General features: G+C 36.5%; 1 pseudogene; it reads right to left on the reverse strand.

The window, feature by feature from the left end:
• Positions 1-76,093: 76,093 nt before the first annotated feature.
• Positions 76,094-78,256, reverse strand: LOC102523803 (annotated as a pseudogene).
• Between the last annotated feature and the right edge of the window lie 65,923 nt (positions 78,257-144,179).

Consider the following 144,179-nt stretch of genomic DNA (forward strand, 5'->3'; position numbering starts at 1 on the left):
TTTTTCCACTGATGTACCAAATTAGATATACCCAATCTGTCTGACTGAAATTCCCCTTCTTCAAATTGAATTGCTTTTTTTTTTACTGCTAACTTTGAAGAGGAGGCCAACATTCTCAAGTCTTGTACCTCAAAATTCAATTGTTTCTTTGGGATCTCTTACCTATTTATTACTACCTATATATACTACTGTTTCTGCAATACTGGCCTCAGAAAACAGACACCCTTACCTTAATCCCACATTGCTGAGAGTGATGATATAACAGGACCTTATAAACTTGCAGGGGTCAGCAAGCATTTCTGCAAAGAGGCAGTTGGTTTCCAACTTTGCATTATGGTATATCTCTCACCCATGGTACTTGGCCTTTGCACTGAATGTAGCCATGGACAATATATAAACAAATGCCATGACTATATTACAGTGAAATTGTATTTACAAAAGCTGCCTGCCTGCAAATTTGGCCTATGGGTTGTAATTTGCTGACCCCAGAATGCAACTACAGCATAGAGAGAGCTCACCTTCACCTACAGTAAAATTAATTGGATTTGGGTTCTATGTCTCTAATCTTTTTTTTTTTTTTTTTTTTTTTTTTTTGGCAGGGGGTAGCATCTGAGGTATCTGAAAGTGCATGCATGCAGTGACCTGGAGGTTAGTGAGGTGTAGACAACCATGCTTGTGGGAAATCTACAAATCTATAAGTGGACATACTTCAGGAGCAGAACTTGTGATAATGACATTCACTTCCTCTCCTACTGCTCAGTTTATTCTGTCTTTAAAAACTTTGAAGGGGTGTGTAATTTTATTTAAGTAATTGGTGGATTTCTTCATACAATTCAGCTTATTGACCTTTAGGCACTAATTGAAATTGCTAAAAAAAAAAAAAAGTACATCTAAGAGACTAAGAAAAATGAGGATTCAGTTTATTCTATTTGCAGGAGCAAATAAAGGGGAAAAAAAGAGTCATGGAGAGATGCTGAGATGCTGATACCCGGTGGCAGATAATGATATGTTACTGTTTTCTGGACCAGTTAATTTCTCTGAATCGTCTTTCAACTATTTATATTCTCAGGCTCTAGAGAAAATAGAGGTATAGATATGCTACCTACTGGGTTAAATGCTACTTACTTGTATTTCTTATAATCTGACCTTTATCAAGATTGATGAGGAGGCGTTCACGTTGCGTCAACAAATCTTGGAATGCCAAGTCTGTGTTCACTCTCCTGAGTCCTCTCGTGATACGCTAGGCTGTAATCATCCACCCTCTGAGCTATCATCATGTTGGTTAAAGATCTAATCCTCTTGTGACTAATCCCAGTCTTCGGAGACTGTCAAGATATTTTCCATCTAATTTGAGAATGGAGAGAAATTGTTCTGGAAAGAAAAGGCACCGCATCTTAGGGCCCTATGAAATCACTATTCCTTTTGAGTTATTTTGCTTCAGGAACTAAGATCAGTCAATTACTCTATTACTGAGGGGAAACAAATTTATCAAAGCACCAGACATAATATTAAGCCCTAGCGATTAAGTGTCGAATAGAATAGACATTACTAAACTCTCTTAAAACTTGAGGGCCAGAGGGGAACAAGAAATATCGTACCTTGCTATGAACATATCTGAACCATGCCTGCTGTCTGGCTTGTTTATTGCAGGGGACGATGGAGCCTGCCAGGAAGACTTCCCTGAGGAAAGATGTCTAATTTGAGACCTGAAAGATGAGTGGGGATCACCAGACAAGAAAAAGGCAAGAACATTCTAATCAAATTCATAGCACAGGTCAAGTTCTGAGATGTGAAAGACAGAGAGAGGGATGTAGAGATACAGAGGGAAGAGGAGAGGAGAGGTCAGGATGGGACAGGAGACTGGATGAAAAAGTCCTATGGACGGTATCAAAGATGAAAAGATGGGGCTACAGAAATGAGCAGGTAGAGCTCATCCAAGGTCTTGCAGCCACATATTATAAAGACTGAAAAAATGCCATTGAAGATTTTTGAGCAGGAGGATGACAAACAGAATTGCCTTTTTGAGTGATTATTCTGACTGGTACTTAGATAAAGGTGTGGAAAAATAAAGGCTGAAAGGAAGAAAAACAGCTTGAGAGCTACCACAGTATTGCTGGTAAAATAGGAGATGTGTGAAGATAAAGCAGACATGTATTTCAAGGTGTTAGCCATAGGTTGTGGCTGGCAAAGCTGGACACTGATAACACTTTAACTCCCCTGCTAGGGTGATTCTCATCCATGGAAGCATCTTCCTTTCCGACTCCCTTCTAGGGCTAGGGGAACAAGAGGGTAGTGTCAGAATTGGGGGGAGGAGAGATTTTGATGTTACTCTTCCACCAATTCACAATTAAGAATTACTATACAGAACAGGATCCATTAAGGATGAAGTACATTCGCTAGTAAAGGGCATGGAAGGAGAGCAGAGTTTCTCAAGCTTGATTACATAATGGATCACCTGGGGACCTAAAAAGCCTGATGCCTGGGATCTACCCTCAGAGATTCTAATTTAATTGGTTTAGGGAGACTGCCTAGAGAACAGACTTCTTTTCTTTCAAATCTCCCAGTATGCGTCTCATGTTTAGCCGAAGGTCTAGAATTCCTAGGGTGAAAGACAGGCAGAGATCCACTACTCGGTCAGCATACTTCCTTCTGTCCTCTTTCCTATTTTCCATGCCCAATCCTTCCACTCAACAAGCCCGTGACAAATTCCTATTCTAAACCAACTTCCCAATGATCTCTTTTTGGCTTTTTTTCCATTCTTAAGGCTTGTGTTCTTCCAACTATTTTAGCACTTTTTAAAATTCCAATATAAACATAAAATTTACCATTTAAATCGTTTTTTAAACTGTATCATCCGGTGGCATTTAGTACAGTCACAATGTTGTGCATCCATCACCAGTATTGTTGTTAAAGGGCCTTGTGACGCAGGGCAGCAGAAGATAGATTTTTGAACTAGCAGACCCACCTTAACATCAGTGAGCATATGCAGGTCACTACTTTTAGACCATCCTTGGCCTCTTAACAACTGGGACAAAATGATATACAATATGTATGTCTGCTCTGCCATTCTTTTAGGGATGAAGACTGCTGCAAACATGCTTGCTGTAAGTGTGAAATATCTTTTCAGCACATGCAGACATGCACTTGGAAAGGTTTATTCTCTATCAAATGCATGGCCATATCTCACCTTATTTAAATACTGTTGTCACAGGTTGGTTTCTCCAGAAGCAGATGCTAAGATGGAAACTGGGGTGAATGAATGATATAGACCAGAAACCAAAACCTGTATAAGAAAGGCGGCGGGATTGAACAAGGGAGATATCAAACGTGATTCAGGCAAAGTCTTGATCGATTCTTGTGGGGAACCCTGGGCAAATACTGAGTGTTGTCCATCATAATTGATGTTCGCTGGGCCAAAATGACTGGGCATTTACAAGATCTTCCTCCAAGAAGTCTTGCCTTGTCCCCTGAGAGACTTATTCTTTCTTCTGCTGAGGTCCTGTATTTGAAGGTAAGTGACTGTGAGGTTTCTTAGTTTTCCTCAGGGTATTAATCACAGGCAAACTCATGAGGCAGTTCTTCTACCCTTCCATCCTGTGTGCCTGCCCAAGATCTTTAATGTGATCCTTTTGTGCTGTCTCATCAGTGCAGGTTTCCAAAAAGCAGCTCCAGGTCATCTCAAGTGCATGTAGATTAAGACACAATCACCTTCCCTTGTGGATAGAAGTACTCAAAGGTTGTTTATTAAAAGAATTAAAACATTATCTTTCTCTCTTCATCATCTGTCTATATACACACTCAAGTATATCTTTTATCCTAAAGTAATGATACCCTAAGCTCTTCTAAACTGACATAGTTTGCTCCTTCAGGGAAGATACCATAGGTTTTCTGTCTTTGTATCCCTGGTACCTAACTAGCTAGTTACCTGACTAGTAAGAATAGTTAGGTTTTATCAATAATTGTTGATTGAAAACGGCAATAATAGTAATGTCTGTATTTCCAGCCACTGTTTGCATGTATTACCTTATTTATTACTTACAACAGTTCCATGAGGTATAGAGAGCAATTTACAGATTAGACAATTACGGAGAAAAATATATTTTATAAGATTCACAAGTTGCAAATAAAAGAAATACAGTCAGAATGAAAGATTGTTGGCTCCGAAGCTCACATTTCCCATCACCCTTGAATTGTGCCCACCGGGTCCTGGAGAGTAAGGAGAGGAAGGCAGAAGGAGAGGCAGAGATGAACACAGCAGAGCTACCAACTTGTACAACTCATCTTGGTAGATATGTCACAATGATGTTTTGAATAAAAGCATAACAGTTGGATGAATAATTTGGGGTGGCTTTTAAAATGATGCAAAACATGTGTTACTCACAAAGAAAGCAAAAGTTACTTTGTAATACCAAAACAGAGGGCAGCCAATTGCAGTTATCATTAAATGGAAAAAATGAAAAGTAGACCAACAAGGCAGAGATCTGAGAATCAGAAAGGAATGGGTCTGGGGTTTGAAATCAGACAACTGTTGTTTAAAGTTGATCCATTCTAGGAAGGCAGTGAGGGCACCACATAAAGGAGGCGGCACTGCAGTCAATGGGATGAGAGAGAATTCAGCATTTGATAAAGCAAATTCTGAAATTGCTTCTACTCATGTTATCTTTCACTGCTGAGGACTTTGGTCTTATCTCTTCTAGAACATAAAAGAAGGCTAATTCATTTTAAAAGCAGTGTTCTATTTGTCCCTCTGCAGTCCACTCAATGAGCTAAATGTATTTAGAGAGCTTTTATCATGGAGCCAGCCTGGTTTTTCCCTTCCTCATACTAAGTAAATTTCAGTGAATTAAATGACAAAAAGCCATCTGCTTTCTATAAATAAGCTCTTCTAATACCTGGCAAATCTTAAAAGTCAAGCTGACAACAGATCTCAGCGTGATCAATGATCAAGACCATATAATTCATTTGCTGCTGAGGCATGCTGGTCTTGTTGTGGTCAACAGGAAGAAGATGTGTCCATGTTTCTACTTGGAGGTCAGTGTTTTATAGGAAATTCAGTTTTGCTCTGGTAATCATTGCACATGTTGTGACAGCTGTCAGAACTAAGTATCTTCCATTACAATGTTGGGACAGCACCTACTCATCCTTAAATAGTCCTCTCAGATGCATCTTTGTTGTGACAGCTACTCTAATGCTTCAGTAGACTATTATTTTTAAAGAAATAACAATAAATATATTGCCAATAATAATATTATCATTTAAATATTAATGAAATTAATATGGGAGGAGTGCTTGGTGACCAGCAGCAATAAAGTAAGCAGACAAGATGTTGGGAGTAGAAAGACCCACAGCTAACCTCCTAACATGGGCACACCAAAATCGCAGATGTCCGCCGAACCACCATCAGTGAAAGAGACTGGAACCTACCAGAAAAGGTCTACTACAGCAAAAGACGTAAATAAGGAAACACAACAAATCGGGTAAGAAGGGCAGACTCGCCATACAATTAAACCCAAAAATAAACCCATGCACTTATGGTTAATTTATCTATGACAAAGGAGGCAAAAACATACGATGGAGAAGACAGTCTCTTCAGTAAGTGGTGCTGTTAAAAATGGATGGCTACATGTAAAAGAATGAAATTAAACATTCTCTAACAACATATACAAAAATAAACTCAAAATGGATTAAAGACCTAAATGTTAACACTAGATACTATAAAACTCCTAGAGGAAAACGTAAGCAGAACACTCTTTCACATAAATCCCAGCAACATTTTTTTGGATCCATCTCCTAGAGTGCTGGAAACAAAAGCAAATATAATCAAATGGAACCTAGTAAATCTTAAAATCTTTTGCACAGCAAAGGAAACCCTAAGTAAAATGAAAAGACAAAAGACAACCTAAAGAATGGGAAAAAATATTTGCAAATAATTTGACTGACAAGGGCTTGATTTCCAAAATATACAAATAGTTCATACAACTCAATAACAAAAACAAACAACCGATCAAAAAATGGGCAGAGGACCTAAATAGACATATCTCTAAAGAAGACAAACAGATGGTCAACAGACACATGAAAATATGCTCAACATCACTAATTATTACAGAAACACAAATCAAACCTATAATGAGTTACCACCTCACCCGGGTCAGAATGACCATCATCAAAAAGTCTACAAATAATAAATGCTGGAGAGGGTGTCCAGGAAATGAAACCCTCTTACACTGTTGGTAGGAATGTGATTTTATGCAGCCACTGTAGAAAACATTATGGAGGTTCCTTAAAAACATAAAAATAGAGTGACCATATGATCCAGCAATCTCACTCTTAGGAATATATCTGGAAAAAGAGAAGTCTCTAATTCCATAAGATTCATGCTTCCCAGTGTTCACAGCAGCACTATTTACAATAGCCAAGACATGGAAGAAACATAAATGTCCATCAGCAGATGACTGATAAAGAAGTTATGGTAATGTATACACGCAAATATCATATGTATGTATACGCACCATACAGAGACAAATATCATAGGATAACACTTGTATGTGGCATCTAAAATATGATACAAATGAACTTGTTTACAACATGTTGAAATAGACTCACAGACATAGAAAACAAACATGGTTATCAAAAGGGAAAGGGGGAGAGAGCAATCAGCAATTTGCAGTTGACAGATAAACACTAGTATACATAAAATAAACAACAAGGACCTATACTCAATATCTTGCAATAATCTATAATGGAAAAGAATCTGAAAAATTATATATTATATATATATCTTAATAACTTTACCATATACCTGAAACATTGTATATCAACTATACTTCAATAAAAATTAAAAAGAAATATATTTCACATAAAAATAATTAATATGGTCTAGCCACTTACTTGCATTACTTACATTAATTTCTCATGACAACGCTTGGAGATAAATACAAGTATCACCTTAATTAACTGTGTGAGAAAAATAAGGCATAGAACAGTTTAAGTTTCCTGAAACTATGCAGCTGTGTAATGATGGAACAAATTTTGGGACAAGAGCCACCTGAAATCAAAAGTATTTGTGTTAATCATTATACTATGAACATGCAAATAGAACACTTTCTTAATTGTATCACTTATGTCTGTATCTTTCTACCCCAATAAAACAGAAATGCCTTGAATAGAGGGACCAAGTATCATTCATTTTTGTTTTGGCTTCCCTTGTGAGTATAACTAGATTGTAGTAGATAGTCAGCTAAACTTTTCTAAGATTCTTCCCCATTTCACAGTTGAGAGACTGGTAATAATAGGCACATTACAGTTTGTTAGGATTTTATAAATTATCACATGTTAATATTTTCAGAGTTGTTCCCTGTACATAGGGAGTCTGTAATAGATGTTAACTGCATGAAGAAGGGTGGAGCTAAGTCTCAGTAGAAGGGCAAGATCTGTCTGGTAAGATGGTGACTTGTGGACAGTTAGAAAAAAAGCTTACATATGCTATATATATGCTATCCCTCCTAGGAATATGTTCCTGGAGAACTGGCAGAATCTTCTGTTCAAACTAAGTTGTATGTTAGGTAGTAGTTTAATAAAAAATAATTACTAAAAAGAGGATTCCTAGAAAATTAGTGTTCTATATGATAATGTGTACTGTAGATATATTGGACAAAATAACAGGAGTCTGGAGTTCTGCTGTCTGTATCCCTGGAAATCATGTGTATTCTCTCCTCCATAGGCTTCAGTAAGTTTGTGATTGTGTCTGTGGCTATGACCTGTCTGTTTTTCCTTTCTCTTAACATATATGTATTGAATTTCTACTCTGTGCTAAGAACTATACGAGGCACTAGATATACTGTGGTAAGAAACAGGAATAGCCCAGCTCTCGTGAAGATTACAGCCAGCTGTTACCTTTCATGAACTATTTCTCCTTTTTTAAAATGTTTTTTATGTGTTGGTTTGTTTTTGTCCTTAGGAAGGATGTTTTATATATATATAAAACTGCAGGTGCCAACAATATATATATTATATGAAACTATACATTCTAGGTGTACATAGTATAGTAACTATAAATCCAAAACTGTCTGGGAAGTGCCTCGATTTCGTAGCTTTGAAAATTGATCATAGTAATTGTAAGAATGTTTTAGAGATCCCAATGCTCCTGTATCCTTTTACGTGTGGAAACAAAAGTTGTTATTTTCTGATTTGGGATTTAGAAAATGATCTTTGTTGGGATGGGTCATTTGCAAGGTCTGTGCAATGAATGAAACCTGAGGAAGAGTAGGTGGGGGTAGCATTCTTGAGGTCAAAATAAGTTCTGATAAGAGATACTAGAACATTTTTAGACATGTAACACAAGGCAGGGAGCTCAAGCCTCATATGTGCCCAAGGAAGACACAAGGCGTCATTACTTAGTGCAAAATATTCCACTTACATATTGTTTCTGGTCTTTCATGTGTAATTCACTTACATATTGTGTAACTGCCATATGTTAAAAATGTTAATCCAACAAAAAAAAAAAAAAAAAAAGGAAAAGGAGACCTGAGTTGAGAGTAAGAGTAGAGAAGACCAATGAACAGAAGCTGTGCTTCAAACACATAGGGGAAAAAGCCCTAAGTTTAATTCCATTTTATTCAAAAAACGTTATGAATCAGGATCAGCAGAATTCATTGAGTTGGGGGTTGCCAAGCAAGATGGCAGAATAGAAGGATGTGGAGCTCACTTCCTCTCATAGATACATCAGAAATACATGTGTATGTGGGGCAATTCTCCCAAAATTTCATACAACCAAAGCTGCAAGAAAGATCCCCATGTAACCCAGTAAGACAAAAGGGGAAAAATAAAAAGAATCAGGATGGGACCTGCGCACTTGGGAGGGAACTGTGAAAGAACAAAGGAGAGGAAAGTTCCCTCACCCTAGAAACAACACCTTTCACTGGCTGGGAGATCAGCTGGGACAGAAAGGGAGCTTCTGATACACAGAGGAGAGTGAATCAACTGGCTTATAGCAGGCAGAATGGAGAAAGACCAGAACAGATGGTCCAGGCCACCTCACTACACTCGCACGTGGGAGCTGGGTGCTGAAACTTGGGCTTCAGCAGACAGACCCAGGGAGATGACTGGGACTGGCTGTGTGGAGGTAGCCTGAAGGGCTGGAATGTGGCCTGGGCCACAAGGCGTGGTATGCACAGGATGGAGACTGGGTCTACCATAGAAGACCAGTTGTTAACTTGCATGAAGGGAGGGGTGGGGCCTGGCCATAGCAGCCTCATTCCCTCCACATGCTCACAGGGCATATGGCTTCACTTCTATGAACTCTGGGAGCCTACAAGCTCCAGCAGTTGACTACACACACAGGCAGGGCTGAAATCTGAGTTGAGGGGGCCACACAACTTCCAAAGTGGGCTGAAATCCAAGCCATTGTTAGCAGCTTTCTGACTTTGGGGGACTTATGTCACTGGTGCATTTGTAAGCTCAGCATCTGTGGGATGTGTGAGTGGCTTACTGGTGCTCCCATGGCTGGGCCAGGTCTGGACTTGGCACCTGCAGCCTTTGCAGATACACGCATGTGGAGGTGGGGCCAGGGTCTGTGCTGATTCCACAGATCCCACGGTGGGTCCAGTTGCGTGACTATGGCTTGTCCTAGTGTCTGTCTTCGGTGAATCTGTAGTGGCTTTGTGAGGATAGCACCTGACAGATATCCAGGCTGATTGCCTGCATTACCACAGCTGAGGCAGGGCTGAGGGCAGTGCTTATAACACCGTCCTTTGTGAGCACACGCACCGGGTAATGCACAACACCACAGAGTGCACTTCCAGGTGGACAGTTCCTGCAGAGCAACACTTAGTGGCACCCCTCCCAGCAGAAGTGCTCCAGTCCCGCATACCCCACACTGCAGCTCAGAAATGGATCTGGGAGCTTCTGCTCCAACACTGGGGAGCAGACCTGCCTCTGACAGAGCTGTGACAGCCACAGAGCAAAGATGAGGCCCTACTCAATCCAGTGCAAGCTCTGTTCACCACACCAATCACACCCCTTATCAATGAGATAATGGCCAACACATAGAGGAAAGATGCGGGAGGCGTCCATACTAAAAACAGTCCTCACACCAAAAATAGACTCACACAGGCTACACAGGGATGCTTCCACATTAAAAAAAAAAAAAAAAAAAAAAAAAAGCCTATCAAGACCACAGCAGACAACTGTTTCTCCTAAATTCATACAGAGAAATATAATTAAAATGAAGAGGCAGAGGAACCACTCATAATTCAAAGAACAAGAGAAATACCTTGAAAGAACAATAAAACAGACCTCTCCAGTTTATAAGATCCTGAGTTCAAAAAGAAGGGAATAAAAATACTTAAAGAATTAAGAAACAGATAGATTTCTATGCTAGAGATAGAAATGCAGATTACAGTAACAAGGAACTAGAAACTAGGAAGAGGAGCCAATTTAAATTAGAAAATTCATTTGCCGAGACGAAAGCTGAGCAAAGGCAATAAATAGCAAACTAAATAATGCAGAGGAGTGAAAAAGTGATCTGAAAGAGAGAATAATGGAAGTCACCTGATCAGAACAGCAAACAGAAAGACAAATGAAAAAATGAAAGCAGTATAAGAGGTCTATGAGATGATATAAAGCAAGTAAATCTACACGTAACATGGATCTCAGAAGGAAAAGAAAGAGAAAAGAGGATCAAAAATGTTTTTGAAGAAATTAGGGCTGAAAAATTCCAAAACCTAAAGAAGGAAGTAGATATCCAGGTACAGGAAGCACAGAGTGTCCCAGACAAGATGAACCCAAACAGACCTACATCAAGCCATATTATGATTAAAATGTCAAAATTTAAGCAGTGAATTCCTAAGGCAGCAAGAGTAAAAATGTTAGCTACAAGGGAACCCCCAGAAGGCTATCAGCTGATGTCTCTATGGAAATGTTGCAGGCCAGAAGGGAGTCAGAAGATTTATTTGATGTCCTGTAAGGGAAAAGCTTACCACCTAGTGTACTTTACCTGGTAAGATTATCATTTAGATTAGAAGGAGAGAGGACGAATTTCTCAGACAAGCAAAAACTAAAAAAGCACAGCAATACTAACCCTATCCTAAAGAAAAGATTGAGAGGTTTCCATTAAATGGAAAAGAAGAAAGAATCTATAGGAGAGAGAAAATCACAACTGAAAAACAAATCACTTAAATAAGTCATTACATAGATTAAAAAAATTATGAAAGTGATGATAACTACAATGAACAGCAAAAGAATAAACATGAAAATGTAAACGAGGACATCAAAATCATGAGATGTGGAGGAAGGGAGTAAGAAAATGTAGGGTTTTCTTTTTTCTTTTTAAGAATGTGTTTGAGCCTATATGACAACCAGCCTAAAGGGAGTAGATATAGTAAAGGGTTAATATACTTGAAAAACAGTGACCACAAATCCAAAACGTACAATAGATTCACAGACCCCAAAACAACAGAAAACCATCAAACCACAGAAGAAAAAAAGAAGAAATAAAAAATCAACAGCAAAACAAGGTTTTTGTATAAATATACCATAACTTCTTTATCCAGTCATCTGCTGATGGACATTTAGGTTGCTTCCATGTCTTGGCTATTGTGAATAGTGCTGCTCTGAATATTGGGGTGCATGTATTTTCTTGAAGTAGAGTTTTCTCTGGATATATGTCCAGGAATGGGATTGCTGATCACAGGGTAACTGTATTTTTAGTTTTTTAAGGAACTTCCTTACTAATCTCCATAGGCATCTTGTGGGCAGAGTGAAAAATAAATAAATAAAAACAAAAAAAAATGAATGCTATTTGCAGGAACATGATGGACTTAGAGATTATCATAACTAAGTGAAATAAGTCAGAGAGAGAAAGACCAATATCATATATTAGTTGTAAGTGATATTTAAAATTTGACGCAGACTTATTTACAAAACAGAAATAGACTCACAAACATAGAAAACGAACATGGTTATCAAAGGGAAAAGGCAGGTAGGGAGAGAGAAATTAGGAGTTGGGAATAGCACATATAAACTACTATATATAAAATAGATTAAAAAAATAAGATCCTACTATACAGCATAGGGATATTCAATATCTTTCAACAAATTATAATAGAAAAGAATTTGAAAAAGAATACACACACACACACACACACACATAAACACATATAACTGAATCAGTTTGCTGTTTAGCAGAAACTAACACAACATTATAAATTAACTATACTTTAAAAAAAAACACCAAAGTCATCAAAATAATTCATTGAGTTAGCTATGTTGTCTCTAGCACACTAAATATGTATATGTTTGTGTGTGTATGCACATACCATCTGCAGGATGTGGTCCAGAACTTTAATACATATGGAATGAATGGAAAGAATAAAGTTATTTTCCCAAGAAGGGGGTGGGGAAAACGTACTGAACTCACACATTTTGTTTTCCCTTAGAATTTTTAAGAGCTCTTTAGGAACCCGGAACTCTATGACATCAAGGTAGGGAGTCAGAAAGGAAATTTAATTTGAGTTAAAAAAAAAAATTCTCAGTGGAATAATTTTAACAAAGGGATAAAAGAGAACTCAGGAGATAGTATAATGAGAAACAGTAATAACCCTTCCAGCAATCATGGCTCGATGGGTGAACATAATCTGAGATTAGAAGACCCACCAGGGAGCTGCAAAGTTACAGGACTGCTTGATGAAATAATTTAATACCTACTGGCTCCAATAAACAGCATGTACAAAGAATGCTCAGTGACCTGGCAGTCCTGCTAACCCAGAACACGAGGGAATCTGCTTGAGGCAGTGGTAGGTTTTGTATTCCCAAAGATTGCCCACAAGCCCCTCTTTATTCCTCTTACTATTGGCTTTGGCTTTGTTCTGTGTCCAGGTGTTCCTCCATCCCTGATGCCATTGTCTGAAATCTCAGGACTAAGATAAAAAATGACACATAAAATAAATAAAAATAAACTAGATACTATTAAAATTATTATTAGCACCTTGAATTTGCATCAGAGTTTATAGATTCCCCATTCATTTTGTCTGTCAATCCTCATACCAAATCTAGAAGTAGTTTTTGCAAACAGGTATTAAAAATAACAAGAATAATAACAACAATTAATTTGTTACAATAAAAGTATTATAACCAGTGTAATTATATGTTTGCTCTGTGCCAGACTGTTTATACATTCATTAAGTTTTTAAATCTCACAACACTCATGTAAGAATGAGGAATCGAGGCTTAGGGAGCATAGGCAACACACTATGTGTTGTACAGTTACTCCATGGTGGAACCAGCAATTGAATCCAGGGCATCTGTCTGCGGGCCAGTGATCTTAAGTATCAGCTGTCTTCCCTTGAGACAGTATAATGGTTAGTGTCCGTCCCTGATGTACACACCTGTAAAACTCCAGTTTCTCCATCCCACTACTCCAATCTGAAATGCTAAGGGTCAGTTTTCCGCAAACTGGGTAATAGGAGTCGGCAGCCTTATCAACCTTCCCTGAATTCCTCTAGCCTAGAGCAAGTCCTAGGAGCACAGGGCCCTAAAACATCGCAGACTTCTTCCAGGCAAACAGGGCGCAAGATAAATTGTCCCCAACGTGATACCCGGCTCTCCAGCCCTCTGCAGGGTGAAAGCATGAGCTGCCAGAACTAATCTTTGATTTATTTACATTAAAGCCCAAGATAAGCCCAGATAAACTCCACACCTGTCTTTCCCATCGTGGGAGCAGCGCAGTACAGAGTGAGAATGTAATTCCATGTTCCATTGTTGGATGTCTCCTTAAAATACCGGCAGTTGGGCCAATTAGTTCCAGTTGTTCAGATGGAATTAGATCCCTATCTGGTACCCATCAGAGTGAAACCAGTAATTCATTTCACATAGGCACTACAGTGCCATCAGATAGTAATGCCTTTTAGTTACTGCCAACTTGGGGCATTTTTGAAATAGTGACCTCAAGATTTAAGCTGCACAATTCCATTATCTATCCTCAAGCCAGCCAGAGCTGAATTTTTGAAATACCCTATTAAGTTTTCTGCTCTGATAAAAATTCAGAGGCCCTTTTCATATTAATCTTCCCATGGCAAATGAAATTTGCTGAGTAGTAGGTTTAATTTGCCTCTATTTATGTATTACTGTATTTTGGAAAAAAAATAATTGCTCTCAGTATCACTTTTTCAGCATTACTAGAAAAGCTTTATAAAAATTTAAGTCCTTTCTCTAATTTATTTCATTGTTTAGACTCCACACAGTAAATAGCTTATTCTTCACCTTTCAATCACCTTGGCATTCTAATTAAAATATAATTACCATTCAAAGGGTATTAATCCTCAAGTTTTGGTAATTGTCTATGTCAGGTTATTAGGTATATTTTTAAAAAGAGGCTAAAGTAATCTAAAATATTCAGTTAAAAAAATGCCCTCTATGTATTTACTTGGGAGGTATATCCTAGCATATTTTATTATTTCCCCAAGGCAACTTCTCCATTTTAATTATGTAATGAAATTGAGAAGGAGTATAAAGGAGAGAGCTCCCTGTGGAATTTGTAATAATGAAATATAAATGTTTTCACTGTGGTAGATTTGTAGGAAATCTATAGGATCTTGAAGTAAAAGAAAATTGATGGCTCATATTTCTATCAAAAATGAACAAGGAAAAATAAATCCCTTTTAATATTAGAAGAGAGACTAATATTTCAAGCTCACATCCCTTGCTCCCCATACCCCACCCCCATATACACATACAGCTTTTTTCACGATTTGGAACCTGTACATGTTATTACCTTGTTTGGTGGATGATTTGGAACTTTTGAGAATGTTTTTTTTTTTAACTTTTTTCTTTGATTTATAATCATTTTACAATGTTGTGTCAAATTCCAGTATAGAGCACAATTTTTCAGTTATACATGAACATGTATATATTCATTGTCACATTTTTTTCTCTGTAAGCTACCATAAGATCTTGTATGTATTTCCCTGTGCTATACAGTATAATCTTGTTTATCTATTCTACAGTTTTGAAATCCCAGTCTATCTCTTCCCACCCCCCACCCCCTTGGCATCCACAAGTTTATATTCTACGTCTGTAAGTCTATTTCTCTTTTGTATTTATGCTTAGTTTGTTTGTCTTTTTAGATTCCACATATGAGCGATCTCATATGGTATTTTTCTTTCTGTCTTACTTCACTTAGAATGACATTCTCCAGGAACATCCATGTTGCTGCAAATGGCATTATGTTGTCAGTTTTTATGGCTGAGTAGTATTCCATTGTATAAATATACAACTTCTTCTTTATCCAGTCATCTGTCAATGGACATTTAGGCTGTTTCCATGTCTTGGCTATTGTAATTAGTGCTGCTATGAACATTGGGGTGCAGGTGTCATCCTGAAGTAGAGTTCCTTCTGGATATATGCCCAGGAGCGGGATTCCTGGGTCACATGGTAAGTCTATTCCTAGTCTTTTGAGGAATCTCCACACTGTTTTCCACAGTGGCTACACCAAACTGCATTCCTACCAGCAGTGAAGGAGGGTTCCCTTTTCTCCACAGCCTCTCCAGCATTTGTCATTTGTGGATTTTTGAATGATGGCCATTCTGACTGGTGTGAGGTGATACCTCATTGTAGTTTTGATTTGCATTTCTCTGATAATTAGTGATACTGAGCATTTTTTCATGTGCCTTTTGATCATTTGTATGTCTTCCTTGGAGAATTGCTTGTTTAGGTCTTCTGCCCATTTTTGGATTGGGTTGTTTGTTTCTTTCTTATTAAGTCATATGAGCTGCTTATATATTCTGGAGATCAAGCCTTGGTCGGTTTCATTTGCAAAAATTTTCTCCCATTCCGTAGGTTGTCTTTTTGTTTTACTTATGGTTTCCTTTGCTGTGCAGAAGCTTCTAAGTTTAATTAGGTCCCATTTGTTTATTCTTGCTTTTATTTCTTCTAGGAGAAAATTTTTGAGATGTATGTCAGATAATGTTTTGCCTATGGTTTCCTCTAGGAGGTTTATTGTATCTTGTCTTATGTTTAAGTCTTTGATCCATCTTGAGTTGATTTTTGTGTATGGCATAAGGGAGTGTTCTAGCTTCAATGTTTTACGTGCTGCTGTCCAGTTTTCCCAACACCATTTGCTGAAGAGACTGTCTTTATTCCATTGTATATTCTTGCCTCCTTTCTCGAAGATGAGTTGACCAAAAGTTTGTGGGTTCATTTCTGGGCTCTCTATTCTGTTCCATTGGTCTTCATGTCTGTTTCTATACCAGTACCATGCTGTCTTGATGACTGTAGCTCTATAGTATTGTCTGAAGTCTGGGAGAGTTATTCCTCCAGCCTCTTTCCTTCTCTTCAGTAATGCTTTGGCAATTCTAGGTCTTTGATGGTTCCATATAAATTTTATTATGATTTGTTCTAGTTCTGTGAAATATGTCCTGGGTAATTTGATAGGGATTGCATTAAATCTGTAGATTGCCTTGGGCAGTGTGACCATTTTAACAATATTGATTCTTCCAATCCAAGAGCATGGGTATCTTTCCACTTTTTAAAGTCTTCTTTAATTTCCTTCATCAGTGGTTTATAGTTTTCTGTGTATAATTCTTTCACCTCCTTGGTTAGATTTATTCCTAGATATTTTATTACTTTGGGTGCCATTTTAAAGGGGATTGTTTCTTTACTTTCTTTTTCATTTGATTCATCGTTAGTGTAAAGAAGTGACACTGATTTTTGAACATTAATCTTGTAGCCTGCTACCTTGCTGAATTCTTCGATCAGCTCTAGTAGCTTTTGTGTGGACCTTTTAGGGTTTTCTATATATAGTAACATGTCATCGTCATATAGTGGCATTTTTACCTCTTCTTTTCCAATTTGTATCCCTTTTATTTCTCTCTCTTGTCTGATTGCTTTGGCTAGGACTTCCAAGACTATGTTGAATAGGAGTGGTGATAGTGGGTATCCTTGTCTTGTCCCAGATTTTAGTGGGAAGCTTTTGAGTTTTTCACCATTGAGTACTATGTTGGCTGTAGTTTTGTCATATATAGCTTTTATTATGTTGAGATATGTTCTCTCTATACCCACTTTGGTGAGAGTTTTTATCATAAATGGGTGTTGAATTTTGTCAAATGCTTTTTCTGCATCTATTGAGATGATCATATGGCTTTTGTCCTTTCTCTTGTTGATGTGATGTATTACACTGATTGATTTGCGTATGTTGAGAGAATGTTATTTTTCTGTTTTATTTTTCTTATTGAAGTCAGTTAAGATGCTTACAGAGGAGAAGCGATGTCTAGGTCATGCTTAAACAATGTACAGTGCCTCAGTATTAGCACCTTCTAACCTCAAACGTTTATTTCTTCTTCTTCTGCAGCCCGTTTTGGATTGACTTGGACTCAGTGTCCTCTCTTCCCACTCTAGAAATCAGGATGACTAAGCAGCTCCCCTTCAAATATTTGGCTTCCTTGGTGAGAACTAACACACAAATGATTAAAAACTTCAGTCCAGCAGGGGCACATATCATTTCTTCCCACAATGCAAAACAATTCACATGGTTTCATCTACTCCTTAGGGGAGCAGGAAATGCTATCCTGCTATGTGCCCAAAAGCAGAGAGCTGGACATATCTGAGAGCATCACTAATGACTACCCCAAAGAGTACCTGGTATATATCACTATAACAACATAGTACTTAGCAAGATTATGATTACATTGTTTTACATAAGTCTTGAGATCAGGATCTTTATTCAGTGTCCAAGATGGTCTTCAAAGTCCCCTCAGCTTATTTAAATTTTAAACAGGTTTCTTTCTGACTATATGCCCCTATCATTCCTTTTCTTAGAGCATTTACTCTATAAATTAATGTGAAAATATATAATTTTTTAGTTAAAAAATTTTTATTATAGTATAGGCAGTTTACAATGTTGTGTCAATTTCTGGTGTACAGCACAATACTTCAGTCATACAGGAACATACATATATTTGTTTTCATGTTATTTTTCTTCATAGGTTACTACAAGATATTGAATATTTACACACCTGTGTAACTCCAATTCCTCTGTCCTATATTGTGCTATACAGTATAAACTTGTTGTTTATCTATTTTATGTATATTAGTTAGTATCTGCAAATCTAGAACCCTATAAGTTACTTTTAATTTGTATTGTAAATTCTTTCTTGACTCCTTCTCCCAGCCTCTTGTCAGCTTTAAAACCCAGGAATGTCCTTTTCAGGGATCTGGCAGACATCCCATGAAATGTAGGAAGAAATATAGTGCCTCTGCCCCCAGTCTTTGTGGGAGGATGGGTTCCTAACTCCCATATGCACTGACTAGCAAACACAGATGGCCTAACCACACTGACCAACCTTTCTCCAAATGATCATCAATACTTTTCTGCTAGCTTGCCCCTGAGCTTCAATTTCCCTGGCTCTTTGTTTCAGGGGAGTTGAGTTTATTATCTCTCCTCTTCTGCAGTAGTCTTAGATAAAGTCTTTTTTCTCTATTTAACTCTGTCTGGTACAATTCTTCAACTTCAACAATCCTTTACTGAGCATCTATGGTACAGAAGGCCCCATGCTAACTTTGGGAACATATGATAAAAATCATAGCTGATAGTTAGAGAACACATAATACCTTGCATGGCATACACAGTGGGTACTTTACTGCATTTCTCAATCTTCAGAAGAATCCCATGAGGCATTTACAATTATATTATTTGTGTTATACATGTGGAAAGTGAGGTACACAGGGTTTAGTTAAACAACTGCCTAAGGTTATCCAGTCAGGAGGTGACATGGCCAGAAGTCCTATTTGAATACAGTGAAAAAATGATTAATCCTATCCATTGTAGACTCAGAGTTTATTAGAATAGACATTTTTAAAAAGAAGGGCTTTAAATAAGACATGTATGATCAAGATGCTGTGAAAATAACTTATCTAATAGAATCAAAGGAAAAGAAAGTCTAGAGAAAGATATCCAGAGGGGGAAATATTTCATCTGGATCTTGAACATAGCCTGTAATTCTCTTCCACTGTTCAAGATAAGGGAACAGCTCATTCAAAGACAAGGAGTCTCAAAAAGTCACAGTGCTTTTGGAAAATAAGTAGTTTAGTACAGCCTAGATGAAGGAATTGGGGCAGAATCTATAAATTACTTCTGTTTTGTTTTTTTTGTTGTTGTTTACTATACTATGTACTGAGTACCTTTTTTTGTGCCTGACACTTTCATGTCTTCTCTTCCACATTATTTAAAGTGCCTACTGCGTGCATGAGAGCATTTATAGGTTCTGAAGATAGAGCAGAAACCAAGCAGGCATTATTTTTGCATTCTTGATTATAAAGAGAAAAACAGAAGGCATATGAATTTAAAGAATAGAAATTAGCTGATTGCAATGGTACGTATAATAAAAATGTAGTAGGGTAAAGGAGTAGATTGGTAACAGGTAGAAAAAATTTTGTTTTCTGTAGGGTGGACAATGGAATATAGGGTGTCTCTATGAATGGGGCATATTAGAAGTGACATGAATGGTATGAAGGATCAAAGTAGGGATCAGCACGTGTGAAGGTACTCTGGTGGAAATGAGCACACTTGAGCCTGTTGGAAAAATAGCAAGAAACACTAGGTGCCTAGAAATGTGGCCAGCATGGTAAAGTCAGAAATGAACAGAAGGCAGATCATATTAGACATGGGGTTAGCATAAACAAAATGGATTTTATTTTAATTGTAATATGAAAACATTGTCAGGTTTTGAGTAGGATGGTGACGTGACTGAATTTAATGAAATAATGGTAACTGTGGTTGTGAATACAGGGAGAAAGCGTATCTAGTGTCAAGAACTGAAATAAGGACATTAATTGGGAAGCTGTGTCAGTGAACCAGGCGGAAGATGATGGTGGCTTGGATGGGGCACAGAACCAGGGGAAATTGGTGAGATTTGGAATACATTTTGAACTAACAGGAATAGCACAGGGACTGGATATAGTGTGAGATTAAAAGAGAGGAATCAAGACAATATTTTTGCCTCAATTATGGTCCTGTTTTCTGAGATGCTAAATAATTCAGAGATGAACAATGTGTAGTAATAAAATCCAAAAGTCTGGGTTTGGATATATTAATTTGGGGGGAGATATATCAGTTATATGATACTTATTAAGTATCCACAATGAGATTTCATATACTAAGTTAAATATTTAGTCTAAAGCTTGAGGGAGTCACCAGGATAGTAATGTTATTTAAGACCGTGAGACTAAATGAGGCAATATAAGAGGTTAATACAGAGAGAAAAGAAAATAGGATTTATTCTTGGCCCTATTTTCTACTTAGTTTCAAAGTACTATTCCAAATACTTTGAAGAAATGTTAAATGAGATAATAAATGTGTACTTACTCAATCATTGCAAAACTCTAGATGATCAATAATGTTATTATCCATATTGTATGAAGAAGAAAATTTCAACTCATAGAAATTAAGTAAATCAAACAAGGTTGCACAACCATCACAGGCTAGGGTGCAAAACCAGATCTGACATTTCTCAAAGCTAGCTTTCTAGCTGTCCTACTCAAAGAATCTTAAATGATCAGTAACAACATCAATATTCTAAGGACAGAGGCTTACCTGAATGGTAGTGGAGCATCTGTCTTCACCAGGTAGCACACCAGATTCTGGGGAATTCCACAGTGTCTAGATCCAAGATGATGCCTTGGTGTTCTGCCACCTTCCTGCATCCTTCAAATCCCTTAGCACCCAAGACCCACTTCTGTACCCTCTATTAGCCCTCTTACCTCACTTTACAGATATTGACTCTTTTCTGTTCTTTCTTTGATTGTTCATTTCCATGATATCCCAATTGTAAGCCAAACATGTGGCTCATTCTCTGCCTTGAATTAGTACTTGCTAAGTCAAAAAAATGAATGTTTCCTTTTACTATGCAATTTTTCTCTTTGCTTAATATGTTAGAAACCCCTGCTTCCCTGTTTCTTTTTCCTACTATAAGATCTTTGTAGGAAATTAACCTTGATTGCTGTTAGTAGGCCAGCTCCCCCATCTGGAATTTGACTTTCACTGAGCTCATTTGTCTCCGACAATGGGAGGAAACTATAATTCTCTCTCTAGAGCTTGGACTCTCAAAGAAAAGACAGCCCATTACCTTCCTGGTTTGTAAAAATACACATTCTCAGAGGTTCACCCCCAAAAGATTTGGAATTAGAAAGTCTTTAAGGAGCACCAGGTAATCATTAAGCACTATAAGATTGAAAAACCTATACCCTATCCTCTGGCATTTGCTTAAAAGTTCCTGATAATCCCCACTTTGTGTTGATTGGGGAAAAATTTGCCCGTAGCCACTTCTCTAAAGCACAAACTCGGGGTTGACATAGTTAGACCTGAAATTCAGCTGCTATTCTTACTAGAGGTACAACCACCTATGAATCTTTTAACCTTTCTAGGTTTATTCCATTCCTTTGAAATAAATTACCTCCTATTCTCTCAACATTTAAAGATAGTTATTACTTTGTCCTTTATAAAGAGTGAACAATGTGCTTAACATGTAAAGCACTCAGTAAATGGTAGAGATCATCATAGATTTTGTTTATTAGTAGTAATAATAGCTTATATGGCCCGGCCAGAAAGGCAGACATGTGATATTCCTAGAGGTGCCCAGAACAATCTATCTCGTGAACAAGTCTTTTCTTTAGTTGGTTATACTGATCATCATACTGCCCCTCGTAGGCTTTAAGTTCTAAGCAGGATCATACAACATTGCTAAGGGATAAATGAAATAAAGGTGTAAATAGTTTACTAGAATGTAAGAAAAGGCTTAGCTTTAAGTGGTATTTGAAGAATTACTTGGCTGCCTTTGACTTGGGGAGGCACACTCATTAAGCCCTGTACTCTTTCTGTAACAACCACGACTATATCCAGGTGGACTATAAAAAAAAGTGGTTTTCAAGATTCTTGCTCTAGCACAACCTGAGGAATTGGAAATAGACTCTGGGTCAAGTAAGTGCAGTTTTATCTTTTGGAAACCTACATGGAGTTGGGGCATCTGTGCAAAATGGCAGAGTAAGCCCAGTGATCATGAACTTCTGAAATGATGAGAAAACACCTTCCTCTCTCCTCTCCGCACCCTGCACACAGTGGTGAATCCTGTCATTCTTACTAAGCAATCTCCATGGCTTAACTTCCCATAGGATTCAGGAGACGGTGGAAGGCAGCACTCGGATATGCCTTCTGGTTTATTTGTACCTAGTCTTTCTTCTTTATTTATAAGTGAATTTGTTTGGAGAAAAAGAATCTTTTAAAAGTTTTGTCTTTGGAACTTTGGAATTAAGAGTTTAACAAGAAAAACATGTTTACCCAAAGCGTTCTGAGAGAGCTTAGCAAGAAAAGGCTTAAATTTCACAAATGAAAAGTAAAGTAAAAATGGTAGTCAGACATTAGACTACATATCAGATCCAAGGGAAAGAGTTAAACGATAAGATTAGATTAAGAATAGGGGGCAAGGTATGTTAAGCCATTATACAATAGTGCAGATTGCTTAAGACTGAGGCTATTGGGAGAAACTCGCAGAAACCTGCCACATGTGCTTAGAGATAAAAATACTATCTAACCATTTTCAAGACTCAGTTGTCTACTAGGCACTGCTTTGATACAATATCTCATTTAATATCAAGGGTGTCTTAAGATATTTGGGAAACAGGCACAGAGAGGCAAATTCAGTTGTTCGTAGTCCCAAGTCTGTCTTTGGAGACTTGCTGTTTAATAGAATTATCTGTGGTCATGGAAATATTTATGATCTGTTCTGTTCGGTACAGTAGCCCCAAGTCTCCTGTGGCTATTAATCACATGTATGCAGCTACTGTAACTGAAGAAACAGTTACACGTGACAAATGGCTTTTATATTGGACAGTACAGCTCCAGAGACCAAGGACTTCCCAAAATGTCAGGACCCACAAAACAGGAAATACAGAAGGAATGATTATATATATAGATACACACATACACATACATACATATATATACATTGTGTGTGTGTGTATATATGTATTTAGAATTCTCCTTAAGTTTAGTGGACCTGAGAAAAGGCTAAAATGAGATGGCGCTGAGGAGGTCAGCAGAAGACTGTGCGAGCTAGCTGGAAGGTAGAGGGAGTAACTGCTTTTCCTGAGCATATTCTTCAACAATGGGAACTTTCAACTATGTATTTATTTAGTTTAGTTTATGCATTATTAAGGATAACACTGGCTACTGTAACAAATGCCTCAAAAATATTTATTTGTTCAAACATGGAAAAAAAGTTTACTTTTCTTCACCTAAAATAAAAATGAGCAGGCAACTCTGCTCCAAGTGGTAAACTGAGGGAGCCTGGCCCCTTCTTTCTCGTGGCTTTGCTGCTTTCAGAAAGACACATGGATTACATTGTCTTATACTCAGGAGGGGAATCGAGAACATCAAGGATCCATGGACTGTTTAATTTTGTGAGCCATTCCTGGGTATAGTGAGCATCAATTCTGCTTAAATAAGATGGTCTTGTCACCTGATGACCAGAGTAGCTGACAAAAGTAGGTGAGCAGTAGATCCAAAGAAAAAATAACATGGATTTGGCTCACAGCTATATTCTCAGCCAGTGGTAGCTGGGAATTAAACCTATGATGAAATAATATTAGGCCAGGTTGTTTGACACACACACAAAAAGAAAATGTATTTTTGGGCCAAAACACCTAAGAAGAGATCATCATCACATTTTACCTATTTTATGTGATCACTCTGCGTTCCAGAATTTCCAGGTTCCCAATGTATTCCTTTTGATATTAGAGTTTGCAATTTTGGTACCTGTAGGCCAAGATACTGACTGCATAAGATTAGGACAAAAAGCACATACTTTGGTGCTCAGTACGCTGAACCAGACTGGGGCCTGTGAGTGATGCAGAGTGTGATGAAAGATTAAGAAATAAAGGTGGCTGTTGAAGTAACCGTGGGCAACCTGCACTAGACATACTGCTGTACATTTGCTTCATTTACCATCATGCCCTCAAGAACATTCTTAAAAAAATTTTATTCCCAGTGCTTGGATAATACTTTCCATTTGGCAAATGTTACTCAACAAGATCTTGGAGGACAAATCACCTTAAAATGCTCTTGGGATGTTGAACAAAGACTCAGCCACAGTCCGAGAGAAATAACAAATAAAACAGAGTCACAGATGCTCAGAGCTGGGGGAGAGTGGGAATCTTCTATTTTAATACAAACATACATACTCACACACAGTACTAGAGTGTAATTGTTAGGAGCAGAGTTTTTACAACCAGAATTTAGTTTCACATTTTAGTACAACTATTACTGTGTAACCTTGGAAATATTACTTAGTCTCAGTTTTCTCATGTGTAGAGGCAGACTAAGAACCCTCCCACACTTTGCTATTTTGACAGTTAAATGAGTTAATATGTGAACAACACCAAGAATCTGATGGTTGTATGTTCTATGCATGTCATTATCTTTAGTAGCTTTGGATTACAGGTGAGGGACATCAAGTCCCCAGAGTTTGAATTACTAAGCCCAAACAGCAAGACCTTTCCAAGTTATTTTGTGAAGCCTAGCACCTCCTGAGATATACAAGGTTAAGACTGTCACGTGTGAACTTAGACTTTTTGAGTTTGCATCCTGGCTCTTAACCTGCTAACCGTGTGCTAGAAAAGTTAATTTTTAGCTCCTCTAAAATTCAGTTTTCTCATGTGTAAAATGGAAAGTGTAACGGTGGCTCATTCCCAAGATCGTTTTGAGATTAGAATGACGTTTTTTAGAACACTTCTCAATACCCGGCACAAAACCAGCACTCAGGAAATAGCATCGAGAAGGAGGAGGATGATGATGATGACAATTACATGCTGATCGTTCTGCTACTTCATTCTTATCATGTAAAAATTATTTCCATTAAGCAAATGGTTTAAAATGTTGACTAAGCAATTCCATTTCCTAATAGAAAGAAAAAATGTATGATAATATTTTTACTCTATTGCTAGTGTTTTAGACTGTCACTAATTGTTATATATATTTTTAACAATTCAATTTTACACCACTGAAAGGAAAAGAGAAAATTAAATCAGTATCACTACATGCTTTAAACAATAAACATCTAGAAAGTCATTTCAGAACATGCTGACTTTCAATAATTAATAACTCATTGATAGAAACAGGGGTTAGTATATTACAACTGAGTCCTCAGCCATATTTCAGGCACATAACTAATATTTAAATATAATGTATTATGCTCCTGACATTTGTGCAGACAACTCATGAACTAGAGCCTATGATTTATTCACATCTGTTATAACACATTCTGATAATTTATTTGGAAGAAAGAAATCTGCATTAATCATTTATTAATTATTAATAAAATATAAGCACTGCATTAGAGAACTGCTGTTCAAAAATAACCTTTTCTTCTTGAAGCCAAGGACCTATTTAATTTCACCTTGAATTTTGTAAAGATTAATTGCCTTTTCAAGTGTTGTCCTCTGATTTGACCCTGTAAGATTTGGGGGGAACACTTTTCACATACAGATAGAAATGTCTGTTAGGATTTGAACTGCCCCCTAAGAATGCTCTGCTGACATCCTCCCCCCCAGCAGTTCAGAATGTGAACTTATTTGTGAATAGAATTGTGCAGATATTAAAGTTAAGATGAAGTTGTAGAGTAGGGTAGGTCCCTATTCCAATATGACTGGTGCCCTTACAAGTATTCAGCTCATGTGAAGACACAGAGACATAGGGAGAAGGCCAAGTGGAGACAGAGGCAGACATTGGAGTGATACATTTACAAGACATCAGCAGAAGCTATAAAGAAGACATGGAGGTGAATCGCCCACAGACCCTTCAGGGGAAAAAAAAAAAAAAACCAACCTTGACAACACCTTGATTTCAGACTTCTAGCTTTCAGAACTGAGAGAGAACGCATTTCTGTTGTTTGAAGCCACCCAGTTTGTGCTATAGCAGTCCTAGGAAATGAATGCAGTGTGCTTTTCCTATCCTTGCCAGTATGCCTATAAAAGTCTGCAAAGATTTTATCGAAAAGACCTTCTGTGCTGTGGTTAGAGAACCCTGAGTAAAAATCCCCAACTCCTGACATTCAATAGCTATGTGTTGCAGTTTGTTTGGTAAATGTATCTGAACCTCTGCATCTTCATCTGTGAAACAGAAAATCATATCATCCTTGCAGAATTATATATAACCTTGACAGTTTACATATATCGCTTCATTTAATTCTATGTTCACATTTTTTTTTTAATGGAGACACTGGGAATTGAACCCCGGACCTTGTGCATGCTAAGTATGCACTGTACCACTGAGCTATACCCACCCACCCCTATGTTTTCTTTTTAATAAAGGTTTTCTGGTGGTAAGGGTAGTGACATATTACCAACAGTACTAAGTAGTACTTGGTGAAGTAGTACTAAGGTACTTAGCTTCTTTGTATTTATCTCAAAGAGATAGCAATGATGGTTATGAGAAATGTCCTTGTCACAGAGGGTAGGGTTTACTCATCTTATGAATTTAATCTGTTACTAATCAACTTGAAGACTTCAGTTCAATATTCCTGGTTTGTTTTTGCTTTTCCCATCCAATCAAGACATTTTCAAACTTTGAGCAACTAAAATAATTGTTCAAGCCCTTTGAAGTGAATGTCAGTCAGAAGAAAGCTTAGAGTGGGGAGGATGCTGTTGGCCTGTTGATACAAGACAAATGCCACTCTAGGCACCTCAGGGACTAATTTGATGACTATCAGTTTGCAGTGGTGAAACTGTACCATTACCTACATCTCTCTTATTTACATCATCTTATATCTGGAAAAGGAGAGCGGGAGATGGAAATAAGGAGAAATCCAGGTAAAGAAAGAAGAACTGAAGAAGGAAATGAGAAAAAGAACAATTAGAATTGTGCAGGTGTGTTCACTCACCTTTGTAACCCTCAAACTAAGATTCTGGATCTATTTTCCTCTTTTTCTCAGGATTTCAGAGCCCTTGTAATATTTACATCTTACTCTGATGACAATGATTTAACCATTTCAAGATACAATACGTATTTTTCATGAAACCCAGCACCTAAACTCATCTTTCCTTAAAAAGGAGTTATTTCAGCTCAGTGCTGAAGGGAAAATTAACTTTGTAGGTTTTGTTGAGTAAAGTATATCCAATCCTTATTATGAAGGAATTTATGGAATTTTCATAGTATGAAAAGTAGAGTAGGAGAAGGCAGAAAAATGACTCCATTTCCTAAATCCTCAAACCTGTGTATATATTACCTTGGTGAAAGGGACTTTGAAAATATGGTTGGAGTATGGACCTTCAGATGAGGAGATTATCCTTGATTATCATGGTGGGCCAAATTTAATCAAATAAGCAATTTAAAGTTACGAAAATTCTTTGGCTGTGGTCAGGGATATTTAACAAAAAAAGAAGGGTCAGAGGAGGATGTGACTTGAGAAGGACTTGACCCAGTATCACTGGCTTTGAAGAGGGAGAAAAGGAGCTATGAGTCAAGGCATGTGGTGGCTTCTAGAAGTCGAGAATGGTCCTTGAGTGACAGCCAAGAAGGAAACATGGGTCTCAGTCACACAACTGCAAGAAGTTGAAATCTGTCAACAGCCCAAGGAGCAGGAAACGTATTATCTCCTTTAGAACCTCCAGAAAGAATACATGACTGATTTCAGCCCATTCTGGACTTCTGACCTAACAGAATTCTATGATAATTTATTCGTATTCTTTAAGTCACTAATGTGTAGTAGGTTTATAGATGCTATAGAAAACTAACACAGTACAATTGACTATAAATGATTATCATATTATGGAGCGATATTAGGTCTTTGCTGCTCTGTATGATATAATCTACTTCTGTGTATTGATAAATCAATTAATTACATAAATTTTTATCAAGCGTCTGTTATATTCGAGGGTATGTACCAGTTGCTGAGATAGAAGAGCTGAGAGAGCAGATGTTCCTATAGATTAAATTTTCAGACAAAGATCACTGAATGTGAGGATGTTTTCATTCCTGTGAGTAATCAAGGGGCTAAATCTGGAGGTATAAGAAATTTTTATAGTTAAGAAAGCTGAGAACCAGATTTAATCTGATCCATGACATGTTTAAATCATGTTTGGAGGAGTAGATTAGGTAATGCCACATAGTGAATTTCAACTTGGATTCTTCAGCTATCTTAGGGTCTTTGTATATTTAGTCATGATAAATATCATAGAGGCTAAATTAATGGTCAGCTATTTTTCTTCTTCAGCTACTGTTCAATCTAAGGAAAAATGGTCTTTTTTGTTTTTGAGTGCTCACTCTCATTACCATTCACATCTAATGTTTTTGCTAGGTTGAGTGAACTCTTGTTTATTAAATATCTCTTAAAAGGGCTAATATATTCTCTATCCACAGTGCCACTGTCCTGATTCAAGTCTCCATGATCTCTTGCAGGGATTTCTGCAGCACCCTTATGATGGGCCTTCCTACCAAAAAATGCTGTTCCTCCCCATGTATACAGTTCAATATATTGTCCATATAATGGTCCATATTTAATGTTACTAAAGCAGACTTAATTCTGCCACTCTCCTGATAAAAGTCTTCATATATTTTTACATTTCACTTTCCCTAATAGTGCTTTCAAGACTCCTGTAGACTTGGTTACTGTCTTATCTCTTCACAAAAATCCCACGTCACTCTCTGCTTTACACGCTACGTACTCTCTCACTTACTTGAAGATACCACATATTACATTTCAAGTCTTTGCACTCCATGCTTTTTCTGCTAGGAATGCTTTTCCTCACCTGTTTGGATTGCATCTTTCTTACCCATCCTTTGTCAGCCAAGTGTAAAGACGTTTTCCTTAGTAGCAGTTTCCTCATCAAATAGATCAAGTTTAATTATCTTTGTTGTGTGTTTCCACAGCTTCCTCTTTTATGGGAATCTTCATACTACATTGTATTTAATTTTCCAAATTAATAGAAGATCCTCTCTTAGATGATAATTCAGTTGTAGGATGATTCAAAGTACCTCTACTCTGTAAATAAAGATGTATGGAGATCCACGTGGCTTGCTTTCTTATTGTTTGGCCATTTTTTGGTCTTGTGTATTTTTAAGTGGAAAATACTCCAGCTGCGTATCTTTATGTTGAAGTTTCTCAAATTACTTGTTTCCTGACATTTGTCAAATTACTTTTTGAAATCTATTAGCTTCATTGAGGAGTGTCCATAGAAACAATAATCTTTGAATGCTTCTTTGTTTATGACAGCTTTGCAGTGGTCTTTATTCTTGGAGATCAGTTGGGATGGACATAAAATTCTTGCTTTACACTTTTATTCTTTCAGTACCTTAAATATATTACTCTAACTTCTCTTGAAATAGGGTTTTTTTTTTTTTAATATTCTGCTATCAGTCTTACTTTCTCTTTCCCTGAAGTGATTTGAACTTTTTGCTTGAATAAACAGAGGATATTCTATTTCTTCAAATTTAGTAATTCTACTACAATATGTCTTACTAAAATCACCACATTGTGTCCATTTTTCCCAGTTGCCCTTTCATTGTGAAAGTTTATATTTTAATTTGGGAAAGTTTCCTTGGGCTGCATATAATAGCACTGATTATATGTATCTGTTTGTGTTCCATTGCTTTGGTTTTCTTTTTCTGTGTTTGCCATTATAACATTGATTATCTTTGCTTTTCCTCTGTATCCTTTTTTTTTTCAAATTCTTTTTTTTTTATCATTTTTCTCACTTACATCTATAATTTTCATTTTCTCCTCTCCATTATCTATTTTGTTTATGAGATTCTCTGTGCTATCTGTACATTCATGGCTTCCAATTTAGCCCTTATTTCCATTTTTTTCTTTTATTTTTCATCTTTCTTGAACTTTTTCAGCTCTCTTTTCATCGCCTACTATTTCCTTTTGTCTTTTATTTAGTAACTTTTCTAATTTTGATTTTTCTAATTTTGATTTATTTTTATTTAGCTTATTACAAAATGTGTCATTGCCTGAGACCATTGTTTTCTGGTATTTCTTCAGTTTGTACATGTCTTTATTTAGATTGTTACATTTTTTTTCAGATACTATCTTAATGTTGAGTTGAGGCACAATCCTTTCTTTGCTGTTTCTGTAAAAACTGCATGTACTTCCCTTCTGAATAAGATAAATAGTAATCCAATTTACCATTCCCCTCTTTGGAAAAAAACAGTAAAATTTATATACACTATGTTATATAAAACAGTTGCACATCAAAAGACTGTAGATGAATATGTCAATGAGCTTGATTTTAGTGGTCATTTCACAACGTATACCTATGTCAAATCATCACATTGTGTACCTTAAATATATATAATTTTTATTTGTCAATTTTACCTCAATATAGCTGAAAAAATTCATTTAAAATGTTGTAATAGGAATACTAATGTTAAATGTCATATGAATATGTAGTCATAGAATATGTTCTAAAGCAACTAATAGGCTGTTTGGAAACATCATATTTTTAACAAATATTCTCTTTTGAAACTAGTGTAGTATCATCTTTGAATACCTGCTACAAAGGCATTTCAGAATAGTGCTGAAAATATCTGAGGGCTAGACTTTTGCTTAATATTAAACATAAGTCAGTAATAAAAACATATTCCTTAAAAGTACATATATTGACCATTAGGTAGTGAAGGACAGTGTAGTGTTCCTCAAGAATCAGGAAACAAATAAACCGAGCCTTGCACTGGCCAGAGTTTACTGACCAAAGTGAGCTTCCAGGCCATGTATCAGAGAAAGGAGAGACCAGGAAGAATCTAGAGAAATTCCTGATACGAAACGGTGGAGCAGAAAATCTAGGGAGGCCAGAGTGACTAGAATTTTCAGAAAAGAATACTGGATAAGTAAAGCCACACTTAGAGAGAAAGGTGGATATTTGCAGGGGGTCTCCTTCAAATCTTACTGGAAATTTAGTCATGAATGCATGTATAGAAATTACCTAGGGCCAGGGCAAGAATGATCTGAAAGTATTAGAGAAAACAAAATCCTTGATGCTCCCACCTAGCTAGAAGTATTTTCTGTTTCTACGAAGCAGAATGGAATCCCTCTTAAGTGTGATACATCAGGAATTATACCCAGAAGGGTTTTTAGCTCAGTAATGAGCAAAATTGATCCTAGATTAAATTATATTCAAGTCACAACAAAGTTTAAAAGCAATACCTAATAGGATAAAACTGTTTCCATGTATCTTAAGTGCATCCCAGACAAAAAGAAAATATTTTTTGAGATATAAAAATATCCACCATGCCATAAAAGTAAAATTTATAGTGTCTAGAATCCAATGAAAATTTCCGAGATTTAGTTTCTTGATGTTTTGTATACTCTTAAAAAGCAGAAAATTTAATCAATTAAAACTGACCTAAAATGATAGATTATACATTTAGTAGACAAAGACATTAAACTAACTAACAGAAATATATTTCATATGTTTAAGAAGGTAGAGTCAATATTGAACATGGGATGTGGATACCTGAAAGATATAAAGTGACCCAAATAAAGCCTCTAAAGTTGAAAATTAAAGAAAGAGATGAAAACCAAGAAATGGTTTAAAGGCAGATGAGACACTGCAGAAAAAAACTACTCAAATTGAAGACATAATAATAGAAATTATCTAAAGTGATGCACAAAAATAATGGACAAAAATGAAAAGGATGTTGGTGAACTGTGAATTAACCTCAGATGGCCTATTATATGTGCAATCGGCATTCCTGAAGAAGAGAAAAAGGGAAACATGAACACACAAAATATTTGCAGAAAAAATGGCTGAAAATTTTTCAATTTTGATGAAAATTTAAATCTATAGATTAAAGATACTCAACGAATTAAGACATATGAAGACAATTACACAACAGCAAATTGTAAACATGCTGCTTAACTCCAGTGTACAGAAAAAAATCTTGTAAAAACAACCAGAGAAAAGAGATGAACAAAGATAAGAGTAATGGCATACTACTTGCAGGAACAATACACAAAAAAGGTGCGGGATGAAGGAACATATTTAAAGTGCTGAAGGAAAACACAATATACACACCACCTGCCACCTAATATTGTATAGGCCAGAGAAAAAAAATTTTAATTAAAATAAAATAAGACATTTCAGACCTAGAAAATGAAAAGAATTTATTACAAGTAGATCTGCACTACAACAAAAGATAAATATAGGAGAACATGATATCGGATGGAAATCTGGATACACACAAAATGAATAAAGAGCATTAGATATGGTACTAAAATGGGCAAATGCTAAGACTTTTATTAAATTTAAGGAAAGATAATTGACTCTATAAAGCAAAACTAGTACCAACATAGTGTGTTGTTTTAACATATAATGACCTAACATGTATGACACACAGCACTAAACTTGGCAAGAGGCTGCAGAGAATAGATAGATCTTTGTACAGATATGAAGTGGTATACTTTTACTAAAAGGCAGATTCTAATTACTTAAGTAAGTATATTACAAACCCTAAATAAAATAGAAATATAGTTCATAAGCCAACAAGAGATAAAATGGAATCATATCATCTCAGTTGATGCAGCAAAAGCATTTGACAAAATCTAACATCTATTCCTGACAGAATATCTCAATAACTAGGAATAATAAGAAATCTCCTGCACCAAATAAATTACATTCTGAAAACTACCTACAGATAACGTCATATTTTAATAGTTAAGGACTAAATGCTTTGCTCCTAAGATCAGCAAGAAATCAAGATGAAACTCTCTTACCACTTCTATTCAACACTGTACTCAGTTTCTAGGCAGTGAAATAAGATATGAAAAATAAAAATTGTTAAGACTAGAAAAAAACATTATTCTTTATCTTAGCAAACAGCTAAGGAGAAATTATATAGGAATCTAAAGGAGAAATTCCTAAGGAATCTAAACAAGCTTATTCTAGGACTAATAAGTGAATCTAGCAACATTGTAGTACATAAGATCAATAAAACAAAATCAATTCTATATCCTTATACTGGTAGAAAAAAAATCATAAATTTAAAATAAAAATAACCTTCGTGGTTACATCAAAATTATGAAACATTCAGCAATAAAACTGACAAACCACTTGCAATTCCAGTACCTAAAAGCCACAAAGCATTTTCTGAGAGAAAAAAAACCTCAATTCAGAGATGTACCATGTTCACAGATCAGAAGACTCAATATTGATGTTAATTGTCCTCAGAATCTTAATCAAAACACAATCTTTCTTTAACTATTTTTATTGAGTTGTAGTCACTTTACAATGTTGTGTCAAATTCCAGTGTAGAGCACAATTTTTCAGTTACACATGAATATATATATATATTCATTGTCACATTTTTTTTCGCTGTGAGCTACCATAAGATCTTGTATATATTTCTCTGTGCTATACAGTATAATCTTGTTTATCTATCCTACATTTTGAAATCCCAGTCTGTCCCTTCCCACCGCCTGCCCCCTTGGCAACCACAAGTTTGTATTCTATGTCTATGAGTCTGTTTCTGTTTTGTATTTATGTTTTGTTTTTTTTTTTTTTAGATTCCACATATGAGCGACCTCATGGTATTTTTCTTTCTCCTTCTGGCTTACTTCACTTAGAATGGCATTCTTCAGGAGCATCCTTGTTGCTGCAAATGGCATTATGTTGTTGGTTTTTATGGCTGAATAGTATTCCATTGTATAAATACACCACATCGTCTTTATCCAGTAATCTGTTGATGGACATTTAAGCTTTTTCCATGTCTTGGCTATTGTAAATAGTGCTGCTATGAACATTGGGGTGCAGGTGTCATTTTGAAGTAGGGTTCCTTCTGGATATATGCCCAGGAGCGGGATTCCTGGGTCCTATGGTAAGTTTATTCCTAGTCTTTTGAGGAATCTCCATACTGTTTTCCACAGTGGCTACACCAAACTGCATTCCTACCAGCAGTGTAGGAAGGTTCCCTTTTCTCCACAGCCTCTCCAGCATTTGTCATTTGTGGACTTTTGAATGATGGCCATTCTGACTGGTGTAAGGTGATACCTCGTTGTAGTTTTGATTTGCATTTCTCTGATAATTAGTGATATTGAGCATTTTTTCATGTGCCTATTGATCATTTGTATGTCTTCCTTGGAGAATTGCTTGTTTAGGTCTTCTGCCCATTTTTGGATTGGGTTGTTTGTTCTTTTCTTACTAAGTCTTATGAGCTGCTTATATATTCTGGAGATCAAGCCTTTGTCGGTTTCATTTGCAAAAGTTTTCTCCTATTCTGTAAGTTGTCTTTTTGTTTTACTTCTGGTTTCCTTTGCTGTGCAGAAGCTTGTAAGTTTCATTAGGCCCCATTTGTTTATTCTTGCTTTTCTTTCTATTGCTTGGGTAGACTATCCTAGGAGAATATTTTTGAGATGTATGTCAGATAATGTCAAAACACAATCTTAATCAAAACTTCAACAGTGTTTTTTGAAGAAAATGAAAAACTGATTCTAAAATCCATACGAAAATGGAAAAAATTTAGAATATCCAACTCAACTTTGAATAAGAACAACAAATTTGGGGGATTTACACTCCCTCAATTGAAGATACTATATAAAGTGGCAGTAGTCAATAAAAGGTGGTGTTAGTGTCAACACAGACCAATGAACATACTAGGGTCCAGATACAGAGTCATATATATTTGGTGGATTAATTCTGAACAAAAGTGGAAAGGTAATTTAGTGAAGGAAAAGAAAAAACATTGTTTCTTCCACCATTATCCCATACCCTAAGAATCCATTCCTGCACATGGTGCCCCAATATTTCTGTTTGTATAAATTAGAAAACTAAAGTAGTCATTTTTTTGGAGTAAAATATATATACTATATATATTTGGTTATGTTTGTTTATGTATTATCAATCTATCTATGGATCCACATTCCTTATTTAGCATGCTTAAACTTAGGAGTACTTTCACAAACATGAAAATATATGCTTGTTTTTCACTTCAAAAAAATTCCATTGCTCCCTTTTGGTGTGTAGTCTACATTTCCAGTGGAGCAGTTTGTAGTTAAAAAAAAAAAAAAAAAAAAGTCTGTGGAAACCTACACATTTTTTAGCCATTCTTTCCTTTTAAAAGTAATGGACGATTTCTGGGGGCCAAATGAATAAGCTGTCTGTTGTGTATTGATATAAAACTGCTTTTTCCCCCCAACAGTAACAATGGGAATCCTGTAGATAACAAATTATTGCAGTCAGGAACAAGTAACTCAAGAATGCAGCAGACAAGATGACTTCAATAAATCCTGGAAAGCCTGTTCTCAGTGAAAGTTTAGAAACATCGAACTTGATACCAAAGCAATTCCCTTTTGCTCTTTTACGGAGGAGAAAAAACTATTAAATACTTTTTCTAAAATGATATGAGTGCATCAGGTCAATTATAGGCATACCTCGGAGATATCGGGGTTTGGTTCCAGAATACCCAAATAAAGTGAATATCATAATAAGTGAGTCACACAAAAGTTTTGATTTCCCAGTGTATATAAAATTTGTAGTTTACTATTTTAGTCTCTTAAGTGTACAATAGCATTATGTCTAAAAAAATAGATACCTTAATTAAAAGATATTTTATTGCAAAAAAATGCCAACCATCATCTGAACTTTCAGCTAGTCATAATCATTTTGGTAGTGGAGGGTTTGAAATATTGCAAATATTACTGAAATGTGACACAAAACAAGCAAATGCTTTCTGGAAAATGGTACCAATAGACTTGCTTAACTCAGGGTTGCCACAGATCTTCAATTTATAAAAAACAAAACAAAAACAAAGAACAAAAAAAACACACTATCTGTGAAGCTCAATAAAGTGAAGCACAGTACAACAAAGTAATGTCTGTATTTAGAAGGTTATCCTTTGTGCATATAGTCAAATTCTTATAAACTCAGGGAATGCTGAGTTCAAACTTGTGTATCAAAATTTAGGAGGGATGGAGACCAACAAGAACTATAGTATTATAAGTAGCAAAGAACTAAAATTTCATTACCTGCTACTCTGCAGCCAGTGTGATGGTGTATTTATCCTTCCTTATTAACAAAATGTGAGAGGGTTATTGTTATTGTAATACCTATTTTACAGAATACAAAACTGGGGTTCATTTTTCCAGGAATGTATTTTGAGCAAATGGAGAAGCTGAGCTTCCAATCCACAGCTGTCTGATTAAAAGGCAGAGTCTACTAGACTGGAGTCAAGCATGAAATTAAAGAAATGCTTAATGAAAAGGGGGCTACTTGTAGTGGACAATAAAATACTCGGTGAAGAAATCAATTTGGAGAGCTGTAACATCAAAGAAGGATTTGACTCTTTATGTGGTTCCAGAAGATTGTGCTAGAAGTAATTTGAACAGAGTATAAGAGGACTCATGTTGGCTTTCAAAACAAGGAAGAACACTAGAGGCATTGGGTAATGGAGCAGGTGTTTCCTAAGTGGTGACCTCCCTGTCTCCATAAATGTTCAAACTGGGGCTAGAGTCGAACGCTGCACTCTTCAATGTGGCAGAACTAGCCACGTGGGGATAGTTTACTGTAAACTAATTAAAATTAAATGAAATTAAAAATGCACTGGGGGAGGGCAGCAAAAATGGCAGAGTAGAAAGACCCTGAGCTCACCTTTCATGAGCAAACTAAACTCACAACTACCTGCAGAACAACCATTGATGAAAAAGACTGTAACCTACCAGAAAAGATCTTCTACAACTAAAGACATAAAGAAGGATCCAGAACAAGACAGGGAGAAGGAGCAGAGTCTCAATATAATTAAATCCCATACCTGCAAGGAGGTCAACCCACAAACCAGAGAGTAATGTTGCAGAGGGTCTCCCACAGGAGTGAGTTCTGAATCCCCCATGAAGCTCCCCAGGCTGGGGATCTGGCACTGGGGTGGTGAGCACATAGAGCATTTGGCTTTCAAGGCCAGTGGAGCCTAATTGCAGAAGCCTCCCTGGACTGGAGGAAATAGAGACTTCTCTCTTAAAAGTTGCACATAAAATCTCACATATACCAGGAACCAAGGCAAAAGCAGGAATTTGATAGGAGCCTGGACCAGGCCTACCTGCTGGTCCTAGAGAGTCTACTGGAGAGGTGAGGAGTGACTACAGCTCAGTCTACGAACAAAGGCACTGGTGGCAGACATGTTGGGGAACATTCAGCTGTGGAAACTCTGTTGCTGCCGGTGGCTGACATTATAGATCATTAGCATCAACACTTGGCACCACCCACTAGCCTGCAGGTGCCAGTGCTGGGGCTGGGTTGCCTACGGCCAAACAACCGACTGGGCTGGAATGCAGCCCCACTCAGCAGCAGACAGGCTGCCGAAAGACTAGGAGGCCCACAGGTGCCTCGGAACATGGCCCTAGACATGGCCCAGCAACCGGCCCAACAGAGGGATAAGACCCAGCTCCACCCAGCAAAACCTTCCACCAGAAAGTCTGCACAAGCCTCTAAACCAGCATCACACACCAGGGGGCAGACAGCAGAAGCAAGAAAACTAGGATCCCACCACACAGGCCTGACCCTACCCTGGACACGGTGGGCCCTGACCCTACTACCCACTAGCAGGCTAACGCAAGCTTCTGGACACCCCAGGCCCATGCCCAATTGTGTCAGGCCCTCCACCCACCAATGATCTGAAATGAGCTCTGGGACCCCTTGGTGCAGCAGCCAGACTCCAGGAACCAGCTCTGCCTGTCAGTAGTCCAGCACTAACGCCAGCATAAAATTAAAATTCACCTGCCAGCAGTTGGGCAACATCTCCAAAGCCTTCAGGACCCTGACTCTGCCCACCAATGATCCAGCACTAGCCCCAGGTCCCTCTAGGATTCTGCAAACACCTACCTTGTGACTAGGCCCCATTACACAGCAGCCAGTAGTATCTGCACAGGTAGGGCCAGGAAACCAACCAAACTATGGGCCAACAGTGCCAACCAGACTGCCCACAGAGTCAGCATAACACAACAGAAGGACCCACACAGCCCTCTAAGGTGGAACCCCTAGAGCATGTAGCTTGGGTGACGAGAGGGGAGTGCTTTGCTGGGACCCATAGGACACCTCTTATGGAGGACCACTTCTCCTGGGTCAAGAAATGTTAACAAGCCTACCACCTACATAAAAATACAAATGGCAAATTAGACAAGATGAGGCAGCAGGGCAATATGTTCCAGATGAAGGATCAAGAAAATGCCTAAGAAGAAGAGCTAAGTGAACTGGAGACATGCAATCTACCTGAGAAAGAGTTCAGTGTGATGATCATAAATATGATCAAAGAACTCAGGTGAATGGATGAACAGAAGGAGAAGTTAAAAGTTTCTAACAAACAGTTAGAAAATATAAAGAAGAGCCAGAAGTGAAGAATACAATAACTGAAATGAAAAATACACTAGAAGGAATCAATATTAGACTAAATGAATCAGAAGAGTGGATCAGTGAACTGGAAAACAGAGTAGTGGAAATCACTTCTGCTGAATGGAAAAAAGAAAAAAGAATGAGGGCAGTTTAAGAGACCTCTGGGACAACATCCAGCACACTAATACACTATAGGGGCCCTAGAAGGAGAAGAGAGAAAGAAAGGGCCTAAGAAAATATTTCAAGAGATAATAGCTAAAAACCTCCCTAACCAAGTCCAGGAAGCACAGAGAGCCCCATACAAGATTAAGTCAAAGAGGAACACACCAAGACATATTGTAATCAAAATGACAATATTAAAGCAAGGGAAAAGCAACAAATAACATGCAATGGAACTCCCATAAGGCTATCAGCTGACTGTTCAGTAGAAACTGCAGGCCAGAAGGGAGTTGCACAATATATTTAAAGTGATGGAAGGGAAAACCTACAATCAAGAATACTCTACCCATCTAGGCTCTCATTCAGATTTGATGGAGAAATCAAGAACTTTACAGACAAGCGTAGCTAAAAGAATTCAGCATCTCCAAACCAGATATACAATAAGTGTTAGAGGAATTTTTCTAGGTGAAAAAGAAAAGGCCACAAACTAGAAATAGTTATGAAGTGAAAAAGCTCCCTGGTAAAGGCAAACATACAGTAAAGGTAGGAAACCACACACATACAAACGGAGTATGAAGGTTAAAAGACAAAAGTGTTATAATCATCTGTATCCACAATTAGCAGTGAAGGGATACGGAAAGCAATTAGATGTAAAATATGATATCAAAAACAGTAATCATGAGAGGAGGAGAGTACAAATGCAGGATATCTAAAATGCATTTGAAATTAAGAGATTTGCAACTTAAAAAAAAGCATGTGTGTGTACAGACTACTACACGGAAACTTCATGGTAATATGGTAATGGCAAAACCAAAAATCTGTAATAGATTTACACACACAACAAAAGGAATATAAACATAACACTAAAGATAGTCATCAAATCACAAGAGAACAGAAGAAACGGAAACAAAGACCAACAAAAACAAACCCAAAACAATTAACAAAATGGCAATAAGATCATGCATATGGAGAACTACCTTAAATGCAAATGGACTTAATGCTTCAACCAAAGTGTACAGACTGGCTGAATGGATGCAAAAACAAGACCCATATATTTGCTGTCTATAAGGGACTCACTTCAGATCTAGAGACACATACAGACTGAAAGTGAGGGGATGGAAAAAGGTATTTCATGCAAATGGAAATCAAAACAAAGCCAGAGTATCAGTACTTCTATTAGACAAAAGAAGTTAAAACTGACACTGCAGAAATACACAGGATCATAATAGATACTATGAGCAACGATATGCTAATAAAATGGACAATCTAAAGTAAATGGACAAATTCTTAGAAAGGCACTGCCTCCCAAGACAGAAATAGGAAGACAGAAAATATGTACAGACCAATTACCAGGACTGAAATGGAATCAGTAATTTAAAAACTCCCAAGCCATCCCGGACTAGATGGCTTCTCAGGTGAATTCTACCAAAGCCTTAGAAAAGAGTCAACACCCATCCTTCTGAAACTAGTCCATAAACTGGCAGAGGAAGGAACACTTCTGAACTCATTCTGTGAGACCACCGCCACCCTGATAGGAAAACCAAAGATGCCACACAAAGGAAGAAAATTACAGGCCAGCATCACTGATGAACATAGATGCAAAATTCCTCAGCAAAATGCTAGCAAGCTGAATCATACTCAATGGTGAAAAACTGAAAACATTCCTTCTAAGATCAGAAACAAGACAAAGATGCCCATTCTCGCCACTTTTATTCAACACAGTTTTGGAAGTCCTAACCAGAGCAGTCAGAGAAGAAGAAAAATAAAAAGGAATTCAATCTGAAAAGGAACATGTAAAACTGTCACTGTTTGCAGATGACATGATACTATATATAGAAAATCCTAATGATGCCACCAGAAAATTACTGGAGTTCATCAATGAATTCGGTAAAGGTGCAGGATACAAAATTAATATACAGGAACCTGTTGCATTTCTGTACACTGACAATACAATGTTAGAAAGAGAAATTTGGGAAATAATCCCATTTACAATTGTATCAAAGAGAATAAAATATCCAGGAATAGACCTATAAAACCTATATTCCAAAAACTATAACACACTGATGAAAGAAACTGAAGACTGCATAAACAGAAAGATATACTGTGTCTTGAACTGGAATTATCAATATTGTTAAAATGACTGTGCTACTCAAGGCAGTATACAGATTCAATGAAATCCCTATCAAATTACCAAGGCATTTTTCACAGAACTGGAACAAAAATATTAAAATTTGTATGGGAAAAGAAAAAAAAACCTGAACAGCCAAAATAATCTTGAGGAAGAATAATAGAGCTGGGAGAATCAAGTTCCCTGACTTCAGGCTATACTTACAAGGCTATGGTGTAATCAAAACAGTATGGTAGGCATACAACAACAGACACATAGATCAATGGAACAGGACAGAAAGCCTACAAATAAACCCATGAATTTATCATCAATTAATCTGTGCCAAAGGAGGCAAAAGTATATGATGGAGAAAAGACAGTCTCTTCAATAAGTGGTGCTGGGAAAACTGGATACTGCATGTAAAACAAAGAAATTAGAACATTCTCTAACACAATATACAAAAATAAACTCAAACTAGATTAAAAACCTAAATGTAAGACCAGATACTATAAAATTCCTAGAGGAGAATATAGGCAGAACACTCTTTTACATAAATTGCAGCAATATTGGGGGGGGGGGGGGTCCTGTCTCCTAGAATACTGGAAACAAAAGCAAAAATAAACAAATGGGCCCTAATTTATCGTAAAAGCTTTTGCACAGCAAAGAAAACCATAACAAAACAAAAAGACAACCTACAGAATGGGAGAAAATATTTGCCAATATTTTATCGGTCAGATGGGACTGACAAGGGCTTAATTTCAAATTATTAGAGAAATGCAAATCAAAACTACCATGAGGTATCACCTCACACCAGTCAGAATGGCCATCATGTAAAAGTTTACAAATATTAAATGCTGGAGAGGGTGTGGAGAAAAGGAAGCCTCTTACACTGCTGGTGAGAATGTAAATTGGTGCAGCCACTTTTGAGACCAGTATGAAGGTTCCTTAAAAAACTAAAAACAGAGTAGTCATATAATCCAGCAATCCCACTCCTGGACATATTTCTGGGAAAGATGAAATCTCTAGTTCAAAAAGATACATGCACTCCAATGTTCATAGTACCACTATTTACAGTAGCCAAGATGTGGAAGCAAACTACACGTCCATCAACACATAAATGGATAAAGAAATGGTATATATATGTAATGGAATACTATTCAGCCATAAGCAAGAATGAAATAACACTATTTACAGCAACATGGACGGACCTAGAGATTATCATACTATGTGAAATCAGACAGAGAAAGACAAATATTATATGATATAACTTGTATGTGGAATAAAAACAAAATGATGCAAATGAACTTATTTACAACACAGAAAGAGACTCACAGATGTAGAAAACAGACTAATGGTTACCAAAGGGGAAACGGGTGTGGGGGGATAAATTAGGAATTTTGAATCAACATATACTCACTACTATATATAAATATATATATAAGCAGAAGGAACTACTGTTAGCACAGGGAACTCTGCTATCTATTGTAACAACGTTTTTATCACCAAATGATAGTGTTCGCATGGGTTAAATGCTGATTAGAATCCATTCAGAGACACCACTTAATTCGAGAGTAATGATGGTTAACATTTAAACATAAAGAAGGAAAAGGCAGGCTCCTGAGGTGATTCTTTTCTGTTTTATCTGAGTAAACCACGGTGGCACCTGTAAGACCCTTTGTGATCTGGCCCCTACCCCCTCTTCACTTAATTTCCTGTCATATCCTCCCCCATCTCTGCTCTCAGTACACACAGAGCGTCACACTGTTTTTCATCCCAGGCACTTTCGCATGCTCTTTTCTCCCACCAACTCAGACATGGTGTACCTCACTGCTTTTGTCTAGAACAGGTTACTCCTGTTTTTATGCTCCTTTCTTTCCCCTGTGAATATATTCCAAGTTGTAATTTTATTTTTACGTTTCCCAAATATAAGCCTCATGAAGGTCGGAAGCTAATTTGTTTTGTTCCCTAGGGTGTAGCAAGCACCTCACACCAGCTGATTTATAGTAGCCACACATATTTGTTAAGGGAATAAAATAAATGAATATAGAAAAAAACAACTCTGTGACATATGTATAATATAGAAAACTAATCTAGCAATTGAAATCGAGCTTTGATGAAGAGAACTCTGGCCAGCTGTTCATAGATTACAGGAATTAGTAGAGCAAGGCAATGTTTGGTTTCTCTTTCAGCTATGACCAAAAGATTCAATTAAAAAGTAAATTATTAAAAGAACAGAAGGTAATTGAAAGATCCTTGGCCAAATAGTTAATTTTGAGTGATTTTTATCAAACATGGAAATTACAAGTTCTGTTATTAGAAGATAATAAAAGTTCTTGTAAATTACTCAAAAGGAACAAGACTGTAACATGTGAAATTGGGTATGAAATTGGGAATTTTTTTATAATGGCACTATTGTTTGTTTTAAAGTAAACATCAAACGTGATGGTAAATTGACTCCTGGTCATAATAGCATTCTTGGGTCTTATATAAAAATGTGATACTTCTATGGTAGCTGTGGTAAATAGCTGTTTCTATAACCCTGTCTCATGCCTCTGCATTTGTGATATGTATAATTTGAACTGTGAAAATGTGGTAACAGAAAATAGTTGTGAGGTAATGTATATGTGTTATAAAATAAGGATGTCACACATCATGAGGGCAGATCAAGAGGCGTGATCCTCATGATATGTGAAAAGATATTAACTGTGAAAATGATGTTACTTTCTAAATGTCATTTATTCAGTGTGTTCATGCTATATTAGCAAAAGAAATATCTATTATCTCTTAATGGTTACTGGGACAAATAAATACCATATTGCATAAGTAATTAAATCTTTTTAATAGGAACATGTCTGGTTCTTTTAAATTTATTCTTACGTATTAGTGTCTGTAACGGGTTAAAGATAGAGTGATCTGTGTAGTAGGGACAGTGTTAATCTGTGCCCATTAGAGTATGTTTCAGTTCACTTACACCAACAGTATAAATGATAAGAAATATAAAGAAAGGCAGCCAGAATGAATAGGCATTAAAAGTCAATGTCAAGCTTCATTTATAGAATAGCATTTTGCACATTCTTGTTTTCACTGGGTTACTATTCAAATCGTCTTTCAATAATATGACTTATTTAAATCACTCACATATTTAAATATTTTATAAGATTATTATGCAATATCAGCAATGCCAGGAAAAGACTCTCATTTCCTTGTAGTTTCACAGTCTCCACATTTACCAATTATCAGGTATATAAGAAACCACATGAAGAGTTGGAAGCAGTAACACATTTCTTAAAAATGCTTTGTCTACTGAATCATTTTATTATTTTTTAGTACTGATTTTACAACAACAAATCAGACATGATTTGGCATTAGAATTGGGTTAACCCATGGAAGCAAATATTTACTAAGCTCTTACTACATGCAAAGATCTTTGCTGGATCCTGGGGAGGGGAAAACATATTATGAGGATAAGGATGAAGCTTTTAAGTTGATGTATAAGTTCTTACTACACATAAACAAGTAAATTTTATTACCATAAGTATTATATTTAGAAGGCATAAAAAGAATGTTGGCATTTATGAAATCTTACTTTAACATTGATTTCTAAAGGGTGTTAGCAATACTAATCCTAGTAAATGCCTTAACATATATAAAATAATTAACACATGTTTTTGATTAAATTATAGGCTGAATATTTTAAGAGACTGTTCTATTATCAATGTATACCAAATCCCCCCTTTTAGTAATTTGAGACACATTATTTTAGGGCTCTCAATAATATTGGACAGACTAAATAAACATATTCATTTAATGATGTTTATCACATTTCCTCAAATCTTTAGGTATTATGCATATTTTCAATTGCCTTAGATAAAATAACAAGTAATATATATATATTTCATACAACTCATTTTCAGAATTTTGCTATGATTATTTAATTCTATTACAGGTATTAGCACTTATGCAGTAAGTCATTCTATGAGGCCAGCATTACTTTGATATTGAAGTCAAAGACACTACAAGCAAACAAAACAAACAAGAAAACTCAAAACAAAACAAAAAGAAAACTACCAGACCAATTTCCCTTGTGAACATTGGTAGAAAAACCCTCAACAAAATACTGGAAAACTGAATATTATAAGGATTGTATACCCTGACAAAGTAGGATTTATTCCTGGAATGCAGGGATGATTCAACATAAAATTAATCAACGTAATAAACCACATTAAGAGATTAAAGGAAAAAAAAAATCATCTCAGTTGCTCCTGAAGAAGCCTTTGACAAAATTCAACACCCTTTACGATTAAAAGATAATGTAAAGTAGGACAGAAGGAAAGTACCTCAGCATAATAAAAGCCATATGTGTAGGAAAACCTATAGCAAACCTCATGCACAGTGGTGAAATGCTGAAAGCATTCCCTCTAAGATCAAGGATGCCACAAGACAAGGATGCCCATTTTTGCCACTTCTAAATCAACGTAGTAATGGAAGTTCTAGCCAGAAGTAGTAGGCAAGGAAAAGAAATACAGAGCACTGAAACTGCAAAAACAAAGTAAAATTATCTCTGCAGGTAAAATCAACCATGTAGAAAATCCTAAAGACTCCACAACACAAAACCAAAATTGTTAGAGCTAATAAATGAATTCAGCAAAATAGCAGAATGCAAAGTCAGTACACAAAAACCATTTGCATGTCTGTACACTTAAAAAAAAAAACCTGGAAAGGAAATTATGAAAATTCCATTTACAATAGCATCAAAAACATAGTATTAATCAAGGAGGTAAAAAATTTGTACAATGAAAACTACAAAATATTGCTGAAAGAAATTAACGGAAACATAAATAAATAGAAACACATCCTATATTCATAGATTGGAATACCTAGTATCATTAAGATGTGAATATCACCCAGTGTTATCTACAGACTCACTGCAATCTCTATCTTCGAAAAACATCTCTGGGATTTTGAAATAGAAAATTCCATTCTAATATTCATATGGAATCTCAGAGATCCCCAGATAGTCAAAACAATCTTGAAAAAAGAGAACAAAGCTGGGGGACTCCCATTTCCTGATTTTAAAACTTACTACAAAGCTACAGTAATCAAAACAGTGTGGTACAGGCATACAGACAGATATATAGACCAATTAAATAGGCAGCCTAGAAATAAACCCTCATACATATGGTAAAATGATTTTTTTTATAAGGTTGCCAAGATCATTCAATGGGGGAACAAGTCTTTTCAACCTATGGTGCTGAAAAAAACTGGATATCCACATGCAAAAAAATGAAGCTGGATCCTTACTTAATATAAAAATTAACTCAAAATGGATCAGGACCTAAATGTAAGACCTAAAACTATACAACTTGTAGAAGAAAACAGGACAAAAGCTTCATGACATTAGACTTGGCAATGATTTCTTGAATACTGACACCAAAGTTACAGGCAACAAAAGAAAAAGAGCTATTGGGCTTTATGAATATTAAAAAAATCTGTGCATCAAAAGATAGTATCAATAGGATAAAAAGGCAGTGTACAGAATGTGACAAAATTTCTGTAAATCATATGTATGCTAAGGGTTTAAAGCAAATAAAAACAAAAATAAACAAATGGAACCTAAGAAAACTGAAGTGCTTTTGCACAGCAAAGGAAACTATCAACAAAATGAAAAGGCAACTTACTGAGCGGAAGAAAATACTTGCAAATGATATGACTGACAAGGAATTAATATCCAACATATATAAACAGCTCATACAATATCAAAAAAAAGCACTATTAAAAAATGGGCAGAAGCACTATTTATAAAAATAGATTTTAGAAAAATTTTCTTCTGTATAGCACAGGGAACTATGTTCAATATCTTGTAATAATGTTTAATGAAAATAATGTGAAAATGAATATATGTGTGTTTATGCATAACTGGGACCTTGTGCTGTACACCAGAAATTGACACATTGAAACTGACTGTACTTCAATTTTTAAAACATGGGCAGAAGAACTGAATAGACATTTTTCCAAAGAAGAAATGCAGATGGCCAATAAGCACATTAAAAGATGCTCGACATCCCTAATCATCAGGGAAATAAAAATGAAAACCACAATGAGCTATCTCCTCACACTTGTCAGAATGGCTATCATCAAGAAGAACATGAGTAGCAAATGTTGGCAAGGATGGGGAGAAAAGAGAACCCTTGTACACTACTGGTGGGAGTGTAAGTTGGTGCAGCCACTGTGGAGAATTGTATAGAGACTTCTCAAAAAACTAAAAATAGAACTACCATATGACCCAGCAATTCCACTCCTGGGTATATATCCAAAGAAAACACTAATTCAAAAAGATACATTCATCCCTATGCTCATAGCAGTTTTATTTACAATTTCCAAAATATGAAATCAACCCATGGCCATTGATAGATAAACGGGTAAACAAAATTTTCAGTTTTAAAATAATTTTTTCACAGCACAGAAAAAAAAATCTACAACTACCAAAGTCTGCAAAACTTCTGTAGAAAGAAGCTACCTTTTATTTTGAACTGTTTAATTAAAGCTTCTCTATGGCATCAGACACTAGTTTTTGATTATCAAGAGCACAGAATTTCTCAAGCAAGTTTGTCTCCTATGGCTAGTTTAGTTCCTACCATATTTACACCCTTTAGTATTCCACATCTAATCATTACCATCTAGTCAAATCAGCTTGGATTTAGCCCATTTATATTTTTTAAAAATATAAAAGCAAAACTAAAAGAGACTTGATTTCCTTCTGAAACTGTTATGTAAACCCTTTTGTTGAATTTAAACAGCACAAGTTTGATGTAACTGTCAAGGACTTCCCCACCTCCCCAGCTCCAACTGCCCCAATCACTTATGGATACGCTTAATGACGTTGACAGCTGATTCAAATACATTGCTACATTGTCAACTGGCTTTTCTACTTGGAATCAGCTGCCTTGATGTTCTAATACTGTTTTAACCACCCTTTGGTGTCTCAGCTAAGAACGCCTGTCTCAGTTCTGCCTAGAAGTCCACTGCCACACTAGGAATATTATTCAGCCTTAAAGAAAAAAGGAAATTCTAACATAGGCTACAACTTAGATAAACCTTGAGAACATTATATTAAGTGAAATATGGCAGCCACAAAAAGATATATGATTCCACTATATAAGATATTTAAAGTACACAAAACCATAGAGACAAAGTAGAAAGTTGGCTGCCAGGGGCAGAGGGGAGAGGGCAATGGGGAGTTACTGTTTAATAGGTCTAGATTTTCTGTTTTACGGGATGGAAAGAGTTATGGAGATGATGTTGATGGAACATTATGAATGTATTTAAAACCACTGGATGGTATACTTAAAAATAGTGAAGATAGTAAATTTTATATTACATGTATTTTACCACAATTTAAAACTTGAAAAAAAAAACAAAAACACAAATTGATTATCTGACAGGTCTGGAAGTCAGAAGTCCAAAATGGGCTGGCAGGGCTGCATTTCTTCTGGAGGCTCTAGAGGAGAATCCATTTCCTTGCCTTGTCCAGCATCTGGAAGCTGTTCGCACTCTGGCTTATAAAGCCCCCTTCCAGCAACGGCGTCACCCTAACCTCTGTTCTCGGAGCAGCTCCTTCCCTGCCTCCCTCCCGCCTTCCCTCTGCTTCCTCTCCACATCTTATCCCCTGACTGTGAGCCCTCCTGCCTCCCTCTGATAAAAATGCTGATGATTATAGAGCACACCTGATAATCTGGGAGACGCTCCATTTCGAGCCTCAACTTAAACACACCTGCAAGTCCTTTCACCACATAAGGAAACAATGTTACAGGTTCTGAGGACAAGGACGTGGGCCTCTTTGGGAAGCCATCATTCTGTTTCCCACAATTGCCTACAGAAATGCTCACGTGAGTGTGTGAGGATGTAGGTGCAAGGCCTTCAACTACCGAAAGCAGAGAGACCTCCTAACGTTTGACTGTAGAGTTGTGATTAAATAACAGGTCAGACTATCTGTGGAATACTACGCAGCCATAAAAGGATGCGCTAGACATGGAAGGGTGTCCATGGTGTATTTCTGAATGAGAGAGACAAATTTCAGAAATTCTTAATCATTTGTTCAACAAATATTTCCACTGTCTATCATGTTCCTGGAGTTGGGAACACAGAAGTGAATTAAACAAGGATTTATATTCTCTTTCTGTATAAAAAATATATACAGAAATAGGTTGCATGTGGTAAAAAAAGGTCTTATATGGAAAGTAAATATTGATATGTCAACAGTGGGTATCTCGGGAGAGGAGAAGGAGCAAGTAGAAGCGGTGAAGATTGGCCCTTCGAATGTTTTCTTACAGTTTTACCTTTTTCAATAAGCATTTCAATTTGCTTGTTGAAGTTTGCTAAAAAATTAACCTAAGGTAACAGTCATCAGGATAAGTTATTTATTATGTCTAATCCCACTTCATAATGATAAATCTGTACCATCTGCAAAACAAGGGGCGGGGGAGGGAGAGAACGGGGGGGGGGGGGGGGAAGAAGAGACCAGCTGATTCACGTGAACTTGGAGCCGCCAAGGCTGGAGGGGCAGTCAGCCAGCAAAGGGAGCAAAGTGTCCTTCCCTCCCCCGCGGGAACTGGCAGCTCCTCCGGATACAATTATTTGCATCCTCCCCTGTGGCATCAGCCCTGTGCCTGTAGCAGGAGGCAGTGGATGGTGTGCTGTCGACAAGCCGAGTCACAAATGGCAGCGCCGGTAAAGGCGTGCATGATGCCCAAACGGGAGAAGGAGCAGAGCGGGAGGAGCGGGCGTCCCATCGGGGCTCAGCTTTGACCCCGCCCGGCAACAGGCGCACCCACCAGCCTCCCCTCATTTATAATCACTTCAGCTTGAAGTCTCGTCCTTCCCAAGCTCCCAGAACCTCCTTGTTTATTTGCAGGAGAGGTTCTGCAGTTTGAGGAAGTGGGTAGAAATTCCAGGTCACCTATTTCCCCTACGGTGGTCCCCGAGAGGAACCTGTGGTTTGCCACTTCTTTGCCCTGAACTGTAACCTCTGAGCTGGCCTCTCTGCCCTCTGCCTGTGTCTCTGGGGCTGATGCTTTGTGACTGTGGGGTGCAGGGTGAACAGGACAGGACGAGGTGAGGCCTGGGGCCCAGGGACAATCGACCCCAGGCAGTGTCATCTCACGTAGTCCAAAATTCCCCTGATAAATACTGTCTCAAAATCACACACCTGGCAAACAGTCTGTCCTGGAGACATGGCCCAGGAATGAACGAAACAAGCTTGTGTCTTTTCACTTTGTTCTTGGTTCTTACTGTTTTAGGAAAAACAAAGAAAACAAAGACTGGACTTGAGTATCTGAGAGATTCACGTTTCACTCAGAAAACAAGGAACCTCTGGTTTTCTTGGAGAAAGATGAGAGCTGTCATTTCCTTTTAGTGCTCTTACTCATAGATTGAAACAAGGAAAACCTAAAGTTCATTGGAATTGTCCCCTCAAACACCTACTTCATCCTTCCTAGACTGATCGTTGGACAGCATGAAAACTGCTCCCAAGCACAGTGTGATTCAGCCCGCGGGGCCCCCCTGGGACATGTCCCTGTCCTGTTCCGGCTCTGTCCTCCTCTCCTGGGCCCCCTCAGGCACACCCGGCATGTCCCTGCCCCAAGCTCCCTGTACTTGTTATTCCCTCTGCCTGGAACATTCCTCTCCCCCTTGTCCTCGGGTTTCCCTCCCTCCTTCGAACTGCAGCCCCCACCCCGTCCCAGCCCCCCGCCACCCATCCCTGCTTTATTTTTCTCCATAGCACACTTGTCACTTTCTAATAAGTCACTTCCTTATTTTGTTTACCATCTCCCTGTTTCTAGTGTAAACTCCACCAGGGCAGAGATTTTCGTCCATTTGTTTACCACTGGAAACCCAGTACTAAAATAATTATTGAATCTGAATCTTTATAGGGGAGTTTTGTATTATGTATCCACAATCTTATTAATACGTGGATGCTTCCACGTAGCTATTCCACATCTAGGAATTTATCCCCAGGAAGTCATCACAGATGTGTGCAAAGATGTAGTTAGAAATATTACAAAAGCCAAACACTGGAAATAATAAGAGCTGACATTTAATTAGCACTTACCATGTGCCAGACCCTGTTTTAAACATTTTATGCAAATGAACTCTTTAAACCTCGCAACAACCCTATAACTTGCCTATTATTGTCTGGATTTTACAAGTGAGGAAACAGGCAGAGGGACTGAGAGTATGCAACAGAGCCAGGATTTGATGGGGTGTGTCCAACTTGAGTCCAGATTCGTAACACCCTATGGGTTAAATGTGTTTCAACCATACTGAGGAATTCAATGCAACCATTTAAAATGATGTTGTAGACGGGATTTTTTTTTTGGTCGGGAGAGAAGGGACAGGGACCTCTGAAATTATACACAAACTGTATGATCATACACATTGCTGGGAAGAAGATGGCTTTATCAGCTTCTCAAAGACAGCCAAGAACTAGGATTGTAGAATTCTTCTTCTACATAAATAATTCAGGTGAACACTTTCTGCACACAGGTTATCAACTATTTAGCACAGTCATTAAAAAAATCATTTTTAGCTTCCCTCCTTCCACATAAGCTTTCCTTCTCTTGTCCTTAAACCACGTTAACTACCTAGAATATCACCATAGAAGACTCTTCAATGACTTGTAAAGATCTTTGTGGTATTTAGTTAACTGCCAAAAGCAGGTTTCTAAAAAGACTATACATTACAATCACATTTTCATTAAAAATTTGTGTGTACATATATGCACAGTAAAAAGACTCAAATAAATAGATTATATGTTAATAGCTGTCATTACTGGGTGATGGAATTATGAGTACTTGAAAATTCCTTTTCTGGTCTTGTTTGTATTCTTTATATTTTTTGCAAGAACATGAATTATTTTCTGTAATCAAAGAAACTTTTTTTTTAAGAAAAAAGCAGATTTGGAAAAGATAATTTGGAAGTAACTATCAAAATTTTAAGTGTACATGAACTTTGATCTAGCAACACCTTTCCCAGGAACCTGTTCTACAGAAGTCCTTGCACGTGAGCCTGAATATAAGTCCAGTGACATTCATGGCAGCATTGTGAAAAGTAGTGAACAGCCCAAACTTTCAGAGATGGTGAGTAAACAGAACAAATAAAATATTCAAGAAAATATAATACTAACATATTATAAAAACTATGCAGCTGTTTAAAAAAGAAAACACAGTAGCTAGATCTCTGACACTCTGACAAGACACACTGCTCAGTGAAAAAGGGAAGTTGCAGAACAGATGTATCATAAGGTCCAACGTATGTAAAAGATGTGTGTAGGCGTGTGAAGGGATTGAAAGGGGACTGGAAGGAAGCCACCTGTTTGTTAATGATGGTTACTTGCAGGGAGGCACTGGGAGCTGGGCGCTGGGGGGTAATGGTGAAGGGGACTTTGTGTTCTGTTCTGGATTAACTGAACCTTGTTCATATTATTTATGTAACCAGATAAAAAGCACACAGTTAAAATATGAAAGAGTTCTAAAATTTAAAAAAGCCTCCGAGCTCCAAAATGCTTTCCCCTCACCACGTCCAAACCTCCCGGAAGTCTCAGGAAGGACCAAGGTCCTGGTTACTGTCAGGATTAGAAACAGGCTCAGTCACTGGCCAGGGGCAGACAGCTGTGTAAACAGGGGCGCAGCCCTACAGCACATTCTTATGCCCAGGGCAAGCACAGTGATCACGAGGAGCTTGGAGCAGTGTGGAAAGTAAGTCACAAAGGCCAAATGGGAACACACACAAATGGGCACAGCCAAGCCCGGGGAAACTGCACACAGCGCGCCCAGGGAAAAGGTGGAGGGGCCACAGACGGCATTGTCAGCCAGGTGGGATTGCGTTGTCTTGGTCTAAACCTCTTTTTCCCTGGGGCTTTCTCATCACAGTTGTACTCCAACCAAACAGGCCACAAACCTGCACATCGTCATCTGGACCTGCACGTTCTCTCCCTCCCCTACATGTAGTCATCACCACATCCTCTGCTCCCTTCACTTTTCATCCCCACTGCTGGTCCAGGCACCTCCATCTCTCTCTCCGTGATCACAGTAGCCTCCTAACAGTTCCCCCTGTTCTCAAGTGCCGTCCCTCCCGGGACCCTGTGTCTGCTCCTAATCTGTTTCTGCACAGCAGCCGGAAAGGTCTCCAGGCTTTTAAAAAGGTAGCTCAGATCAGTGGCTTCCCTGTTTCCTCTTTGCTTTTATAATAATGGCTTTGCCCTGATCTCCGAGCTCTTACAGCATCTGGCCTTGCCTACATTTACAACTGCTTCCCACTTCCTTCTCTTCAGCCATTATTGTATTCTAGCCGCCCCAGCCTTTCTGTGCTGTTTTCCCACTGGGGACTCTGCCCTGCCTGCCTCTGTATGCCTGGCTACTCCTCACACCCCACCCCTCTGGCTCTCAGTCTATCACATTGGCAAACGAATCTGCCTCCTTGGTCTGTGTTTATCTGAAATCTTTATTTCTACTTGATGCCCAATCTCCCCCACTTGCCCGTATTATTTTAGGGCTGAACATGGGCAGGGCACTGCTCTAAGAACTTTACAGACAACCCATCTAGTGCTGCCAAGACCCTACAAGACCAGTACGGTTATGATTCCCCATTTTACAGATGAGGAAAATGAGGCACGGAAGTGGGCATCTTGTCCCCAAGTTGTGCATTTGAGCATGTTGAGATGAAATAGTCACTCCTTAGGCACCAGCAGGACATACATTGACAGCGAAATACATGGGAACGATGCTCCCACACAGGAAGGTGACAATTAATGAAGGAGGTCATAAACTTTTTTTCTAATTAAAGTATTGTTCATTTACAATATTGTGTTTGTTTCAGGTGTACAGTAAAGTGATTTATTTACATGTATAATATTTTTCAGATTATTTTCCATTACAGATTGTTACAAGACATTGAACATAATTCCCTGTGCTATACAGTAAATCCTTATTGCTTATCTATTTTATGTATAGTAGTTTGTATCTGTTAATCCCGTACTCCTAATTTATCCTTCTCCACAACCCTTTCCCCCTTGGTAACCATAAATTTGTTTTCTATGTCTGTGAGTGTGCTTCTGTTTTGAATATAGATTCATTTGTATAATTTTTTGATTCCACATATAAGTGATATCATGTAATACTTGTCTTTCTCTGTCTGACTTACTTCACTAAGCATAATATTCTTTAGGTCTATCCATGTTGCCACAAATGGCGATATTTCATTCTTTTTTATGGCTGAGTAATATATATACGTGGAATATATATGTGTGCATATGTGTGTATATATATATCTCTCTCTCTCACATCTTAAGCCAGCTGTCTTTTGATGGGCACTTGGGTTGTTTCCATGTCTTGCCTATTGTAAATAGCGCTACTATAAACATTGGGGTGCACGTATCTTTTCAAATTAAAGTTTTTGTCTTTTCCAGATGTACACCTAGGAGTGGGATTGCTGGATCACATGGTAGCTCTACTTTTAGATTTTTGGGGGAACATCCATAATGTTTTAGAAACCTCCACATTGTTGGTGCACCTACTTACATTTCCACCAATGGTGTAGGAGGGTTTTCTTTTCTCCACACCCTCTCCAGCATTTATCATTTGTAGACTTTTTGATGAAGGCCATTCTGATGGGTGTGAGGTGACACTTCATTGCGGTTTTGATTTGCATATCTCTAATAATTAGTGATTTTAAGTATCTTTTCATGTGCCTGTTTGCCATCTGTATGTCTTCTTTGGAGAAATGTCTGTTTAGGTCTCTTGCCATTTTTTGATTGGGTTGTTTGTTTTTTTAAATATTGAGTTGTATAAGCTGTCTGTATAGGTTGGATATTAACCACTTGGTCGCGTTGTTTGCAAATATTTTCTCCCAGTCCATAGGTTGTCTTTTTGTTTTGTTGGTGGTTTCCTTTGTTGTGCAAAAGGAACCATTTTGCTGGGCAAAAGCAAAAAAGTTTGATCAGGTCTCTTGAAATGTTCTTGAATATTCTTATATATACTAATTTGGGTTCCTGAGAAATAGACAGGACAGGATTAGACATCCAAAAGATTTATTTGGGGAAGGAGTAGGAGAAGGTGGGGAGAATTTTCAGCATAAAATGCAGATCTGACTCCTCTGAAACGAGAGACAGAAGGAAGGTTAATTGTGTCAGGAAAAATCTGAGACCGCAGCACAGTTCAAGGAAAGTTTTGGCCAGGTCATTGGGGAGTCCTCAAACTAAAAATCAGTCAGCAAAGGAGTTCATCTCACCAGATAACTCCTAAATAAGCCCACTGTACTCTGTCATTGGCTTGGAGCAGCCCACATAAAGTGGTGCAGACTTGATAGAGATTACAGAAGGGTAACAGCTGGACTCTTCACATCCACAGCAGGATATGTAAGCAGCACATTTTCATGACTGTCGTATTATACATAGATCTTTTTTTTTTGTTCTTATATGTCTGGATCTCTAATGTTATTTTTTAATTATTATACAAAGCAGGTAGACATTTTTAAGGGCCTTCATGAATATTTCCAGAAGATACAACATCCAGAGGGTGAAATCGGATATATTCATAAATACAGGGGTTAAATGCATCTCCTTATATACTTCTCAGCATCAGATGATATCATGGTTATTGGTTTCAGTCTTTGTGAGTTTGAGAATCATAAAGTGATATTCAGATCTGATTGCAAAACTGTATGTTCTGACTACTTTGAGCATTGCTTGGGACACAGTGAAAACAGAAACTCCATCCTTAAGATAGCAGCCTGGGCCGGGGTTTTCCCTTCTTTTATGATACAGTACTTGTCTTTCCCTTTTGCCTGACTAGGCTTCCTGCCAGTCCTGTTCTTTAATTCCACTGGCTTCTGCTCTTCCCATTCATTTCTTCATCCATTTGATGCTGTGCTGAGGCAGTGGTAGGTGAGCATATGGAGGATCTCGCCTTTGGAGAATTAGAAACAACAGCAACAGCAGGCCTGCTGGTGGGGAAGCAGTATCTTGTTTGTTAAAGGAGACCCTCTTTGCACCGAATCAGCCCCAGGCAGAGGGGCCCACTGCTGAGAATGTCAGAAAACATGGGGTGTTTCAGACCTTCACTGAGATCGGCATTTCAAGAAAAGAAGCAGCCTTTGCCTAGGGGATGTCACTGCAGAGTTTGATGGTTCCTAGTAATTAATCAACTGCTTCAATGAAGGCATCAGGCCATATCCGGAAGAATGAATTAGGAAAGCACTTTATGTGAGTATAGAGGAAAGCGGAATTATTCTCTGCAAAAATGATACCACACTGCTAGATCCTCTCCAGAGGAATGAGCCCCTGCGTATATAAAGAAGATCAAAGTCCCTTCTATGCCTCTGTAACTGGCTTTACGTATAACCTTGGGCAAAGGTGGGTCTTTGTTTCCTTCGGTGTAAGATGAAATAGTTGAAAATGAGATCCCTAAGAATCCTTCAAGATGTAATATTCTGTGGCCCCTTCAACATCTCCGATCTCCTTCAGCCTGCTGCTGCTGCTGCTGCTTTTTTGATTCAGCTGCACTTAGGGTCATTTGAATTATTTCTCCCGTATCTCTTCACTTCATACAGTTTTGATAGGTGTATTAATCTGCTCAAGGTACCATAACAACATACCAGAGGTTGGTTGGCTTAAATGACAGAAATGTATTTCTCACAGTTCTGGAGGCTAGGAAGTCCAAGTGCAAGGGGCTGGCAATGTAGTTCTCAGTCTGCCGCCTCTTCTCTGGGTGTGCAAGTGGCTTGCTACTTGTGGTGTTCTCACACTGTGGAGAGAGAGAGCTCTGGTTTCTCTTCCTCTTTACAGAGACACTAATCCTGCCAGATTAGGGCCTCACTCTTATGATCCTTTTTAACTTTAATTGTCACTAAAGCCCCTATCCAAATATCATTAGGGGCTAGGGCTTCAACACTAGAATTTGGGGAGACACACATAGCAAGAGTGTTGTGATAATTAAGGAGCTACCAGAAGCCACATTTAAGATAAGTGTGTTTCACTCACTCAAACTTCATGCTTCTTACCTTCAGTATATTCAATTTCTTGATCTACACACTTTCTCCAGAGCTTTTCTTTTCCCTAACTTGTAAATTCCTGCTTACCTCTTCAGAGTTAGTCAAACAAAACTCCTCTCTGTAGAGTTTTTTTAAATCCACCTCTGTGTAGTGTCTCTCATAGTCTTCCTTTGTTACCTGCTTTCCTTTGTACATGTTTTACAATAACACTTATTCCCTTCTCTTGGGGATAATGCCATCTCCTTACCTTCTCTTCTCTTTATTGATTTATTTGAATTAATTACTATGACAGTTGGAATAGAGGAAGTTTGATTTTTGTTGTTTTGGCATGACTAAGCCTGGCTTTCATGACAAGAGACAGTGTCAACCAGTTAATGTAAATGATTTAAGCGGAATACTTTTTTTTGTATATGCAAATCATCACTCCCCAAAATAATTCACTATGACTAATTCCTGCATTTCTGTATCTAGGTTTTCAGTTGTAGCTCGTAATAGTAATTTGGAAAAAATAGGGTAGTAGAGACTTTAGATTGTTTTGCTAAGATTTATTTGCTGTCAGACAATTTGGGTTTAGTGTTATTTGGGGTTTTTTTCAGAGAATTATTTTTACCTATTAATTTTCTTTAGTAATTAAGGATATACTGAGATTTAAAATTTTTTTGAGTTAGTATTCATGAAAGATTTTTTTTTTAATTTAGAAAAGATATGCATTTTTAGCAAAAAGTTGTATTCAGAAATCTCCTGTAAGTTACAAAGATCCTCCGTGTATTTAGGGTCCTTTTTCTCATTCCTAATGTGCACTTCTGCACTTGCTGTCTTCCATCCTCAATAAATTTAGGCAGAGGCTTTTCTATTTTTCAGTCTTTTTAAACAGTCAGTTTTAGGTTTAGATGATCATCTCTTTTGTTTTTTATTTAATTCAGTTTTATCTTTTGAATGTCCTTTATTTCTACATTGTCTGGATTCACTCCGTGGTTATTTTTTTAATAGAATTTTGAGTTGTGGCATGTATGTCTGCTCTTGCTTTTGCCCCCTCCTCCATCTCCACCACACCCCATATGGGACATGGCAGAATTTGGGGTGGAAGGTAGTCATTAAAAGGAAATGGGAATTTGTCAAGGTACTGTTCTTACAGTGCTCCATGAAGCCGGTAGAGAAGAGAACAAATTATTCAGATTTACTATTCATTCACCACGTCATATTTCCTAGGTGTTTTTATTGGATTTTTTACAGGGAGTAATTTGCACAAAACCAATTTTACAGGTGGAAAAATTGAGATTTAGAAGGCTTAAGGGATATAAGTTCACACAACTAGGAAAAGGTGATGCTCTGGTTCAAACAATGTAAAAAAGAATGTGCTAAAGATGAAAAATTGGAAGCTGGATGTGATATAATGTTTCAGGGTGAGCTATGATACAAAATAAGAGACAAGCCATAAATCCAGAGACTGAGAAATTAGAAACAGAGTCCCATGAAATAGCTGGGACTAGAGGCTCTAGTATAATTGTCTTAGGCAAGATTGTAACATCCAAAGCCCCCTGAGGTAAGTACCTAGGTCAGTATGAAGTTAGAGTCTTGAAGTATTACCTAGTTACTAGTGACACTGAATTACTAAGTTGTTTGTGTTTACCAAAATTGACAGTTCACTGAATTGTCTTTGTAAGCTGACTTTCTTCAATTTTGAAATGTCCAGAGAGTAATAATTGGAAAACAAACATAAACAAATATATGTTTGTCAGATTGCACTGAGACAGAATGGAAGGGGGCAGGGCACAGCCACTCAAGGAATGATAGCAATTTAACACCAAGATGGTAGAAGATTCACCTCCTAGTTGGCCTTGGGGATTAAGAGGTTTGACTTCTAGTAGACCTTGAGCTTCATTATATGCTTATTGTAACAGCATGATCAAATAACATGCCTGCAGGCGCCATGACAGCCCCAAGGCTAACCACAAAAGGCCAAAGCCTGGGAGGTGGCCTAATTCCTGGGAATCCCAGCCCCTTCCCCAGGGCAGTTGGAACTGTCCCACCCATAGGCCTGTGAAGCTACTGAGACCACAAAAGCTGACAGCACCACGCCTAGAGGCCCTTTTTCACTCCCTCCTCTTTAGAGATGGCCTGCACTCTGTCTAGGGAGTGTGTACCTACTTTTACTTTAACCTGAGCACCCAATTCCCACACCTCTTTCCTTGCCTTTCTCTTGCCTTACACTCTATGCAGTGTGTATCTCTCTAAATAAATCTACCTTTACTCAACAGTGGCTCGCACTTGAATTCTTTCCTGTGCAAAGCCAAGGACCTACACTTGGCAGGGCACATTGCAGGGGCTCAACAGAGACCTGGGACATGGCCCTCCTCATGCCCCACATCCGTTTTTCCTGCATCAGCACTGCTCAGATATGTTTGCCTACATGAGAGATTAGAGATGGGTTCCTCACTTTGTGATCCTAAAATAGGCTCTTTGGAATATCATCCCTAAAACACCAGAAACACCTTCCTTAGAATTTTTTGGGTTTCTAAAAACATCTAGCATATGTAGAACAGAGAACAGATAGATTTCTAGATTCCTCACATTCTGTGTATAAAAGTGCACACACTCACACTCACACACACACACTTTGTAGTTGTTTCTTGGCCTGGCACAGAAATTTATTTCTCATATGCTCCATTCTCTGGCTTTCTAATGGCTAACGTTATGATATGATATTGTTTTACATGCAAATGAGTTGAAAGACATAAGAAGCGATCTGCCTGCTGTGAATTTACCCTTAAATCCCTTCTCCTTTCTTAATGCCCATGCATTCGAGCCTTCATAACCAAGTACCAAGAAAGATTTTTTTTCACCCCTTGGTATTTACACTCTGTCTGCATTTCCACTCTACCCTACCCTCAAAGAAAACATTTGGACTTAGTTCAGAGTTCGGAAAGAATATTTGCATTGTAGATTCCCTTTTAACATTTGCTGTAAAAATAACAAGAGACAACTCATTCCCTAACGCTCCTATTACAGAGTATTTGCATAAAATTAATTAGAAAAAATTAATATTGTATATGCTCCACTTGTAGACCCAACTACTTTCTTGGAATTGATGTGATGTCATGTAAATGTGTGAAAAGTCATGCTTTTTCAGAATATAGTTCGCATGATACAAATATTTGTTTCATCTTATTTGTATTAACAAAATAGGCTTTTTTCCGTTATGCTTATAGGTCTCTGTGCTTAATCCTACAAAAAAAAATCTAGCCATGATATTTCTTATAAAGAAATAAAGCACATTCATTTATACTTAGGAATCCCTTGATAGACAAATCATGCATGATCTTATAATCGAATATTAATTCAAGAGGTAATAGGTAAGAATATTCAGAATATCCTATTCAACTCTATAACCTACACTTTTAACCTAGTCTGCAGCAGCATTAGGACTTCTAGTGAAAATGACCTTAAAATTAAGACCTGACAGGTGCATAGGCTCTTTCTAGCTTCCCGAAAAGAAAGGATGGGCAATGCAGATCAGGCAACTGTAATTGTCAGCTCTGCCAGCAGGTGCACTACCCAAATGCCACCATCACTAAGACGTGTCATTTGTGAGAGAAGGAACCATGTGTTTCACGGTTTCCCTAACCCAGTGCAATGAGAAGGCAGAAACAAGCTTAAGTCTAGATGGCAGATCTACAGTGTGAATTTTCTTTCCTTTAGTTGGATATAACATTAAGAGCAAGTTACAATATTTTATTATTCATGAGAATGATGAAATAAATTTATTGGGAGAATATAAAGTAGGTCAGTAAAAACTTTATTGCTTCCCTGTTACACATACCGGTCAGTGGTTTCAGTTAAATTAAACATTTAAACGGTTGCCCAATGTTTTATTCAAATAAAAACATTGTGCAATAAAATTGCATATTCCAGAATTTGGGACAGGCCAAAAGGATCATAGAAATATGTATGATAGCAGGAGTGAGGGAGAAGACTAGCCAGGAGACGTGTACAGCAGGTATCACTTTATAGGTGATTGAGAAATTTCACCTGCTGGCCTGTTCATTATGAAACTCCTCTAATGGCTCTTCACCAAATTCCATTATTATCACTCTACTTTGGAAAAATGAATTTGTTTAGACATCTAGATAGTGCTCTTAACAAATGTCTAAGTACCCTTGGAGATTGGACAAGATGTAATAAACTTGGAGATGAAGGATTATCTCAATATTAAAGAAAAATGAGCAGAAAGTCCATTTCACAAAGAATAAACCAGTGAGATTACTATGAAGTTGTATAATCTTTATCAATATCCATTAATAGTGCATTTAAAGAATGAATGGTAAGCATTAGAAGTGTTTGCAGGTAACTAATTCCCAACTTAACCAAGTTTAAACTGTAAGAAAATATATAAACTACTCTGAGAAGAAACCCAGAAAATTCACAGAATCAAAGCAGAGCTGAAGAAACTGGAGCTCTGGGAGCTGAAGTGAAGCAAATATCTCAAAGATTTTTGTCTCCATCTATCTCATCATTGTTTGTCTCTTTTTAGCTTCATTCTGCAGACAAACTCTCTCCTTATGCCAGGAAAGATGGCTACTGTCCTCTCTAGCATTCCATCCTCCCAGTTAAATAATTCCAGTGAAAAGGGAAAACATATCTTTTTCCTCCAATCAAATAAATACTAGGAAGAGCACAGATTCTTACTTACCTGCATCACATCCCCACTTTGTTGGCCCCATCACAGGTATGTATTAACAAAGCTTTGCCTGATGAACAGTTTATATGTGAAAAAAGATGACATCTGTAAAAACGTGTATACAAACAAGCACATACACATTTGAGAACAATGCTATTAACTGATAATAGTTATGATGAAATTCTCAAGAAATATATTTGGTAGAAAGTTAAATGCTAAAAAATGTTGTATTAACAGGAAATCACAAAAATGTAATCATACAAAGATAATGACAAAGAAATAATGCCCTAATTTGAAGCACTATAAAATTTAATAAAATTTTTGCCAATAGTAAAATAGGCAAAATATATCAATGGAAGAGTTTCTAAATGAGTAATAAAAATGGTCAATAAACCTATGAAGTACATAATAAACTTCATACTAATACAAAATGGAAACAACAATATGCCATTTCTTACTTAGTTAACTAGCACCTGATAAATAGCTGGAGATTTTTATAGAGAAACAACCTCACTTACATCTTGCTTATAGAAGTGTGAATTGATTCCACCTCTCAAGAAATCTCTTTGGCAATGCAAATCAGAAGACTTAGATATTCTAACATTTGTCCTAGTACATCTTTGTCCAGTAATCGATCAGAGAAGTAATGATTAATCACTTATATAATTAATAAGTGGAAAAATGTTTGATTTTAAAAGCTGATATAGTGCTTAAAAATTGGAATAGCATAAATGTCTAAGAGGGAAATTGGCAGAGAAATTACAATAACCCTTATAATGAATATTTTAAGCAATTTAAAAAATCTCATTTTGAAACATACAAAATGATAGATAGGTCAAAGCAAAAGTTATTATCATATATATGATAAATAAATACATAAAATATTATATATATGATTGTTTATAGTACGCATTTATCAGAATGTTATCAACAGCCATGTCTGGGCTTTTTTTTGCTTTTAATTGAAGTATAGTCAATTGGCTTTTTGAATATAGATTTTTCTTCTTTACTTTTAGTTTTCATTTTGTTATCATTTTTTTACTTTGCCCTTTTTTTTAAATTTAAGTATACTTAATTTACAATGTTGTGTTAGTTTCAGGTGTACAGCATAGTGATTCAGTTATACGTACATTTTTTTTTCAGTTTTTTTCCATTATAGGTTATAATAAGGTATTGAATATAGTTCTCTGTACTATGTAGTAGGTCCTTGTTGTTTATCTATTTTATATATAGTTGTGCTCATTGCTTTTTAATTTGAGGCCCATTACTTTTCAGGTGTCTAGTATTTTCTTGAGCTTCACTGTCCCTGTGGATCCCTTGAAACCTAAATTGCATAGAATTATTTGTTCAACATATACTCTCTACTGACACAACAGCTTATGTTCTACTAGCAGGAAGAAACAAAGTTTTAAAAAATATATTAAAAAAGAAAAAAAAATCCCAGTTATCTTTTTCTTTTCCTTATCCATTTATGTGAGTTCTGTCTTTGAGTATGATTTTTGAGTGATACATATAATTTATAACAGATGGATACCAATAATGGGAAAGAGAGGAAGAGACAAGAATAGAGAAGCAGGAAGAAACAGGATGAGGTAGGAAAAGATAAGTTCTATAAGCTGAAAATTCAAGGAATTTTTTTTATGGTGAATGGCTGTTTAAGCAAGTGAGTGGTTTGGACACTGGTGAGTAGAGATATAATCTGAGTGTAAGTAAAAATGTATTAGATGATGTGTTGCTTTGGGATATTAATTGGATCCCCTTTAAAATTCTTTAAGACGTGCAATTAACATTAGGAATCTTTCTATTATTGCTTTTATTTGCTGGACTCTATCTTTTAATATAATACCAAGTTGCACAAATATTAAGACACATGTGAAGCTGATTTAGTAGGGTTACAAATATTTATCTGAGGGAAAATTTTATATAGAGTTAATTAGATTTTCAAAAAATCCATGGTATTAGTTGAGGGCAACATGCATGCATATCTATTCTGTTTAAGATTAAAGGGAAAACGCTACACAGAATTATTTTCTAGAGCCATTCCCTCAGTGGTGATCACCTCAACTATCTTTTTTGTTTTTAGAGTTTTATTAGGCATGTAATAGTCTCAGAGTTTTCTCTTCAATTGCATCTAAGTTCTTCTATAATAATTGAATTAGAGCCCAGCACAGAAAGAACACTGTATTCAAATGAAATAATTAAATAGAGCTTAATGAAAGGATTATTTATAAAAGTGATATTAAGATTACAGGAAATGAACAAAGCATGGTGAATTACCTGGGTTTAGCTATAGTAGGAGGTATTGCCATTCTGAGGCCTGAGGTATAAGGAGGAGAAGTTATTGGAACCTGGAAACAGCTGTAACTACAATAGAGATTCCTCAAACAAAGGTTGCGTCTTTTGGAAGAGGATCATATATATGTGCTTGCAAGCCTAGATCTAGCATGGAGGGAGCCAAGAGTATACATACCACGGTCTTTATCTCTTCCTACCCTCCAATCTCCACCCAGTTTATCTCTGTGGATCTACCCAGTGGGACTCCAGGTGGTAAGGAGGCCTTGTTGATACAGTGCATGTGTGCCAGGCCTGTGAGACAAGGAAGAATTGTGAGGGGCAGAGAACTGATCTTGAGGAACAGACAATATACACAGGACATTTGAAACTATTATCTATCAGATAATTCATTATCTCTACATATAAAGCGGACATCACAATATGCACCCAAAATACATAAAAGTATAAGAATAATCTGATTGTAAAGATAGTAATGGAGCCTTGTGTCTTGTATAATTATTTGTTTCTCCTGTGGAGTCTGAACATTCTGCATGCATTGCCACCTATTCCGAATAGGAGCATATGAGCTCTAGAGAATTAAAGGATAATCTTTGTCTTGTCATTCTTTTTATTATTTGTTTAATTTTTGCCATCTTAACAGTGTGCTGCATTAAATTGAAAGATACATTTTTGGAGCAACCTAGAATTATATTCAAATTGCAGGTCCACTGTCACCAAGGTGTAATGACTATTTAACTAACCTAGCTTATACAAAGAAAAAAAAAAGAGAGAGAGAGAGAGAATCTCCTCTTTGTAAAGAAGGACTATTGATACTAACTCCAAAAATAATTTTTGAAGGTTATATAAGGCTTTTTATAAAGGGCACATATCACTATACTTGCCACTTGACATATACTAATAACATGTTAATTTTAGGCTCACCACACTCCCCTAACAACCTTCCCCTTTTTTCAAAGTTGTATAGGCTCATTTTTCCAATTGAGAGAGACTAAGAATACTCCATGGCTGTCATAGCACTAAAGATTCAAACAAAAAGAGACTCTCATGCATGAAAATTTTTAGCTTAAATGGGGAATGTTTGCAGACGTGTGCGTATAGGTGCATGTGTGTACATTTCTGTGTTCAGGGGTGTGGTTGGTATGGAGGAAAGGAAATAAAGCAGCAGGGATAGAAAGCTTTCTCCATGCTTAATAAAGCTGAATGCCTAGAACAAAGAAGACTGACTGCTAAGTGCATGAATCTCTGATTTTTCACCACTGGGGCTGTAATTCAAGTTCAAAGCGATACCCTGATTGCCACAACTGGGACTCTGGTTACGGCAACATCTAAGCCACCCATGGTAAGTGCTTGAATTGATGCTATGGATAAACAAGACACATTTATTTTCTTAGCTGAAGGCCTAAAATTTGAAATTTTGTAAAGCAAAACAAGATAATAATAAAATATCTGATGGATTTAGACTCTGAATTATGAGCATATTTCTGACAGAGGCCATCATCACCAACGACTGCATGGTTCACTTTACATCTGCCTTCACATTTTTTTTCTGTCACTTAAATTAGAGAAATTTAGGGTACATACTAATATGGTTGCATTCAATCCACTAGAAGCAATCCTAGGTGCCTAGAGGGATATTCCAAAATGTTCATGATATACCACTCCAAGCATACAAAATTTTCATATGTTGGGTTGTGATCCACTATAAAAGTCATGAATTAATAACTCAAAACATATCTCTATAAAAGCTTTATGGCATACTTTTCCTCCACACACACCCTCACCATGTTGCAGGATTATCATAATGCAACATAATACCATCTGATGATAATTATCTAATGATGTTTCTATGTATATAAAAGAAACAGAGGTACATTCCATTTAATTGAAAGCATATCTCTGCATGTAGGGGTTGGAAACATTAAATAATAGGCTCCTTTTGAAACACCTGGCACATAACAGAGAAACAATGAATAATAAATTGCTCACCACATCCACGTGTCCTGCAGTGACAGTTAGCCTTTGCTATTGTTCATTTTCTGTAATACAAAATAAGGACAGTAGTTTCTTTTCCACACTGGTACTGATGAATTTGATTGAAAAGATGTCAAATCACTAGTAGAGTGTCTTGCCTAAAAAAAAAAAAAAAAAGAAATCCTTGACATGGCATAAAGCTGAGTCTTTAAATAAAATATGAGTAAGTTAATGAGCTATTGGTATAAATATATATACGGACATTTCTCCAAGTTACAAACATCAATCTGAGAATATGTGATTCTGAAAATGTTGCTTGTCAACAACCATTTATTTAAGGAGTCATTAATTCCTATTAAAATTAATCTAAAACTGACAATGTTTCTATTCCTGGAAAAATAAGCCAAGCATTATTGTGGTGATGTTGATAGTATGCATTCATATTTACATACTATAGATAACTGAAAACTTTGTCACTGCATTAATAACATTAAAAAAAAAAATTCCTGAAGCAGTCAGGAACTGCAGCTTCAGTCACTTCCAATTGTTCAGAAAACAGCATTAATTGAAATAGTTCAAATTATCCATGGATTGTGTCAAACATCATCCCCTACACATCTTTGCCTGGAAGGGGTACTGATTTTGTAGAAAATAACAATTTCAAGACAAAAAACATATTTAATGCAAAATATTGGTCACAATATTATATAAATCAATGTTTTACTGAAAAACAAAGCAATTTTGAAATTTTGCCTTCCCAGAGACTGCAGCAGATTCTGACGTTGTATTAAGTATCCTACCACCCGAAATAAGTTTGCATGCATATCAAAACTAGGTATATATTGCCTTTTATTTTGTGACAAAAATATTTTTAATGGAAATTTAGCTGATTTACAATATTGTGATAGGTATATAGAAAAGTGATTCAGTTACATATATATTTTTTCAGATTATTTTCCATTATAGGTTATTACAGGATAGTGAATATAGCTCCTTGTGCTATGTAGTACATCCTTGTTGCTTATCTATTTTATATATAGTAGTTTGTATCTGTTAATCCTGTATGCCTAAATTAGACAGAGAAAGACAATTAAATGATATCACTTATATGTGGAATCCAAAAAGTAATACAAATGAATGTATAAAACAAACATAGACTCACAGACATAGAAAACAAACTTATGGTTACCAAAGGGGAAAGGAAGAAGAGAGGGATATATAAAGAAAAATCTTATTTAAGAAGAGAAATGAGAGAGAGGAATGAGGCACTGTGCCTGTAAATCATCTGAGCCAGAATATAATATAATCTAATATGATATAATGTGATGGGATATGGTGATATAATATGCTATATAATGAAATGGAATATAATATAGTTGTATCTCCTTCGTATCTAAATTGGATCAGTGTAATAAATAAATGGTTTTAAAATTGTATTTTCTTCTTTCTAAGGAAAAATATCTTTAATTATGAGATTGTGTATATGCCTCTCCATTCTACCTCCACACCCCACTTCTGTGGGGACCTCACAGTTTAGCTAGACCTTGGTGGAGAGCCAGAATTTGAATCAAAACTAAACCACACTAAATTGCACTTAGCTAAACTAAACCAAACTAACACAAAGCATTAGATTAGGGGATGAAAGTATCTAAATATAACCAGCTAAATAACATGCTAATAAAACATTGACTCTATTGCTTTGATAATATTGCCACAGACTTATCAGATCAGAACTTTTTTGAATCCTTCTGAATAGGAGGGCTATCTGCTAGATTTTTCACCTGTGAAAGGATAAGAGACAGAGTTATGCAGAGGGGTGTTTCCTTCACCAGAAGTAAGTCTCAGGCCCTTCTCCTTAAAGGTCCAGAAACTCCATTTTGAATTCGTCTGTGATATAATATAGATCATTCTCAGGAGTGCTGATTTCAGTAAAAAGGCTCAACAAAACCCATGTGCAAATGAAAAGGGCAAAGCAAATGACTGTAAGTATCAAAAAAAAGTGATTTACATTTGCCCTAAGAGCAACATAATCAAGTTAGGCAGAAGCCAGATTCTCAGAACTTGGCTTAAAGAGACTTGTGACATGAGCTAAATGTGCAACAGTGTCAGAATCCTTTAATATAATGCTTCCATCTCCACAATGGAGATTTAACTCTCAGGTCGAGCAAATTTGTCCTTCACTCTCTCCCCAGGACAGCATTTGAATGAACAATACCCACTTGCTCCGCTACACCGATTATTTTTTTCAAGGCTTGCAAGAATCCTATTTGACTGGCACGTTTGTTGATTGGGCATTGGAGACCTGTTTTGGAGTGTTCCCTGATTCAGGTATTTAGTAAATGCTTGATCTCTGGGAGGTAAGCACTTAGATCTTTGTAAGAGAGAAGAGAAGATGTTGAATCAATGGCCAGTCAGCCTAAATCTCTTTCTTGGGGGCAAAGAAGTGTAATGGAAAACCACAGACTTATGAGTAAAACCTACCTAAATGCTAACTCTTAGTTTTCATATATTACCTCTGTGACCTTGAGGAATTTGTTAAATAGCTCTGAGTCTTAATTCTCTCAAGTGTATTTACCTCATGTAATGATCATGGATACAAAGTGCCTAGAACCAGGTAGGTGTTCCATCTACATTTATGTTTCTTCTGTTCTTTCCCTCTTACCCTTATGACACTTGAAATGAAACTGGGATGATAAACTCACATGTGTATTTTGAGAGCTACATGATTCTCTTGCAAAGAAGTCCATCAAAGGACAGAAATAGCATTATCTCTCAAAAGTCTAAGGACGCCTAAGTGATTCATTTTCTCTCTCTAAACTTTTGCCAAATCACAACACTAGTGAATTTCTAGGTCACCAATATTTTTAGTACAGGCATCTTTCTTTCCATCACATGTTCTTCCACTCCTATATCCAATTTTTGTCTCTTCTCCCAATTGTTTTATCTTTCTTTCCCTGAGGCAAATATGTCCAAACTTCTCTCTTCTCCAGTCGTTTTAAAAGCTACTCCTTACATTCTGCTTGTCAGAAAATTAAAGTTAAATATTAGCAGAGCATTTCATTTATTTCTTAAACTTAAAATCAGTGCCTTCATGGCTGAGCTGGTCTTTAATGGCAATGATAACTTTCATTATTTACAAATCACTGCTGATGTGTGTTTTGCTTAGTCTATAGCTAGTATTTCTTACAGTTCACAGCTGGCACAGTGAGGAGAAAATGCAGAAACTTCCTTCGGCATTATCACAATGCTGATGAGAAGAAAAAGAGGAAGATTCAAGAGTGTTTCCACCTCTGCTTGAAAATCAAGTGTGTGATGACCAAGTTATGACATGTAAAGTTAGAGCAACATACGCTGTAACTATTCATTATCTTTTAATTATTACCTGTTAATTTGGGGGAGGCTTAGAAGGACTATGAGTTCTGAATACCCAGTATGGACCAGGCATAAGAGCAGGCATTTTACCCAAGGAAAAGGAACTAACATTTGCTAAGTGTCTGCTAGATCCTAGAAACCAGGCTACTTTTTACGTATACATTTTATTTAAACCACTAATCCCCAGAATGTAAAACCTTCTTTTTGTAAGTGAAAAAATAGTTTTAGAAGATTTACAGACAAAGCAAGTAAGTAGAAGAAGCAGGGATTAAACAGGTCTGAGTAAGTCCCCAAATTTTACCCTTTCAAAAATACGAAGTTAGTATAATCAGGGGAGTAAAAATCCTATTAACAAATAGAGGAGCATTGAAACTGCATTTCTTAGAGTTATTATATAATTAATTTTTTTCCCCAAATGTAGTTTATATCTTGAAGGGAATGTAATGTACAAATTATTGTAAAAGTTCTTCCAATTAGTTCAAAGTATCAAACACATTAAGAACCATCCGAATTATTTTTGGTTTTAATTCCAAAATTTATCAGCAAACCATTTTTTATATTAAGCCTAAAGCAAATTTCACAAGTCACTAACAATATTATTCAAATCTCTTTGTAAATGGAGACCAAAATATTACGGCTCTGTTGTATCACAGTGGACCAGAATAAGAGCATCTTTCTTCCAGAATGACTCTATGGTAAATTCTTTGATTTTATGATTGCTAATTCTGATCTCCTTACCTAATCTCACTACAGAAAGTGGTTGGAGGACTATTCATTTTTTATCCAGGTTTTTCAGATCTCGCCTCTCTTATCTCATCTCACAGTTCTTTGCTGTTCTTATCTGGTGACTGTTAGACTCTAGATGGTTTTTAATATCAAATTTATTTCTCCTGATAGGCTCTGATCATCTGGGGAAAGATTGAATTTTATTTTTATATCATTTGCAATACCCATTGACAGACAAATATCAAAAGAGATATAGAGTCAAGAACTGTGGAATAGATTTTAGATCAAATTTATAGATTTGTGATCAAATGCATTTATGAACTTAGGCAAATTAATGAATTCCCTGAGTTTTGGTGCCCGAGAACTTTGCAGGTTGTTTCAAGAAACTTTAAAAAGCCTTCTCATAGCCATTATTTTTAAGAATATCCAGGGTTTATTGAAAACATATCAGTTGTATACATTGAGTAAATTATTAACCTTGTTTATACTCAGTTTCCTCATCTACATAATGAATATGAAAATAATTACTATGTTGGAAGATTATAATGAATATTGAACAAGGTGATATAACTAAGATTCTTAGCACTGTGTTTCTATAAATGTTCAACAGTTTCAACAATTTGCCATTTTCCTCAAAATGACCAATGGCATCCCTTCTTCTTCACCTCCAGTTCACATCCTCAATACCTGCATGCTTTACTTACCCTGGAAGAAGCCTAGAAATCCAAGTAAAAGAAAAGAGGATGGATGTAGTCTGCTAGAACAAGAACCTCTAGCTCAGTTAGTGAAGGATGATGGGTCAGAGTTGAATAAATTCCCTTATGTTGTTAAATGATAAGAAATTTCACGTAAGATCATCTTTTCAAGCATAAGAAGCAAATAATAAAAGGAACATTATGAGTTCTTTGAAATGCAGCTAAAGGAGCTATGGTTAAATTTTTAACAAGTTAGAGGCATTAGCTAAACAAATCCTGACAGTTTCATAGTCACATAGACACCTGACAAAGGTATGATTTGTGAATCACCCTTAAGAGATCCTTCTGCATTTTCCTCCAAAATTCTGTTTTGTTTCTTTACTACGGAGCCTTCAATGTCATCCCCTAGTTTCTCTGCTAGCCACATATGTTTAAAAAGTACAGCTAACATTTCCTTTCATCAATGATCAGAAGAGAGCTTCTCTTTTGCATCTCACTGCATTGATCCTCTCTAAAAAGAGGGACATTATTGAAGAAAATGAATCAATTTCTTCAAGCTTTCAGAATGGAGACTGTCTTTCTTAGGTTTTGCCATTTTTTCTCAAGTACTAATATGGTAGATGGTACACATTGCCCCAACTATAAATAAGACTGAAAAATTACAGATTATGCCATATGTAATTTATAATACTTAAGAGAAAGGTGACCTGATAGAAATATATCTTACTGAGCACCTATCAAATGCTAGGCATTTGTTATTTAATTTACATATAATTCTCTCATAATCCTCACAAAGATGCAGTGGAGTGGGAAATATTAATCTTATTTTTCAGTCAGGAAACTAAGGTCAGAAGGTTGAAAACAAATGAAAATAAATATCCCCTGTGGAAACAATTCCTGTAGGAGAGAAGCTTGAGAAAGAAATGGGATGAGAAATGAATCCCATTTACTTCTTTCTAGCAGGAAAAATATTATTTTTACTAATAATTTATGTTATATTCATAGTTTAAATTTATTTTGAGTAGTATTTTCATGTTATTTCATTTTAGTATAAAACAAAAATAGAACTTTTAGGTATAATTTTCTCATTAAATTAGTTTAATCCCCTCCTCCACCTCAGAAACACATTTCAAATTTTATAGAGCAATTGGCTAAGAAAACAATGTATTTTTTGATAGAAAAATGCACTTTATATAGAACAGCCCAAGAGTAAATTCCCTTTTATATTATTTAGGTATGAATATATGCATTGACTCATAAAGGAATTTCTATTATTTTAGGTATTTTTATTAATGATCAGTCATCTTAGTAGCAGAAACAATAAAGCTAATAACTTTGAAACCACTGTAGAAAATTATCATAATAAAAAGCCCAGAGAAGTGTGTGCAAAACTGATTTCATTGAATTTTCAGTATTCTCCCTTATAAAGACAATAAATACATTTATTTATATATTTATTTTTCTGAGATGAACTCACTGTGAAGCACAAATAGGTCCCTAACCACAGAGATTTTACAGTTTGCTAAACCTTTTTTCTCCTAGAGATTCCAGCCAACTTCTCTAACCTCAGCCCTTTTCCAAAGGAAATCAGCATCTCTGAATGGTGCCACCACGTTGTTCCCTCACCACTGATGTGTGTTTAGAGATGCAGGGCAAAGAATGAGAATGGGGAGCCCTTGAGATACTTTTTCTTTGTTCCATACCTCAGAGTCAACCTGCACACCCCTGAAGGGGCTCTGGGCCCACTCTTCCTGAGTGCTGCTTGAAGTATGCTGTGTAGGTTTTTTAAGAGGAAAAGAGGTACGAAGAATATGGATAGGAGGGTGAGTGTTGTTAGGGCCCAGGGCAGGCCACCCAAACATGTGCCTTTCTGGCATGTTGATGATTTTGAATTAAAGTTACTTAAGAAACCACCAATGTAAGAGGGACACTCTGACCCTCCTCAGTCTCTCTGAAAGTAGGTAGTAAGTCTTGCATGTGAAAAGTGTACTCCCTCCATGTGGAGGCAGAAGGATACCCTTATCACCAGAGACAGGAAATCAGGGCAGAGAATCCTTCATAAACAAACCTTGTTACTTCTATAATTTACTGCCCCAAGCCCAAACTCTGCTTAGATTCTTCACTATTTCATCACCCAAAGCCTAAGTTTGTTGGTCCTGTCAATTCCTCACAAATTCATTGTTACTTTGTCTTAAATTATAAAAGCTGCCAGCTTTGTCCAATCCTGAGGTCCTGTTTCTATGAGACCTCTGTGTGCACAAGTTAAAATTAATTTCTTTTTCTCTTGTTAATCTGTTTTGTGTCGATTTTATTATTAGTCCAACCATAAGAACTCAGGAGAAATAGAGAAGGAAATTTTCCCCTCCCTGATAATGAGCATATATGTGTGTGTGTTGGAGGGGGTTCCTGCTATTGTTTAACTTTAGATAATTTTACTGAAGTTTTGTAAGTAGCATAACTACAGAAGTGTGAGTTTTTATGCCCACTTTTATTGAAAATCTATCCAAAATCCACTCATATTCTTTAAAGATAAGCAATAGACAACATTGTATTCATGTGTTTAAAAAAAAAAAGATTTGAATAGACAATTCGTAAGAGAGGAAGAAATACTGATTGAAAAGTACATACGGAAATATTCTACCTCTCAGCAATCAAATACAAAGCCAGCTACAGGGTTAGACACAAATGAACAAACATAAAAAAACAGAACACTTAATATGAGAATGTTTACAGTAAATAGGCAGTTTTACCCTGATGGTGAGGCAAAAATTGGAGTAGTCTTATCAGAAAATGTCACAGAATATATCAAACTCTTAAATATTTTAATAACCAACCTTTAAGATGTAATCCCATTTCTATAAATAAATCCTGAGAGGTCAAAAAACCAAGAAAAAAAAAAACCAAACCCAACAAAAAGTTAAAATATCCACATTGATGTACATACATATTGTATAGCCTTATTCAAAATACTGACTACTTGGCAGTGATACTTATAATTGAAGAGAGGAATGGACAAATAAATTATGGCATGTTTTATATAAAGAAATATTATGCAAGGATTAAATTCATCTTTACAAAATATTATAGTATGGAACGTATTTGTTTTACATTACATGAAAAGACATATACTTTTTAAATACAATATTTAATATGATATCAAAGTTATTTACAGTTTAAAATACAAAGCATGAGAGAGGTATACTGAAAATGTTAATTTTTATCAGTGACTGTCTGTTATTATGGGTACTCTTTTTTTCCTGTTTTTCTATTTTCTATATCCCAAATCTTTTCTCAGGAGCACATATTAATTTTTAAAATGAATAAAAATAAATCTCATTAAAATTATTTTTAAGATGAGCCTTAGTGTTTGGAAGGCTTTTTGAGTGGGATTTATCATTTCATTAAAAACTAAAATAAGCTATTCACCACCACCTCCCCAAAATGTTGAAAGATGTTATTCGAATAGCATGGATTACTCCTCCAGAAAACGAGGTCACATTCCTGCTTCATTTATTATTTTAGAAAACTCACCTTTCTACCATCCACAATATGGGCCATCATTCACATCGAACTTAATTAGAAAACAGTTTGGAAGTCGGAGAAATTCCTAATTTAAATCAATTAAAGGGAAAGTTGTCAGGTTTGTTTTGGGTTTGCTTATCTCTACTCTCAAGCAGCAGGACTGAAGAGATCTGTCTTTCCCAATCTCTTTATCTTCCTCCAGGATTATGTCATAGTATTCAGTGTGTAAATTTAGGAACTCCTCATGGCAATTAGCATCTGAGACTCCTGCCATAGCCAGGAGAAGTCCGGGTGACAAACGAAGGCGTCCCAGGGTTCCACGCTGAAAATTCTTTGATGGGTGCTTCCATTCACAAATGAGATATCTCTAGCTGGTGGGGCCAGGCAACCCGGTACTCTAGCCCTATTTCTATTTTGTGTTGAGAGCTCCTCTTCCTTCCCTCACTCATGCCCTAAATTCTATTGTGTCACAGTTAATCTAGTTATCAAATAGAAAGAGCATGTCAGATAGTGATTATTTAAGGGGCGCATTCCCTTCACCGAGTAGATCGTTACAGGTCCTTTACCTCTCCATCGCTAAAATAAGACTGTCACCTGCCCATATCCCTGCTGGTTTAAAATGCGTGCTCACTCTCCACACAACTTATATAGAACTACTTTCTGTATAGTAATTCCGTGTTTTCATGCATTCTAAAATCATCATTATCTGCCAAGCACAGGGGACAAGATATATTCTCTATAGTGGCTATATATATATATACACACACACACACATATTCTCTCCAAAATTAGGGCACATGGTCATTTATATCTGCCTTATGTCTTAGAGTGTGGTCCATGAGAACAGGCACCAAGTTTTAACCATCTTTAGTATTCCAAGATATAGATGGCTCTCAGTTTATGACAGAGTCAATGAATGAATGAGTTTTAAAAGTAATAGCTGTCCTGTGTGACTTCTGAGTGCAAAAGCAGTAAAAGATTTCAAAGTGATGGAATTTCTGAAGTCTTAATAATTTAAGAAAATAATCCAGGATATTTGAAACTAGACATACCTTTAAGTTCCAGCATATAGTGTGGTTTACACATAAAGTAAATGAAATTTCTGGACAAGAGACTGGCAAGTCTAGGCTATATTATATAGTTATGCATTTAGGATATTTAATGGGAAATCCTAGACTAGTGGTTAGAAGACTCTGTTCAGGCTTTCTATCTCTATAGTCAAAGTAGATGTAAAAGTCAAAACAATTACCCAAGTAATTAGGATGATTAGATTTTCTGTTCTCCTCACATAATTTTTGTATGTAGCTTTGTTTCTTATCAGATTATAAACTCTTTAAAGTGAGAGATGCCATTCTTCTTTGAGTTTCCAGAATTGCCTCTCCTGGCCTGTGTCTTGATAGATGCTTACTTGGTTAATTGCTGTAAACTAGCTCCGACAGAATGAGCAGGCTCCAGAGATCTCACTTCTCTTACTGTTTTGTTCTTTCTTCTGGTACCTCAATTCCAGTTTACCAAGGTTCTTTCTGAAAGGCTGGTTCCATGTGGAAGAGCGCAGGGCAGAGACAGTGGTACTGCTGAAACATGAGGTGTCTAAGACGTAAGTTAACAGTTTTAAACTCTACTCTGCTTTAAAATTATGTCAGACACTTTTAAAAGGAAGATTCCTAGGCTCACATCTAGATATTCTGATTCAATGTCCTTCGACTACAGTCCAGAAGTACACTTTTTATTTATCTATTTACTATTGACAGTATATACATATATACATACATGTAATATAACATTGTGTTAGTTTCAGGTGAACAATGTAATGATTTGATATTTGTATACATTGCAAAATGATCAACCACAATAAGTCTAGTTAATATCCATCATATTCATAATATATTTTATAACCTATATTAAGGAGAAGACATTTTACTGAGGTTTTGCTACATTAATAGCTATAGAAAACCAGGAGGACTGAAGGGAGCAGCTGCTGTTTCCTTCTGCACAGGTCACTAAGGAACTCATGAGGAGGGGAATTGGCAGGGGTGACTGATAATGATCAGAGGGAGAGAAGACCCCCTGGATGTCGTCTGGCCTAGGCAATCTGATATGGGGGGTGGGGTGGGGCTAACAGCCCAGATGTTATGAGGGACAGGTAGGGGCCAAAGATGTCACGGAACTTCGGAGTCATTGTGTTAGAGCCTGCACCATGTTCTTTACCAGCATGGTGCCCATCACCATCTTCCTGCTGTAGACTGTCACCTGGGCAGCTCCAATGGGCAGGGCATTCCAGGGTCAGCAGGACCTGTCTCCCACTGGTCAATGTCCTTTCTGCAAACCTGAACTCACCATATGGCCCACCAGGACACAATCCAGGTAGGAAGTGGCAGTCACTTTCTGCACCACAATGTGGTTACTCTGACAGGTGTCTGGCAACTTGATCTCCTTTATGATCTCATTCATGCCTGCCAGTTTTCCCTGTTCCTGAACTCTTTCTCACTCAGTAGCACAGAGCCATCAGCTCCCCAGTGGCTGGATGGAGAGAGAACTGTGGGATTTGACTTCACAGTTGGAAGCCCGGCTTCCTAGTCTGAGTTACAGAAATTAATGTCCATTATAGCAGTGGCAGATTCTCTGAGTGCTAGGGGCTCATTTTAGGATGCTGTTGCCAGTGGAAGTTTAGGGGATGCTCACATGTGGACCCTGGATGGGGGTATCGAAGCTGTTGGAAAAGTGGATGTGCACAGACACACATGGGAGTCAAGGGAGAAAGACTGGTTGTTGCAGGTACAGTCCACAGATAGCCCCTCACCAGCTAAGAGGAGCAGCATTTCCTGCCTCCCAGCACCCGACAATAGGCTCAGAAGTAAGGGTGCCCGAGGGGAGTCTGAGTGATGTCAGTCTTTCTAGGTCAGAAGCCAGACTGATGGACACAACTGTGGGAGGAGAGAGGCTGGACACTGGGAGGGGTGAAGTCCTGTAGATCAAGCAGAGAGATCTCCTTGGCTGCAGGGGCACTTTTACCACTGTCTTTTCTGTTTGTTTGTTTTTTGGTTTTCCTCCAGGAGGCAGGTTCCATCTGCTCTTCCTCAGACTATGATGTTATCTCAGACTGATGAATGACTGCTGGGATCCCTGCCATCATCCAAGGAGAAGCCTTCTTGTCTCTCTGACTCTGTCTTCCTCTTCATCTTCCTCTTCTCACCTTCATTCTTGCTGATCCCTCCTGCTGCTGCTTCCCTTCTTCTCATCCTCATCCTGGTCATCATTATTGGACTTACTCCTGGACCCTCAAGGCTGCTCTTGCTACTGCTCTTACTGTATGTGTCACCCTCAGACTTGGGGGTCCCTGCCTGCAGAGGCTGTGCGTCCTGACTACCCCTCAGGGTCTGAGTAGAACGATTTCTCTTTATTCCTCTTCTCCCCATTTGATCAGTTGGTACATTCAGGTACCTCCAAGTTGTGCACGGATGAGTCAGGGGCTTCCTCTGGCCAGTCTGTGAGCTTCTGGTAGCTTGTGGCCTTGGCATTGAGCAGATGGGACACTGAGCCCATCTGGAAGTGGTCCCCATCTTTGAAGGAAGATTCCAAGGCTGGAGCTGGTTTGGGTGCCAGGAAGAGTTTCTTGGCATGATGACTGAGGGTACCCACCCTGCCCTGAAGGGGCCACAAGTTGTTAGGTGAAGCATGCTCGGTCTCTGGTCATACTTGGCCAGACTTTGTATATACAGGGTCAGTAGCTGTGTCTGCTTAGAGTTGCTCAGGTGAATCTTGGCCATCAGGTTGATGACCTACCGCTTGATGATGCCCTCCTATACTGTGAAGAACATGGCTATTTTTCTCAGGGCATCAGGTGCAATCCTGGGGACATGCTTACAGTACTCACCGATGAGCCATAGGATTCTGCCTTGGGTCATGGGCACCTGGATGTTGTCTGTGAGCTTTGGCAAGTGTTTGATGATCTCATGCTGTGCTGGCTGCTTCTGTGGCAGCTTCTTCATGATGACCACTGACTCTGTGACCCTGAGCTCAACACAGCGGGACAGTAGCTGCACCAGGTCATTGAGGCAGATGTCATCAAGTTGGCTGATGTTAGTTGCACAGCATTCAGTGATTGCACTGTGGCTGCCACAGAGTCCTTGTTTGTGCTGTGAATGGAGGTCTGGAATTCCTGAAGGGCAATATGGATATTAGTCTCATTTGCCAGGTTGGTCAGTGCTTCCAGCTTCAGGATTTTATCTGGTTGGGGTCGGTGGACCTGATACAGAGACTCTTTTAATTGGGCTCAAACATACCCGGGCACTTGATGGACATAGTGGCCACGTATTGGAGCACCAGGTACTGTACGTCACTGTGGGGAGAGGATATATCAGAGGTACTTGTACTCCTCAGTTGGGGCAAGGGGCAGCCGTTAGGGGGAGAAGTGAGGTGGGCTAATAGGAGGGAGGAAAGGATAAGTGGAAGGAATGCACCAGTAGGTGGAGGACATCAGTGGGAGGAAGGCAGGGCTGGAGTCAGTGTGGGGGTAGGTGAACTAGGGTATGGAGGTTGGAAGGGGTGTGATGTGTTCAGGGTCCTGGAGAAGCCCCCCCACCCCTTTTTTTTCTTTGAGAGCACAAACTATTTTATTGAACAACTTTCAGTGTAACAAGTTGCACTTAGAAAAAATAACTCCTCCCTCAGAGGAAGTTTCTTGCGTCAAAAGTTGCTGGCATTCCTTTCGGAGAACAGTGGGTGGGGCTGGACTGGAGGGAGCCAAGGGATCGAGGAGGGGCCTCAGGAATCACAGCCAGCACCGACCGACCAAGGGACATAAGACATCACCCATCAACAAGACCCGCCCTTTGTCAAAGTGGTAAGAACAAATGGATCCAGTCATACAAGTCTGTGAAGCATTCTGTGGGTCTTTCCTAGATGATAAAGTGAACCAGAAAAATGGGAAGGACCAGTGCTAGTTCCATATTGACACAACTCGCGCATGTAGATGTAAATTTAAAATACCCAGTAAACTGTCTTCCTCCAGCAGAACCTATTTCCTAATGATTTTTATAAATATTTATAAATACTTAAGTGTTTTCTTCAGGCTCTTGAGACTTAAGAATGTTAATAGTTTTCAGAACCATGGATGAAGCCTTAAAGCTCTGAGTGCAATAAAAGGAGATCCTCCTCTGAGGTTTAATATGACTGACAGGCAACATAGCTACTGAAAACCGAAAAAAAGTCCGTAAGAGTACACAGACGTTGGGAGTACACGGTACGTCATGGGCGGTACGTCATGGGCGGTACGTCATGGGCGGTACGTCATGGGCGGTACGTCATGGGCGGTACGTCATGGGCGGTACGTCATGGGCGGTACGTCATGGGCGGTACGTCATGGGCGGTACGTCATGGGCGGTACATCGGAGGAGGGGGAAGGGGCGGAGCCTAGAGTTAAAAAAAAAAGATGGCTCCCTCTAGCTGGAGCTCGCCTGAGGGAGGGCTTGAAGGCCGTGCCGCCAGCCAGCAGGCCTCCTGAAGTGTGTTAAATGGACGCCTGCCCCTCATGCGAGGCTTTAAGATGAAGAAATAAGCTTCGTTCAAGTAAAGTCTGGGCACTTCTGGAGCTGCCACCCGTGCAGGGAGCCCCGCGGCCGGTGAGTGGCCTTCGAGCCATTTAAGTGTTATTTCTCAGTTCGGGTCTCGAGTTCCGGAGCTCCTTTGGCCTTCAAAACGACACATGTTGGTAGCCTGTCTCTCAGGTGCAGGGTGAGAGAGTAAACGTTGCGGTGCCCACCCGATGGGGTTCAAACCTTTCGCTCCTCAGGGAGCAGCTGGGAGTTACTAGTTCCCTCCCGGTGTGGGTCGCGCCACCGCAGGTGTGGTTTCTGACGAGATTGGGTCAGACTCTGGTAGCGCTTGGATGGGGATCTTCTCTCATTGACTGGAGGTGTAGTGGTCTCTCAGACTCGGTTTTTAGGTTGTTTTTTCCCCCAGAGTAACTTGTTTCACATGTAGCTACAGATTCAGCGTGTCCATGGGAGGAGGTGCGTTCTAGATCCTCCTGCGGGCTCTGCTTGGAGCCGGGACAGTGCTGGAGGCCGGGAGTCTGAAATCAGTGTGCGGGCCTGTTTGGGGGAGGGACCTAAGCCGTTTACATGAACATCAGCTGTTCTTTATCTGTAGGTACGTGGTTCATGGACTACACACTGAGAAACTGCCCTTCCGCCCCTCTCGCCCCCGCTTAATAGGTCAGATCCCTACCCCCCTTCTCTAGTTATATGGAGAAGGCAGGGTGTGGTCTTGCCCAGGCAACCTTGAAAAATCACAAAATGGGACGATCAATGTGGTGTTTTAGCTGTAGCTGCAAAGAATTTTCCTTGAAGATATTTTCGCATCTCCTCACAATGGACACGAGCCCTCCTCCCATCACTGTAATAGTCCACATGTCCCATTACAAACATTCAAGCATTGTTATACATTTTTATTACTTTGTATTCTTGAAACCTGTACATCTGAAATAAACAATCCAGAGCTCAGAAGAAAAAAGAAAACAAAACATTCAGGCATTACCTAAAGAAGTAAAGTGATAATGAATTTTGCTGTTTCTCTTCCCAGTCTCATCTCATGTATGCTTTGCTTGTGAGCTTTTGACAGGTTTAAGGCACCAACAGTGAGCTCTAGCAGGGTCCAGAGGCACAGGACCCCTTAGCATTTTGCTGCTGGTTTGGTAGAAATCACAATAGCAAATGAGTAATACTTTAAAAAAAGGTGTTCAAAATACAGCAGTTATATATGTTTGTATATATTTGTAAATGCTTAGGGAATGTTTTTTGAAAAACATGCATACTCAAGGAAGGAAACTAGGATTGGGATATAGTCAAAGTGGCCTTTATTATTATAATAGTTTTCTGTCAGTGTTATTTTTTTTTCAAAATTTCTTTTAAGTTGCTTTTCTTTTTTTTTACAGTTGCTACATTTTCAAGTACATCTTGAATGTATATTTTTAAAGTTGGAAATAATATTAATACATTTTAAAGTATTTTACCAGATTAATAATAATATTATAACAAGATTATATAAATAATAACAAGATTATAACAAGAAATGACCTTATCACAAAAAATTTTTTTAAAAGAAAATGTGAGAGGAGTACCATGAAAGATTCTCTACCCCTTAAGGTGTGTAGTAGGTAGAATTCTCTCCAGTTATGATAAATCATCCTCATTTAAGCCTCTTTCAAGAATATATCTGTGGAAGTTTCCTGGAAGCATTTTTGGAAGAGGCCTTTTTTTTTCCAGTGTGTCACCAAGGAAGTAGGATAGCTGTTGTCGGAAGTACAGAATCTTTGAATGATGCAGAGTTATGTACAAATGTATGGATAAATGAATGTATGGGGTATATGAATATATCAGTAAATAGTTAGAAAATAAAACACTTTGACAGAGGTAATGACAGATACAGATATATATATATATATATGGCATATCATGGTATTTGTGTGTTTCTTCACTCTTTCTTAGCTGGGATTTACCTAGCAAAAGGAAATTGGCACCTGAAGAGTAGCATATAAACATTGTGATCACTTTAGCGTGGAGTAAGAGAGAGAGAGACAGGAGATGCCAAGAGGAGATGTTGAGCATGGTGTTCAGGTTAAAGCAGTAGGTCTCAACCTTGACTGCACACTGTAACTGCCTAGGGAGCTTTTAAAAAGACACAATGGAGCCACATCCTCATAGATTGTGATTTAATGGCCTGAGATGGGGCTCAGGCAATACTAGTTTTAAAAGCTCCCCAACTGATTCTCATGTATAAGCAGGGTTGAAAACTCACTAGAATAGAGAGAGAGAATCCACAGTGGTGGATGGCAAAGTATACTGGTAGAGCAGATGTGGGTAGCAATCAATTGATAAAAGTTTCAGACTTGAAGACTGTTTTGATCAATTGTAACATGAGGCATAAGTAATGCTAGTAAGGATTCTGAAACATGAAAGAAACCAGTTGTAGAGCACGCCAGGGCAGCACAATACTTTGGGACACATTAAAAAGAAGAAAGGGGAGACTAAGAAACAGTTTATTCATTCTAGGATCAGGGCACAACTTTCTCAACTATACTGGCTAACAGTTCTCAGTATTTTATTGAGAAGAAACTAGACAATCATTTTGGAACCTGCTGTATACCCCATATTGTCTTATAGTTAGGTTAACTTGAGTAAAACACTCCTGGTTCTAATTCTGGGCATATTTGATCTCAACAAATATTTTCAGTTGTATTTGGGAAAGATTACTTTGTAATAAAACTTGTCCCAAATTCTCTGTGATATCATTTAATCAACATTTATTGGTCACCTAATAAGAGTTGAGGATAGAGCATCTAATCAAGAAAATTATAAAGATTCCTGCTCTCAAAGAGGTGAGGGCAGGCCAATTCAGCAGAGAAGAAAACCTTTTTTTTTGGAGATATTTTTCCATAGTGATGAGTACTCTGAACTAAATGAAGCAAAGTCATGTGGGAGAGTGCTTGGAGTAGGAGTGATACTGGGGTCTCAGGTTAGGGTGGTGAGAGAAATATGTGAAATGTGGCCTGAATGATGCCCTCAAAAATCTGAGACAAAGACTATTTCAAAAGGGATAGCAAATATAAAACCTTTGGGCAGACATGGAGCTATTAACATTAGCTACATCAAATGATTCATCTGAGAAGTAGTCCAGTGACCAAATAAATGCTTACCTCTAATCATCTTTTGATACACTAAACAGGTCCAGAATTATTTCTGATACTTTTCTATTTAGTTTAATCAAGAACTATTTAAATTTAGATGTCTTACATAATTCCTCCCCCCAGGCTGAACATATACATGCATACAGTAAATTCCGTGCTCAAGTGTTTAGTCCACAGAGCCTAACCGATGCTCAGTGAAATGATAGTTTGGTAATCACACCTGCAAATAGTTGATCTGGATGATTCTGTCTTCATTATGGAAAGCACAGTCTTAGGGCTGTATCATGCAAGTGTTATCCTTCCACATTCTGTATTTAAAGTACATTTCCCACCTGTTCTACCTTGGCCTTCCTGGGTCTGTCTGTCTTCTCCCTTCCCCCTTCTGTTGTTCTTTTGGCTGAGAACACCAGATTTGGGGCTTCACTCTCTGGCTATATCAAATCGTATGCATGCATATCATACTCATAATAGTTTTCTTGTTGATTCAGGTCTCTAAATGCAAGAGGATTTTAGAAATGTATGCTACTATTAACAAAATAAACAAAGAATTTGCTAGGCTCCAGAAACTAGCATACTAGTCACAACTTGAGTGATTTTTCTATTATTAGATAAGGGACAAGTGCCTTTTAAAATTTTGATTTTTAAAATCTCTTTTATACATCCTCACTTACTATGTGGAGTTTGATATTTAAATACTCTTCATTTGTTTGCTTCTTTATTTTTAACTTTACTCCTTTTAGGTATCATTCTGGAGTCCAACATGAGGCTTTTGGATTAGTTATTTTTTGGTTACTGTTATCTTTAATTATAATGTTAAAACTTTGCTAACATATTTAGTAGATAATAACCAAATAAATCAAATAATATTTTTGCCTTAGAAGACTTACATTTTCAGGAACAAGGTGAGGTTTAGCAAAAGGTCAATGATGATTTCACCTGGAAAAATTAAATAAATTTTTTCTAGGATCGTATTGACTATTGAGACTAAGATAACTGTCTCGTTCAATCTGTTTAAAAAAAATTTAAAACACCAAGAATGTAGATATCTGTGTTTGTTGGGGAGGAGGGATTAAATGATTTTATAGTCAAAACACAAACTAAGGAAATAGAAATGTTCTTTTTTTTCCTTTATCATATAGTTATAGAGTTTTTTTTTTGACAGCCACCTATAATACATTTTAAACTTGAAAATGCTTAGCTTCTTGGTTCAGACAACAATATGTCTTTATCCTCTGCTATATATTTCATGTGAAAATACATGTAGGGAGAAAACCAGGTGATTTCTTTTCCTAAGGGAATACAGATTGCTAGAAATCCTTTCTGAGGGTCTCATTGAGTTTTCTTATTATCTGAAGATAATTTTCAAAGTTATGTTATGTCTAATAGCTGTCTGTAAGTAAATTCCAGACACTGTATTTATTAAAACCTCTATCAAAAGTCATTCTCAAATGATTGGATTTTTTTTAAGGAGGGACAGTGATGGTCAGCATACGAAGCTTGACTATAGGGAGTTTGTATTTTGAACCTAGAACAGGCACATATTTGACACTCAGTAAATAGGTTGCAAAGAAGGAGAAAGAGTTCTTACTGTCACTTTCTACTGAGGTAGATTTTTTTCCCTTTTTCCCAAAACATGCATATCTGAAGCTTATTTTATGTACCTTTATGATAAGGTCTGTTGTCCAAAGTTTTTGTTATATTTTACTGAAATTGCCATTTTTTTAACAGATATTTTGTAATATCAGATATAAAGAAAGAGCTCTTCTGTCTTATTTCTGTAACTAGTTATGAGAAAGTGGTAATTTTATTTTATTTTTGAGAAGTAACAATATACATGCTCTCTGTGAATTACGAGGTAGAGAGAAAGAGAACATATCAGATGGTTTCACATGTTAGCAGTTATTTCTGGATTTAAAGAACTCAAATAGATCAACTTTAGTAGTACCACTGAGTACATAGTTACATTTTAAAAGTTCTGAGAATCAATTGAGTTGTCTGTTTATAAAAATCATGTTTTTCTTCCTTGGGTTTAAAAACTGGACTAGGCATATCATGAAAACAGACATTTTCATAGAGATTACAAAAAGAGGTAAACATGAAATGCACAGGCAAATGAAAAATCAAATTGTGTTTCTAAATCAGTAAAAGCAATAACAAGAAGAACTCCAAATATAGATAAGCAAAGTTTTGTTTCATGCCTTCAATCAAGTGTGCTGTCTGTACAGTCTAAGGAGACTTTCAGTTTAAGGAGCCATTCATTTCATTTCATGGAACTGATTTACCAATTTATAATTGAAAGTGGCATTTAGATTGGATCTACAGAACACAGTCTATGTGTTTGTTGAAAAAAGCTACCTTATACATCAGGAAAGTATGAAATTTAGAGCTTTCTCCTCTTCCTTAATTATTTATTTTTGTCTATGTTTATTAGTATGCACTCATAGAGTCCTAATTTATTCAATGGATTATAATTTATTCAATGGATATAAGCATGATTATATTTTGATTCTCAAATTTCCCTAGAATGGGAGCCCAGTTTGTTCCTGTGTCCTGTTGACAATTTTCCATCATTTCCTAAGTCTTTAACTTATAATTTAAGTACTATTATATGACTTTGTATATAGCATCAGACTTTGCTGTGGTATACGTCTGTTGCCCTCTTTACTGGCCTTTGAAATAATGTTGTCATGCATTTCACTTCTAAATATATTATAAACCTCATAATGAATACATTGTTACTACTTTTTACTACACAAATTCAATTAATTTTATAGCAATTAAAAAGTAGAGAAAATACATTATAATTACCTGCATATTTATAATGTCTGATATCCTTAATTGCTTTATGTACTTATTTCCATCTGATATTAATTTCCTTCGCATGAAGGACATTTTAGCATTTCTTGCATCACAGGTCTGCTGGTGATGAAATTCTTTTAGCTTTAGATGTCTAAGAAAGTCTTTATTTCATCTTCATTTTTGACGGCTTGTTTTACTAAGTTGTCAATTCTAGGTTGATAATGTTTTCTTTTATCCAGTAGTTGCTCCACTTTCCTCTGACTTGCATTGTTTCTGATGAAAAATCTATCATTCTTATCTTCGTTATCTTAGTCAAAGTATTTTTTATTTAGCTGCTTTGAAGACTTTCTCTTTTCCACTGTTTTTAAGCAGTTTGTTTAAGATGTACTTTTGTGTTGGTTTCCTCATGTTTTCTATACTTAGGACTTATTGAGCTTCTTGGATCTGAGGGATTATAGTTTTCATCAGACTTGGAAAAATTTCAGCCATAATTTCCTCAAATATTTTTTTCTTTTACCTCCTGCCCTGAGTTGTTTTCCTTTGACCCCAGTCACACATGTGGTAGTCCACTCAAAATTGTCCCCCAGTTCACTGATGATACATTCATTTTTTTCATAGTTTTTATGGTCTCTGTGTTTCGTTTTGGGTAGATTCTCTTGCTATGTCTTCAGATTCACCAGTCTTTTCTTCTGAAACACCTCTTTTGTTTTCAATTCAAGCAAATGTGTTTTTCATGTCAGACATTGTCAGTTTTACATCTAGAAGTTCAATATTTTTGTTATCATTTGTATCACTACTTAACATGTTTAATATTTCCCCTTTCTTCTTGGAATATAGAAATATAATAGTGATAGTCTTAATGTCCTTATTTAGTAATTCTATTATCTGGGTCATTTCTCAGTCTGTTTCTATTGATTGATTTTTCTCCTCCTTATGGGTCATACTTTGCTGATTCTTTGCTTGTCTGGCAGTTTTTGATGGAATGCCAGACATTGTGACCTTTAACCTCGCCGTTGCTGAATATTTTTGTATATCTGTAAATATTCTTGAACTTTGTTAGGGAACACAGTTATGTTACTCAGAAAGAGAGAAATCCTTTTGAGATTGCTTCTAATCTATGTTAAATAGCATTAGCTTAGACTAATCTACATCTAATTTTGCCCCACCACCGAGACACTACTGAGTTTTCCAAGTACTCTACTTGATTTCCTGTGAATTATGAGGTTTTTCTTCCATTCTGGGTGGATGATACTTTCCTGCCCTCAAGTAGTGTCTCTTACACATGTTTGTCAATAATAAGATGAAGACTTGAGAAAATGCTCTGCAGATCTCCATTGCTTTATTTCTGTGCAGATCCTGTCTCTTCAGGATTTAGGATTTTGACCTGCAAACCTTTCCCATCTTGGCCTTCTCCTTTTAATCACCTCCTATTTACCCCATTGATAAAGAAGGAATTTCCACCCTAGAATTATGGTAATTCCAACTAAACATGTGTCACCCAACACTGGATACATGAGATTGACCATAGTCATATTGTTAGTGATGTATACTCACAGCCTAGTGGAGGAGGACACAGCACACCACATACACCACATGAAGGTGGTACTCAGGAACAGAGTGAACAGCTAGAGGCCATGGGAGACAGGCTTTGTAGTACTAAGGGGTTGTGGTAACCCCAGTTCCTGTGGGAGGCTGTGATTGGCTTGTTTTATAATTCTATGGGCTGTCAGGAAACTGAAAACCACTACTCAAAGAAAAACAAGAACTGTGCCTGGTCTCCTTAATAAGAAAGTTTGTTTGGCTAGGAGACCTCATCCATTGGCACAGAGTTGGGAGGGGAACTTGTGGTTACCACATTTGAGGGCCTTTTGGATTCAGCAGATGTGGAGGCAGTACATAATATTAAATCTTAATTTTAGACTTTGCTCCACCCTCCCTAGATGCCTCAGTTCAGTGAGGTTGCTGGCCTCTTACAGGGTCCTCCCTCTCAGTGCTGCAGTCTGGAAACCCTCAGTAGGCTATAACTAGGGGGCAGTCACAGAGTTCACCTTTCTCAGGTATCACTGTCCTGATTGCCTAATGTGCAAGGTTGGAAAACATTATTTCATAGATTTTTGTCAGTTTGTGTTCTTCTTCTTAATGAAATGATACTCTGACACCTGCTACTCCATTTTGGCCTTAGCTTATGTTTTAGAGAACTCTGACAGAATATATATGATAAATTTCCGATTAATGAAAAGTTTATCATTATTAAGCAAATGATAATTTTTTGATCAAAAGAGGAAGATTTCACCAGGATTGCTTTAAAAAGGCTTGTTATTCCTCTAAAATCCTATAAATAGTATGACTATAAAATAACTAGAGGAGGAAGGATATAAAGTGAAAGAGAAATATACTAAGTATTTTAAAAAAAAAAGAGGAAAGAGTAAATCACATCAGTAAACAGTTTAGCATACTCCTGACTTTCATTAATGTACTTGAATCTGGAATCTCATGTTTTTCAAACTGAAGAGACATTCAGGCAGTTAGTTTTGAATAAGTTATTAAACTCTTTTAATATCACTGCCACTTTATAAAAATATTAATGTAGGATTAACATCCATGTAAGTGATTTGTTGCAAAGACGCAATATAAAACATACACTTTGTACAAGGTTTGGCACACAGTAGGTGCTCAGTAAATATCATTTCCCCTTAAGCCACTTTGATTAATTCTTAAGGAGTTTCCTTTTTCAAAATTTCTCCATCTCCTTTTGTACAAACTAAAGTTATTTTATCAACTGTCTGGTTTCGATTTTGTTCCTGCCATTTTCGTTTTCTATTTCCTCACTCTGGGAGGCTATAAACCATGCTGTGTCCATAAGTAAATAAAAAAGTCCTCAGTCTCCCCAACAAAGAATATTTTTGGCAAACACTCTGCACTTACACGAAGTGTCAGAATTTCAAAGCCTCCCCAAGGAGTCCAGCAAACATTTCTAAGGAAAAGTAATGGAGTGATTGAGTCCTTTTCAAGGCAGTGAGACCATTCTTCAGAAAGTCAGGCTGTGTGAAGTGTCACTTGCTTATCTTACAAGACCTTTAGCAGAAGAAAAATGTACATGCAGACAAAATACATACAAAGAGTAAGGTATTGTTAGCTCAAAAAAGAGGAATTCACTTGAGAACTGTAAATTATTTTTGAAACTTTGCTGTAGTAGTATATAGGACAACTGTAATCCTTCTGAATATGTTCAATCCATATGATAGTCAGATATGTTAACAAGAATATATTGAGCAAATTAAATCATTTTCAGTGTATTTTCCTTTAATGTTTGGAGATAAAGGTGTTGGTGGCTATATGGATGACTACTTATCAGCATTAACATTCCAACTTTTCAATTACTAGTTCTGTAATCTTGATCTGATTATCCAATATTGCTGAACTTCAGTTTCCATCTGTAAATTATTGATATTTCATAGGATTTTTCTGAGGGTTAAAAAAACAGCACACATACAAGATCAATTATGGTGCATTATTCATAAAAGGCCCCCAGTGAGTGATTGTTCTCCTGCCACTACTACCAGTACTAGTAAACTATTTATCATTAAATGTTTGCTTTCAAATGATGGACATTTTTAGATTCTTCCACTGCTTGCCAAAAGCAGAGCTCTTAATATCAAAACAAGGAGACAGAGAGAAATGAAATATTACAGGCATGGTGATGAAAACTCAAAAATAAATTCTATCATGTAAGAAAACAAGGCATTTAAAATATAAACAATTACTGCTCATATAAAAGAGAAGAAAAATAGGGAGAATGAAATATCATTCTATCATTGTAATATTTTTTCCCCTTGTGTATTCATTCATTCATTTAACAAATACTTGTTAGACACATGTAATGTTCAAGTCATTATTCTAGGCATTATGGATAAAGAAGTTAAAACAGATACAAATTTCAGCCCTCATGGAGATTAAATTTTAGTAAAGGGAACCAGAGAATAAATACCATGTCAGTCCTATCCTATCCTATTAACAGAGAATGATACATTATATATTTTATATATATGTATATTTATATACACATACATATACATACTACTATGGAGAAAAATAAGGCTGAGAAGAGGAATTAGGAGTGTCAGTATGGGTAAAGGAATTGCAATTTTAAATAAGGTGGCAAGTGAAAGGATCATTGAGAAAGGGTGAACAAAGACTTGAAGAAGGTATAATTTTGACCTTACTAGATAACTGAGAAGACGGTATTCAAGGCAGAGGAAACAATGAATGTATGACTCTAAAGTAGGAGCATGCCTCGATTGTTAATGGAACATAGAAGAAACCAGTGGTTAGAGTAGAGTGAGCAAGGGGTCAGTCCTATGATTTGAAACTAGAGAGTTCATGGTGGGAGAGTGACTTCTGTACTGAGAACAGATTAAGGGAAAGAAATGGGGAGATAAGTTAGGAAGTGAGGAGTGATTGGATTCTTGATATACTTTGATGGTAGCATTGACCAGACTTTCTGAGTAATTGAGTATGAGATGTAAGAGATGACTCACAGGTGTTGGCTTGAGCAACTGGTGAGATGGAATTCCCAGGTATAGAGATAGAAAAATAAAATGTCAGAGCAGATGGTGGGAGTTGAAAGATTGTAAGATGAAGAGTTCTGTTTTAGGAATATTAATTTTGAAAAGATTATTAGACATTCAAGCCTAGCTGTCATGGAAACACTTGCATAAAAATCTGAATTTCAGAGTAGAGATCCAGGCTAGGAATGTAAGTTTGGAGTCACCAGCATATAGATTTTTTCCATATTTGTTTTATACCTTATTTGTAGGCATGTAGAATATATAGATCATTTTTTTTCAGCAATGCATTAAAATATCTTTAATATTACCTCATAGCAACATTTAGTATTGTTTTAAGGGCCACAGAGAGTATGTGGCAGATCTGGGTATAAATGGTCAATTATATCAAGCATCATTTTTACAGCTTTGAGTTTGGACATCCTGTTTCAGATTTGTGATCCTCAAGTTCCTCAACTGCAGATCAGATACTTACCTTGTAAGATTTTTGTGAGGGTCACATTATAATATGATTCTTCATTATTTTAGTTTCTAATTTAAATGATGTAGGATGTGCAGTGTATTAAGGGCTTCATATCCATCACCCAGTTTAATCCTCACTAAAAAAAATAAAGGTAGGTGAAATTATCCCAATAGGAATACTGAGTCTCAGCGCACTGAATAATATGCTCATGCTAACATAGCTAGCAAATGTCAGAATCAAACGTATCTATTAACTTACTGCTTTTGTTTTGCTTTGCTTTTTTTTTTTCTTTTGCTTCTACATGTATTCATCTATGAGTCTAAAGTCCAAGGAATAGAATAGGCATACAATAATTTCTCACTGTTTTCATTATTGTATATGTGAGAAGGTGGAGCATCAGCATTAAAGCAATAACTAAATAATTTTCCATGAGGTAAAACAAAATTATCACTTGAATGAATAATGCATGTTTGACAAAGTACTTTGAAGTGCAATATCTTAGTTAAGTTAGGCAACATTTACAAATATATATCCATAAATGAATTTCAGTTGCTCAGTGTATGGGATAGTACAAATGCTCAACATCTTACTCAGTAGATTGCTTTAAGATCAGTGCATAATGAATTCATGGGGCCTCATTTACTCAAGGTTTCCACTTTTTCATTGTTCTCTGAAAGATGCTCTGGCACTCTTTATTACCCACTTCCAGTGCTTTCATTGAATAGGATCTATCTAAGACAGCAAAATGTAACTTCATGTGTATATACTAGCTGAAACCAGCCCCATTACCTGGCAAATACAGTAGAAGAGCTATGGATGAAGTCTTCCTTCAGTTATTTCTATTACAGCCAAGCCAGATTTAGGTAATTCTTTGTTCCTGTAAATAATTTGAAAAGTGTTTTCTTTTATTCTTTTCTTATTATTTATCATATATGTTTCATTTTACTTATATAATAAATATTTTTTGTTATATAAATTATATCATAACATATATTATCATATTTGGTATATAAATGCTGGAAGATCCATGACCAGGGTAGCCAAGCATGTGACAGGAGCACAAGTGTTGGACATGAATCGTGCTTTCAACATCCCACTAAATGAATCTGATTTATGTGAGTCATTTGTCATAGAATTATGTGTTCTTATCTGTAAATTGAAAAGAGGATCCTTGTCTTTCAGGGTTTATATTACAAATAAATCACTGTTTACATGTGGTAAATAACATCATTAGTGATAAATGTGACAATAACTTTAAAATCCAGTAATTGTTAAGTACGTATAGACTAAGCAGATGTTCAAAATGTTTACATGAACTTGTTACAGTAATCCTTAGAGTGACCCTCAAAGGCAAGTATTATAATTATATTCATTTTACAGATAGAGAAATAAGAAACTGAGGCATAGAGAAGTTATGTATCCTGCCCACAGAGGCATAGCTGCTGCTTGTCTCTGATTTAAGAGCTCTTACTCTTAAATGCAGTTCTTTGGAACAACAGTGTTCAATAAAACTTTCTGCAATATAGGAAATATTTTATATGTGTCCTGTCCTATGTGGCTACCACTTGCTACAAGTGGCTATTAAGCATTTGAAATGTGGTGAGAGAGATAGAGGAACAGAATGTTTAATTTTAATTAAGTAGCCATATGTAGCTAGTGGCTAGCATATTGTACAGAGCAGCTCTAGAGTAAAAATTTATCAAACTGTGATACCCCCGAGGGCTTATGCTGTGTCTCATTTGGCATTGGGTCAGGGGCTAGGAGAGACTTGGAGCTCAGGTACATAGTGAAAATTTGAAGCACCCATTAAAAAAGAGAATTATTGATGGGTTCTACACTTGAGTTGCAGGTCTGGTTCCTGGTTTGCAGATGTCCCATCATAGCTATCCTTTTTCTTGTATTTTAAGTTCTTGCTTAGTGAGTCTTGCCTTGACTTCATTTCAAGTTCCTTTGCTAGATTTAGACACCAAAGGTGTCACCATTTCCCAGGGAGAGAGAATATATAAGGGTTGAAAGTATGGGCTTTAGAGTAAGGCTGCTTTGTTTGACATCGAGTCCCACAACTTCTGAGCTGACTGTCCTTTCGTAGGAAAGTCCTTTAACCTCTGTGTATTTCAGTTTCTTGTTTTATAGTGTGTGTGTAATGAAAGTTTTCATTACATGAGGTTGTTGGGAGGATAAATGGAGATAATCTTTGAAAAACACTTTGCAGAATATCTGGCAGGTAGATTAATCTACATTCAGCAAGTACTATCTATTTTTATTATTTTTCTTTAATTTTTTCTGCTGCTTTTTCCCAAGCCTCCAACACATTACAAATGTAAAATTTCAGGGAAATATTTTACAGAAAACATTTAGAGACATTTATTAAGACTATGTCTACAGGACACTGATTTCTATCCTTTATTTAAACAATCATTTTTCAAGCTGAAATAACTTGCTAGGCTCTTAAGATGGAACAAGGGATATAAAGATAAATAACACACATTTACTGCCTCCGAGAAGTGCATAGTCTGGCAAGAAAGACAGCTAACAGATTACAGAGCAGTATGACTATTACAGAAGATACAAGTATGAGGCAACGATCACCATTATTGGATGAGTAGAAGTTGTCAGGGAGGTCTTCACAGAAGAGTTTACATCTGACTGGGCTGTGAAGAGCACTTGGAATTTGCTGGATGCATGTTGAAATAGAACCCTCATAGATCAGTCTCTTTTTTGCTGTTGGGAACTTAATGAATAATCATGAAAACTAGTTCCTTTTTTTTTCTTTGTGCAGATTGAGTAAAAATAATATGAAAAGTAAAGTGGGTCTTGTGTTCAGATCATACTTTCTCTACAAAAAATATCTTTTCAAGGAGTTAAAATGGGTACTAGGAAGAAAGAACCAACAGTAATTTGTATGTGATTATGCTTGAGGTCTCAACACAGAGCAGATGCCATATTAAAGGCTGTAAAAAATAACCTAGATAACAGGACTATCACAAAAAGTACAATTCTTTTAGGTATTAACAAAAGTATGTCAAATAATTGCCACAGCTGGTAAGTTGATTGCTGCGTATCTGGAAGGAGAGCATGGGACACACTGAAGAACAACTTGAGTGGCACATCACTGTAATTGTCTCAGTCCTGGACAATTTACACAGCCTTGTCCTGCCAAGACCCCTATTATAACTATGCACAATCCATGCTACAAATAGGACACATTGCACAAGAAATTAGACATTTTAAATTAGATGACTGAAAGAGGCTCTCTAGCTGCAGAGTGGAGGCAGCTGCACTAAAATATCTGGCCATCTCAGTTTTCTATGGTTTAGCTCAATGTATTAAGAAGGAGCAACATGTTTTAGATCTGTCACTAAGGAACTAGGGCATGTGATTAATACTTCTGGAGATAGTTAGCTTTTATTCAAATCCTACCTCTGATCACTCCTGCTTTTATGACCATGGATAAGCTATTTAACATATAGGTGCCTCAGTGTCTTCCTCTGTAAACTAGCACTAATAATACTATCTCTCTTATTTAATTGATAGTATCTCTAATACTAGTAACAGTGTCTCTCCTTGTTTTTAATGTTCTAGTAATTAAATCAGGCAGTATATGGAGTTTTTAGCCAGTGCCTGATGTAATTAGTGGCCATTGAAAGTTAGATATTGCCTCTCCTGGTATTCTGTCAGTTTTCAGTCTTCATGCATTGTATTCTTCCAACTCATTTGGCTTTTAATAAATGGTTGCTCAGTGAATAAGTAAATGAAAGCCTTATGTTTATATAGGTTTAGGAACAATTCTAATCATTTTTCTCTAATTTCAGTATTGCAGTATTAACATATTTTATTCCATACTTTGAATACATGATGCTTTTAATCATAAAATTATATTATTAAATGTCTATAGTACTCCATATTGAGGACAAAGGATGTTGTGTGGATTATTCTTAATTATTTCAGTATTCTCATTGATATTTATTCATTCCTTGTTAATTCACTTTGTCAGTGGTTAATGACCACAGAAAAATATTTTCCAATTCCAATATATATGTGAAAAACTTTATAGATTATCATTATGTAGTGTTAAAGATGGAAGACTTAAGCAAATCATAGAAAACCACTTTTTCACAGGAACTTTCATCGGGAACCACTCTACAGTGACCCTGACTATAAGGACAAGCAAGGACATAAATTTTTTTTCTTGTATTTTGTCATGAGGGGCAATAGTCTTAGGATGGAGTTAGGAATCAGAAACCACTAAAATCTGACATTCAGATTGTGTAAAACACATTTTCTTTATTAAATGTAACTAAGCATATATTGTAAAGATCTGAGCTCCAGAGGAGTTTTATAAAATGTAAATAAAAATAAACTTAGTGTTTCCTTTAATGAATATACTGGGTATACTAAGAAAGGAAATGCCTTGAGAAAAGTGGTAATTAAATCAGTCACTGCATTGTAACTGGTCAGGAATGTTTTTACAACATGTGAATTGTCTTTTGTTATAACCCAACACATATTCCCAGAAATGTGTGAAAATTTTGTTTTACTAAATTATGAGGTGAGAGTGATGCAGGACAACAGATGTGGGGCATAAGAAGGGCTGTGTCCCAGGCTTCAGTCAAGCCCTTGGAACGTGCCCCGCCAAGTGTACGTCCTTGGCTTTGAGCAGGAAAGAATTCAAGAGTGAGTCACAGTTGAGTGAAGGTAGATTTATTCAGAGAGATACACTGAAAGGCAAGAGGAAGGCCATGAGGTGTCAGGGTTGAGTGCTCAGAGTGAAAGAGGGAGCGAGAGGGGCCGCCATGAGGCGTTGTGTTGCTGCTTTTTATGGGCTTGGTGGCTTCATATGCTAATAAGTAGAAGGACCAGTCTAAGGGGAAGGGGCTGGGATTCCCAGGAAGGTGGCCATCTCCCACACTTTGACCTTTTGTGGCTAGCCTTGGGACTGTCATGGTGCCTGTGGGCGTGTTATTCACTATGTTAATATTACAGTGGGCGTATAATGAAGCTCAAGATCTACTAGAAGTTAAATCTCTCATCATCCTGAGCCTCAAGGCCTACTGGGGGTTGAATCTTTCACCATTTTGATAATTGCTGTGGCATTCCTTGAATGGCTGTGCCCTGCCCCTTTCCTGTCTCAAGAGGATACATTATCACATCTCTGCTCTCTACAAGGAGGCATTTTCCCCTAAACTCACCTGTTCTCTTGCTTTATGCTTACTCCTCACCCCTCACTAAAGTAGAGTTCCTCTTCTTAGGTTTATCATTTGAATGGGGCTATTCTACACTTCTGGTACTTTCTGCCCTGGATAAGTAGGAGGCTGTGAAAAGATTTTGTCTTTGCAGGTTTCCCTCAGGTGAGGCAGAGAGTGAGCAGGCCTGTTTGTATCTTTTACTGCAACATATTAAATAACATCTTTTTTTTTTTTTAACATTTTTTATTGATTTATAATCATTTTACAATGTTCTGTCAAATTCCAGTGTTCAGCACAATTTTTCAGTTATTCATGGACATATACTCACTCATTGTGACATTTTTTTCTCTGTGAGTTATCATAACATTTTGTGTATATTTCCCTGTGCTATACGGTGTAGTCTATTCTACAATTTTGAAATCCCAGTCTATCCCTTCCCACCCTCCACCCCCCTGGTAACCACAAGTCTGTATTCTCTGTCTGTGAGTCTATTTCTGTCCTTTATTTACGCTTTGTTTTTGTTTGTTTGTTTGTTTTTGTTTTTGTTTTTTAGATTCCACATATGAGCGATCTCACATGGTATTTTTCTTTCTCTTTCTGGCTTACTTCACTTAGAATGACATTCTCCAGGAGCATCCATGTTGCTGCAAATGGCATTATGTTGTCAGTTTTTATGGCTGAGTAGTATTCCATTGTATAAATATACCACCTCTTCTTTATCCAGTCACCTGTTGATGGACATTTAGGCTGTTTCCATGTTTTGGCTATTGTAAATAGTGCTGCTATGAACATTGGGGTGCAGGTGTCATCCTGAAGTAGACTTCCTTCTGGATACAAGCCCAGGAGTGCGATTCCTGGGTCATATGGTAAGTCTATTCCTAGTCTTTTGAGGAATCTCCACACTGTTTTCCATAGTGGCTGCACCAAACTGCATTCCCACCAGCAGTGAAGGAGGGTTCCCCTTTCTCCACAGCCTCTCCAGCATTTGTCATTTGTGGATTTTTGAATGACGGCCATTCTGACTGGTGTGAGGTGATACCTCATTGTAGTTTTGATTTGCATTTCTCTGATAATTAGTGATATGGAGCATTTTTTCATGTGCTTTTTGATCATTTGTATGTCTTCCTTGGAGAACTGCTTGTTTAGGTCTTCTGCCCATTTTTGGATTGGGTTGTTTATTTTTTTCTTATTGAGTCGTATGAGCTGCTTATATATTCTGGAGATCAAGCCTTTGTCGGTTTCACTTGCAAAAATTTTCTCCCATTCCGTAGGTTTCCTTCTTGTTTTACTTCTAGTTTCCTTTGCTGTGCAGAAGCTTCTAAGTTTCATTAGGTCCCATTTGTTTATTCTTGCTTTTATTTCTTCTAGGAGAAAATTTTTGAAATGTATGTCAGATAATGTTTTGCCTGTGTTTTCCTCTAGGAGGTTTATTGTATCTTGTCTTATGTTTAAGTGTTTAATCCATTTTGAGTTGATTTTTGTATATGGTGTAAGGGAGTGTTCTAGCTTCATTGTTTTACATGCTGCTGTCCAGTTTTCCCAACACCATTTGCTGAAGAGACTGTCTTTATTCCAATGTATATTCTTGCCTCCTTTGTCAAAGATGAGTTGACCAAAAGTTTGTGGGTTCATTTCTGGGCTCTCTATTCTGTTCCATTGGTCTATATGTCTGTTTTGGTACCAATACCATGCTGTCTTGATGACTGTAGCTCTATAGTATTGTCTGAAGTCTGGGAGAGTTATTCCTCCAGCCTCTTTCTTTCTCTTCAGGAATGCTTTGGCAATTCTAGGTCTTTGATGGTTCCATATGAATTTTATTATGATTTTTTCTAGTTCTGTGAAATATGTCCTGGGTAATTGGATAAGGACTGCATTAAATCTGTAGATTGCCTTGGGCAGTGTGACCATTTTAACAATATTGATTCTTCCAATCCAAGAGCATGGAATATCTTTCCATTTTTTAAAGTCTTCTTTAATTTCCTTCATCAGTGGTTTATAGTTTTCTGTGTATAATTCTTTCACCTCCTTGGTTAGATTTATTCCCAGATATTTTATTACTTTGGGTGCTATTTTAAAGGGGATTGTTTCTTTACTTTCTTCTTCTGTTGATTCATCGTTAGTGTAAAGAAATGCAACTGATTTTTGGACGTTAATTTTGTAACCTGCTACCTTGCTGAATTCTTCAATCAGCTCTAGTAGCTTTTGTGTGGACCTTTTAGGGTTTTCTATATATAGTAGCATGTCATCAGCATATAATGACACTTTTACCTCTTCTTTTCCAATTTGGATCCCTTTTATTTCTTTCTCTTGCCTGACTGCTGTGGCTAGGACTTCCAGGACTATGTTGAATAGGAGTGGTGATAGTGGGCATCCTTGTCTTGTCCCAGATTTTAGTGGGAAGCTTTTGAGTTTTTCACCGTTGAGTACTATGCTGGCTGTAGGTTTGTCATATATAGCTTTTATTATGTTGAGATATGTTCCCTCTATACCCACTTTGGCGAGAGTTTTTATCATAAATGGGTGTTGAATTTTATCAAATGCTTTTTCTGCATCGATTGAGATGATCATGTGGTTTTTGTCCTTTCTCTTGTTGATGTGATGTATTACACTGATTGATTTGCGTATGTTGAACCAGCCTTGTGTCCCTGGGATGAACCCCGCTTGGTCATGATGTATAATCTTTTTTATGTGTTGTTGGATTCTATTTGCTAATATTTTGGTGAGGATTTTTGGCGTCTGTGTTCATCAGTGATATTGGCCTATAATTCTCTTTTTTTGTAGTGTCTTTGCCTGGTTTTGGTATCAGGGTGATGGTGGCTTCATAGAATGAGTTTGGGAGTATTCCCTCCTTTTCAATCGTCTGGAAGAGTTTGAGAAGGACTGGTATGAGTTCTTTGTATGTTTGGTAGAATTCCCCGGTGAAGCCGTCCGTCCGGTCCTGGACTTTTATTTGTAGGGAGGTTTTTAATTGCTATTTCTATTTCCTTTCTAGTGATCGGATTGTTCAAGTGTTCAGATTCTTCTTGATTCAGTCTTGGTGGACAGTATGTTTCCAGAAACTTGTCCATCTCCTCTAGGTTATCCAGTTTGGTTCCATATAGCTTTTCATAATATTCTCGTACAATATTCTGTATTTCTATTTTGTTTGTTGTAATTTCTCCATTTTCCTTTCTTATTTTGCTAATTTGTGCTCTCTCTTTTTTCTTCTTTGTGAGTTTGGCCAGAGGTTTGTCAATTTTATTTACTTTTTCAAAAAACCAGCTTTTGGTTTGGTTGATTTTTTCTATGGTCTTGTTAATCTCTATTGTATTTAATTCCTCTCTGATATTTATTATTTCCTTCCTTCGGCTGCTTTTTGGGGCTTTTTGTCCTTCTTTTTCTAATCATTCAGGTGGTGGGTTAAATTGTTTATTTGAGATTGTTCTTCTTTTTTGAGGAAGGCCTGTATGGCTATAAACTTCCCTCTTAGCACCGCCTTTGCTGTGTCCCGTAAGTATTGAGTGGTTGTGCTTTCATTATCATTTGTCTCAAGGTATTTTTTAATTTCAGCTTTGATTTCCTCATTGATCCATTGTTTTTTCAATAACATATTGTTTAATCTCCATGCTTTCCTTTTTTTCTCCTTTGTTTCTCTTGTTGTTGATTTCCAGTTTCATGGCATTGTGGTCAGTAAAGATGCTTGAGATAATTTCTATCTTCTTAAAATTGTTGAGGTTTCTTTTGTGCCCCAGTACATGATCGATCCTGGAAAATGTTCCATGTGCACTTGAAAAGAATGTATATCCTATTTTTGGGGGGTGTAATGCTCTGAAAATATCCACCAAATCTAGTTTTTCTATTGTAGTATTTAATTTCTCTGTTGCCTTGTTTATTTTCTGTCTGGAAGATCTGTCTAGTGATGTTAATGCAGTGTTAAAATCTCCAACTATGATTGTATTCCCATCAATATCCCCCTTTATCTCTGTTAGTAATTCTTGTATGTACTTAGGTGCTCCTATATTGGGTGCATATATATTAACGAGTGTAGTATCCTCATCTTGTATCACTCCTTCAATCATTATAAAATGTCCTTCTTTATCTTTCTTTATGGCCTTTGTTTTAAAGTCTATTTTGTCTGAAATCAGTACTGCAACACCTGCTTTTTTGGCTTTTCCATTTGCACGGAATATCCTTTTCCATCCTTTCACTCTCAATCTATATGTGTCCTTCTCCCTAAAGTGGGTCTCTTGTATGCAGCATATTGAAGGTTCTTGCTTTATTATCCAGTCTGCCACTCTGTGTCTTTTGACTGGAGCATTTAGTCCATTAACATTTACAGTAATTAATGATAGATGTGTGTTTATTGCCATTTTGAACTTATCTTTGCAGTTGAATTGGTATATCCTCTTTGTTCCTTTCTTCTTTCTTTTGTGGTTTGGTAATTTTCTTTTGTATTATCATGGATTTTATTTAATTTTTGTGACTCCTGTGTAAATTTTTGGCTTGTGGTTACCCTTTTTTGTAAATGTATCAACCCATTACTATAACTGTTTTTATTAAACTGATAGTAACATGATCTCAAACCCATCCTACTGTTAAAAAAATTTTAAAAAGAAAGAAAAAAATATTCTATATTTCCCTGCCTCCCTCTCCCACTCTCAGTGATTTGTATGTCTTCTTTTATAATTTCATGTTTACTTTATTTGTAATTCATGAGTTACCACCTTTCCAGTTGTGTGTTTCTCATTTCTGTAGCATCCTGCTGCTTTTCTATTTAGAATAGCCCTTTCAGTATTTCTTTTAGCATGGGTTTAGTGTTGCTAAACTCCTGCAGGGTTTTTTTGTCTGTGAAACTCTTTATTTCTCCTTCTATCCTCAAGGATAGCCTTGCTGGATAAAGGATCCTAGGCTGCATCTTTTTTTCATTCAGGGCTTTGAATATATCTTGCCACTCCCTTCTGGCCTGTAGTGTTTGTGTAGAGAAATCAGCTGAGAGCCTTATGGGGGTTCCCTTGTAACTTACTCTTTGCTTTTCTCTTGCTGCCTTTAGAATCATTTCTTTATCCTTGACTCTGGCCATCTTGATTATGGTATGTCTTGGTGTGGGTCTATTTGGGTTCTTCCTGTTTGGGACCCTCTGAGCTTCCTGTACTTGGATATCTGATTCCTTCTTTAAGTTTGGGAAGTCTTCAGTCATGATTTCTTCAAAAACCTTTTCAATCCCATTTGATCTTTCTTCTCCTTCTGGGACCCCTATTATGCGAAGATTGGGACGCTTTATATTATCCCATAGGTCCCTTATGCTATTTTCATTATTTTTTATTTGCTTCTCTTGTAGTTCTTCTGAGTGGGTGCTTTCTATTGCCCTGTCTTCTAGATCACTAATTCGTTCCTCTGCATTATCTAGTCGGCTTTGCACAGCTATTAGATCGTTCCTCATCTCTGTCAATGAGTTTACCCATTCTACTTGGCTCTTCTTTATAGCTTCAATTTCATTTTTGACATATTTTATATCTCTAAACACTATCTCTTTTAATTCCTTCAGCAATTCGATCACTCCTTTTTTGAAATCTTGATCTAGTAGGCTATCGATGTCTATTTCGTTGATCTTTCTTTCGGGGGATTTCTCTTGTTCTTTTAATTGGGAAAGGTTTTTCCGCTTCTTCATCTTGCTCATACCTCTTTTGCACTGTGGTTTATGGAGTATCAGTTGTTTATTTTGGTCCTTAAGGATTTTATCTATCTGATGCCTATTTAGGAATAGAACTTAGGAAAAAAAGAAAAAAAAATAAGAGAGAGAGAGAAAGAATTTTAAAAGAAGGGAGAAAGGGTTTGAAAACAGTGTATAATGAATAATAGAAGAGTGAGTTGAAGCAGAGTATTAATTGGGTTGAGACGTCCTTTTGAAACCTTTACAAAAAAAGGGGCGGGGGGAGATGAATAGATGTATTTGAAACGTGTGTCTAATCAATAGCAGGACATCAAAACCCAAGAGAAATAGAAATGAATTAAGAAGTAAAGATTAAGAGAGTAATAGATAATAGAACAGGTAAAAACAGATTTAAAAAAAAAAGGGGAGGTTGTCGGTGTTCTCCTGGAGTCTGTGTGCTTTTAATGTGAAGTCTTTCTGTCTTCGTCCTGTTTTGGAAGCTCAGCTTGCTGTTCTCAGAGGCCCTCCGTTGGCGCCCTCTTCTGTGCTGCTCCCAGCACCTGTCGGCAAGCGGATGGCGCCTCCTCCTAACACTGGGTCAGGTGCAGCTCTCCTCTGCTGTGGGCGGGCGTGTCGCTGCCCCTCCGGATGCCGCAGTCAGATGTTGCAGACTGGCTGGGTAGGAGGGCGGGTCGTGCCCCCTCCCGAGCCCACCTCGGTCAGGGGCTGTGTTCCTGCCCGAAAGGCGGGGGGCCGCTCTCGCTCTACCTGCGCCGCCGCTGGTAGCTCCGCTGCTCTGTGCGGCTGCGCGCTCTGCCCTGGTCGGAGCTCCGCCCTGGTCGGCGCTCTGCGGGTGGGCTAGGGGAAGACCGAGGGACAGCCCTGTCCCAGCTCCGAGCCAAAACCCAGCTCGTGTTTGTCTTTGTGGAGCAAGTTCTCTGAGGGACCAGGATGGAAGGATCCTATCTGCCCTGGGCTGCAGGCCAGTCTCAGTCTGGCCTTTGAGGCTGCTAAGCCCTTCTGTGCGGATGCAGGTTTCGCCTGCGCCCCCGCCTGAGTGCTCAGCGCGGAGGATATGGCTGCTGTGCCTGAGCCCCGCCTCTCTTCCCCCGAAAACTTTCCGCGGGTTTTCAGAGATGGGGGTGTGCACTCTTCCCCCGAGAGCACATCAACATTGCTGTTTTATGGAGGGCCCAGGTTGTTCTGCCCTGTGCACCCACAGCCACGGCGCGCAGCCCCTTGCGTTCCCCCGTGGCTGCCTCTGTGCAGCCACTTCCGTCCTCCGCCTGGCTTGTGCAGCCTGGCCCTGCTGGCTGCTGCCGGCCCGCGTCTCAGGCTGGGTGTGGGGGGGACGCTCTGTGCCCGTTTAACTTAGTTCTGTCAGTCAAGGGCTGCTCTGTACAGATCCGAGCCTCGGAGGCTCCCCCTCTGTCCCGCTGGCCTCTCAGTTGGAGAGGGGAGACCCAGCGAGCGAGCGTCAGTCCTCCTTTGCCGCTCCCTCCCAGCGGGACCCGTCCCGCGCTGCTTTGCCTTTTGTTCTTTCTTTTTTCCTTTTCTCCTACCAGATTTTTGGCGTCTTTATCTTTTGAAGAGGGCGATGTTCTGTTGGAGTTCCACAGGTGCTCTGGTTGGCTGAGTGGGTCTGTAGTTGTGGGTCTTGGTGTATCTGTGGGAGAGGGTGACCTGCGAGCATCCTTCTACTCCGCCATCTTCCAAGTAATGAAATAACATCTTTGTTATTCAGAAAACACATCTTTACTTTTTTACACTCTATCTCATTTTTTTTTTCTTAATTTGGGAGGTTTTTTTTTGACAGACCGCATTCTAGCCCCGACTAGCCAACTCTCATTGTCCTCTCAGAAAACAGATGTGTTTGTGGGACTTCTTTCTCACTCATATTAACAAATGCATCCTTTAACATTATTCCTGAGTAGAGAGAGTGGTAGTACAAGGATGTATCTGAAGGTCTTATGTTAAAATGTAAGATGTAGTGGAGAAAAAAAAAAACACTTGTCAGTAATAAGGTTTTATCTTAATGTCAAATGATTTCTGGAGTTATCACTGGCACATGTGTGAGTATTTGCTTCAACAACAGATTCTGCTTTACAAAATCATTTTGTGCCAGAAGAGAGTATTTAAAATTGTGCTCATAGTGCTGTCTCCAGGCAGGAATCTGTTATTAGTGGTGGTGATAAGGAAGGCTGCAGACATGTCATGACATTGGTTACCCTCAGGATAAAAGTAGATCAAGGCTTCCAGAGGAAAGGGCAGAAGGGGAGAATTACTCCTTGTCACTGACAGATTTTGTGGCTACCAGTGAAGGATCATTTTAAGCTGCTCCCAGCTCAGGAAATTGGGAAAATTGCAGCTCCTACACTGATGATTGCTTCCCTCAGTCTGCCCTCTTCATAGCGGTCCTTTGCAGAGACTTCACTCAGGTCCATGGTCATGGCTAAGTTTTCCCTGCAAATAATTGAAGAATTACTTCATCTGTGTGTACAGGGGCCTCAGGGTCAGATGTCATGAGTTGAAGTATTAATAACATTGCTTCTACACATCCCTGCACACACAAACCCACACATATGGAGCCAAAAGCACACATGTTTTTGACAATATTGGTTATAAACTGAGTGTTTATGAGACTAGTATGTATCCAGAATGGAGTGAGTAGTTACTTTCCATTAATCAGAAAAGCTTTTTAACCCAACAAGATAAAGTTGACTTGAAATGAAAAAAAAAAAAATGTATTCACAAATTTAAAACAAATAAATTTTTATTAATCAATTTCTCCCATACCTGAAATAAAGTACATTAAATGACTGAGAGATTTTGTGTCACATCAGTAAAATGATATCATTTACTCATATTTTGGGCTATTGTTAAACCAGACCAAACAAACATACAAAAAACAATAAAAAAGAAAAAAAAAAAAGAAAAGACTATATGAACTCTAGGAATATGCTTATTTTAGACTGAAGATTAAGCATTATTGGATATGAAACTTGCAAATCTTTGGTTATATTCCCTTTTATTCAAAGATCAAAATGTTCTTTATACATTAGAGAAGAAAAGGCTGGGTACATTAGAATTCAGAAGATATCACCAACTCTTTTTTCAAGTGTTCTGACTTTGGCAGAAGCCAAGAAGCAGTTTGCAAAGCACTTTTCCTTAATATTTAAATTCCCTTTGAGGTTTAAGAGAAATTTAATCCACATGTTTCTAATTCATCTGCACTCAACTCATAAAAAATGTTCTTCAATTTGATTTCATTGTGGTCCAGGGGCATTAAAAAGCTTTCAAATGAGCCTTCCTCCTGAATTGAAATCCAGATGTTGTGTTTTGTCAGCTCTAAGCAAATTTGAAACTCAGAAAAGTCTTGGTCATAAATGAGAAGGCACAGATGGTTTTGGAATGTAGGGAGAAAAACCCCCAGAGATAATAGAAACTCTTAAAATATAAGGAACTATCATTTTTAAGGATTTCATTCAACTGGTAATGTTATACTCATTTAAAGATGGCAGTCTCTGCAGCTAAGAGAAATTGAATGATAGAGGCCAAAATGTGGATCCAGAATGTAGCCAGGAATAGACTCTCAGAGCCCTTCATTTTACTAATCACGAGTAGTGATTAAAATAAATAAATAGTAGGAGGGTGAAAAGGATGGAACCAAATGCTAAAGCCATATGGTAACACCATCAGGGACAGAAAAAAAAAGGTTATTATTTTTTTTTTCACATTTCAAATATTCCCTCACATTAGCCACAAAAAAAGATGAGAAGGGGAGAAGGGACTAAATACTGCTCAACATGAGGCAACAACAGTCAAATTCTAAATAATTATATTTCTGGCATTTCCTAGAGAATTCAGCTTTTAAACATTCAAATCCTTGATCCCAATTTACTGCATTTTGAGGCAAAGAGTGATTTTGTCTCTCTTAAATACTAGTTTTGTTTAAAAATACTTAAATTATTTCTACATCTTTAAATCAGTGTTAATTGTACAGTCATGTCACTAACTGCTAAGCTGTAATTCTTTTTCACCTTAAATATAGATTATTAACTTTCCTGCCTTAGTTATAAATGTCTTGAAAACTAGGATGAGTTTATCAAAATTTTATGCATTTCTTTTACTGGTGACTTGTACCTGAGAACATTTTTTATGATTTTGAAAATTTTTTTTCCAAGTGTTAATATGTTTTAGTTTTTTTTTACATTTTTTTAATTGAGTTATAGTCATTTTACAATTTTATGTCAGTTTCCAGCGTAGAGCACAATTTTTCACTTATACGTGAACATACATACATTCATTGTCCCTTTTTTTTTTTGCTGTGAGCTACCACAAGGTCTTGTATATATTTCCCGGTGCTATACAGTATAATCTTGTTTATCTATTCTACATATGCCTGTCAGTATCTACAAATTTCAAACTCCTAGTCTGTCCCTTCCCACCCCCGACAAGTTTGTATTCTATGTCTGTGAGTCTGTTTCTGTTTTGTATTTATGTATTTTTTGTTTGTTTTAGATTCCACATATGAGCGATCTAATACAGTATTTTTCCTTCTCTTTTTGGCTTACTTCACTTAGAATGACACTCTCCAGGGACATCCATGTTGCTGCAAATGGTGTTATGTTGTTGTTTTATGGCTGAATAGTATTCCATTGTATAAATATACCACATCTTCTTTATCCAGTCATCTGTCAATGGACATTTAGGCTGTTTCCATGTCTTGGCTATTGTAAATAGTGCTGCTATGAACATTGGGGTGCAGGTGTCATTTTGAATTAGGGTTCCTTCTGGATATATGCCCAGGAGCAGATTACAAAAGTCTATTCCTAGTCTTTTGAGGAATCTCCATACTGTTCTCCACAGTGGCTGCACCAAACTGCATTCCCACCAGCAGTGTAGGAGGGTTCCCTTTTCTCCACAGCCTCTCCAGCACTTGTCATTTGTGGACTTTTGAATGATGGCCCTTCTGACAGGTGTGAGGTGATACCTCATTGTAGTTTTGATTTGCATTTCTCTGATAATTAGTGATATTGAGCATTTTTTCATGTGCCTATTGATCATTCATATGTCTTCATTAGAGAATTGCTTGTTTAGGTCTTCTGCCCATTTTTGTATTGGGTTGTTTGTTTCTTTCTTATTAAGTCGTATGAGCTGCTTATATATTCTGGAGATCAAGCCTTTGTCGGTTTCATCGTTTGCAAAAATTTTCTCCCATTCCATAGGTTGTTTTGTTTTACTTATGGTTTCCTTTGCTGTGCAGAAGCTTGTAAATTTAATTAGGTCCCATTTGTTTATTCTTGCTTTTATTTCTATTGCTTGGGTAGACTGCCCTAGGAGAACATTTTTGAGATGTATGTAAAATAATGTTTTGCCTATATTTTCTTCAAGGAGGTTTATTGTATCTTGTCCTTTGTTTAAGTCTTTGATCCATTTTGAGTTTATTTTTGTGTGGTGTAAGGGAGTGTTCTAGTTTCATTGATTTACATGCTGCTGTCCAGTTTTCCCAGCCTCACTTGCTGAAGAGACTGTCTTTATTCCATGAAAATCTTACATTTGAAAAACACTTTAATGTAAATTCCTCAGCTAATCATTGTTTCTATACTTAGTTTAGTAGGACATGAATATTAGTGGGTTTTCCCTTAGAAATTGCTTTAGAGTCAACCAGTTCTAGGATCAGTTTCTGGCTCCACACATACAAGATGGCTTATTTGAGGACTTTACATTGTTTCTCTGATCTATTTTCTCACCCCCAAAATAATGATACAAAAGACAAATTTGGCTAGTGTGTTGTGAAGACTGAGAGTGAGATGTGTAATACCCAGTTACTCCTTTTCCATGTACCTTTCCCATGCACCTTTCCCTCCCCAATACTCTGGATTGTATACAGGTGTAACTCAGTTTTTGATAACCTCATGAAAGCAAGCAGAATTTCACAGGAGATTTTTCTTTAATTCTTTAAGCCCTCTTCACTCTTGTTTTAGTTCTTACATTATAAGAGAATGCTATGCAATTCCTCCTGCATGTTAGCGTTTCATAAACCTTGACTCCTTGTCTGATTTAGCATCCTTCAAATTAAAGTGCCAAATTCCTCTTTCTCTACTTCTTTCTAGTAAAGAACATAGAGGATATCTGTGTCTGCCCAGCAGTCATTCAATCAAACTCTCATGGTGGTTTGCCAGTTTTCATGTTCAACCCTTTCTTCTTCATTCCACATGAGTCAAATGAGGTTGACACCAGACCAGGTCCACCAGGGCACTGGCTCAATATCAAATAGGCAAGTGACCCAAGGAAGGACGATCAGGGATGTTGGAATTCAGTTGCAGTGCTTTTGGCTAAAAGAATTGGAGAGCTTTCTTTGGAGCTCAGTGAGAAGATAGGTTTCATATCTTGGGTTGCTTGTAGCTTCTGCCAGTAAGAAAAGCTTGTCTGTGGATGGAGACCCATGAAAGAGAGGAGAGCAAAAACTTCTGAGTTATAACGACATTGGCTATGTGCCTTAAATTGGCCGTACCTGAAGCCTTTCAATTACGTAAAAAAAAAAAAAAAAAAAAACCCAAAAAACAAAAAAACCACATTCTTCCTTTAGCTCAAACCACTTTGAATTGGAGTGTATATTTAATACTCATATGAAAAGAACACATAGATACATGCATTTTTCAATGTATTATAAGATGGTCTTTATAAAAAGTGACTAGTGGCAACTGTTTTTCTTTTTCTTACAGTTGTTTTTATTACTATGATTATTACTTGTGGTTGAAAATCACAATAAAAGATAGTTTTTTGCATTTTGAATGGGCTTTAATTTTTTTTTCCGTTCCAGCCCCTGGGCCCCATGGTGCTTGCAGACCTAGGTAACTACTTTGTTCAAAAAAAAAAAATTCTTTTTAGATATGCCCAACAGGTCTATTAAACTACTGTGATTTCTCAGCCATTCACAGTTACTGTATGTTGCTTACAACTGTTTCTTGTTTTAGAGAGACTTTTGGAAAAATTTATTTGGGTAAAAGCAGTTTCCCTTCAGCTATGTTGTCCTAAGTAGATGAGTATGGTTGCCTACATTCTCCTGTCACAAACATCTAAATATCTTTCTTGGAAAACCAAGAGATCAGGAAGGAAACCTCAATTACACTATTTTAGGACTTGGTTCAGTGGCTGGGGAAAAAGGCAGATAGCAGTTCTACAGATTGTTGGTTAGATGTGGAGGATAGTAGTGAATAAACATAGTCTGGCTTCTTTGAATTGAATTTCCTTTTGTGATGGCCAGTGCATTCCTGAAACATTCTGTTGGTGAGAATAACATTCACAAATAGCATCTGGGTCAGTATTTTACAGCTTCCTCATCCATGCCCACTAATGCTGTGGTATAAGTTTTATTGCTGCCTATTGCCGTATGATTCTTATATTGCTCAAGAAGACCATCAGTTCCTAGCATAACATAAAATTTACCCAATATTTTTTTCAGAATTGATAAATGACCTCTAGCTGACCTTGCTTGCCCATTCCATTCTGCCTTTCCAACGGCAGAGATATCTGCGTGGTATGCTACAAAGAGAAATTGCCTTCGAGTCAGTATATGTGATGTATAGTCTGAAAAATTTCTTCAAGTATGCATTTTTAAGCCTCAGTTTACCTGTGTTACTAGGTCAAATTACTTGACTTCTCAGAGATATTTTCTCACCCCTGCCATTGGTAAAACTGGCTGATTTAATTGGATAATCAGTTCTCTAAAGTGATGAGAATAGGTGGCTCAGGTAGAGAATAAAGGAATCATTTCAAGAGTTTTTCTAAAAGGAAATATACCACACTCAGTCCCTGCAACGTTCAAATATCCTCAGCTTTCAGCTGATTTTTTTTTTTTTCAAGCTACCTGCTCTTTTCCATTGATGTTGCTAAACAACCATCCCTAAGGGACCTAGGGATATTTGGCACATCAGCTGATTCAGCTTAAATTCTTTAATCTTGCCATGTTTTGTCTGAAAATGAGTACTTATTAAACTATCTAAATATATAGGGTAGCTTGCTTTTTTACTTTATAAAATGAAGGAAAATATTAAAATTAAAAAATTATAACAAACAATTGTACGTGCTGAAAGCAGAGATCCATTCAGACTAAGTCATTCAGCTTTGTGTTTATTCTGTAAAACCACAATAACAAAACTAAAATAATAAGACTTATATACTTCAAAAATATGCTTAGAGATGATAGTTAAAATACGAGTTTTAGTTAAAAAGTTAAGAATCATACCTAGCTGTCTGGGAATGGAATTGCTTACCATGGATGTAGGATGGCTTTGTGTTGTGAAATACGGGATTGTATAGATTGCTTCTTTAGAAATAAATTTCTGTAAGAGACTTTCATCTGAAGTTCATTACTGTTATCTCTTCATAGTTTGAATATTTTCTGGGTCTTAATCTTTATGACTTAAAGGAGTTGATAGCTATCCTAAGATCCCTCAGTCCAAGCAAATGGCAGAGCACAGTCTACCAATTGTTAAAAAAGAAAACATTTTATTTCTATAGCATATCAAATATAATTATATAACTTTTCCACCACCTGGATTGTCTAAAAATAGTAAACAGTCACTTTCCTGAATTTTTTTTAGCAATGATGGTCTATTTTGAACACTGCAAACACGTTGTAGTCCTCTTATGTGAAGTTCCCCTCTAGCTACCATAGCTATATCTATGCTTTCTTCCTTTTGTGGAATAACGTATTTATCCTTATTTAGGATGATTGCAGAGGTGAGTGAGCTCCTGTCTCATATGACTTCTTTGATAACAGCTATGTTAAATCACGTTCCTTCAAATTGTTTGATATAGAGAGTGGCATTCATTTATTCTGCCTGTTCACAGGTGTCGAATATCTGGTGCATGAATGGCACTGTATAGAGAGCTGAGTAGCAAGGAAGGGTAGGTGTGATTAAGAGGCCCTTGTAGGGTGGCAAACATAAAATCACATCATTACTCTACATGGTAGTGGTATTCAGAAGTATGTACTAAGGAGAAGGGAGACCTCACACTATGTAAAATTGTGATGCCTTTGCAGAGGATATAATATTAATTTCATCTCTTAGTATCGTTCATCTTGGAGGGTTTCTTTAATGTTTTGGGTGTTGGTATGTTTTTTTAGGCCTCTCTGAGGATACTCAAAGGAGGTTTCTGCTACTCACTTACTCATTTACAAAAATAAATGCAGCACATGTTCCAAATAATCCATTCCTCTCTATCTCCACTGCCACTATACAGTTGCAACAAGCTTCTCTGTTGATTTTCCTGCTTCCATCCTTGCCAACTTCAGTATATTCTCTATCCACAGTGGAAAGAGGGGAGAATGTTACTCAATCTATCCTTCTTCTACTTTTGACTTTCCAAAGGTTTGATGTAATGGTCTTTAAGGTTCAGCAAGATCTCCTGTCATCTTGATCAGCGCCACACCCTCTTGCTAAGGATCTTCAAGTCATCAGAGTCTGGCAAAAGCAGTCTTCCTTCTGCTCTTTGCTTGGCTGACTCCTCATTCTTCAGTCTCAGATTAAATATTTATTCCTCAGCTTTCCCTAATACTCAGTTATATTGTGTCATAGCATGTTGCGCAAACCCATTGTAACCTGCTTCATTATTTGTAATTTGCATGTTTGTTATCTATTTTCCACACTAACTCATAAACTTGATATGGGTTGAGGCATTTGTAGACTTTTCCCCCACAACAGAGTCTGCCAGGTGTGGAACATTCAAGAAACTATTTTTTAGATGTATCAATGTCAACATTTGCATCTAGGCTAAATACTCCATCGATAAATTTATAGTGTATATTGACCATTGTGTACTGTGCATTTAACTTCCTAAAGATTGAGGGGTTAAAAAACAAAACAAAGTCTTAGGCATAGAATTAATTGGAAAACATATTGCATGTTGGAATACTCTTACTTTTCTGTACAACTTGAACCTAAATTCAATATGTTCATACTGTAGGCTATATTTACTAAAATCAGACTACATTCAGCTATGGATAACCTGTCTTTAAACATTGCTGTAGGCTGCATTCTATCAGAGAAGTGAACAAACAAGCTGTGAGGTAAACTTTTATCATCACATCTATAAATCAAAATGAAAGATACAGACTTCCTCCTGTGGGCCTCACGCTGCCTCTAGAAAAACAGAAAGGTAAAATGTTTAGATTTCTAAAGAGAAAATATGAAAACAGTTATTTGTCATTAAGGGATTATTGTTGACTATCTCATTTCCTTAAAAATCTGGATGATGGTGAATTCTCAAAATGTGGCCCAGAATAATTACATATACCTGGAAGAGCATGACCAATATTTTAATATCTCAGTTTATGGCACCAACTACAAATACAAAGATTTTGAACTCTCTCAAAGTCTTTTCTTTTTAGATGAGATATTGTGGACATACAATACTATATTACTGTCAGATGTACAGAATAATGATTTGATATTTGTATATATTACAAAATGATAACCAGAATAAGTCTAGTTAACATCTATCCCCATGCAGAGTTACATATTTTTTTCTTGTGTTGAGGACTTTGACGATCTCTTAGCAACTTGCAAATGTGCAATACTATATTAATTAATATATATAAAATATTTTATATATTCAGATGTATTCACTTTTTAGCATAGAGACTAATTCTAAGCCATTTAAAAAGCTATAGTTTCTATCTTGCATGTCCTTTTTTAAAAAAAGTGTATTGTAAATAAATTCCTACCAGAATAAAGTAGTATTTATTTTGGACCTGGAAAAATTAAAATAAATTAAAGGGAAAACAGACTGGGACATGTATCAAGCTCAGTATCAAACACCAAACATATATATCCTGATTTCTAGAGGTTGCCAAGAATTCTAGATGTTCTTTTTTACAACATCAGGTCATTAAAAAAATAGTTTAATATTAACTTGCTTATAAGTAGTAGATAAATCAAATGCACAAATATTGTAGTGTTTGTTACACTTAATAGGTAAACACTTAAAATAAATCTACACTTTTCTAGTAATTTTTCTAAAGAACAAATGTTTATTTTTAGTAGGAGAGGAATGTTTTAAAATAGAGTTTAGTAACACTGATAGAAGGCTGAACTTACTTCAGCTGTAAAATGAAAATTAGAGCTACATTTCATACTACTAAACTTTATACACATTAATCTAATTTAAATGCTTTTTAAGTGCAGCTCAGTTGCTCTTCATTTTAATATTAGAATAATGGAAAATAGACCTAATTGTGACAAATAAATTTAGCTTCTATATAATAACAATGTTTTTAGTTTTACTGCCTTTTTTCTGAAGGTTTTGAAATACTTACATATATTCTGTCTTACTTACTCCTCTCTTCATCTTGTGAAGTCAAATAGAAAAATAAAATTTGGTTAGAACCTGGGGAATTAATTTTATTTTCTTACTACCCTCTGATTATTTGATTGCGTTTTGGAGAGTAAATCATTCACTAAAATAGTCAGTACCTCAACTTCTCCAAAAAGGAAATGAAGAGTTGTCTTTTTCTACTCCTTCCTTGTTGCACAGTCAAATGAAATATGAAATTAAATATCTGTGTCTCTACAGAAAATGGTGCCACATAAACTCAAGTAATACTGATTTATATTTTCTAGTTGACAAACTAATTTACTTCTTAAATCAGTTATTAAAAGAGATTCAACCTTGATACCCTGAACTTTCCCAGAACTTTTGATAGTGGGAGGCAGAAATTTCTTAGTCCTTACCAAAGAGAACATTTGATGCTTTGCTAATATGTGGCTTCAAAGGAAACAAAATTAAATTTTGACTCATTTTGACAGTTAAAAAATGAGTCCTTGTGTGAAGCATGAAACTAATATGTGGGAGGTAGAGAGAGAGGGAACTAAATTCTTTTGAGCAACAAATCTGTGTCAAGTATCGTGCTAGTAGATGCTTTCCTTTACTTCTTAAGTGAGGTTGTCGGATAAAATACAGGGCACCCAGTTAAATTTGAATTTCAGATAAGTAACAAGTAATTGTTAGTGTAATTATGGCCCGTGCAATATTTGGGATGTATTTATACTAAAAACGTAGTTGTTTATCTGAAATTCAGATTTAACTAGGAGCTTTGTATTTCCTTTGTATGGCAACCCTAATCTCCTGGGAACTCTGCAGGGTAGGCTAACACAGCCCCATATTACAATTGGGAAAACTAAGTTTCAGAGAACTTTCATTACATGTCTTAGGTCACACAGCCAGCAAAGTGACAGAGGTGGAGATGAACCCTGGCCTGTCTGTGCCCATTCTCAGTGCTCATTCCAATATCTCCTCCTGCCTACTTAACACACCAACACATCTGGCTGCAGAATCAACAATGATGCCTTTCAACAATACACACATTTCTCCCTAACTAAACAGATCAAGAAAAAGGGAAATACTTTATTTCATTCCACCTCCTCCCCAGGCAAAATCCCCCTGTTCCCCAAGTTCTGTCAGAGGAGAAAAGAGCACTCTCATTTTGTCCTAGCATGTAATACACCTGCAGCTACATTCCCTCAAGATGAGAACCCAAAGTGTTCTCAGAGAACCAAGGGACATATTTATAGTCTCCTAAGATCCTACCCTTACTCCTTTACCACTATGTATCATTTTTGTAACGAGGCATATTTTGGGAAGCACTGTAGTAATACCCTGAAAGCAACTGTTTCAGGACTCCATACAGCCGTAGGTGGCTGTCCATGGTGTGCAGATTGTGAAGGATGAAAGGAATACAGAGTTTATTTGCAGTTAAAGTGATGAAAGTGGCAGCTATTAAAGCTATTAGTTACTATTTTCTGTTCTGAAAGAAAAGGAGAGGGGATATTAATACTGGGGGCAAAAGAAAGATGTCTTACTGAGCTTAGAGATTCAGAAGCCTTGCCCTGAAATCTGTGTTGCTGCTCCCACACAGTTTGGCAGGGGACAAACAGTGAATAGTGTTCTATTTTTAATTTTAAACTTTTAAGCAGAAGGCCATCAAGAGTAATCTGCTCAGTAAACATTTGGTCGCGAGTCTTAGCATTTCTCTTCGTTCAGCAAACAGTATCACAAATGTTAAATGATAGAGAAGAACCAATGGCATGTGTGTTTTATCAAGTGAATCCTTAGCCAAGAATATCTTTGGATTTTTTTCTTGACACAATTTAGAAGAGAAATAATAAACATGACTGGAAGGCACTGGATATAGGTATAAAGTATGGACTTTCTAGCCTGACAGACACAGGTTCAAGTGCCAGCTCCACAAATTAGCTGCTGTGTGACCTTGAACATGTTACTTAAATTCTTCCACCTGTTTCTTCTGAGGATTGAATTTATAGCAATACCTATTTGATGGTATCACTGTAAAGATGAATAGGAATTTTGTACATGAAATGCATGGACATATTTAAGACACCCCAAAATGCTTACCAATTCCTTTTAGTTTTATCTGTCTTTTAAATTTTGAAAATAGAATTTGTTGAGGGAAGAGAACAGTATTAAGCATGATAAAACTATAGATTTAAAGGAATCATGTTACCTTATTTAAAATTGTATCACATGCTATTAATTACATGGACATATGAGATGTTATAGATCCAAAAGCAATAGTGTTGACTTATTTATCTCCTTAATGCTTCTCTAATTCCTACAATCTATCTTGGATAGGTTTGGTGTTGGATGTCGCAAGGACTGTTATTACACTTTAATATAAGAAACTCAGATATGTGTCTCTGTATGTCATTGGAATTAATGGCGAAGAATTTTCTTTCCAAAGATATTCACCCAGCATCACAATCACAATAACTACACATAAGGAACTCTGTGGAAAGGGTTCATTTTCAGGGACAATAGGTGGATCATATGGCTATTAAGCCAAGATTATTTTCCAACTTGATGATTCTACAGTTCTAAGTATAGACTCTATAACTGACTTATTGAATTGGATTTAATTAATCCATTCACTTATTCATTCATTAAATGCATTTATCATGCTCCTACTGTGTATTTGACACTACTATAAGCATTTAATTAATGAACACTGTAGAAATCATAGAGAAACTAGCATATTGAAATGTAGTGAGGAGAGAAAAAAAAATTGTCAACCAATAGTTCCTTGTTCCTGTGCATTGAGCAACATATTTTATCCCATAACATTTTATTTGTGTCACTTCCATTCTGCTCTCAGTATGAATAGACAAGGCTAATATTGTTTCTGCTGAAGGCCTGACAGCTATTCTGTTGATTTGTTTGGCATTACATTTGAGCTGCACTCATGTGACTCAGACTGCTGAAGGATGGCTTGGCTGAAAAGAACAGGCAATATGCCCTAGGGAGAAAGGGCAGGGTTTTCGAAAAGAGAAATTTGGAACCAGTGTACAATATGCACTACTAAAGGCTCTGAAAATTCCTGCACAGTGGTTTAGGTAGCTAGAGGAGAAATGATCCCTGCCCTCCGTAACAGAGCCTGGAGCCACACAGACTAATTTTAAGGAATATGAGCTTTGATGTCACATGATCCAATCTTTGACATTCTCTGTTATAATGAGCCCTATATGTTGCCTTCTTGGCAACCTTTTCCAAAGATCTACCCTTACCTTGTCCTTTGACAAAGTCTATTCTCCCCCAATTAACTTTGGTCAAATGATGTGGATGCAGTTGGGCCCCCTGTCTGCGAGAGGTCTAGGTCATCTTGGACATTTACATATATGGGCAGCTATCATGATCTGGGTGAGTAGAGATTATTTTCCCAGGCCTTCTAGATAAACTTCTTCCACAAATGAAGATTCTATAAATAATAGGAATCTTTCCTAATAGTTGATCCATTTAGCTCAGAATGACATGGGATGCAGATGTGAGGTCTGAACATCTGCAACTATTTGCTATCATGAGGCAGCCATCCTAATGAAGATGCTTTCACATAAAGAATGGCACAGTCCAGACATTTTTTGAGAAATTAGCCAGAGTCCATATCATAAAACTTTGTATCAAACTGTCCCTCAAGACTAACCTCTGAACTTTTTAGTCACATGAGACAATAAATTTCTTTTAAGAACTAAGATGATTTAAATTATGTCATCTTATGATCTCAAAGAGAAGTATGCAAATTGACAAATTTAGCTGTGTGAGAGCAAACTGCTTATCCTTAGAGTTTTTTGAAGGTGTATCCTAGATTTCTTGGTAATAAATTACGTGATTTAACTATTTTCTGTAAAATGAACATCATAATGGTTTTGGATATATCCTTTGAATAATACACTGTACAAAGCATTTAAACATCTAGTACAATACAATAAAACACAGTGTAGTTATTATCATCTAGTTACTTTATACATATGTATTCATGCTTTTACAAATATATGCTGATTTTGCAATAGTGCACAACTCAGCACTATATATGGTAGAGTTTAAAAATGATGAAGATATTACTCTAATTTTCTTTTAGAGAAAGAAAAAAGTGTCAAAATTATAATACATAGCAGTACTTAACAAATTATTTTTTTTTAAAAGGGAGCATGAATAAAGTGTAGTGGGTATCAGAGTAGAAAGAGATACTGCCTCTGAGTAGAAGGATCAAAGAACACATTATGATGGAGGGGGTAAATAATTGGTTGCCCTTAAATACGTAGACTTTGGTAAGCAAAAGAGCCCCATCATATCCTACCCACCACTTTGTTCATAGTAGAAGTGGTTGTAAGAGAAAGGGTGTATAGCGAGGAAAGCAATGAGTGAGGGAATTGACAAAAGAAGTTGAAATTTTTCCTGAAGTTTGATGCTCTACTCTAAGCTTCTTGTGCTCAGGAATTGCAACTTCTTTTAAGTCTTATGTGTAAGATCATATCTATTATATGAAGGTGCCAAGATAATTGCTACTTGGAGCAATTCCAAAAAACTAGATCAAGTCTAATGTGTATTTTTAATTCATTTAATTCATTTTAATTCATTTTCTCCTCCAGCCCCTTATCAAGATCAAAGGAATCAAAAGTGAGAAGTGTATGCATGAGTATACCACAAATATAATAATGAAACTAAGAATATTGTTGAATGCCTATAATATGCCAGTCAGTCTCAGTGAGTACTCTCTCTCTAATTTTATCCTTAGATTAATCCTTTTACACAATCATTGCTATCCATATTTTACAAAGGGAAAGAGAGATTCAGAGAATTTAAATTGGGTTTATTGCAATTAATTAGTAGAGTCAAAGAAAATGTATATAATTGCTCTACACACTGTTTCATATAACAAAGGAAAACAACATGGAAGAAACATTGATCTACTTAATAGTTTCCCTTAAAAACTTGTGGTTTTAGAATCTCTATTTTTGTTTTTCTGTTATTTGTTTGTTTTCCTTTGTTTTTCCCTCTTGTACCACAATCAACCTGTGGGTAAGGCCCACAGTTGTCTTGATCTACTACCACGAGCTAAGTTTTCTCTATCTCCTATTCCCTGGATCACTAGAGTAGGGATACTTCATCTTCATCTGTGTTGAGAAACTATTGTGCCAAGGATTATGACAAGTGATACAATTAATTTTTTGTGGTCTAAGTTTCATATAATACAAGGTAGTCCCATTCTATTTTTTTAAATGAGGTAAACCTATTTTTTTTTCTTTCTATATTTTTATATAGGGCCAATATCCTAATTTTATGTAGAAGAAAACTAATATTAGGCCGTTTATTTTGTCTTCCAGCCTCAAACATCTGGTAATGGGGAGACATTTGAAATATGGGCCAATCAGACTCAAAAAATATATATAGTGGAAAGCAGAGTGCTACAGTGGTGAGAACTATGAGAACATACCAGAGCAAATAAGATGCTCTTGCCTGCAGGTAAAAGAATAACAATAACTTAGAGAATAAAGTTGGTGTTTTCACTTAATAAGCCTGGATGAAGGTAGTCAAACCTGCAGTGACTGAACACAGACCATGTCATTGAGCTAACACTGCATGCTGGAGTTTGCCATTGCATGGTCACAAGATGGCTCTGCTATGTAACTCCAAGCAGTGTGTATCACATACCAGCATCCACAACAGGAAGAGAGGGAAAAGGCTCACTTTCCTGCCCATCTCTTGGTCAAAAAGGGAGCTCCTGTCTCAGAAGCTCCTATTTCCCAACAGATATTCCTTCACATCTCATTGGCCAATATTGGGTTAACTTAAGGGAATCTGAAGGAAAAAAGTGTCTGATTTTCAGTTTCTAATATTGCTTACCCTTCAGAAAGAAAAAGAAAAGGAAAGGTTGTGGAGAAGGAACTAATTATTTAAACCATAATATTTTTTCTTCCTTTTCTTATGTAATAGTATCAAATTTTTTTAAAGGTAGGGAAGATTGTTAAAACATCATGTAGAACATATTCAGAGGATCATTATATTTTAGATGGAAGGTATATTATAGATACTTATATCAATAATTTTTTGAAATATGTTATCATATGGGAGAGGAATTATTGAGCCTTAACTTTTTATTGTTTTTCTTTCCCATTATAGTTATTAAAAGATACTGAATATAGTTCCCTGTGCTATACAGTCCCACCTTGTTGTTTATCTATTTTATAATCAGTGGTTTGTTTCTACTAATCCCAAACTTCTTTTCTATGTCTGTGAGTCTATTTCTGCTTTGTAAATAAGTTAATTTGTATCATTTTTTAAGATTCCACATGTAAGTGATAAAATATTTGTATTTCTCTGTCTGACTTACTTCACTTAGTATGATAATCTCTAAGATCCATCCATATTGCTGCAAATGGCATTACTTCATTCATTTTTAGGGCTGGGTAATATTCCATTGTATGTACTTATAGCCATCACTTTACAGGAGGAAAGAAAAATCTAAGGAGGTGAAATTCCCTGTCTAAAGTCCCATCTGTAATAAGCACATTTGCTATGTTCCCTTGAGCTGATCCTGATAATTTTTATGTTTATTCACTTTTAACTGAAGTTTTTCCAACTAATGTGACAGTCTGTTTTCCAAATCAGTTTTGCAGTCTATGAAATTGAGTGAAATTAGAAGAAAATGTAGTCTACCTAGAAATATTTATATTGGTAATTAAAATTTATAGTTAAATGTAGAGAAACAATGAAACAAACATCTATGCTTATTGAAATCTTAGTATCTGGTAATATTAGCTTCAGAACACTTAAAAATTAACACACAAAAATTAAACAAAGTTTTAAAAAAATATTTCTCAATCACATTTCCACATAGGCAGATGCTAGTTTGAACATGATCCATATCATGTTAGTCCATTTTTAATATATATTTTACAACATATATTCATACATAGGAAAATATATTGATTGATAATTTGTATAAATTATATCACTGTGTACATATCATTTTGCAACTTGAATTTTCACCTAATATTGGTTTTGAGATCTATTTACATTGTTGCATATAGCCTTTATCTATCTATCCTATCTATCTATCTAGTGCATAGCATTTTATCATATGACTATATTGCTGGTTATTTATATTATTTCCTGTATTCTGCAATTAAAAATAATATATATGGTTACTTATGAGCAAATATGAGAGTTTCCAAAGAGAGAATATATAGCAATGAGTTCTGAGTCAGACAAAAGCGTATGCAGATACTGCTAAATTCATCTTCATTTTCCTGTTCCCCCAAATTATCATATATTTATATACACATATGATTTAAACTAATGATAATAATAGTACTTTGTTTACTGAAATAGATTCATTTAACAAGATCAAGATGATTCCACCACTGTCTTCAAACCCCCCCACTAGAATTGACTACTGACTAGCTGGAACTGATCAATAGGTCCTTAAACCTTGCTTTATCTTGATCCTTGGTAAAGGCTTAGGTTAAAGGGAATGGATATTTTTATGAATGATACAGCCAGAATATAACTCCCAGGTACTCCAACTGTTAAGAAACCAGAGGAAGAAGTAGGAACAAAGGACCAAGTATTTTTTAAAATGTCTTATAGATGGTCTAACATGTTTTCCTCTTTTTGAAAAACCATGTGAAACAGGGAATTTTACCATATGTTTGAGACAGTGTGTTAGACAACTAGCTATAGGGACTGCTTCAGCTGAATTCAGTGAGAATATCCACTCAAAATCATGTATGGAATACTTCTGTGCCTGGAAACACATGTGGTTGGGTATGATACAGATATCCTTCTCTTCTGAAAGATTTCAGTCATCTATAAAGTCATCTAAAATGAACAAATAATTACAATTACTTATTGCAAGCATTTTCATAGAATTATGTATAGAATTTTAAGAGTATTTCAAAGGACAGATCAGTACTACTGATGAGGACATGATTTAGAAAGGATTTTGCCTTAAATTGGTATCTAAAAATATTTTTGAGCCTGCAGTAAGAAAACGAATTACCCAATTTAAAAAGGGGCAAAGATGTGAACAGTTGACCAAAGAAGATATATCTGCATATAAGCCTATAAAAAGATGCTGAACATCACATGTCATTAGAGAAGTGCACATTAAAACAAATATGAGATACCACAATACACTTATTAGAATGGCTAAAATACAAAACTCTGACAACACCAAATGCAGATGAGGATGTAAAGAATAGGAATTCCTGTTCATTGCTGGGGGAATAAAAATGGTAAGCTACTTTGAAAGACAATTTGGCAACATAGTCAACATAGGATCTAGCAACTAGATATTTACATAAATAAGTTGAAAACTTATGTCCATACATAAAACCTGCACATGAATGTATATAGCAGACTTATAATTGCCAAAACTTGGAAGCAATAAAGGTGTTCTGCTATAGTGAATACATAAACCAGGTACATTCATACAATGAAATACTATTCAGAGATAAAGAGAAATGAGTTTTCCAGCCATAAAAAGACCGGGAGGAATCTGAACACATTGATAAGTGAAAGAAGCCAATCTGAAAAGACTGTATGCTTTATGATTCCAACTATATGACGATCTGGAAAAGGCAAAACTATAGGATAGTAAAAAGCTCCATGGTTGCCGAGACAACAATACCAAAAATCCCTAGATTTCTATCTATTTAAAAACCCACTGACTCAGGAATTTGTTACTAATTGAAACTCATATATTCATAAATTATGGAGAATATAGTAATTACAAAAAATGCAATTAATCAATAATTGAAACTATTAAAATCTTTTATTGGGATCATTAAAGCAATTAAGAAAAAGTAGTCATTAATGTTTTCCTATGAAATACACATCTTCTTTCTGACATATTCATGGGCAAAAAACCAAACAAACCAAAAAAACCTTGATAATGTATGTATTTTCTGTATTTTTGTGGTACATGAAAGGAGTTATGGTGTAAATGGGATGGGAAAAAAGCATTAAATTTTTTATTTTATAAGCATGTATTTTAATATCAGATATGTACTGTAATATCTTGAAGTTTGGAAATCTCAGAGTGTATTTTTGGATGGAAAATGAGAAATGTTTCAGAAGCAGTGTTGTAGTTTTACAAATGCCATAAATGTTGATGAACTTGGCTACAAGGTAGTTGGAATGAAAAATAATTCCAGAGGTGGATGCTAAGTGATTGGTAGACTGGGAAGGAAAATGATTATATTTCAGATTCTGATAAAATCGGGATCCAAAAATATCTTTGTGGTGTGTTAAAAGAATGAGTCAGAAATTAGCAATAAAATTTAATAGGGCAAAACATATGTCTGCTAAAACAATCCGGCATTTTCAAGATGGGAGAGAGATGAATGACTATCAGAAGCAAACAACAAAAAGTGTTAAGGTTCTAGTTGATGACAATTTAATCACAATTCAACACTGATGGACTATTGGATAGGCCTAAAGTTGATCCAGAATTTTGATGTCTAGAAAATACTTGGCACAAATTTTCCATATTGGATAGACCATACTATTGTCAGGTTTTGGTATGGATCCTGAACAAGGATACAGAAAGACTGAATTTGCCCAAAGATTATCATTTAGGGAATCCAAGATTAAAGTTCATAAAACATAACTGAAAGAAATATTTTTTTCTATGATAAAGTCTCAGGGAGTAAGCCAAGAGCTACCCTTAAATAGTTAAAAATATGTACTAAGGAAAGAATGAAGCTTGCCTTTCTAGGACTGAAAAGGTAGGATTAGAACTGTAGGAGGGAAGATTCTTGAAGGCGAAAGAAGCTTAATAAAGGAAAACCTTATGGACTAATAAGGAAAAGGGTGCCTTAGGAGGTAGTGAATTTCCCATTATTTGCCTTTATAAGAAGGGCATCCATTTTTTAGATTAATTCATGTGTTGTATAAAGAATTCATTTTAACTCTGGCCATTCATTAGAATGCTAAAATAAATTACACAGAAGAAAAGGAGAGGGGCAAAATCAAGGCCAATGTAGGACTCAGACTTATAAACTGAGTTTTACAACCGGGAAGTTGGGTCAAATTCAGTGATAGGTTTAGTTCTACTGAAGTGGCTGACATGTGGTGATTACATGTTAGGATATATCAATTGAATCCAAAGGGTCTCATTGTCTGTCCCATACAGGCTATAAGATACGATCTCAGGAACAATGACATCAGCAGAACAGGGTTCACCAGTCAGAGAGGATCCAAAAGAGGAGGCAGGTACAACTGCTATGAAGATGGAGTTTTAGTAGGATTGAGTAGAAATGCAGAACAGTGAAGTGAACCTTATTATTTAGTTGAATTGTACACAATTACAATAAAATCATCTACTGAGCTCTTAGTTTGTATCAGCTCAGTCATATTTAGTACAGTTAAGATAAACCAAACCAAACCAAAAATATCCTTCCTGTTTTCAAGAAACCTAGGGTCTCTTGGCAGAGACAGTTGAGTAAAAATATACATGTAATACTCCTGCTTTTGAGCATATACTATTTGACAGATGCTATGTATGGTAAACGTTTGAATCATCTGAGCTTGGCTGATTCTCTCAGCTTTGCAAGTTGTGTATTGTTATTTCCCCAAATTGGAAACTGAGGCCCAGAGAGGTTATATAAGATGTTTCAGGCTCATAGCAAGAATGTGGCAGAGTTGGAGTCATACTTACAGCTGGTAATTCCGAAACCCATGCTGCTAAATAGTATGTGAAAAGATAACTCTAGTGCCAAGGCAATGGGTAGGTTAGGTAGAAAGATTCTAGATGCAGAATACATAGTTCAACTTCCAGCCAAGAGAGAATCCATTGAAGGTCTAGAAATGGAATAAGTCATGATCATAGACAAGGTGGTTTATATGGACTCTAGCAATGTAACTTTTCCTGTAATTAAGAACTCAGTAGAATTATAGCTAATGCAAGATTTTAAACCATGAATAAGTCAAACCTCAGAAACACTAGATTATGACTATGACATGATTATTTTAGAAATTATAAACTTACCCTAATGCCATTTTTAGTAAAAGCAGGATTCTAGATAAGAAGGAATAATGGAGTTTTATATAGGAAGCAAGACAGTTAGGCATGAATTTATTTACATAACTAGCTTAAGGGTAGATGATCATGGAAAATAAGCTATGAGCCAAGTTTTACAATTACCCTTTCACATGTAAAAATAGTTTCATATTTTTGCATGAAGTGAGGCTATTTGATCATGTGTTATAGATCTAAAACTGAAAAAGAAACTAATTAAAAACAAAAGTTGCTCAGTGTTGAGGTTTAATTTTCAAACCAACCACTAAAGTAGAAATTAAACTTTATAGAAATCCTGTTAAACTTTTTGGCTGTGTTTAGTGTTTTTAAGAGAAATAGTTTTTATAATTTTGAGGTTATGAATCTATGTGATATACCTTGATGTAAAAAAAAAAAAACTTGTACATAGATGTTTAAAATTCAGTCCATTATTTTACAGCATAAAAGAAGGGTTACCTTCATTGGTTTAGGTAAAAAAATAAAAATTCATTAACCATAATGATGAATCATTTTTCTCTGAGAGAAGAAAATTTTTAAAGTAGCTACTATATTTTAGAGGGAAATAAGAGATCTTTAAAAATGATAATTCTAGCTTATTACCATTTGAACAGTCTTTCTATGAGCCAAAGGAAAATGTATCTTTATCTTTTATTTCATTAATCTGCAGTTGCCAACACTATGCCCATGTGATTAGATGGAATGCAGTTTTATAATCTTAATTTGTCTTGAATAATGAAAGCCTGTGACTTCAGCACAAAATATCTCCAGAAACTAAAAATGGATTGTTGCTCATCTTTTTAATCTATCCCTCAAATTGTCAACTCCATGTTTTGTTTATTGACATGGAAAAGCAGTTTGAAAATAAATGTTAGAGAGTATGGTAGGATGTGAATAAGAGATAAAAAGGCTTCTTGAATCCTAGATTTACCCAGTGTTAGAAATTTATAAAATCGCACAATTCTAGCAAAGGAAATTAAAGGCCAAGGAGTTGGGTACCATAAAAAGGCATAAAATCCATGGTGCAAGAAAAAAGTAGAGAAATTCAATAGTGGGATTTTACACATTGGTGATAAATAAAAATGAAAAACAACCACAGAAGTTAGTAAAAGAGACTAACTCTAAATTATCAAATATGATTGAAGCTACAGTAGATGAAGACAGTAAAATCCATAAGAGGACAAGGGTTGAGGGAAAGAACAGGCTGGTTTATTTACATATCAGTTTGCAAGTCCAACATTTAATGCTTTTAACTGAGCTGTTCTGCCTTCATGAAAACTAAGATGGAAAATGTAACCTTTAGAGTCTTGAAACGAATACCCATTGTTCTTAGAATAAAATATAAATACATGACCAAGGGTGCTACGAATTAGTGAATAACCTTGAAATTTTAGGTAATTGGATTTGAATGGAGACTACAATTTGGATTTGTGTTACAAAGATGACCTTGGGTTTAAATTTCTTTCATGTGTTGTGAGAGCTAGGAGAAAAACTCACCATATAATTCCAAACTCACCATATAATTCTGTAATTATCTGTTACCCCTTTGAAGAGATGTTAGTATTCTTTGGAAAAAAATAAATAACTATTTACATTACATGGTCACACATTGCCTTAGGTGACGCAAGCCATTCATGCTTTTTTTTTTTTTTTCTCATTCTCTGGATGTTCTCTGGGGTGTTTTATCTTCAGGTATCCTTCATGCTTTGTCCAATTTAGGATACTTAGAAATGCACGCCAATGTCCACAAATTTAAATTTGTTCTGCTCAGTTCTAGTAACTCATCCTCTATCTCTGAAAATGGGTATGACAAAGGACTCAGAGGAAATATTTAAAAGAGAATTGAATAGAAAATGAGAAAAGACATACCACCACAAGAAAGGTGAAAGATTACAATGACTGATAATAGCAAGAGTTGGTGAAGATGTGAACCATCCAGAACTCTAATACAGTGCAAGGTGGGTGTGGATTGGTATAACCACATTTGGACAACTGTTTGGCAGTATTTAGCAGAGTTGCATTTATGCATATACTCTGAACAACATTTTTGTTACTAAGTATAAACCCAAGAAAACCATGCTGATGTGGAATAAAAGATATTTGCAGAAAATGCTGTGGTAGTACTGATTTTAAGAACCCACAACATGAAACAACTCACATGTTGATCTAAATCCACTGGAGGAAAAATAATTAATTTGTACAATGAAAGACTATGCATCAGTGAAAAATGAATGAACTATTGCTATATGCCAGAACCTTTAAAAATTTCACAAACGTATCAAGCAAAATCAACCAGGTTTAAAATAAAAAAGGAAGACTATATAAGTCATTATCCTATTTATATAAATTTCAAAAACAGGCAAAAACTTATTTATGATGATAGAACCAGATGGGTAAAAGAAGGACTAATGGTGGGGGGTGGTCATGAGGGAGTCCTGAATTAAGATTTGTAATATGGGATGTGGCTACCTGAATAGTTCTACTGTGTGAAAATTCCCCAAGCTGTATGTTCACTTTTGATCTATATTTCCATAATTTAGATCATATATGTTATATATTATACATATACACATAGTAATAATACATAATATATATTAAATAAATACATACATAAATACATATTAATTTAAAAGGTGATGCTTTTTTAAAAAGAGAATTAATTATCTAGGATACCAGGAGGTAAAGATGACAAAGTGAATAGTGGTTGTACTGGTGTTGATGATGGTGGTTTTGGTGATAATGTGAAAAGGCTTGGTTCTGGTTCTACAGGAATATATCACATATAAATAATGAGTAGTTTGAATATAAGAGGCAGTCTATACATAGTAGTTAAATGCTTGAAACTCTGATTTTAGGTAGGCATGAATTTAAGTACAACTTTCACCATTTACCAGTTAGGTGATGTTAAAGTTCTAGAAGTACTATGTAAAGCCAGCTCTTCCCCAATTTGTAAAACTGAGCTATAAACATTTCTTACCTAATCATTATAAGGGTGAAGATTAAATTGGATAATGTATCTAATGTCTTACCAGATCTTTTATTGATATTAGTATGTGTTGCTGGCATTATCATCATTTTTGTCTTATCATCTTGATTATCAATATTATGATTTCTGTAGCAACAGCCTGAATGTTAGGTGGATGATAGTTGGTAAATCTCACCCTTAGAAATAAGAATTGACTACATAGGTAGATAAGTTTCCAAATGTCCATATAATGAGATAAATAGAACTTGAAATTTAAATTTTTTTGATAGTACATTTAAAAAGCATTATGAAAAATTCATTTAAGAGGTGAAATTGCAAAAGTTGAGCAATAAACATGTGCTGTGTCATCCCAGAGAGCTAAAATAATTATAAAAGTCCAAAGTAAATCTTTCCATTTAGCACTAACTTTGTCTATTTATGCTAAAAGAATGTAGGATGACAACTGAATTAATCATCATTGGCTTGCTTTAAGTTTTTGTCAGTTACATATTAATTGCTTTGATGGCCATAAGACCTAACACTTTTATTACTAGTGCCATTTTGGTCTTATTTATCACCCCATTTTATAAAGTAATAAGGTTAAGATGTAATAAACTGTATTAATTGCAAAATGAAATTCTACTGAACTGGTAAAAATAAGGTAGGCTAAACTAAACTGTTGGGTGGTAGGCAGCACCCTAATGTGGTAAATTAAAAAATGATCTTTCCCCTGTTCCGCTTTGAAAGTTTTAATGTATGTATTCAGAACAGTTTACTGTATTAAATATAACATACAAAAGACATTTAAAGGGTGTCAATATAATAAATAGAATGTAGGCATGCAACTCAAACTGAAAAAAAGTTAGACATCTGAATAATTCTTAAGTCTGCCATTTCTTCGTTTGTCTTTTCGGTTACTTCCTGTCTCTATCTCTAGAGTGACTTACATTAAAACCTAGGACAGGGCTAATACAAATATGATAGGTTGTTTGTTGATACATCAAATCAGCAGAATGTGTATAGGCAGGGAAGAAAACTTTGTCCCACTCAACAGAATTTGGGTAAAGAAAGTTAGAGGATAAAGCTATGAAGTTTAAAAATAGAAGAGAAAATTTCGTGATGTTCCCATGTAAGAGAAGAAGAGATAAGGACCTAATCTGGGCCATGGAAGTAGGTGTGTTCTCTTATAAGACTTAAAGGTATTATCTGACCATTTTACTAGGTAACTAGTGTATTTCTATCTTAATGGCATTTTTCTCTATGTCTTCTCTGCATTCATAATGTATGTTATAAATATGTTATGGATTCATATTCAAACATTCATTATTTGTATGTTCCCCTACTTTGTATATAGCAAATGTGTTTGGAAGCCAGCCTGAAATTTAACATTATAAATTGAAAATGACTCTTGGGTTTGCTCTGAAACATGCTTAGTTTTTTCATTTGTTTGTTTGATTTGATTGGAAATAAAAGTAGGAAGGGTGTGTTCAATATTGTTAACATCCTTTAAAATTCAACCTTCAGGTGCAATTTTCTTTACAGATCAATTATAAAAGGTCAGATTTTTCTAAAAATAAAAATTGAAATTTTATTTTCAGAACATTCAATTGTTCATTGTTAAACGATTATTTGCTTTCCTAATGCAGTTTTTACTGTTTGTATAACACTGAGTCTTACTATACTTATCTCATAAATGTGTACATTAATAGGTACATGATTAGTACCTGAGTTTTGACATTTCACCAAAGAAAACATGCACATGAGGTATATGAAAAATCCTCAACATTACTAATCCTTAAGCAAATGCAAATCAAAACCATGATAAGCTATCACTTCGCACTTGTTAGGATGGCTATTACCAAACAAACAAACAAACAAACAAAAAAGCTAACAAAGAGTTGTTGAGGTTGAGAGTAACTGGAACCCTTTTTTACCCTTGGTGGGAATGTAAATTGGTACAGTCATTATGGAAAACAGCATGGAAGCTCCTCTGAAAATTAAAAATAGAATTATCATATGATCTGGCAATCCTACTTATGGTACATATCCAAAAGAATTGAAATCAGGATCTCAGAGATATCTGCCCTCCTGTGTTCATTGAAGCATTAGTCATGATAGCCAGGATGTGGAAGCAACCCAAATGTCCATCAACAGATGCATGGATAAAGAAAATGTAGGTATGTACATAAAATAGAATATTACTTAGCCTTAAAAAATAAAGAAACTCTACCATTTGTGACAACATGGAGGAACCTGGAAGACATGAAGAGTGAAGTCAGTCAGTCACAGAGGGTTGAATGATTCTGCATGCCCTCTTTTATGAGGCATTGAAAATAGTCAAATGTATAGAAGTAGACAATAGACTAGTGTTTACTAGGGGATGGTGGGAGAGAGATATATGTATATAACTTACAGTTATATGATATAAGTTGCTCCAGAGATCTGCTGTACAACATAGTGCTTGTACTGAACAATAAGGTATTGTAAGCTTAAAAAAATCTTGAGTGTAGATCTCATGTTAAGCGTTCTTATAACTCCCTACTCCATCCCATAAAAGGGACACAAGGAAACTTTTGGAGATGATGAATATGTTTATTACCTTGACTGTGATGGTAACACAACTGGATACTTATGCTCAAACTCAACAAATTGTATACATTAATAGGTGCAGTTTTTTTTGTATACCAGTTGTTCCTTTGTAAAGCTGGGGAATAAGAAGAACAGAATTAAGAAGAAAAGAAGTTTCCAAGAAGATTAAAAGGGAAAAAGTTATGTTAAATCACTTAGCACACTACTTAGTAAATATATAATAGAATTCACTTATATTTTTATGTCCTCCCTTTCTTTTTAAATCTTTTTTCTTCCCTCTCTTCTTCATATGTCTCTTCTACTTCTCTCTGCCCATATTGGGAAAGGAAATAAAAAGTACATCATAATTTTCAGTATCAACTTTTTTACAACATTTAATAATTTAAAAAGAAGATCCAAAGAAGATCTTTTGGAAAGTTTTCAGATAATTGAAAACTACTTTTTAAGAGACAAAGTTTATCTGTGGTCTGTCAAATATGATCCTTACAGTATATTCAGTGCAAGAAAATAAATGACAAGTGACATCAAGAATATAGACACATCCCTAGAAAACATAGGGAGGAAGCAGATTTGTGAGGAGGCTGCTAATGACTGCAGTCAGTTGCCTGCAAATCATAATGGCTAAGGTCAGCAGTGAAATAATGTTCAAAGTGCTAACCTGGAGAGACTTCAAGTATGAAAGAGCAAAGTTGAAGTGCACTTATCACCTTAGTGGTGCCCATCAAAAGGGACTGTTCTCAGCATGTGACCTGAGCATACCCACTAGCCAAAACGGGAGTTTTACCAGTATGAAACAATAGAAATCAAAGAACATTTTGTATTTCACTCTGATGCTTCCTCATTTTCGAAAGTCTATTAGTTATTCATTATGTTATGATTAGAGAAACTTTTTGTTAAATTTCCCTCTACCCCAAAAAGTCTTTTGCAAAAGCAGTGAGCACATGATGAATTTAAATTAGCCTTTATTAAACAACATTATATCTGGAATCTGAGGGCTTTCATTTTGCATAAAAGGCCCAAATTGACATATATTTCTTCTTAAAATAATAAGCTCTAAAATCTGTAAACCTAGCTTCAATTTTAGTGCAATATTTTGCAACATAAAACAAGACTCTAAGAAAATGTCATGCTGCTCCAAAATATGCACCCTGAAAATAAAATGACCCTTCCAGACTTGGGATGGCATTTTTAGGAAATGTTTAATTTGCTGTATGAGTCAACTTTCTGAGTTGAGGTGAAATTTCAAGGTTTTTCGAGTTGTTTCTCCACTTTCAAAAATAATACATTTAAAAAATACAATGATGATGTATGTAAAGCTAAACATAATATTGGGTCAAACTTAAGGAGCTAGAATTTTGTTTATCTTACTGAGAACGTTCTAGTCTAAATTAGTGTTATTATTTATGCCATTGTGGTAGACTCAATATCTAAAGGATATTATATAAAGAACCATATAGGGCTCTAGTATGAAGAATTCCAATCATTCTACCTAGTGAATCCTCTCTGCTATACCCATCAATTGGGGTTGCCCACTCTGTTTAAATATTCCCAGTGTCAGTGGAGGCTAAGATGTCCTCTGCTTTGGGAGTACACATTTATTGTTAAGAAAAGTTCTTACCTTGGGATCTCTATAATTCTTATGTAAGATAATAGTTAAGAGCACACTTTTGGAGTAGCTTATGTAGGTTAAATCAGCTGTGGGCTGGTAAATGATTAGCAACCTTAACTTATTGAAAGCTCTTGGGGAGAGGCTGATTTGTAGCATCTGTCAACTTTTGTGGCATAAATACTTCCCTCATGGATAACTTCAGGCTATCAACGTGACATTGCTGAGCACAGAATTGGGAACAGGTGTACACACAGTCAGTTTTTGGGAGCCATTGGGAGGAGCCTCAAGCACACTGACTTGTTAAATCTCAACTCTTACGATCTAGAAACTATATTTTCTGGGGTAATTTATTTAAGTATTTTTGTGTTTCACTTTTCTCAAACATAAAGTGATATATAAGAGCACCTGTATCACATATTGTGAATTAAATGCTCTGAATCACCCAGCACAGAGTAATGCTATTCAAGTGCTTTTTATCATTGTTAATATTCTACTCATGAGCTGATACCTGAAACAGTATTTTAGACCCTCTTTCTTCTTATGGTCATGGAAATATTTGAATACAGGTATTATACTCCTTCTGGATCATACCTTCTGAGACATAAATCCTATTTAGTTATTTTTAGTTTTCCTAATATATGTTTCTTTGTACTTTTTGTATCTCAAATCAGTCACTCAAAGAGAGACTCTCATTTACAGCCTTTCTCCCCTCCCCTTAGTTGCCATATATTCATGGTAATCCAATTTCTTGCTTCTCTTGATGAATTGGCAACTATCAGCTGGACTACTTTTAAAATAGAGTATGTACACAATGTTTTTTGAAAGTCAAGAGCTGTTTATTGAGCATTTGTCTATTTTATCTAGAATGCTGCCCATGCCACTGATTGGCTTTTTCTGCTTTCCTTTCATAAATAGATTTGAATTTATTCTGATTTTAGCATACATTTGTCTTAATAAGAGGAATCCAGAAACAAATACAGAATTCCAGGTGTGACTTAAAGAGGCAGAAGAAAAGCAAGAGCATTATTGCCTTTGTACTAAACAGTGAATTTGTGGTAGCAGGATCTAAAGTTACTCATGCTTTACTTTTTTTTTTAAATTATTGAAGCATAATAAATTTATGATATTGTATCAATTTCTGGTGTACAGTATAATGTTTCAGTCAATCATACATGTACATACATCCTTATCATATTCTTTTTCATTATAGATTACTATAAGATATTGAATATAGTTCCCTGTGCTGTACAGTAGAAAATTCTTGTTTATATATTTTATATATAGTAGTTAGGGTCTACTCATGCTTTATTTTTGAATGATCTGAACAAGGAAATTTCTCTCTCAGGAATACTTCCCTTTTTTTCCTTTTTATTTTTGTGTGGATATTTTTTCAATATTCCTTGTTTAGTATAAGTTGCTTGAAAATAGAGAATGTTTTTTTTTAACCTAACCTAAATTCCTTAAAAAATACAAATACCACAATAACACAAGAAAAAATATGAAAAGCAGTATGTCTATTAAAGAAATTGTATTTGTAACCAAAAACCTTCCTAGGAAGAAAGAATAAAAGCTTGAATGGATTCATAGGTGAATTCTATCAAATATTTTAGGAAAAAAATAAAAGCAGCTCTGCCTAATTCTCCTTTAGAAAATAGAGGAGGAGAGGACTCTTCCCAACTTTTTTTTTTTTTTTTTTTTTTTTTTAATAAGAACAGTGTAACAACCCTGGTACTAAAATTTGAAAAGGACATTACAGGAAAAAGAAATGACAGACTAAAATCCCTCAGGAACATAGATGCAATAATCCTAAACAATTATCAGTGAATAAATCTAAAAATATGTTAGAAATGGATTTATTCCTGGAATGCAAGACTGGTTCCCCATTAGAAAAATCAAATACTATAAGTCATAGAATCAACGGAATAATGAAGGAAAGTATGATCATCTCTATAGGTTTAGAAAAAACACTGGACAGAATTCAACATCCATTCATGATAATTCTCAGCAACTTGGTATAGATGACAAATTTCTTAGTTTGATAAAGGGCTTTAGGGAAAACCTACAATTAACATATTTCATGATGAAATAAAACCACAATTTTGGGAGAAAAATGCTTATACAAATAATCCAAAGAAAATTTCCAAAGCTGGACCAAAAAAGCGTCAGATTTAAAGAAATTAATCAATTAATTTAAAATAATTAATGCATATCTAGACAAATATTTCAGTATTCATTACAAGGAAGACAGTATTCTGCATCTGTTTAGGCAAAACAAGTAAGAAAACTACAGTAGGCCTCAGACTTCTCCTCTGAAATACTTTAATTCAGAGGGCAGTAAAGCAACTGTCTAGAGAGTTTTATTAAAGGAGTTGAATCAGCCTTAAATCAGTCATTCTTTCTGTTCAAGTTTAAGGGAAAAGAGAATATTCTTTGAAATATGTCATGCTTGTGAATAGTGCCAGTATAAGAACAAGAATTACTTTAAAAATGAACAATAAACCAATTTAATATAGAAAATATATCTTGGTTTGACTTGGGGCTTGGGTTTACATTAGAAAATATTTACTTATAACTAAATCAGGATAGGAGTGTCATTTATATAGAATTACCATATTTGCAAGCATAAAGGTCATTTTTGCATAATAACTGCACTTAAGCTTTAGCATCAGATGCTTGTCATTTAGATATGGCTCCTGTGTGGATTTGCTAAATTTCTTCCATTTTTTGACTTGGGCACCAAAAAATAAGGGTATTAGCTGGGGGTAGTTTTGTTGAGGGTTGTATTCTCAGCAAGCATATATATTATTCATTTCTTCCAAAAAATGATTTATTATTTTGTATCAATAATAATTTATTTACTTGAAAAGACCTCAAATTTTTTATTCCAATTATTTAAACTCATGACAGTATATCTGGTTTCTCCTTACTGGTCCTATGTTTCTCAAACATCCCTCCTATTCTCTAATGTGACCTTCAGAAGCCTTCAGTAGTACCTTATCTATCATTTATGTAATAGGTATTTTTTATACTATAGATAAAATACTAATTATTTCAAGAAAATTTATGAAATACCAAAAATGTAGGAAAAAAAGCAAACTTAAAAATATATATCCCAGAATCCAGACAAGATCAAAATAAAGGAAAATTAACTTGAACATTTATGCCATATTTGTGGCATGTATTTTTTCTTATTGATTACTAAATTAAGTGAAACTACTGTTCTCAATGCATAAAGCAATATTTCCAAATATTTCTCCAACTTAATTCCCCTTATTCCACCTAAATATTCCCTATACAAGTTCATGTTTCCCCAAATGTGCAAGTTATTTCTTGTCACCACATCTTTGCTTATTATGTTATTCCTGTGTAATATATCTCTCCTTTGCCCACTGAGCACCATATACATTTTATTATAATCATTCTGCTTTCTCTTGTTAGACTTTTGTGTAATAGTTTTTGGGTAACTTTTCTTATTTCTCCTACTCTAACTCGTGTCTGAAGAAAAGAGACTATCAGCCCTCCTAAACAATTCCTAGGACAGAGACCTGGCACATAATAGTCACGCTACTCAACTTGCATTAAAAGATAAATGAAGAGGATCCGAGTCAAATATAGGCATTAAAATATATCAGACAAAATCTGAAAAAAAAATAAGGTCCACACATATGTTTAAATCTGTCCACCAAAACCCTATTCCCATTACATTTTATGTCTGGCTTATGAGAAGCTTTTGCGTATTTCTGTAAGAGTTGGCATCACATCATGGACTATGCATAGACTCAAGAGATGAAAGATTGAGAATAATTTATTATTATTTTTCCAAGCAGGGTGCTGTCAGAGAAGGCCCATCTGAGCATCAGGCTATGGGGATGGGTTTCTTATTTAATATTTGCTTTATATATCTCTTCCTCCCATTCACCTATATCAGCTATTCAATTTTAAAGATGTAGAATCCCATAGCTTCTTCTGCCACCAAAAGGTACCATAAATTCTGTAGGAAACTTCATGCAGAGAACAGAGCTCTAAGAGCCCAGAAGTGATAACAAAAAGATTCTGTTAGAAATTGTTCTTTGATCCCTCTGGGCTTTGCTGTGGGTGACTCTGTTATCTTGCTCACTGGGCAAATTTGCAATAAGCCTTTCCTAATTGCCTGCATCTATCACCAACCCTCAGCTGACATGGATAGGTATATTTCTTTGCCTGTGTTCATAAAGAATCACTTGCAGGTTTTTGCCAAACCACGTGTCACACAGTACTGCGATTGTCCTTTCTGTTTACTTCTCAGTCTGCCCCCGAGACAGTTCTTTATGAAAAGTGGATTTCTTACTTACCTCTTTATTTCTCGCATCTTGAACTGCTTCTGGAACAGAGCAGACACTCCAGTTCCCATATCTTCTTTTCTTCTCATTATATGAGCAAACATTTCTTGCCTGGACTTCTTCCAGAGAATAGTGGAATTTAATCACAGTTCATTTAAGACCAAGTTACCAAACCTGTCACTGTGGAAGGAAGTCCCTACCAACATAACTGAGTAAACTGATGGAGGGACTTTGTTACATCATCAGCTCACCCTTCTGCAGGCTTTTCCCATTCCAAAAGGAGTCAGGTACTTGATATTCTAGCTTGATACTGAGATTTGAAAAAAAAAAATTAATGTAAGAAAAGATTCTGCTCCTGGAAGGAAAATCAGTGTTTTACAAAAACCCTCATTAAATTAATCTAGCCAATTCTGTTGCTAACCTACTATATGCTTTCAGTGAGGCCATTTCCCATTACTGGATCTCAGTGTTCTCATTTGTGAAAGAAAAAGGGTTGAACTAAGCATCCTGTAATCCCCGTTCAGCACTAACTCCCCACAGTATAGGGTGACTAAGTTGCCCACACAATATAGATGTGATTACTTCTTTGAAAGTTAGAGATATATGTTGTAATAAAAATTAGTTTGCCTCCGTGTTATAGTTTCTCTCACCCTCCTTTTTAAACTCTTTTGAGTTTTCAAATATCACCAGAGCTACATTTCCTCTTTATCATCACGTAATCACTATAAAGTAGGATTGAGAGTTTTTTATCCATGCATGTTACCATTCACTCAGCAATTACTGATTGAGCACCTACTATGTAGCAGGCACTCTGTTAGACACTGAAAATATAAAGAGGTTGAGGCATCATAGGAATATGCTCCATTTAATAGATGCTGAATGATGATGATTATCTAGAACTGGGATCTATGAGTACCAAACCTAATCTCTCTCTTTTTTTAAGTCAACCAACAAGTTCAACCATTATTCCATAAAACTTTGAAGTTACTCTCATTTCTGGGTTCTGCTTTGGTAGTCAAAATTAAAAAAAAAAAAAAAAACTAGGTATTTTTAAAGATGGCATTTAGCCAGAAATACATGTGCTAGACTGAAAATTGGCTTGGAAACTGGCTCTACTCCCCAGTTGCCATAAAGAGCCTCATAGCAGGATTGTGACCCCAGCAAGAGAGATTATTGAGTATGTGTGAGTGAAATCACTGGGGGGTTGGTGTGAAACAGCTGTGTGATTAAGGAGCCAGACTTTCAAGTAAAAAATAGAATAAATGAAATAATTTGCTTAGTTGAAAAGAAGTGGAAAATGAAACATGTAAGAGGGTTGATTTCCTTTTGTCAATGTTGGAGAATGAGTATGATACACCTGGTGCAGGGACATCATACCAGTGCTGTAAACAGTGGCATGGATTCTGCCCGTTTTCTGCCCCCAGAAGAAAGAGGACAAGATTGAGATTTGCCCCATCCTTTTTTCTTACCTCCACTTACTCCTTGTTACCTTTTCATTTCTTTCCATCCTGTCATGTTTCTTCTCTTCTATTCACATTTCATTTCATAAAATGAGCCTTGAGAACCTATTATTTCCAGAACTTAAGGCAGGTAGAACAGATATGGAATACTGAATCAGAAGACCCTGCTTTCAAGAAGGTCATGATCTATAGAGGAGATAAGACATACACATGTGTGCAACCTAAATATAACTATGGTTCCTCATGGCCCAGGCTTTGTTGACTATACATACAAAAAAATCTTGATCTAAAAAGTATGTCAGTACAAATATTTTAAATAATTTAACATCTAAAATTATTACAATTAATACAAAGACTTACTATGATCATTCTCAAAAACTAGTGAGAGGATACACACTGGGATGGGGAAGATCTGTGCTCAGAACCCAGACAAAAACATTTTCTATAATTTTCTGATAAATGAATCTCTCTCTCTCTTTCTCTTTCTCACCAATCCTTTATGCTCCAGTCCTTAGCACTCTGCTCATCAGTTTCTTCTGTTTTTCTTCCATTCTAGTTTTGGTGACTACAAGTTTTTCTCCCACTTACCAGCCACATCAAGTTGCTCTAGGATCAGTAAACACCTTAAAATTCCAACTCCCGTGCTTCTAAAGGAGGGTGTAATCTAGGACACTACATTATTCTCTCTCTCATTGCATTCTCTGTGATAATTTGCATATAATTCCCAATGAATAAAATGCTCTACATTATTGTTTCTTCCTAGCTTTTATTATATTTCTATTTCAGTGTGTTAGAGAAGCACAAGATCATGAATGGCAGTGGTTACTAATGGTTCCTAGTGAAGATCACCTTGGAAATTAGAGCAGATAGGAAAAGGGCAAGGGGATGATAGCAGAGGGGAATTTGTCAATGCTTACTTTTATACTACATTTATACTCATTGAATTCTGTAGTGAACTGCTGTTGGATAATATGACCTTGCATGTTATTTTCTGGGATTAGACTTTACCACTTCAGGGAATCAAATATGTGAATTACATGTGGAGAGAGAGAGAGAGAGAGAGAAAGAGAGAGGGAGAGAATATGAATCTTGACAGTATCCAAGCTTCTCATTATACATATCCCTAAGACCCAGCCATTCCTGTCCATCTATGTGTGGAACAAATCCATTTCAACACAAAAGGTTTCCAATTTTTGCTTAAGAGAGTACAATATGGATCTCTGTCAATTTCAATTCCAAAGGTGTTAACTATTTAAAAATCTTATAATAATCCTGGTAGGATGACATTTCATCCTAATTTTAGAGGGTGAAGTTGAGGCTGAGAGAAATGGAAAATCACAAATAGTTTGGAAAGATGCATCGTGAGGGTGTTGTGTAGATATATATGATATATGCAGAGTTAGTTTGAGGAAAATATATCTTTCTGCAGTCTGGTGTGTGTGTGTGTGCATTTCTATGTGATTGCATTTCTGCATCCCTTTGTGTGTGTATGCATTTGATGCGTGTGTTTGTGCATGTGTGATGAAAAGGTAAGAAAGAAAAATGAGAAGGTGAGTCAATGAGGGGAAAATAAGGGCTACAATATGTGAAATAATGCAAATCTTGTGCTTGTGGTTGACAAAGGAAAGAAAGAAAAAACAGAGTATCTGTAAGTCATTGGAAAGGTGTTAGTTATGTCCTTATTTTCCAAACCACTCGATTGTCCCTTTATTTCTTTTTATCCATCTTTCAAGTATCCAGTAATCTGAAAATGTTGATGGTAGGCTCACTCTGTCCCTTCTGACAAATGAAGACAACTTTCAAGAAGATGGTAATGGCAGCTCCTCCACGTTATTCTAAAAATACTGCCAGGGTATCAGTTTTTCCCTGAACTTCCTTGTTATTCCTAATGCAGTTATGTAACTTTCTAATCTTTTAGTCAGTGCAGTAGTCAGGAGGCAGGAGGAGAAAAATACTGCAAACCAGAAGGACTGAACGTCTAAAGAGAAGGTGACTGATTAACCACGGCTTCTGCTTTAATAGCAGTCTATTAGCTACTGGCATCTGAACCAGTAACTTCTTCAGGTTCCCAATATGGTCAACAGTTCTGTATTCAACAGTCTCGCTTTAACACCTACAAATGTTACAACCTTCCTAAACCAGCTTTCTCTGCTCTTATTCCCTGCTCTAATCATCCTAAATGTAGCCAGTGGCAGAGGATATAGCCACATGTTCACTGGGCACTAAAATGAAGTCTCCAGGAAATGAGGAATGGAGGGACTGACATGGAACCTACAAAGAGACATTTTCTTTGGCATAATGTTATTCCTATGCAGGAGGAATTGAACTGTTCATGGAAATCTGCCTGTCGTTCTGTGTGGGTACATTTTTTTTTTTCCATTAAGGGAACTAAAAATTGAAAGCAAAACCACTTGAGGTATAAAATCATAGGATTTTAAGGCTGTAAGATACCAAAGAAACGCTATTGCTTTGTCTTCAATTTTACAGATGAGAGAAATGAGGGTCTCAGTAGTTAAGTGAGACGAGGGTAGTGTACTGAAGATAACCTGGAGGACGTTTATTCAGAAGGCTATCTCTAAGTGGTAGTTTCAAAATAATTTTGACTTTATTTTTTCTCTGCATTTCTTAAATTTTCTAAAATATGCGTGCATCACTTTCTAAATAAAAAGTATCGTTATTTACAAAAGATGAGTTTTGGCAACAGCCAGATCTGAGTGTGAGTCCTAACTCTGCCATTAAATGCTGGGTGTCTATGGCAGATTATTTAACCTCTCTGATGCTTGGCATTATCTCCATTTTATAAATAAAAGCACTTGTATCAATTTTGCAAGGGTGGTGTGAGGATTTGACAGAATAAAATACTGAGATAAATAGCACATGATTTAGCTCCCCTCTTCCCTAACTACCATCAGCAAGGCACACGCAACACTTATTCTTACTCTCTCCTTCTAAAGATAGTGAAAGTGTCTATTTAGGTTAAATGACACAGTGTACAGTTTTTCATTTTCTTTTTGGGCTTCCAATTCCCTCTTAGACAGAGAGCTTATTCCAGATCTCCTGGACCACACAAGTTCAGGCAACACTTGTGAATGATGTTGTTTCCGCCCCTAAGACAGAAATCCCCAGTTAAATTGGACTTGGTAATGGCAACCCATTGAAGGCCAGCAGAATCCTTTTGCTATTAAGAACTGTGTCTTCCTCTGTACAGATGTGGGGCAGATCTTCTGGGACAGTTAGTGTGATATAAGTAATAATAAGGATGATAATAAAAATAGATAACATTTAGTGATCACTTATGTGTTAGACTCAATGCAAAATATCTTAAAATATTAGTGTGTTTAATTCTTCCAATAAGCCTCTGAAGCAGCTACTATAATCTTTGATAAATTAAGGGTTAGGGAGATAATGTGACTAATTCAACTTCACACAGCTATTAAGTTGTGGATATGGGAATGGGCCCTGAGAAGCCATACTCCAGATACTAAAACTATCATGTTTAACCTTAACCTTGTTTACTATGATTGAAAGAGGGGACAGGAATGTGGACATGATCCTGAACACTACTTAAAACATGAGAACAGAGAAAAAAGAATATGACTAATTAGACTGTAATGTTAATATTGAAGAAAATAGCAGAAACGGCCCATTGTCATCATTAATTAATTCATTTATTCATTTTTTCACTCTTTATTTATTGACTGTCTCCTGATCACCAGGCCTACATCTAAGAATTGGAGATACTATGAAAAATAAGATATGGGCTGATATAAGAGCTCACTCATTGTTAAGCTCTTAGTATTTATTTGCTGGTGTCAGAGGAGAAATGCCTAATATATGCTAACTAAAGTTTAAATAGTATTTAATTCTCACAATGACCAAATGGAAGATACAGCATTGTCCTCATTTTATAGATGAAACTCTACGGTGCTAAAAGATCTGCCCATCGACTAGGCTGCAACTTTAAGAGCTGTTTTCTCAACCACTGATCTCTGCTGCCTCCTGAAGAATGTTAGAAGAACACCAGGTTCTGTGCACTGGCCCTATTTCTGTCTGGTTTAGTGATGCTGGTATTGCTCCCCTTCTCTTTCTATCCTTTTATGTAACCTGGAGAAATAATGACCTACACTGCACACAGTGGAATTTTCACTGGATCCCCACAGTTGTCCCTCTTAATGAACACTTGTTTATCTCACTTTCAAGAGAGCGCTTGCAGTATATGTTATCATCATCATTTCAAAGATGAGGAACCTGAAGCTCAGAGATCTTAATAGCCTGCCTAGTGTCACAGAGTCTGTGAGCAACAGAGTCCAAATTCAAACCCTCCCACCCTGATTCCCAAACTCATCGTTTGCTTTGCGTCTACTGTTGCCATTTTTAAACCCTTTTGTTTAATTCAGGAGCACTGAACTTTTTAACTAAAATTAAGCAAATCTTGATCACTGTGTTGGTGTTTTTAAATCAAAGCCATGCTTAGTTAAGGAAAATATGTGCCTGTGTGTTCACCGAGACAAAATGTAGAGGCAGACTTGGATGGAGGTGCATTTTAGAATTAAGACTTAATTAGACCACGTAATGGTCTGTGGATAGGTTAGTGACCAAGCACCCTCTGGGCTCCCTGCTCAAGTACTATGTATCTTTTTAACATCTACCTCCCTAGCCTAATGTGCCTAATTCCTTGGTAACCCTTAGATAATTCACAGGAAATGTGTTTGAAAAGTGCCCCTTGGTAACTCAGTCTTCTCAATATAAACCCATTGAAAGATACTCATTGTAAACAATGCAAACAAAAAACAATTACAAAGTGTAAGGAAGTAAATAAAAATTATCCTAAACTCCAGCACCAGAGCCACCATCCATCACTGTGTTAGTGGCCATTTCTGGATATTTTCCTCTGCCAATATGAATGCATAGATGAGATGGAAGACTGGCAACTTTATGGAAACAGGATGCATACAGAATGAATACAGAATGAATAACATTCTGGGGATTGACTTGAACATTGGTAGATCAGGATTCCACTCCTAAATCTGGTTCTGCTATAAACTGGTTATCAATTGTTAATAGGCATCATTAGCCTGTGTAACAGACTGATTTATTAACCTATGAATTAGTTGTTAATTAATAATAAGGCAAATGAGCATTTCTCATCATAAGTTTTATGGTTTATTAAAGGAAAGGCTCATTCTTTTGCCCAGAAACTATACTTACTTTCTCATGTAATGTGGAAGGAAGGATGGAGCAAGAAGAGATGGTTTATATACTATCAGATCCTGAAGCAGAGGAGCTGAAATTTTTCAACAACTTCTATCTCTAAGATTCTGTGCCTCCATAGTTCCATTTTAATCCATTTTATTGCCAGATGTTTATTATTTTAATTATATATATTTCCATTCCAGTATATCAATACACAAATGAGGTAGTAGTTTCAGAGGTTGTAATAGATAGAATGATGCAAAGGAAACAAAGAAAGGCAAATTGCAACATAATTTTGCATTGCCATGTCCTTGGGTTCATCTAAGTCTAGGTATACAGTATCAGAACATATAAATGGGAAGGATGGTGATTGAGAACAAGGGGAGAACAAGGGTTGAGATTTTTGTTTTGAAGAGCCAGACAGTAAATTGGAAGATACCATGAAGGCATTTATATAACCTTTGAAAATGCAAACATTCAAAAATTTAAAACATTCTTAGCTCCCAGATTGTACAAAAACAGTCAGGGGAGGGATTTGGTTGTGGATCATAGATAGCTGACCCTTGATCTACAAGATTAAGATTTATTTCCAGAGACCTTTGCAGAAAGTGTTTTTTTTTTTTTTCTCAAAATAAGTTAGTAATATGTAGGAAGAAATAAAAAGTAGTTCAAACCACAAAAAATTAAAAAATTAAAAACGAAAGCATTTGGAATATAGGTATATTTAAAATTGCAAATACATGTTTTTTTCCAATTTTGTCAGTTCACCTGGTCAGATGAGGTTGTTTGGGCTTCACTTTGCAGAATTTGCTCCTGCTGACCAGGACTGGAGAAATCATGTGTGCAGAACAATATCCCAAGTGAGGCCAGACAGCTGAAGCCTGAGTTTAACAGATGATTAACCCCTTTCTTGTTATGGCATTTTGTATTGCACCCACTCTCCACATTCCACGTCCTATGCATCCTTCCCACTTAGAGTTTCCTCTTTAACTTTCAAGTTTTGCTATTGGAAGCCTCATGAATATATTATTTAAAAATCCTGGGATTTTTAACAGCCTACTGATAATCTGTCACCTGGGGGAAAAGAAAAAAAAAAGATGACAGTTTATTCTGTGAAAACTCCAACGGCAGATGAGAGATTTACCTTTTATTTTTCCCTTTCCTCAGATAGAATTGCTGCATTTAGGATATGGAAATTTCTTAAGTAACTTTTGGGAAAGTGTCTGTGATTTGAAAGTCCTATGAATAAGAAAACTGAAGCTTCGCTTAATTTTTGCATTCTTTTCCCTATGAGATGCAGAGTTAATGGATTAAGATTGATGTTGAAAAATATGTAGATCCTGTTGGTCAAGATTCTGTGGTCAACTGGAGAGTTCTGTGTATTGACTTAATTAGGCTTTACCTTTACACCTAAACTGAACCAATTTAAAATACAGCCTCTTGTCTGAAAATAATACAAGTACCATATTTTGCCATGTTTCTATTAATGTATATTTGTTCCCATCTTCAAAGATTTGCTGATCCTCATTTGGCTCTGACATTACCCTTTCAAAAACATCATCAGGCTCCTAAGCTCAAAGACCCACTCAGTCCAAACTGTGTCCCTCAGACAAGCTGCTGGCATTCTTCTCCTGTACTTGGTCACAGTAGCTGCTTTCTTTCCCAGTACTATGAAACATGGACCAGAACAACTTAACCAATATTGCCCATTGGACAAGGGACTTATAGTGGTCAAGTTGTAAGCAAGCAGGGTTAAATCTTGCTTATTCTTTTTCTAAGCTTTTTTCCATCCTGTTTGTGTCTGAGACTATAAACAAAGTCAAATTTCAATAATTGTTGAGCTTGAGATCCAGAACTTTGGCATGAACTACACTGTTAAGATGCTGTGACTGAAAGGTTTTTTTTTTTTCTTCTATCATGGCCTTTACAGCTAGCTTCCATATAGGGAATCTCTGCACATTCTGCAGTGTGAAGTCTGGGGTGTAACTTGTACCTATATCACTATTTTTTCCTGTTCTAAAACCCAGAGAATGTCAAATTTCTGCCTACTCACTATATTCTGAGTTTCCCAGCTTAGCATGAGTTTCAGTACAAAACAGTTTCTCTCCTTTCCCCCACCCCTCCTTCTGAACACACATACATATGAGCGTGCACGCACACACACACACACGTACACTCTAGTAGGAATGTCATCCTACTGCTTTGGTCTCTAGAATATTTTTCTCCTTTTCTTACTCATTCTTTCAATCTCTTACTCCATTCAAAGGAGTAAGATTTATTCACTGCCTTCTGTGTCTTAGGGAAACCACATTGAAAGAAAGATGCAGAACCAAATCTCATGGAATGTGAAGCTTTTCTTCTTCCTGTATCCTACTTTTGCTATTACTAGATATCTCTCTTTTCCTGGCTTCCTTTGTAAC

The sequence above is a fragment of the Camelus ferus genome, chromosome 9 (genome assembly GCF_009834535.1).
Source record: "Camelus ferus isolate YT-003-E chromosome 9, BCGSAC_Cfer_1.0, whole genome shotgun sequence".
In the NCBI taxonomy this organism is placed as follows: domain Eukaryota; kingdom Metazoa; phylum Chordata; class Mammalia; order Artiodactyla; family Camelidae; genus Camelus; species Camelus ferus.